Genomic DNA, 122,708 nt, shown 5'->3' on the forward strand with positions numbered 1-122,708 from the left:
CATCGTGATATCGTGATATCGCATCGTGGTATCGTGATATCGCAATATCGCTTCCCATTAAATCAGCCACCATACTTGTGCAAAAGGTCAACTGTGTGTTTGTATGGAGATTCAATTTTGTCCTTGTGTCTAAGGTAAAAATTGTCCTTTAACCAGGCAGTGGCTCGTATGATAACAATGAACTTTTGTTGCATGCGTCTTGTGGGAAGATTTTACCATATAAAGATATTTTTGGATCGTGAAAACCATCTAGGAATGGTTCTAAAACATAACATTTTGTGCGAAGAATAGGAATACGTATTCACATGAAACCTTATCGCTACTTTGACAATACTCGGTTGATGACTTTTAACATTGTAAACCAGAGTGCGCTTCAGGTCCTTGGCTGAATAGCATTAATTATATAAATAAACTAACATTCCAAAGGCAATATTTATACTTCTTTACCCACCCAAACACCATTGTCTCCTGTATAAAAATACTTTACGCATATTGGGATTATAACGACTTGACCAAATAAACACCAACATGGTTTCCATTCCGCACTAGACATATAACTAATAAGTTTGTTTGTGTTGCCATTCCAGCGGTATAATGTATCTATTCAGTGCTCGCTCATTGATCGGCCTTTCGGTCGGACTTAAAAATATCTTCTTTACAAACGTAAATAATGTCTTTCTCAGTCGTGTCAGGTTTTGGGCGTGTCCGTAAAAGATATGAAAGCCATGGTTTTAACTAACATTGTTCAATATATTGCGTCGTTACTTACACTTTAAAGTCAACCTAAATGTTTTTAGTTTAATAGAGTTGATATATGTAACGATGATAACATTTTTCGGTCGTTATATATTTTAAATACGCGTGTATATTTCAGGAATGCAATAACCATATAGAGTGTCATTGTGACTAAAAAAGTATTATGTACATAGATTTAATTTGATGTAATATGTTGACTACTAGATATGTAATAACTTTTTTTCAGGTAAAAATGTGCCTAATATTTTATGAAGTGACATTATATTTGTAGGGCATTTGGTGTTTCTTATTTGTAAAACATCAACACACGAATGTTAATCATTTCTCAATGTCTGTGAATATGGACCGATATTGAAATAAAACTGCTGTTTTTAAAGAGATAAAAACAATCCAACTAAAACACGCTATTAAAACGGGATCACTTCGTTAAACCTCTTGTCGAAGTACGTTCGTGTGTATCAGAAATAATTGTTTTGTTATTTCAAAACACATAACGCGACCTTGATGATCTTACCAGATTGAATATTTTATATGTTAGTTACAGAGACTGTAGTTACATATGCTTATTCCAAAATAATTATGCATAAACAACATGTTTATACATTTGATCTAACCAATTATAACTAATTTTACCCAACTAACCCTTTGTAACCAAGTCAGATTGTGTACTGAAATACCTAACATTTAGAAGCGATGAAATCTATTGTGTATTAACATTTAAATGTCAATAACACCAGCATTGTTTTCTATCAGAAATCAGTGCCTCGTTTGTTGGGTGATTAAAAAGTTCTATCACAGGCTTTGTTACAGAAAGGAGACACAAGTATGAAGCCAACTCGATCGTTTGTGTTGACGATATCAATTGCAACACAAAACAAATCCTTCATTTAAAACAGAGTTATGATAATTTGAACGTGCCGATATACTACCCTTCAATGTTTGTTTCTATACACTGAACCAAATTAACGGCGGCGTTATGTGTATTACACAATGCATACAGATAGACATCATATTATTCTCTTTTACAGAATATACTCACATTAGAAAATTATATTTAATCATAAGCTGCATAAAAATGCTGCCAATCAGTTCAATTACTAGACTAGATATCCATATAATGTTTTTATTGATATCGTCGATGTTGCTGTCATAGATGGATGAGGTGAGGGTGGGGATGGGTGATTCTGTATTTTTCTTTGATACCTAAACCACGGTAAACATCAGACAATATGCCTAAACCACGGTATACATCAGGCAGTGTACACAGTTAGAATCTTCTTTCGCTTCTATATACTTTGATGTATACCCCACTATATAGGGGAGGTAACTTGGACATCCTCCCCTGAGTACATGTACAGATTATCAGTGTCCCAGGAGAGACAGGAGTTATGCTACGGTATATCAAAGACACAACTCTGTTATGATATATATACTGATCGGGGCCAGATTTCTAGAAGATAGCATTACAGCTGTTTTTGGGAGTGGTGTGCAGCAATGACAGTATCTGGTGTAAACCTGAAAGTATATACCCTGTTTGTCAGCGTAATCCTACTTACCGCTCTTATGTATGGACGCTACCACCCGTAGCGGAGATCAAGTGATACCCCACCACACTTTCTTGACTAATTAGGGTTCTCCAGTGTATACCCAACCCCTAACCATAGAAAATACATTCTAAGTCTACGTTCATGTTCAATGACCGTGAGTGGTGTTATTGAGACTTCTCATGTAGGCGGTCATGTCCAACTCGTTATGTCAGGAGTTAATAGTTCATAGAAACCGCAATACTCGTGCTTGATATATCGGTGAGAAAATGGGGATGGGATTGGCGTCGGAGGGGGAGTGGGGGGAGGAGAAGGGGGTAGAACATGGTATATACTAATGATTGTAGACACTACATTTTCTGCTCCAAAATTGATAGATCGGGGCATATTTTTTGTGTTGTCCGTTTGTTTGTCTGTTGTTAACTTCAACCTTGCCCATAACTATTGCATCTTAATAAGTATGGCTTTCATATTTGGCACGTGTGTTCCTGGTATAATATGACAGATCAGTTTATTTCAATGATGTCCTAATCATGTGTAAAATATATTTTGTAATGTATGATGAAAATCCATGGTTGTCAAATAAATTTTAAGGGCATCGGTTAACAACATATTATTGGCGTGCTTTATTGAACTACCACCTATATCTACTGTATCTTGTTCTGAATTTGTATTGATTGGCGCTAACACTTTTGTACAATAGTTTGATTGGCGCTAACACTTTTGTACAATAGTTTGATTGTACAATAGTTTGATTGGCGCTAACACTTTTGTACAATAGTTTGATTGGCGCTAACACTTTTGTACAATAGTTTGATTGGCGCTAACACTTTTATACAATAGTTTGATTGGCGCTAACACTTTTATACAATAGTTTGATTGGCGCTAACACTTTTGTACAATAGTTTGATTGGCGCTAACACTTTTGTACAATAGTTTGATTGGCGCTAACACTTTTATACAATAGTTTGATTGGCGCTAACACTTTTGTACAATAGTTTGATTGGCGCTAACACTTTTATACAATAGTTTGATTGGCGCTAACACTTTTGTACAATAGTTTGATTGGCGCTAACACTTTTATACAATAGTTTGATTGGCGCTAACACTTTTGTACAATAGTTTGATTGGCGCTAACACTTTTATACAATAGTTTGATTGGCGCTAACACTTTTGTACAATAGTTTGATTGGCGCTAACACTTTTATACAATAGTTTGATTGGCGCTAACACTTTTGTACAATAGTTTGATTGGCGCTAACACTTTTGTACAATAGTTTGATTGGCTGTACACATGTGTTAAGACTGGACGCAATATCTTTCAGTAAATTACTTTTGGGAACATTTGGGTACATTTTGAAAACTGGCGTATTTTCTGTTTCACTCCATACTCGCTACTATGAATGGCACGAATATGATAGACATCTAAATTATTTACTGCATGATTACCCCCTCCCCCATAAAGTCATCCTCTCACAGCAAAATGTATATATTCATATCTAGTTTAGCACAAAGAAATATGAGACAACATAGTGCCCTACATATGGATGATCATAAAGATCATGGGGTAGTCTTTATTGCAATGTGAATAAAAAAAATCTGGTCATTGTAACCCAATGCCCACAAGCGGCCACTGACCTTTTGATGGCCATTTTCATGCCCGGTTAAAGATCTACATTTTCATCTTAAAAACAGGTGAGAACGTTGAACCTAAAACGCAATATGATATTTTCGCCGAGTTTTACAATTAAAAGCTACCTGGCAGTATTGAAAAGACATCGATATACACCTTTCATTTACGGCGTTAAACAGCTTCGTGTCCATGTCTGGTAAGACTGGTTGGTGTGTAAGACGTATCTATGTAATAGAAGAACCTGATAGGGTGTTTCCACTGCAGTGGTCGCTGTACAAATTATATATTTCTATAACACATGTGTTTAAAATATGATCTTTGCTTGGAATGTTTCCCACGGTGATAGGCAAAAGGGACATGTCCTGTTACTAGGGCGATGTTTCTATTGTTCTGTTAGAAACCTGCTATAGGGCTACTGACAAAATTTCTCCAATAAGGTCAGCAACGATTTGTAATTCGTGATATATATGATTCGTTATATCCATAATTCGTAATATCTATGATTCGTTATATTCATAATTCGTGATATCTATGATTAACTATATTCATAATTCGTGATATCTATGATTCGTTATATTCATAATTCGTGATATCTATGATTAACTATATTCATAATTCGTGATATCTATGATTCGTTATATTCATAATTCGTGATATCTATGATTAACTATATTCATAATTCGTGATATCTATGATTAACTATATTCATAATTCGTGATATCTATGATTCGTTATATTCATAATTCGTGATATCTATGATTCGTTATATTCATAATTCGTGATATCTATGATTCGTTATATTCATAATTCGTGATATCTATGATTCGTTATATTCATAATTCGTGATATCTATGATTCGTTATATTCATAATTCGTGATATCTATGATTCGTTATATTCATAGTTCTTAATATCTATTTAATGATATTCATATTTCGTAATACATGCGATTCGTCATATTTATAATTTGCGATATATATGAGTCGTGATATCAAAGATTCACGATATCCATGAGTCGTGATATCAAAGATTCATGGTATCGGTGATAAATGTTATAGTTGATATCCCGTTATCCTCCTGTGTTTTATATAGACGATTCCTTATACCTTGAGTACCCTTCGGTCTCGAACAGTGTAACTAGTTTTATCCAGATGTCGGTATAATTTATTACGTACACATTGGGAATATATCTGTTTAAACATTGTAATCACTATTCCAATGTCTGCAACACTGGAAACTAGGAAGTATTTTTTTTAGTTACCAGTCAGATCTACGTCATAGGAAATCGATACCAAGGCAAACACTGTCTTGACAGCTACAACAATAAATGAATACTTTCCCTTGAAGCAGGAAAGATACTGAGATTTGTTATCAGCGGATATATTGAGTCAAACATTGCTTTGTGTTTATAATCATGAATTGTACACCTATATGATGTGAGAATGAATAGATAAATAAATAGCTAAAAGATAAATGAATAGATAGATAAATAAATAGCTAAATGATAAATGAATAGATAGATAAATAAATAGCTAAATGACAAAAGAATAACTAGATAAATAAATAGCTAAATGATAAATGAATAGATAGATAAATAAATAGCTAAATGATAAATGAATAGATAGATAAATAAACAGTTAAATGATAAATTAATGGATAGATAAATAAATAGCTGAATGATAAATGAATAGATAGATAAATAAATAGCTAAATGATAAATGAATAGATAGATAAATAAATAGCTAAATGATAAAAGAATAACTAGATCAATAAATAGCTAAATGATAATGAATAGATAGATAAATAAATAGCTAAATGATAAATGAATAGATAGATAAATAAATAGCTAAATGATAAATGAATAGATAGATAAATAAATAGCTAAATGATAAATTAATGGATAGATAAATAAATAGCTAAATGATAAATTAATGGATAGATAAATAAATAGCTAAATGATAAATGAATAGATAGATAAATAAATGGCTAAATGATAAATGAATAGATAGATAAATAAATAGCTAAATGATAAATTAATGGATAGATAAATAAATAGCTGAATGATAAATGTATAGATAGATAAATAAATAATAAAATGATAAATTAATGGATAGATAAATAAATAGCTAAATGATAAATGAATAGATAGATAAATAAATGGCTAAATGATAATGAATAGCAGATAAATAAATAGCTAAATTATAAATGAATAGATAGATAAATAAATAGCTAAATGATAAATGAATAGATAGATAAATAGATAGCTAAATGATCAATGTATAGATAGATAAATAAATAACAAAATGATAAATTAATGGATAGATAAATAAATAGCTAAATGATAAATGAATAGATAGATAAATAAATGGCTAAATGATAATGAATAGTAGATAAATAAATAGCTAAATGATAAATGAATAGATAGATAAATAAATAGCTAAATGATAATGAATAGCAGATAAATAAATAGCTAAATGAGAAATGAATAGATAGATAAATAAATAGCTAAATGATAAATGAATAGATAGATAAATAAATAGCTAAATGATAATGAATAGCAGATAAATAAATAGCTAAATGAGAAATGAATAGATAGATAAATAAATAGCTAAATGATAAATGAATAGATAGATAAATAAATAGCTAAATGATAATGAATAGCAGATAAATAAATAGCTAAATGAGAAATGAATAGATAGATAAATAAATAGCTAAATGATAAAAGAATAGATAGATAAATAAATAATAAAATGTCTTGGAAAACAATCATGACAGAAAAACTAAAATAGCCATTGCTAAAATGTAAAAACACAAACTTAGATAAACTGTGGAAGGGTTCTGTACATTTATATTTGAAGGGACACAGTTTTCGATTTAGAATCATGCCATCTGGTAAGGTCTTCTTGAGTAAACGGTCCATGATATTTTAAAATAATCTTTACTTTTCTGTATTTTATTGGGGTAATACGTATTTACCTGCATATGCTTTTCTGATTTTTCTTGTCATGTACACCAGAAACAAAGGTGTTAAATGATTTTAAACAATTTGGACATACATCGTTGCTAATTTTAAACACCAGTTACATTCATTTTGTTTTTGATTCTGTTTCTGAAAGTTCGCCAACATTTTCATTATTCCATAATTGAACACTAGATTTAATTGAAATTGGACATAATTGATGAGTTAGTCCTCTTTTTGTTTATATGTGTTGCTTGCTAATACAATAAACATGGATGAATATGTAATAGCAACTAGCACACTAGTACGGTGAATTGTTATTCCTTGCAGACGTGCATTTATTAATAACGCCTCATTCTTTATTTATTTTTATAATGTAATGCTCGATACACCAATATTTAAAAGTTTCAATGAATTAACAGCAACAATAAGAAATATGATAGCATTAAAGTGTTTTTATAAAGATTAATCAAAGACAAACTTTCAAGAACAAAAATCTCCTTTAGATGTTGCTAAATATTGGTTGATATTGTGATGATCTGCAGTTGAATCAATTAGTGTATCTATATTAAGAGTACCTTTAAAATTATACTTATTTATAGATGTTATGATTAATGATGATGTTAACATTGTTAAAAATATTCTGTAGTTATTTTAAGTTATAGTAAATTACATCATGTTAAAAGAAATGGACCGTTTTGATAATATTCTTTTTTTCTCAATTATTAGGGTCTGCGCCATGGCGGTGGGCTACCCGGTTCTGGCACAGTTTCTTCTTTTACTAATGGTCACAGTAAATTTCACAACAACTGATGCTTCAAGCACGGCCACGGATGCTTCTACCACAACTACTGACGCTTCGAATGCAACCACATATGTTTCAACCTCAACCACAGACTCTTCGACCATAACCACAGATTCTTCAACCACGACTACAGACGCGTCAACAACAACCACAGACGCGTCAGCAACAACTACAGATGTTTCAACCACAACAACAAATGCGTTAAGCACAACAACTGATACTTCAACCACGACCACGGACGCTTCTACCACAACTACACACGCGTCAACTACAACCACAGACTCTTCGACCATAACCACAGATGCTTCATCAACAACAACCGAAACTTCAACTACAACCACAGGTGCTTCAACAACGACCACAGACGCGTCAACTACAACCACAGATGCTTCAACCACGACCACAGACCCATCAGCAACAACCACAGATGCTTCAACAACAACAGACCCATCAACAACAACCACAGATGCGTCAACTACAACCACAGATGCTTCAACCACAACCATAGACCCGTCAACAACAACCACAGAGCCGTCATCTACAACCACAGACGCTTCAACCACGACCACAGACGCTTCAACAACAACCACAGACCAATCAACAACAACCACAGATGCTTCAACAACAACCACATACCCATCAACAACAACCACAGACGCGTCAACTACAACCACAGATGCTTCAACCACAACCACAGATGCTTCAACCACAACCATAGACCCGTCAACAACAACCACAGAGCCGTCATCTACAACCACAGAAGCTTCAACCACGACCACAGACGCTTCAACAACAACCACAGACCCATCAACTACAACCACAGATGCTTCAACCACAACCACAGACGCTTCAACCACGACCACAGAAGCTTCAACAACAACCACAGACCAATCAACAACAACCACAGATGCTTCAACAACAACCACAGACGCTTCAACCACGACCACAGAAGCTTCAACAACAACCACATACCCATCAACAACAACCACAGACGCGTCAACTACAACCACAGATGTTTCAACCACAACCACAGATGCTTCAACCACAACCATAGACCCGTCAACAACAACCACAGAGCCGTCATCTACAACCACAGACGCTTCAACCACGACCACAGACGCTTCAACAACAACCACAGACCCATCAACAACAACCACAGATACTTCAACAACAACCACAGACGCTTCAACCACGACCACAGACGCTTCAACAACAACCACAGACCCATCAACTACAACCACAGAGCCGTCATCTACAACCACAGACGCTTCAACCACGACCACAGACGCTTCAACAACAACCACAGACCCATCAACAACAACCACAGATACTTCAACAACAACCACAGACGCTTCAACCACGACCACAGACGCTTCAACAACAACCACAGACCCATCAACTACAACCACAGATGCTTCAACCACAACCACAGACGCTTCAACCACGACCATAGACCCGTCAACAACAACCACAGAGCCGTCATCTACAACCACAGACGCTTCAACCACGACCACAGACGCTTCAACAACAACCACAGACCCGTCAACTACAACCACAGATGCTTCAACCACAACCATAGACGCTTCAACCACGACCACAGACGCTTCAACAACAACCACAGACCCATCAACTACAACCACAGATGCTTCAACAACAACCACAGACGCTTCAACCACGACCACCGACGCTTCAACAACAACCACAGACACGTCAACTACGACCACAGAGTCATCAACCTCGACCACAGAGCCATCAACCACTACTACAGAAGCGTCAACTACAACCACAGACGCTTCAACCACGACCACAGAGTCATCAACAACAACCACAGACGCGTCAACTACGACCACAGAGTCATCAACCACGACCACAGAGCCATCAACAACAACCACAGACGCTTCAACAACAACCACAGATGCTTCAACTACAACAACAGATGCTTCAACCACGACCATAGACGCGTCAACTACAACCACAGATGCTTCAACCACAACTACAGAAGCGTCAACCACTACCACAGAGCCTTCAACCACGACCACCGACGTTTCAACAACAACCACAGAGCCGTCAACAACAACCACAGACGCTTCAACCACTACTACAGAAGCATCAACAACAACCACAGACACGTCAACTACGACCACAGAGTCATCAACCACTACCACAGAGCCTTCAACCACTACTACAGAAGCGTCAACAACTACCACAGAGCCTTCAACCACTACCACAGAGTCATCAACAACAACCACAGACGCGTCAACTACGACCACAGAGTCATCAACCACGACCACAGAGCCATCAACAACAACCACAGGCGCTTCAACAACAACCACAGATGCTTCAACTACAACAACAGATGCTTCAACCACGACCATAGACGCGTCAACTACAACCACAGATGCTTCAACCACAACTACAGAAGCGTCAACCACTACCACAGAGCCTTCAACCACGACCACCGACGTTTCAACAACAACCACAGAGCCGTCAACAACAACCACAGACGCTTCAACCACTACTACAGAAGCATCAACAACAACCACAGACGCGTCAACTACGACCACAGAATCATCAACAACAACCACAGAGCCGTCAACAACAACCACAGACGCTTCAACCACTACTACAGAAGCATCAACAACAACCACAGACGCGTCAACTACGACCACAGAATCATCAACAACAACCACAGAGCCGTCAACAACAACCACAGACGCTTCAACCACTACCACAGAGTCATCAACAACAACCACAGACGCGTCAACTACGACCACAGAATCATCAACCACGACCACAGAGCCATCAACAACAACCACAGACGCTTCAACAACAACCACAGATGCTTCAACTACAACAACAGATGCTTCAACCACGACCGTAGACACGTCAACTACAACCACAGATGCTTCAACCACAACTACAGAAGCGTCAACCACTACCACAGAGCCTTCAACCACGACCACCGACGTTTCAACAACAACCACAGAGCCATCAACAACAACCACAGAGCCTTCAACCACTACCACAGAGCTTTCAACCACTACCACAGAAGCGTCAACCACTACTACAGAGTCTTCAACCACTACCACAGAGCCTTCAACCACTACCACAGAGCCTTCAACCACTACTACAGAGCCTTCAACCACTACCACAGCAGCGTCAACCACTACCACAGAGCCTTCAACCACTACTACAGAGCCTTCAACCACTACCACAGCAGCGTCAACCACTACCACGGAGCCTTCAACCACTACCACAGAAGCGTCAACCACTACCACAGAAGCGTCAACCACTAATACAGAGCCTTCAACCACTACCACGGAGCCTTCAACCACTACCACAGAAGCGTCAACCACTACCACAGAGCCTTCAACCACTACCACAGAGCCTTCAACCACTACCACAGCAGCGTCAACCACTACCACAGAGCCTTCAACCACTACTACAGAAGCGTCAACAACTACCACAGGGCCTTCAACCACTACCACAGATGCTTCAACTACAACCACAGATGCTTCAACGACAACTACAGAAGCGTCAACTACTACCACAGAGCCTTCAACTACTACCACAGAGCCTTCAACCACTACCACAGAGCCTTCAACCACTACTACAGAAGCGTCAACAACTACCACGGAGCCTTCAACCACTACCACAGATGCTTCATCTACAACCACAGACGCTTCAACCACGACCATAGCGTCATCAACAACAACCACAGAGCCTCCAACTACTACCACAGAGCCTTCAACCACTACTACAGAAGCGTCAACTACTACCACAGAGCCTTCAACCACTACTACAGAGCCTTCAACCACTATCACAGCGCCTTCAACCACTACTATAGCGCCTTCAACCACTACCACAGAGCCTTCAACCACTACTACAGAGCCTTCAACCACTACTACAGAAGCATCAACCACTACCACAGAGCCTTCAACCACTACCACAGAGCCTCCAACTACTACCACAGAGCCTTCAACCACTACTACAGAAGCGTCAACCACTACCACGGAGCCTTCAACCACTACAACAGAGTCTTCAACCACTACTACAGAGCCTTCAACCACTACCACAGAGCCTTCAACCACTACTACAGAGTCTTCAACCACTACCACAGAGCCTTCAACCACTACTACAGAGTCTTCAACCACTACTACAGAGCCTCCAACTACTACCACAGAGCCTCCAACTACTACCACAGAGCCTTCAACCACTACTACAGAAGCGTCAACCACTACCACAGAGCCTTCAACCACTACTACAGAGTCTTCAACCACTACCACAGAGCCTTCAACCACTACCACAGAGCCTTCAACCACTACCACAGAGCCTTCAACCACTACACCAGAGCCTTCAACCACTACCACAGAGCCTTCAACCACTACCACAGAGCCTTCAACCACTACCACAGAACCTTTAACCACTACCACAGAGCCTTCAACCACTACTACAGAGCCTTCAACCACTACTACAGAAGCGTCAACCACTACAACAGAGTCTTCAACCACTACTACAGAGCCTTCAACCACTACTACAGAGCCTTCAACCACTACTACAGAGTCTTCAACCACTACCACAGAGCCTTCAACCACTACTACAGAGCCTTCAACCACTACTATAGCGCCTTCAACCACTACCACAGAGCCTTCAACCACTACTACAGAAGCGTCAACCACTACCACAGAGCCTTCAACCACTACTACAGAGTCTTCAACCACTACTACAGAAGCGTCAACCACTACCACAGCGCCTTCAACCACTACTACAGAGCCTTCAAGCACTACCACAGAGCCTTCAACCACTACTACAGAGCCTTCAACCACTACCACAGCGCCTTCAACCACTACCACGGAATCTACTACAACCAATTCTGAAGCAGGTAGCGCTTTAAAGCAATTTTCGATAGATGTCTTATTTAACTTATATTTCTAGAATCAATTAATGCGATTTTTAATTAAACGAGGTAACTTTCAAAAACAATATAGTGAAACCAGTTTGGCATGTTTGATTCATTTATTCTCAACTTGCAAAGAAAACAGACATTCTAATTCAGAATCTATAGATAGAATGAGTGTAAATAAATCGTTTTACTTGCATACCATTGACAAATAAATGGGATAAAGACTCAAGGCTTTATCGACAGTTCCCACAAAATGAGAACCAAGGTGGTGAGAGGGAAGCCATTACATTAAATCTCACTGATAACACGTATATTAACTTGCATTGACAACACTCACACTAACAGAACATCACATAGACAACCAAAGAAACATAGTTTCGCCTCTTAAAAGGTAAATATATTTTTCTTTATCTAATGGCCTGATTCGTTTCTTGTTTCATATTTTAATCTATATCAGATACAAGCATTGCCTTTTATTTTCTATTCACTCATTCCTTTGGTGTCATGTTACAGACTTTCACGTAACTTACCTGTGACAGTATCATTTTGGTTATTGCTTTGTCTCCAGATGCTATCATGTAAAAACCTGTGAAATTTGGTTATATATTTTAGAGCATAAAAGTAATAAGAAAAGAAATAATGAACATAAAGTTACACAATATCTACTTTTTTATTGTTTTTTTTTTTTTATTTTGAACATTCAGCAACCACAACGACTGGGGCAACCAGTACAACTGTAACCACCACCACGACAGAAGCAGGTAAGGAATGGGATAGTATACGTTTTCCAAGTAGGATATTGATATGAATTATTTTGATTTACGATTAGACATTTCCCCGAAATATGACAAAGTGAATATTTTATGATACTATGAGATACATTTTGTACACCTGATTGTAAACATAAAATAATGCATAATGAATATATATATATATATATATATAAATGAAATGTATTTCTTCCATGCGTAATTAGAGACAATTAGTTATACATTCAGCTTTAGTATTGTTTTCCAAAATCTAAAAAAAAAAATCGGAAAATGGAATTTTTGATTAGATTTTAAGCCTTTCATCATCGACTGCTATTTCAGATACAACAACAACGACAGTACCTTCAACGACAACATCAGAAGGGACCACTACCACCACTGAAACAGGTAATGCTCTGAACAATTCAATACTGCTTACGAATTAATGCAAAATGTATAAGCACAAAAGTTACGTACAATTTAGTTAGTGTTTTTATACATGAATCTACAAATCCAAAACTACGGCAATCTATCGATATGAATCAAACAGTAATGATTTAATAAAATTATTTGTGAACAAAGTAGATAATTTTAAATACAAAAACTGTAAACTTTTGATAGACATTACATGGAACCATGTAGTAAACATTTACACATTTCACTATACATGTATACATGGTCTCAAATGAGTTTCCAGGTCATACTCCGCGTTAGAAGTTTTTTTATTTTTGTGAATCATGGAAAGCAAAGATTAACACTTTGAGATGAGTTTCACAAGCTTTCGCTTTTTATCTATGATTTTTAAATCTTTATCTCGTTGTATCTAATTTTTCACTGTCTTTGATGACCGCTAATAGACATGTAAGCAAAATGAAAGTCCTGCGAATATAACCAACTACACAGTTTACTCCCTAATTACATTTGTATATCGAACATCGTGCATACGATAGGCACCATATTCCATATATCGTACTATACTCGTTAGAAACACCTTTAACCAGTTCAGCAAAAATATTGACCCATAAAAATTATAGTTTTTGAGAAGCATATTTAAGTTATGGTACTTCATACATAATATGTGTTTGTAATCTATTTGTTGTGAGGTACCACAACATGGCCTTTTGTGGGAACCTAGAATGCAAACATAGGACTCGGTTTGTAGGTATCTATGTATGTGTGTTTGATATATACATAATTTACTATCTGAGTATCTCTTTAACTGTGCACTCATCGGTCTTGAAATATAGATTTGTAAATAATATTAATCAGGTAGAAGTAATGTCGATGAAAGGCGAAGCCGGGGTAATTATTTTTCTACCGGGTACGTAAATAAAACACTATATGGACCGATATTGAAGTCATTACCTTCATATTACAGATGTTTCTATACAAAATTGCTACAAAAAAACCTTATAACAGGAACATACCTCAAATTAAAAATAAAATATTCACATGTCTCAAATCCCGAGTTCCATTCAGAAACATATGGAGTCCATATATTTGGCCGTTCAAAATTACATTAGACTCCGTATCTGATATATTATCTTGCACGTGACTATCTGATCCAATCAGATCAAGAGGAAAATTTGACGTGTTTGTAATTCTCAGTAATTTCATTTCCGCTTTTCCACGAATTGATATATTTGTTTGGGGTTAACCTGTTCAATCATGATGACGTCCTGAAAACCACAAATACCATTTAATAGGACTTCAAAACGGTTTTATTAAAAATGATTGAATTGTAGTTTGATATATCTATAGTTAGAGTTTTGTCTCCCCTGGTCAAATTTGATTCCATAACATATCGATAAAACAGAAAGTTACAGAGCCACAGACGGCAATGTTTTCGTAAAAAAATAATGTTTCGTCTTCACTGTTTTTGAATGAACGTATCTTTGTTATTTACATCATTAACAACTACCATTATAGCCACTACATCAACTGTTGAGACAACCACAACTAATGAAGCCACTACATCAACTGCTGAACCAACCACTACTACTGTAGCCACTACAACAACTGCTGAACCAACAACAACTACAGTACCCACTACAACAACTGCTGAACCAACCACTACTACTGAAGCCACTACAACAACTGCTGAACCAACCACAACTACTGAAGCCACTACATCAACTGCTGAACCAACCACTACTACTGTACCCACTACAACAACTGCTGAACCAACCACTACTACTGAAGCCACTACAACAACTGCTGAACCAACCACTACTACTGAAGCCACTACATCAACTGCTGAACCAACCACTACTACTGTAGCCACTACAACAACTGCTGAACCAACAACTACTTTCGAAGCGACATCTACAACAGTACCGACAACAACAACAACTGAATCAGGTAATGGACGTTTTTCAGCTAGGAACATAACACCTCCATATTATTCGGCTGTTCATTATGCATAGATTGAGACACTATGTCTTATCATGCAGACATCCATAGTTAGTAATTTGTGTCCCCTGATTATATCTGATTACACAAAATATCGGTAATTCAGATATATTACAAAGACAGACCCGTTCACGTGACGATTAATTATTTTTTGATAGTTTTTCTTGATATGTATGTTTGTTATTTACATCATCAACAACTTTCGCTTTAGCCACTACAACAACTACAGAAGCCACTACAACAACTGCTGAACCAACCACAACTACTGTAGCCACTACAACAACTGCTGAACCAACCACTACTACTGTACCCACTACAACAACTGCTGAACCAACCACTACTACTGTACCCACTACAACAACTGCTGAACCAACCACTACTACTGTACCCACTACAACAACTGCTGAACCAACCACTACTACTGTACCCACTACAACAACTGCTGAACCAACCACAACTACTGTAGCCACTACAACAACTGCTGAACCAACCACTACTACTGTACCCACTACAACAACTGCTGAACCAACAACAACTACTGTAGCCACTACAACAACTGCTGATCCAACAACAACTACTGAAGCCACTACAACAACTGCTGCTGTAGCCACTACAACAACTGCTGAACCAACCACTACTACTGTAGCCACTACAACAACTGCTGAACCAACCACTACTACTGTACCCACTACAACAACTGCTGAACCAACCACTACTACTGTACCCACTACAACAACTGCTGAACCAACAACAACTACTGTAGCCACTACAACAACTGCTGAACCAACCACTACTACTGTAGCCACTACAACAACTGCTGAACCAACCACTACTACTGTACCCACTACAACAACTGCTGAACCAACCACTACTATTGTACCCACTACAACAACTGCTGATCCAACAACAACTACTGTAGTCACTACAACAACTGCTGAACCAACAACTACTTCCGAAGCGACATCTACAACAGTACTGACAACAACAACAACTGAATCAGGTAATAGACTTTTTCAGCTAGGAACATAAGACCTCCATATTATTCGGCTGTTCATTATGCATAGATTGAGACACTATGTCTTATCAAGCAGGCATCCATAGTTAGTGCTTTGTCTCCCCTGAATATATCTGATTACACAAAATATCGGTAATTCAGATATATTACAAAGACAGACCCTTTCACGTGACGATTAATTATTTTTTATTAGTTTTGCTTGATATGTATGTTTATTATTTACAATATCAATAACATTCGCATTAGCCACTACAACAACTACAGAAGCCACTACAACAACTGCTGAAACAACAACAACTACTGAAGCCACTACAACAACTGCTGATCCAACAACTACTGTAGCCACTACAACAACTACAGTTCCAACAACAACTACAGAAGCCACTACAACAACTGCTGAACCAACCACAACTACTGTAGCCACTACAACAACTGCTGAACCTACCACTACTACTGTACCCACTACAACAACTGCTGAACCAACAACTACTTCAGAAGCGACATCTACAACAGTACCGACAACAACAACAACTGAATCAGGTAATAGATTTTTTCAACTAGGAACATCAGACCTCCATATTATTCGGCTGTTCATTAGGCATAGATTGAGACACTATGTCTTATCAAGCAGACATCCATAGTTGGTGCTTTGTCTCCCCTGAATATATCTGATTAAACGAAATATCGGTAATTCAGATATATTACAAAGACAGACCCGTTCACATGACGGTTAATTATTTTTTGATAGTTTTGCTTGATATGTATGTTTGTTATTTACATCATCAACAACTTTCGCTTTAGCCACTACAACAACTACAGAAGCCACTACAACAACTGCTGAACCAACCACAACTACTGTAGCCACTACAACAACTGCTGAACCAACCACTACTACTGTACCCACTACAACAACTGCTGAACCAACCACTACTACTGTACCCACTACAACAACTGCTGAACCAACCACTACTACTGTACCCACTACAACAACTGCTGAACCAACCACAACTACAGTACCCACTACAACAACTGCTGAACCAACCACTACTACTGTACCCACTACAACAACTGCTGAACCAACCACTACTACTGTACCCACTACAACAACTGCTGAACTAACCACTACTACTGTACCCACTACAACAACTGCTGAACCAACCACTACTACTGTACCGACTACAACAACTGCTGAAACAACCACAACTACTGTAGTCACTACAACAACTGCTGAACCAACCACTACTACTGTAGCCACTACAACAACTGCTGAACCAACCACAACTACTGTAGCCACTACAACAACTGCTGAACCAACCACAACTACTGTACCCACTACAACAACTGCTGAACCAACAACAACTACAGAAGCCACTACAACAACTGCTGAACCAACCACAACTACTGTAGCCACTACAACAACTGCTGAACCAACAACTACTACTGTACCCACTACAACAACTGCTGAATCAACCATTACTACTGTACCCACTACAACAACTGCTGAATCAACCACTACTACTGTACCCACTACAACAACTGCTGAACCAACCATTACTACTGTAGTCACTACAACAACTGCTGAACCAACCACTACTACTGTACCCACTACAACAACTACTGAACTAACAACAACTACTGTAGCCACTACAACAACTGCTGAACCAACCACTACTACTGTAGCCACCTCAACAACTGCTGAACCAACCACTACTACTGTACCCACTACAACAACTGCTGAACCAACCACTACTACTGTACCCACTACAACAACTGCTGAACCAACCACTGCTACTGTACCCACTACAACAACTGCTGAACCAACCACAACTACTGTAGCCACTACAACAACTGCTGAACCAACAACTACTGTAGCAACTACAACAACTACAGTTCCAACAACAACTACAGAAGCCACTACAACAACTGCTGAACCAACCACAACTACTGTAGCCACTACAACAACTGCTGAACCAACCACTACTACTGTACCCACTACAACAACTGCTGAACCAACCACTACTTCAGAAGCGACATCTACAACAGTACCGACAACAACAACTGAATCAGGTAATAGACTTTTTTCAGCTAGGAACATAAGACCTCCATATTATTCGGCTGTTCATTAGGCATAGATTGAGACACTATGTCTTATCAAGCAGGCATCCATAGTCAGTGCTTTGTCTCCCCTGAATATATCTGATTACACAAAATATCGGTAATTCAGATATATTACAAAGAGAGACCCGTTCACGTGACGATTAATTATTTTTTGATAGTTTTGCTTGATATGTATGTTTGTTATTTACATCATCAACAACTTTCGCTTTAGCCACTACAACAACTACAGAAGCCACTACAACAACTGCTCAACCAACCACAACTACTGTAGCCACTACAACAACTGCTGAACCAACAACTACTACTGTACCCACTACAACAACTGCTGAAACAACCACAACTACTGTAGCCACTACAACAACTGCTGACCCAACCACTACTACTGTACCCACTACAACAACTGCTGAACCAACCACTACTACTGTACCGACTACAACAACTCCTGAAACAACCACAACTACTGTAGACACTACAACAACTGCTGAACCAATCACTACTACTGTAGCCACTACAACAACTGCTGAACCAACCACTACTACTGTACCCACTACAACAACTGCTGATCCAACAACTACTGTAGCAACTACAACTACAGTTCCAACAACAACTACAGAAGCCACTACAACAACTGCTGAACCAACCACAACTACTGTAGCCACTACAACAACTGCTGAACCAACCACTACTACTGTACCCACTACAACAACTGCTGAACCAACCACTACTTCAGAAGCGACATCTACAACAGTACCGACAACAACAACAACTGAATCAGGTAATAGACTTTTTTCAGCTAGGAACATAAGACCTCCATATTATTCGGCTGTTCATTAGGCATAGATTGAGACACTATGTCTTATCAAGCAGGCATCCATAGTCAGTGCTTTGTCTCCCCTGAATATATCTGATTACACAAAATATCGGTAATTCAGATATATTACAAAGAAAGACCCGTTCACGTGACGATTAGTTATTTTTTGATAGTTTTGCTTGATATGTATGTTTGTTATTTACATCATCAACAACTTTCGCTTTAGCCACTACAACAACTACAGAAGCCACTACAACAACTGCTGAACCAACCACAACTACTGTAGCCACTACAACAACTGCTGAACCAACAACAACTACTGTACCCACTACAACAACTGCTGAAACAACCACAACTACAACAACTGCTGAACCAACCACAACTACTGTACCCACTACAACAACTGCTGAACCAACCACAACTACTGTACCCACTACAACAACTGCTGAACCAACAACAACTACTGTAGCCACTACAACAACTGCTGAACCAACCACTACTACTGTACCGACTACAACAACTGCTGAACCAACCACAACTACTGTAGCCACTACAACAACTGCTGAACCAACCACTACTACTGTAGCCACTACAACAACTGCTGGACCAACTACAACTACTGTACCCACTACAACAACTGCTGAACCAACCACTACTAATGTACCCACTACAACAACTGCTGAACCAACCACTACTACTGTACCCACTACAACAACTGCTGAACCAACCATCACTACTGTACCAACTACAACAACTGCTGAACCAACCACAACTACTGTAGCCACTACAACAACTGCTGAACCAACCACTACTACTTTAGCCACTACAACAACTGCTGGACCAACTACAACTACTGTACCCACTACAACAACTGCTGAACCAACCACTACTAATGTACCCACTACAACAACTGCTGAACCAACCACTACTACTGTACCCACTACAACAACTGCTGAACCAACCACTACTACTGTACCAACTACAACAACTGCTGAACCAACCACAACTACTGTAGCCCCTACAACAACTACAGTTCAAATTACAACTACAAAAGCCACTACAACAACTGCCGAACCAAACACAAGTACTGTACCCACTACAACAACTGCTGAACCAACCACAACTACTGTAGCCACTACAACAACTGCTGAACCAACCACTACTACTGTACCCACTACAACAAATGCTGAACCAACCACTACTACTGTACCCACTACAACAACTGCTGAACCAACCACTACTACTGTACCCACTACAACAACTACTGAACCAACCACAACTACTGTACCCACTACAACAACTGCTGAACCAACAACAACTACTGTACCCACTACAACAACTGTTGAACCAACCACCAGTACTGTACCCACTACAACAACTGCTGAACCAACCGCTACTACTGTACCCACTACAACAACTGCTGAACCAACCACTACTACTGTACCTACTACAACAACTGCTGAACCAACCACTACTACTGTACACACTAAAACAACTACAGAACCAACAACAACTACTGTAGCCACTACAACAACTGCTGATCCAACAACTACTGTAGCCACAACAACAACTACAGTTCCAACAACAAGTACAGAAGCCACTACAACAACTGCTGAATCAACCACAACTACTGTAGCCACTACAACAACTGCTGAACCAACCACTACTGCTGTACCCACTACAACAACTGCTGATCCAACAACTACTGTAGCCACAACAACTACAGTTCCAACAACAAGTACAGAAGCCACTACAACAACTGCTGAATCAACCACAACTACTGTAGCCACTACAACAACTGCTGAACCAACCACTACTGCTGTACCCACTACAACAACTGCTAAGCCAACAACTACTTCAGAAGCGACATCTACAACAGTACTGACAACAACAACAACTGAATCAGGTAATACATTTTTTTTCAGCTAGGAACATCAGACCTCCATATTATTCGGCTGTTCATTAGGCATAGATTGAGAAACTATGTCTTATCATGCAGACATCCATAGTTAGTGCTTTGTCTCCCCTGAATATATCTGATTACACAAAATATCGGTAATTCAGATATATTACAAAGACAGACCCGTTCACGTGACGAGTAATTATTTTTTGATGGTTTTGCTTGATATGTATGTATGTTATTTACATCATCAACAACTTTCGCTTTAGCCACTACAACAACTACAGAAGCAACTACAACAACTGCTCAACCAACCACAACTACTGTACCCACTACAACAACTGCTGAACCAACCATTACTACTGTACCCACTACAACAACTGCTGAACCAACCACTACTACTGTAGCCACTACAACAACTGCTGAACCAACCACTACTATTGTACCCACTACAACAACTGCTGAACCAACCACAACTACTGTACCCACTACAACAACTGCTGAACCAACCACTACTACGGTACCCACTACAACAACTGCTGAACCAACCACTACTACTGTATCCACTACAACAACTGCTGAACCAACAACAACTACTGTAGCCACTACAACAACTACAGAACCAACAACAACTTCGGTAGCCACTACAACAACTGCAGAACCAACAACTACTTCCGAAGCGACATCTACAACAGTAGCGACAACAACAACAACTGAACCAGGTAATTGACTTTTTCAGCTAGGAACATAAGACCTCCATATTATTCGGCTGGTCATTAGGCATAGATTGAGACACTATGTCTTATCATGCAGACATCCATAGTTAGTGCTTTGTCTCCCCTGAATATATCTGATTACACAAAATGTCGGTAATTCAGATATATTACAAAGACAGACCCGTTCACGTGACGATTAATTATTTTTGATAGCTTTTCTTGATATGTATGTTTGTTATTTACATCATCAACAACTACAGTACCAACCACAACTACAGAAGCCACTACAACAACTGCTGAACCCACCACAACTACTGAAGCCACTACAACAACTACAGAACCAACCACAACTACTGAAGCCACTACAACAACAAAAGAACCAATGGCAACTACGGTAGCCACTACAACAACTGCTGATCCAACCACAACTACTGAAGCCACTACATCAACTGCAGAACCAACAACTACTACTGAAGCCACTACAACAACTGCTGATCCAACAACAACTACTTTAGCCACTACAACAACTCCTGAACCAACAACAACGACTGTAGCAACTACAACAATTGTAGAACCAACAACAACTACTGAAGCCATTACAACATCTGATGAACCAACCACAACTACTGAAGCCACTACAACAGCTGCTGATCCAACAACAACTACTGAAGCCACTACAACAACTGCCGATCCAACAACAACTACTGTAGCCACTCCAACAATTATAGTTCCAACAACAACTACAGAAGCCACTACAACAACTGCTGAACCAACCACAACTACTGTAGCCAATACAACAACTACAGAACCAAAAACAACTACGGTAGCCACTACAACAACTGCTCAACCAACCACAAATACTGTAGCCACTACAACAACTGCTGAACCAACAACTACTTCAGAAGCGACATCTACAACAGTACCGACAACAACAATAACTAAATCAGGTTATAGACTTTTTTCAGCTAGGAACATCAGACCTCCATATTATTCGGCTGTTCATTAGGCGTAGATTGAGACACTATGTCTTATCAAGCAGACATCCATAGTTGGTGCTTTGTCTCCCCTGAATATATCTGATTAAACGAAATATCGGTAATTCAGATATATTACAAAGACAGACCCGTACACGTGACGATTAATTATTTTTTGATAGTTTTGCTTGATATGTATGTTTGTTATTTACATCATCAACAACTTTCGCTTTAGCCACTACAACAACTACAGAAGCCACTACAACAACTGCTGAACCAACAACAACTACTGAAGCCACTACATCAACTGCTGATCCAACAACAACTACTGTACCCACTACAACTACTACAGTTCCAACAACAACTACAGAAGCCACTACAACAACTGCTGAACCAACCACAACTACTGTAGCCACTACAACAACTGCTGAACCAACCACTACTACTGTACCCACTACAACAACTGCTGAACCAACAACTACTTCAGAAGCGACATCTACAACATTACCGACAACAACAACAACTGAATCAGGTAATAGACTTTTTTCAGCTAGGAACATAAGACCTCCATCTTATTCCGCTATTCATTAGGCATAGATTGAGACACTATGTCTTATCAAGCAGATATCCAGAGTTAGTGCTTTGTCTCCCCTGATTATATCTGATTACACAAAATATCGGTAATTCAGATATATTACAAAGACAGACCCGTTCACTTGACGATTAATTACTTTTTGATAGTTTTGCTTGATATGTATGTTTGTTATTTACATCATCCACAACTTTCGCTCTAGCCACTACAACAACTACAGAATCAACAACAACTACAGAAGCCACTACAACAACTTCTGAAGCAACCACAACTACTGAAGCCACTACATCAACTGCCGAACCAACAACTACTACTGAAACCACTACAACAACTGCTGATCCAACAACAACTACTGTAGCCACTACAACAACTGCTGAACCAACAACAACTACTGTAGCAACAACAACAACTGCAGAGCCAACAACAACTACGGTTGCCACTACAACAACTACAGAAACAGGAACAACTACTGAAGCCACTACAACAACTACAGAACCAACAACAACTACGGTAGCCACTACAACAACTGCTCAACCAACCACAACTACTGAAGCCACTACAACAACTACAGAACCAACAACAACAACGGTAGCCACTACAACAACTGCTGAACCAACCACAACTACTGTAGCCACTACAACAACTGCTGAACGAACAACTACTTCAGAAGCGACATTTACAACAGTAGCGACAACAACAACAACTGAATCAGGTAATAGACTTTTTCAGCTAGGAACATAAGACCTCCATTTTGATTCGGCTGTTCAGTAGGCATAGATTGAGACAATATGTCTTATCAGGCAGACATCCATAGTTAGTGCTTTGTCTCCCCTGATTATATCTGATTACACAAAATATCGGTAATTCAGATATATTACAAAGGCAGACCCGTTCACGTGACGATTAATTATTTTTTGATAGTTTTCCTTGATATGTATGTTTGTTATTTACATCATCAACAACTTTCGCTATAGCCACTACAACAACTACAGAAGCAACTACAACAACAGCTGAACCAACCACAACTACTGTACCCACTACAACAACTGCTGAACCAACCACTACTACAGAAGCCACTACAACAACTGCTGAACCAACCACTACTACTGAAGCCACTACAACAACTGCTGAACCAACAACAACTACTCTAGCCACTACAACTACTGCTGAACCAACAACTACTACAGTAGTGACAACAACTACAACTGAATCAGGTAATAGACATATTTTTTTCAACTATGAACATAAGAAGTCGGTATCATTCGGCTGTTCGAAATGCATAGATTTAGATTAAGATTTTTTACAAAGGCAGACCCGTTCACGTAGCGATTATTTATTTTTTCATAATTTTCCTTTCTTTTTATGTTTGTTATTTACATCATTAACAACTTTCACTTTAGGCACTACATCAACTGTAGACCCAACAACTACTGTAGCAACTACAACAACTGTTGATCCAACAACTACTACTGAAGCTAATACAACAATTGCTGAACAAACAACAACTACTGTAGTCACTACAACAACTGCTGAACCAACAACAACTACTGTAGCCACTACAACAACTGCTGAACCAACAACTACTACAGTAGTGACAATAACAACAACTGAATCAGGTAATAGACATATTTTTCAGCTATGAATATAAGAAGTCGATATTATTCGGCTGTTCGAAATGCATAGATTTAGATTAAGATTTTTTACAAAGGCAGACCCGTTCACGTAGCGATTATTTATTTTTTATAATTTTCCTTTCTATGTATGTTTGTTATTTACATCATTAACAACTTTCGCTTTAGGCACTACATCAACTGTAGACCCAACAACAACTACTGTAGCAACTACAACAACTGTTGATCCAACAACTACTACTGAAGCTAATACAACAATTGCTGAACAAACAACAACTACTGTAGTCACTACAACAACTGCTGAACCAACAACAACTACTGTAGCCACTACAACAACTGCAGAACCAACAACAACTACTGTAGCCACTACAACAACTGCTGAACCAACAACTACTACAGTAGTGACAACAACAACAACTGAATCAGGTAATAGACATATTTTTCAGCTATGAACATAAGAAGTCGATATCATTCGGCTGTTCGAAAGGCATAGATTTAGATTAAGATTTTTTACAAAGGCAGACCCGTTCACGTAGCGATTATTTATTTTTTATAATTTTCCTTTCTATGTATGTTTGTTATTTACATCATTAACAACTTTCGCTTTAGGCACTACATCAACTGTAGACCCAACAACAACTACTGTAGCAACTACAACAACTGTTGATCCAACAACTACTACTGAAGCTAATACAACAATTGCTGAACAAACAACAACTACTGTAGTCACTACAACAGCTGCCGAACCAACAACAACTACTGAAGCCCCTACAACAACTGCTGACCAACCAACAACTACTGAACCCTCTACAACAACTGCTGATCCAACAACTACTACTGAGGCCACTACAACAACTGCTGAACAAATAACAACTACTGAACCATCTACAACAACTGCTGACCCAACAACTACTACTGAGGCCACTACAACAACTGCTGAACAAACAACAACTACTGAACCATCTACAACAACTGCTGACCCAACAACTACTACTGAGGCCACTACAACAACTGCTGAACAAACAACAACTACTGAACCATCTACAACAACTGCTGACCCAACAACTACTACTGAGGCCACTACAACAACTGCTGAACAAACAACAACTACTGAACCATCTACAACAACTGCTGATCCAACAACTACTACTGAGGCCACTTCAACAACTGCTGAACCAATCACAACTACCGTACTCACAACAACAACTGCTGAACCAACCACCATAACAGTAGCAACTACAACAACTGCAGAACCAACAACAACTACTGTAGCCACTACATCAACTGCCGAACCGACCATAACAACCGTATTAACAACATCAACTGCTCAAACAACAACCACACCCCAAGCGACAACTACTACAGTAGCTACAACAACAACTAAACCAGGTAAGACATTTTTGGAGCTAGGAACATAAGGAGTCCATATTATTCGGCTGATCGTCATGCATAGATTTAAACTTCATGTCTCAGTTTAGTTCAGTAATTAGTGCTTTATCTCCCCTTATTATATCTGACTACACAAAATATCGGTATTCACATATGTTACGAAAACAGATCAACCTACATGGTGGTCAATTATTTGTTTATTCTTTGTATTTATACAATGTTTTGTTATTTTTGTTGTTTCTGAACCAACAACTACTGCAGTCGCTACATCAACGACTGAACCAACAACAACTAGTTTAGTCACTACCTAAACTGTTGAACCAACTACAAATTCTGTAGCCTCTACATAAGTGCTGAACAAAATACAGCTAATGTAGGCACAACAACTGCTGGCCCAATATCCACTACTGAAGCGACAACTACTTCAGAACCACAGACTACGTCTATTAAAACAACTTCTGTAGGAACTGCAACTGTTGAACTAACTACAAATACTGTAGTAATTACAACATCAGTTGAACCAACTACAACACCTGAACAAGCCACAATTACTGAAACAGTAACAACTATAGAGTCCATAGCAACAATTACTGCAGGTATTATTATGCAGCACCAACAATAACTAATGAATCAGTCACAGCACCAACAATAACTTATTAATCAGTCACAGCCACAGCACCAACAGTAACTTATGAATCAGTCACAGCCACAGCACCAACAATAACACAAAAACAGCACCAACAATAACTAATGAATCAGTCACAGCCACAGCACCAACAATAACTAATGAATCAGTCACAGCGACAGCACCAACAATAACTTATGAATCAGTCACAGCCACAGCACCAACAATAACTAATGAATCAGTCACAGCGACAGCACCAACAATAACTTATGAATCAGTCACAGCCACAGCACCAACAATAACACAGCCACAGCACCAATAGTAACTTATGAATCAGTCATAGCCACAGCACCAACAATAACACAAACACAGCACCAACAATAACTTATGAATCAGTCACAGCCACAGCACCAACAATAACTTATGAATCAGTCACAGCCACAGCACCAACAATAACTTATGAATCAGTCACAGCCACAGCACCAACAATAACTTATGAATCAGTCACAGCCACAGCACCAACAATAACTTATGAATCAGTCACAGCCACAGCACCAACAATAACTAATGAATACGCCACAGACACTGCACCAACAATAACTAATGAATCAGTCACAGCCACAGCACCAACAATAACTAATGAATCAGTCACAGCAACAGCACCAACAGTAACTAATGGATACGCCACAGACACTGCACCAACAGTAACTAATGAATACGCCACAGACACTGCACCAACAATAACTAATGAATCAGTAACAGCCACAGCACCAACAATAGCTACTGAATCAGTCACAGCCACAGCACCAACAATAACTACAGAACAATTACAACTACAGCACATGCCCAAACTAAAATAAAGCAGAACAGACTACAATTAACCGAACCTACTATTGAAAGCCTCAGTGTCAACCACATGAACAGAACACTAAACACTCCAACAACCAACACTACAATGTATCGTGAAATATCACTGAATCAATAACAATTCAGGACTCTTCTGTACATAAGCCTCTTACCTTGATCTTTACCTGCAACGAAACCAACGGAGACAGCTCTCCAGCAAGTTGTATTATAAGCTTTTGAATTCCCTATTTTTATTTATTTTCTATTTACGGTAAGAAATAAGTCAATAAATAATTGCATGTCGCAGTTAATTAATATTCCATGGATTGTTCCCGATATCATGATTTTCATTCGAGATGTCGGCTACAAGCAAACAAAATCATAACACGGGGTTTTAAGATTTGAACGCTGATGGAGATTACGGTCGTAATTATAATTTCGATGTTTTGGATTTTTTCAATCTGCGATATGGAGTTGAACGTGTTTAATGCTCGTTAGCTTTGTTGTTGTATACATTCCCATTTGGAAACGTGACATTACTAGATACTAGATTTACATAGCAAATGTCGCCAATAAAGAAAAAGAAACTTAATCATCAGGAACACCTGGTCTTATTCTCCTCGTACTTTAAAATGAGTCACCATCTAAATGTTTCCTTTGTCCATTGTTTGCTCTAGTTTCTAGAAAACAAAAACTGTGTTGACATGTCGGTGTTTTCTTTCGGATACATCCCAGACAGAAAGTGGAAAGGATTTCAAACAAACGTTATTTAAACGCAACTACCTCATATTAGTTCATGTTTCTTTCTGGGTTTTTTTTTCAGCGAACATTCGTGTTTGCTATCTGGTTTGATTTCGGTGTGTATTTTTTTTTTTTTTAAGACATTTTTTAGCCGTAGGGCTTTCACAGCGCCCTGCTTATCGATTTTCGATAGATTTAACATAAACACAACAAAACTCCACTTCTCGCTTATTTCCATATATAAACAAGTATAACCAAATCGATTTTCCATTAAAGAATTAATTAATTAGAGAGTTACTGCTTTATATATAAAGATTCACATATATTTCAAATGTTTTCAGACAGTCAGAAAGTGCCAGAGGAACATCTTTTGACTAATGAAAACATTTTTTAAAAATATTACATATTGTTAGCATTCAATCACTGTACAAATAATTCCAGATTAAGAGGAAGCGTCTAAGATCCTTTTGCCACAAGTCTGATCGCGATATCAAAGTTTTCGCACAATAATTATGTTTTTTTTTACTAATGAACACAGATTACTCATCAACAACAAATATTCTATCTGACACAAACCATTGGAATCCTTCAATTAATTAATCTAGTGAAGTTATGAAATAGTACCACTCTCATCAAACACATTGAAAAATATCTTAACGTCGTTTCTTTTTAAGGTACTACCACCACGAGTGTGTCATTGCCCCTTAAAGTAAATTTTATTTATAGAAACATCCACTATCGCAGATACCACGACTACCGCACCTACTACAACTGATTTTTCTACAACAGCCGTAGCTACAACAACCTCAGATGTTACTAAAACTGCTGAAGCTACTACAACCTCTAATGTTACTACAACTGACGCAGCTACTACAACTTCAGATGTTACTACAACTGCCGCAGCTACTACAACTTCAGATGTTACTACATCGGCCGCAGCTATTACTACATCAGATGTTACTACAACTGCGGCGACTACTACAACCTCAGATGTTACTACAACTGATGCAGCTACTACAACTTCAGATGTTACTACAGCTGACGCAGCTACTACAGCTTCAGATGTGACTACAACTGACACAGCTACTACAACATCAGATGTTACTACAACTACAGCAGCTACTACATCTGATTTTACTACAACTGCCGCAGCTACTACAACCTCTAATGTTACTACAACTGACGCAGCTACTACAACTTCAGATATTACTAGAACTCCCGCAGTTACTACAACCTCAGATGTGACTACAACTGACACAGCTACTACAACATCAGATGTTACTACAACTACAGCAGCTACTACATCTGATTTTACTACAACTGCCGCAGCTACTTCAACCTCTAATGTTACTACAACTGCCGCAGCTACTTCAACCTCAGATGTTACTACAACTGACGCAGCTACTACAACATCTGGTATAACCACAACAGACATTGTTAGCATAACCTCTACCTTAACGTCTACAACTATAGCAAATCGTAAGTTACGGGTTTACAGTCATGTAAATGTTTGACATTTGTGATATCGTTGGTGATATCAAGTCATGATCAATCTTCACTTCATAAGTTCAGTTTCAGGTTGATAGGTAATTGTAAGTAGATGCTAATCTGCAGTAGAACATATCACTTCTGAAACAACGTCTACATATATTTTGAGCATGCTTAATGTCCCATTTAGATGTAGGTCCATATTTTGTTCCCTTTAAGTATGGTCATGTTTTGATAATCATATCCTTTTCTAATGAGATGTTGCTTTTCCTTTTCAGTGATCGTATTATGTAGTGACTGTGTTAGTCCACTGTAGCTTAAAACAATATATATATATGATATTGTGCTCTCAAATATGATGAATCATATACATGATGTATGATTGATATCAAGTCTACATTATTCATATAGGTAGCATATGATTCTCTAACATATTTGAAAGGACGTGTTACCTTTGTTCGTAATCTGAACATTTTATCGCCATTCCTGTGATAATTTCTGTACAATTACCTGAAGATACCTTGAAGGTAGGATTTTATTGACCCTTAAAGTAAATTTTATTTATAGAAACATCCACTATCGCAGATACCACGACTACCGCACCTACTACAACTGATTTTTCTACAACAGCCGAAGCTACAACAACCTCAGATGTTACTACAACTGCTGAAGCTACTACAACCTCTAATGTTACTACAACTGCCGCAGCTACTACAACTTCAGATGTTACTACAACTGACGCAGCTACTACAACCTCAGATGTTACTACAACTGCTGCAGTTACTACAACCTCAGATGTTACTACAACTGCCGCAGCTACTACAACATCAGATGTTACTACAACTGCTGCAGTTACTACAACCTCAGATGTTACTACAACTGCCGCAGCTACTACAACATCAGATGTTACTACAACTGCTGCAGTTACTACAACCTCAGATGTTACTACAACTGCCGCAGCTACTACAACATCAGATGTTACTACATCGGCCGCAGCTACTACAACTTCAGATGTTACTACAACTGACGCAGCTACTACAACCTCAGATGTTACTACAACTGCTGCAGTTACTACAACCTCAGATGTTACTACAACTGCCGCGGCTACTACAACATCAGATGTTACTACATCGGCCGCACCTACTACAACCTCAAACGTGACTACAACTGACACAGCTACTACAACATCAGATGTTACTACAACTACAGCAGCTACTACATCTGATTTTACTACAACTGCCGCAGCTACTACAACCCCAAATGTTACTACAACTGACGCAGCTACTACAACATCAGATGTCACTACAACTGACGCAGCTACTACAACCTCAGATGTTACTACAACTGCTGCAGTTACTACAACCTCAGATGTTACTACAACTGCCGCGGCTACTACAACATCAGATGTTACTACATCGGCCGCACCTACTACAACCTCAAACGTGACTACAACTGACACAGCTACTACAACATCAGATGTTACTACAACTACAGCAGCTACTACATCTGATTTTACTACAACTGCCGCAGCTACTACAACCCCAAATGTTACTACAACTGACGCAGCTACTACAACATCAGATGTCACTACAACTGACGCAGCTACTACAACATCAGATGTCACTACATCGGCCGCACCTACTACAACCTCAAATGTGACTACAACTGACGCAGCTACTACAACATCAGATGTTACTACAACTACAGCAACTACTACATCTGATTTTACTACAACTGCCGCAGCTACTACAACCTCTAATGTTACTACAACTGACGCAGCTACTACAACATTAGATGTCACTACAACTGACGCAGCTACTACAACATCAGATGTCACTACAACTGACGCAGCTACTACAACATCTGGTATAACCACAACAGACATTGTTAGCACAACCTCTACCTTAACGTCTACAACTATAGCAGATCGTAAGTTACGGGTTTACAGTCATGAAAATGTTTGGCATTTGTGATATCGTTGGTGATATCCAGTCATGATCAATCTTCACTTAATAAGTTCAGTTTCAGGTTGATAGGTAATTGTAAGTAGATGCTAATCTGCAGTAGAACATATCACTTCTGAAACAACGTCTATATATATTTTGAGCATGCTTAATGTCCCATTTAGATGTAGGTCTATATTTTGTTCCCTTTAAGTATGGTCATGTTTTGATAATCATATCCTTTTCTAATGAGATGTTGCTTTTCCTTTTCAGTGATCGTATTATGTAGTGACTGTGTTAGTCTACTGTAGCTTAAAACAATATATATATAATATTGTGCTCTCAAATATGATGCATCATATACATGATGTATGATTGATATCAAGTCTGCATTATTCATATAGGTACAATATGATTCTCTAACATATTTGAAAGGACGTGTTACCTTTGTTCGTAATCTGAACATTTTATCGCCGTTCCTGTGATAATTTCTGTACAATTACCTGAAGATACCTTGAAGGTAGGATTTTATTTACTCTTAAAGTAAATTTTATTTATAGAAACATCCACTATCGCAGATACCACGACTACCGCACCTACTACAACTGATTTTTCTACAACAGCCGAAGCTACAACAACCTCAGATGTTACTACAACTGCTGAAGCTACTACAACCTCTAATGTTACTACAACTGACGCAGTTACTACAACCTCAGATGTTACTACAACTGCCGCAGCTACTACAACATCAGATGTTACTACATCGGCCGCAGCTACTACAACCTCAAATGTGACTACAACTGACTCAGCTACTACAACATCAGATGTTACTACAACTACAGCAGCTACTACATCTGATTTTACTACAACTGCCGCAGCTACTACAACCTCAAATGTTACTACAACTGACGCAGCTACTACAACATCAGATGTCACTACAACTGACGCAGCTACTACAACATCAGATGTCACTACAACTGACGCAGCTACTACAACATCTGATATAACCACAACAGACATTGTTAGCACAACCTCTACCTTAACGTCTACAACTATAGCAAATCGTAAGTTACGGGTTTACAGTCATGTAAATGTTTGGCATTTGTGATATCGTTGGTGATATCCAGTCATGATCAATCTTCACTTCATAAGTTCAGTTTCAGGTTGATAGGTAATTGTAAGTAGATGCTAATCTGCAGTAGAACATATCACTTCTGAAACAACGTCTACATATATTTTGAGCATGCTTAATGTCCCATTTAGATGTAGGTCTATATTTTGTTCCCTTTAAGTATGGTCATGTTTTGATAATCATATCCTTTTCTAATGAGATGTTGCTTTTCCTTTTCAGTGATCGTATTATGTAGTGACTGTGTTAGTCCACTGTAGCTTAAAACAATATATATATAATATTGTGCTCTCAAATATGATGCATCATATACATGATGTATGATTGATATCAAGTCTACATTATTCATATAGGTACAATATGATTCTCTAACATATTTGAAACGACGTGTTACCTTTGTTCGTAATCTGAACATTTTATCGCCATTCCTGTGATAATTTCTGTACAATTACCTGAAGATACCTTGAAGGTAGGATTTTATTTACCCTTAAAGTAAATTTTATTTATAGAAACATCCACTATCGCAGATACCACGACTACCGCACCTACTACAACTGATTTTTCTACAACAGCCGAAGCTACAACAACCTCAGATGTTACTACACCTGCTGAAGCTACTACAACCTCTAATGTTACCACAACTGACGCAGTTACTACAACCTCAGATGTCACTACAACTGACGCAGCTACTACAACATCAGATGTCACTACATCGGCCGCAGCTACTACAACCTCAAATGTGACTACAACTGACGCAGCTACTACAACATCAGATGTTACTACAACTACAGCAGCTACTACATCTGATTTTACTACAACTACCGCAGCTACTACAACCTCAAATGTTACTACAACTGACGCAGCTACTACAACATCAGATGTCACTACAACTGACGCAGCTACTACAACATCAGATGTCACTACATCGGCCGCAGCTACTACAACCTCAAATGTGACTACAACTGACGCAGCTACTACAACATCAGATGTTACTACAACTACAGCAGCTACTACATCTGATTTTACTACAACTGCCGCAGCTACTACAACATCAAATGTCACTACAACTGACGCAGCTACTACAACATCAGATGTTACTACAACTGACGCAGCTACTACAACATCAGATGTCACTACAACTGACGCAGCTACTACAACATCTGATATAACCACAACAGACATTGTTAGCACAACCTCTACCTTAACGTCTACAACTATAGCAAATCGTAAGTTACGGGTTTACAGTCATGTAAATGTTTGGCATTTGTGATATCGTTGGTGATATCCAGTCATGATCAATCTTCACTTCATAAGTTCAGTTTCAGGTTGATAGGTAATTGTAAGTAGATGCTAATCTGCAGTAGAACATATCACTTCTGAAACAACGTCTACATATATTTTGAGCATGCTTAATGTCCCATTTAGATGTAGGTCTATATTTTGTTCCCTTTAAGTATGGTCATGTTTTGATAATCATATCCTTTTCTAATGAGATGTTGCTTTTCCTTTTCAGTGATCGTATTATGTAGTGACTGTGTTAGTCCACTGTAGCTTAAAACAATATATATATAATATTGTGCTCTCAAATATGATGCATCATATACATGATGTATGATTGATATCAAGTCTACATTATTCATATAGGTACAATATGATTCTCTAACATATTTGAAACGACGTGTTACCTTTGTTCGTAATCTGAACATTTTATCGCCATTCCTGTGATAATTTCTGTACAATTACCTGAAGATACCTTGAAGGTAGGATTTTATTTACCCTTAAAGTAAATTTTATTTATAGAAACATCCACTATCGCAGATACCACGACTACCGCACCTACTACAACTGATTTTTCTACAACAGCCGAAGCTACAACAACCTCAGATGTTACTACAACTGCTGAAGCTACTACAACCTCTAATGTTACCACAACTGACGCAGTTACTACAACCTCAGATGTCACTACAACTGACGCAGCTACTACAACATCAGATGTCACTACATCGGCCGCAGCTACTACAACCTCAAATGTGACTACAACTGACGCAGCTACTACAACATCAGATGTTACTACAACTACAGCAGCTACTACATCTGATTTTACTACAACTACCGCAGCTACTACAACCTCAAATGTTACTACAACTGACGCAGCTACTACAACATCAGATGTCACTACAACTGACGCAGCTACTACAACATCAGATGTCACTACATCGGCCGCAGCTACTACAACCTCAAATGTGACTACAACTGACGCAGCTACTACAACATCAGATGTTACTACAACTACAGCAGCTACTACATCTGATTTTACTACAACTGCCGCAGCTACTACAACATCAAATGTCACTACAACTGACGCAGCTACTACAACATCAGATGTTACTACAACTGACGCAGCTACTACAACATCTGGTATAACCACAACAGACATTGTTAGCACAACCTCTACCTTAACGTCTACAACTATAGCAAATCGTAAGTTACGGGTTTACAGTCATGTAAATGTTTGGCATTTGTGATATCGTTGGTGATATCCAGTCATGATCAATCTTCACTTCATAAGTTCAGTTTCAGGTTGATAGGTAATTGTAAGTAGATGCTAATCTGCAGTAGAACATATCACTTCTGAAACAACGTCTACATATATTTTGAGCATGCTTAATGTCCCATTTAGATGTAGGTCTATATTTTGTTCCCTTTAAGTATGGTCATGTTTTGATAATCATATCCTTTTCTAATGAGATGTTGCTTTTCCTTTTCAGTGATCGTATTATGTAGTGACTGTGTTAGTCTACTGTAGCTTAAAACAATATATATATAATATTGTGCTCTCAAATATGATGCATCATATACATGATGTATGTTTGATATCAAGTCTGCATTATTCATATAGGTAGCATATGATTCTCTAACATATTTGAAACGACTTGTTAACTTTGTTCGTAATCTGAACATTTTATCGCCATTCCTGTGATAATTTCTGTACAATTACCTGAAGATACCTTGAAGGTAGGATTTTATTTACCCTTAAAGTAAATTTTATTTATAGAAACATCCACTATCGCAGATACCACGACTACCGCACCTACTACAACTGATTTTTCTACAACAGCCGAAGCTACAACAACCTCAGATGTTACTACAACTGCTGAAGCTACTACAACCTCTAATGTTACTACAACTGACGCAGTTACTACAACCTCAGATGTTACTACAACTGCTGCAGTTACTACAACCTCAGATGTTACTACAACTGACGCAGCTACTACAACATCAGATGTTACTACAACTGCTGCAGTTACTACAATATCAGATGTTACTACAACTACAGCAGCTACTACATCTGATTTTACTACAACTGCCGCAGCTACTACAACCTCAAATGTTACTACAACTGACGCAGCTACTACAACATCAGATGTCACTACAACTGACGCAGCTACTACAACATCAGATGTCACTACAACTGACGCAGCTACTACAACATCTGGTATAACCACAACAGACATTGTTAGCACAACCTCTACCTTAACGTCTACAACTATAGCAGATCGTAAGTTACGGGTTTACAGTCATGTAAATGTTTGGCATTTGTGATATTGTTGGTGATATCAAGTCATGATCAATCTTCACTTAATAAGTTCAGTTTCAGGTTGATAGGTAATTGTAAGTAGATGCTAATCTGCAGTAGAACATATCACTTCTGAAACAACGTCTACATATATTTTGAGCATGCTTAATGTCCCATTTAGATGTAGGTCTATATTTTGTTCCCTTTAAGTATGGTCATGTTTTGATAATCATATCCTTTTCTAATGAGATGTTGCTTTTCCTTTTCAGTGATCGTATTATGTAGTGACTGTGTTAGTCCACTGTAGCTTAAAACAATATATATATAATATTGTGCTCTCAAATATGATGCATCATATACATGATGTATGATTGATATCAAGTCTACATTATTCATATAGGTACAATATGATTCACTAACATATTTGAAACAACTGATTTTACTACAACAGCCGCAGCTACAACAACATCAGATGTTACTACAAATGTCACAGGTACAACAACATCAGATGTTACTACAAATGTCACAGGTACAACAAATTTTAATGTTACTACAAATGTCACAAGTACAGGAACTCTAATGTTACTACAGATGTTACAAGTACTGCAACCGCTGAGGTTATTACAGCTGCCTCTGATGTAAAGTAACCATGATTCCTATTGCAACAACCACTTGTAAGCTATGCAATTTTAAAGTGAAATATGCATATTGGTAGGAATAAATGTTATAACTTTACAAGGACAAAATGAAAACCAGCCTCAGGTGATGTGTGTAATACGTATCTGTTATCAAGCTGGTCAACAAATCGACTTCATTTCTGCTGGAATTGTGATAAAATTCAAACAAAAATCATCAATAACATTTAATAATATTTTTTCATGAATTTAGGTTTAAGGTCCGAAGACCAAGGTCATGACATCCTTACTTATTCACATTTGAGGTTTTATCAAACTATGTACATCGGGTACTACAAGTGCATTGATTTTATTTCTAAAAAAAATATCAAACTATTATGCAAGGACGTGTACACTCCTGTTTCGGGGTTGTAAAGTGTACTTCACCGTTACTTGTTACCAAAAGTCACCCAACCATATGGATACATAAACCTAGATATTTCAGTTATTATTTTCATCAAACTAGGCACATGCATGATGAAAAACCCCGCCATGATTGTGTTTTTAGTATTCTTTGGTTAGGGTCAAATAATATCACTATACGCAAAAGAGCAGGAATATTAATGCTTCAAATAATTTGACAGTTACCATATAAATAATAGCATTCCCTTATCCAGTTATATTTGGTTATTACCTTAGCAAACATGTAATCATTTCCATATTAATTTTCTATCGTTTTAGAAACAACCACTGTGGCTGCTAACACGACAACTTCTGCAGATACAACAACCACCGATTCGACAACTGTTACCACAGGTGTGACAACTTCTGCAGATACAACAACCACAGGTGCGACAACTGTTATCACAGGTGTGACAACTTCTGCAGATACAACAACCACCGATTCGACAACTGTTACCACAGGTGTGACAACTTCTGCAGATACAACAACCACAGGTGCGACAACTGTTACCACAGGTGTGACAACTTCTGCAGATACAACAACCACAGGTGCGACAACTGTTACAGGTAACTTATCACCGCATCTTAAATGTTAACAACTATGACAAGACGTTTGTACTTACCACAACTCTTTCAGCATAATCTAGTATTGTATTACGATGATGGTACAATAATATTTATTATTACATGGAAACGTTGCAAAATATTTCAATTTTATGTTAAGAAGTTGTGTTGTTTATGTAATTACTGATTAGATATTTGTGTATGTTTTTATGTAATGCGATTTGACAATCAGTAGTATTTCTTGCGCCCGTATGGTCACACGCTGACGAATAACTTGAAATACGATCTATCGGAAATTAATTCTGTTCTAAGGAATCCTAAAATGAATTCGGCATGCTATGTGTGTATCTTGTAGTAACAGTTACATCTGTGGTATAAATTATATCTTATAGATACCACAACTTCTGCTCCGACTACAACTCCCGTGGGCACTACAACAGTTGTATCTACTACAGCCATATTGAACGGTAAGGAATATTCACTGTCACATTCTGTACAAGGATAGTCTTTAACTTGTTCAATGCGATACACAAAATACATATTTTACCATAGACATGGCATAAAAGATTTTCCAGATAACTATCTTAATTATTTAACTCAATTAATATCAAGATGAACACACAAGATAAAACCAATGACAAAGTGTGTGCTCACACCAAATGTTACAGCTAAAATAAGTTCGAATTTAGACAGAAACGTATTAAGATGAAGGCATGCGGATACACACGGATAACTAATTGCAATGATCATACGTATATGCACTGCAAATTTTTTTTTTTTAATCATAAAAAGTCAACTTTATTCTTTGCTTATTCGTCATTATATATAAAGGTTGTATTCACAGTGTTATACGAAATATATCTAAATAACTTCAAACAACGCTTCAAATTAAGAATTTGCGCCTTCATCTCATAGATAATATATATAGACAATTTATTAAGTATCATTAATATTCAGCGATGAAAGCGTTAGTGCTTATATTTTAATACCTGTTAATATTTTTCATTTTTTCAAATATTTATAATATTCATATGATTTGAAATGTTTAATGTTGAGTCAAAATCATCTTGCTTGATGTTTTAGCAACAACCGTGACTTCAACTACCACAACGATGCCGACTACAACAACAACGGCGCCGACTACAACTACAACGACGCCGACTACAACAACAACGGCGCCGACTACAACAACAACGGCGCCGACTACAACAACAACGGCGCCGACTACAACTACAACGACGCCGACTACAACTACAACGGCGCCGACTACAACAACAACGACGCCGACTACAACAACAACGACGCCGACTACAACAACAACGACGCCGACTACAACTACAACGACTCCGACTACAACTACAACGACGCCGACTACAACAACAACGACGCCGACTACAACTACAACGACTCCGACTACAACTACAACGACGCCGACTACCACAACAACGACGCCGACTACAACAACTACGCAGCCTCTTAGCCCTCAATTAGGTGAGACATTCAGTAGCAATATATTTATTAATCGCTCATCGATATATTCTACTTGTTTCTATATGAAGGAGAAACATTATGTAGGTACTTGTGTGCAAACTGTAAATGTCAATCAAAAAACTTTTTGCATTAGAACGGAGAGACCAAACGAAGAATTGGAAAACTTTTTTTGTCAAATTAATTAGAAAGACAGATATATCTGATAAATGTTCATCTTCGTCCCAACTTGGATATGATAATTACATCGCATGTCAATTTCAAGGAAGTGACATACTTGTCTTCTTTTTCAGACCTGATCAGTTCGACTTCTGCCCTCTCTATCCAATCGACTGGAAATTCTGGACCAATATTTTCACAATTTTCCATGCCTGTTACGAATGGTATGAGCTACAACATGATGTATGTAAGTAAAAATAATTAAAAGTTTTAAAGAAAGAACATACTAATCGATGAAATTAGTATAACTTAGTTCAGTGTCAAAAACACATGTACTCTGCCTATTTTGAGATACTCAGCTACTCATCAACACGTTTTACAGCCATTTTTAGTACTATTAGTCAGGGTAACAATCTTATTCGGATACGTTTTACTATAATTCTTTTAGTACTATCATACTGTTCTTCTTAGTATGATCAATCGGGGGAACACTCTCATTGGAACACGTTCACTGTTCTTCTTAGTATGATCAATCGGGGGAACACTCTGATTGGAACACGTTCACTGTTCTTCTAGTATTACCATTCAGGGGAACAATTTTGAATGCTACTTCCAGAGAAACATTTCTTTCAAAACTAACTTAAATTTGTATACTGTTTTATCTTATTGAAAGCTGAGAGCTTTCTGTTCGAAGAATGAATACGATACAAATAAGCAGTTGTGAACTATACTTGAACATATTGCGCAAAAAGTAAGGCAGTCGACAAGTAAATGATATACTTCAGCTCACAGAAAGGATGAAATTTCTGCTTGACATTATCTCCATCGAGTAACGTCCTACTGTAACAAAACACATATCTCACGCACCTAATTGTAAAACAGCATCTACGTTGTAACATTTCACTTCTCCTTCACACCTCATTGTTACACAACTTTTTTCAAAGCAAACTATGACATTACACCCCCACCAACACACACCAGAAGCATAGTACTATACCCTACACATTCATTAACACAATATCTATCTACCACACCTAACTTTAACACCCTACAATAACACAACACCTATCATTGACGCTCAGCTGTAACACAAAGCCTCGACCACATCCTACAATAACACAACACCTATCATTGACGCCCAGCTGTAACACACAGCCTCCCCCACACCCTTAAATAACCCAACACCTATCATTGACGCCCAGCTGTAACACAAAGCCCACCTCCCCACACCCTACAATAACACAACACCTATCATTGACGCCCAGCTGTAACACAAAGCCTCCCCCTACACCCTACAATAACACAACACCAATCATTGACGCCCAGCTGTAACACAAAGCCCACCTCCCCACACCCTACACTAACACAACACCTATCATTGACTCCCAGCTGTAACACAAAGCCTCCCCCTACACCCTACAATAACACAACACCAATCATTGACGCCCAGCTGTAACACAAAGCCTCCCCCTACACCCTACAATAACACAACACCTATCATTGACGCCCAGCTGTAACCATCTAGCACACTCCACTGTAAATCAATACATATCTCCGATACTCTTGTGTAACACAACACCTATCTCCCATCCTTTACTTTTAAAACAATCATCTGCTACCATCAGCTGTTTTAACGCATATCTCGACATATATTTTATTACTTTATTTCATTGTGAATGTCTGATCTATTCATTTTAATCATTTTACGTTAATTTTATTTTCAGGTTAACAAGAACGGATTCATATCATTAGGTCAAAGGATGTCTGTTTATGGTCAAGCTTTATCGGACATTCTTAGTTTCTCTTCTGGTTATAATGTGGTGTGTGGTCTCGGACTTGAATTTAATTACCGGAATGTATTTTATCAAGTATTTGATATTACGGAAGATGCTTTTACCGGGTCTGGATCTGTGCTCAATAATTTGAAGCTCACAATGGACGAGATTAGTCTCGAAGCAAAACTGTCGAGATTTACTCCTTATTGGGCTTTGGTCGCTACGTATCTAAACGCAACACTCGAAAACGGCGATGCCACGCAGGTAAACCATTTGCCATGGTAACACAAATTCTTACCACGGTTATTGTTTTCTTTGTAGATGACGTCGTATAAAATCTTAGATTCATATTTTTACTGCAGTTTTATTTTAGTGTTTTTTTGCATTGGACATATTCCACTAACGTGTTATTAATTGCAGTTACTGTATATTGTTTTCTATGGCAGATACTGAGGTTGTGCCACTTCACCATCGCGCTAACCTGTTTGGATGTGCTAAAATATAAACGTCCAGTGTACATCATATACCATATTGATAATTCTGAGTATTTTCGCCTGTCACAGTTTAAATTATGTAGTTACATGTTTTCTCTTACCTCCCCATTGCTATTGATTGAAAATATTCTAGTCCAGATATTGGAGAACTGTCGCATACTTAATTAAATATCAACAGTATCAGAAACTCAAAAAAAACAAAAACATTGCCGTTGAGTATGAAATCATTTGTTTACCTGAAACACTTCCGGTACTGTTTTATCTACTCACTACTCACAAGCTGTTAATTAACGGTTTCGCCTTACTTAAGACTTGATAGACAGAATAAATACAGCTAATTCCTTGATTTTTTTTATTTCTAATGGGTCAATTTTTATGCCCATCATTTACAGATTGATAATTCATAATAAAAGCAGTGTATCGCCGTTATTCATCACTATAGTATTCAATTTCGATATATCCACATGTTCTCTTAAGAATGGCTTGGATCCATTAGGAATTGTGATGATAGGTGAGACTTAAAAGTTCAAACCATCACCACTGGTATGTTCAAAAATAGCAAAACATTATTGTTGAAATGCTAATGCTGATCAAGTGTTTCTAAAACGCCGGCCCTTCAGTTATAGACCCTAACTATTGCTGTTTTTCTGGTAAATAACTGTTGCTTAGATTGACATAAACACAGTCTACAACAAAAAAGGGTTATTTGATCATACATCACTCTATTAGCATTTGCATTTGGCTTGTAAAGTTTTTACTAAGATATTTCTAGCAATTGCATAACGAATAACTTATTTACCAGACGGCTGAGGGGTAAACTGTAGATGTATTCAAACAGATTCGAAACTTCCAACTTCAAAAAATCAACGAAATAAAGTGAAAGTAAAGGGTTTCTGCATTTTAGTCATCATACATCTGATCCTTCAAGTTATCTGATGAGTTGAGAACTTGTGAGATGTTGTTAATGTATTACAATGCCTAGCTACAAGACAACAAATTGTTTAACATCAGAAAGAGAAAGTTTTAGACGTAATTTATTAAAATAAATCGATCTTTTCATCAAATCATTGTGAATATTTTTTATTCAGACGGCCACATTTCAAATAACACTTATGACCGACGGTCATACTTCATATAGCATGGTGAATTACAATAACATTGCTATTACGCCGGGGATAGAGACAGACAATGCTGCAGTTGGAGTAAAGATCGGCAGTATGCGCAACCAACTATTTTCGTCTAACACACCACAGGCTTTAGAACTGCATTTGGTTCGAAACGGAGATTCAGGTAACTATATGCAATTCAGTATCGCCAGATTAATGTGTCATACTACTTTGAATAATGCAATTAACCATCGTTTATTTTCAAATATAAACAGGTTATTTATACTTAATACTTAAGTGTTCCCAATCAACATATTGTATAAATGAATATTAGTTAAACATGTTCTGCTGAAAAACCAAAATGCTGTATTAGCAGACGATTGATACCTAATCAAATAGGGAATGGATGGGGATATTGATTTGAGTTCCGTCCGTGTGTCCGTGCGTCTGAGGGATTTCCGGGCAATAAATGCAAAACCGTTCAATTTTAACTTCACAAAACTTTCTGTGTATATTAGGTTAGTGTCTAAATTGTGCCTTATTGGCGACATTTCATTTTTATATATTTTCTGTTACCATGGAAACATAGACAAAATAGTGTGTATTTTCCTTTCCAGGCTACAACTTCAAAACTGTTCCACTCAACTCGACAAAACTTTCTGAATTTATTAGGATAGTACCCAGGTTGTGACTTCTGCTATTGACGAAATTTCATTATTTTCTATATTTTTCTGTTACCAAGGAAACATTCTCAAAAACACACAAAAGATGTGTTAACTTTCCTTTCCGGGATACAACTTCGAAATCATTTCACTCATATCAACCAAACATTATGCATAAATTATGTTAGTGCCCTAGTCGTGCCTAGTAATTGACGAAATTGGAGAGAGTTACCTGCCTTAGTACAACCTTTCTAAGTTCCATAGTATAGTTTAACTTCGTTCTTAACCATATGGATTTGGTTTTAAATTTGGAATTAGATAAACAGGAAATCAAACGTGTTTTTTTTTTTTTTTTTTTTTGGACTATGTTTTGCACTACAGAATAAAATTTTACCAATTCATAGGTCGACGATTCGGGTTCCAATCTGGATAACAGCTTCAGCAAGCTAACTCTCCAATGCGGATAACATATACAGTGTGTTGGCTTTTGTTAGGCTCTTTTTAACCGCCTTAAATTTCCGCACATGATATCATAAAAATCGCTGTAACAATAAGCTGCCATTATATTGTTTATGTACGTTGATGTATATCGTTCTTTTCTACATGTTTTGCTATATGTATCATTCTTGTAAGCACTTTCCTTTTAAGTAAAATAACTATACATTTCACATGTTTCAGCATATCGTGGAATATACGCCAACAGAATCAGTGATAGTGCACTTGTCTCCCCTATTTCTTATACAACAATTTGCGTAAGCTGGGTTTCAAGGCAACCAAGGAGGTCTCTAAACGTCTTTGATAAGTTTTTTGTGTGTCCTTGCAATGAACGGGCAGCTTGGGTTTTTTTTACTCGAATATCACCCAGACTTACCAGTGGGCGAAGGTGTTACGCGGCGAGATCTACAGCTTCACCCTGGGATGCAGTGGTAAGTTTTCTGTTTTGTTTTATCATATCTAACTACTGCTTACATGTTTTGTAGTCAAGCGCTGGGAATATCATGTGATTTATAAAAAGGTAAATGACCATTATTTGATATATTTAACATCATTTCTTTGCCTAGAATAAGACAAAGAAATGCATGTTTTATTAACGTATTAGTATTTGTACAAGACATGGAATTTCTTCAAATACATCCTCGATTCTGCAAAATGGAAGTGCAATATAAGTGCAATATCTATTTATAATTGTCTGGGCAATAACGTTTGATATGTTAAAGAAACAGAGCTACATCACGGTTTTACTTACACTTTCACCTAGGTCAAATATGAAATAATTTTGTATTATTTTGTACTATTTTTATACTATTTTGTATTATTATTACTATTACATATAAATATTTGTTTCCATTAACATTTTGTACTGGTACCTTAAAGAAAAACAAATATTTGCATGACAAGATAAACAGGCCAAAGATGGTTGTCAAAGTTACTATTTTATTTGTTCAAACATTATGAATGATTCGTCAGCAGCTAAAGCCATGACTTAAAATCAATTTCAAGACAAAAAAGCACATAAGTAAAAAAATTCATACTGATGGAATTAAAGTGAATTTGTCTTGGATACTATTGTCTATCAAGGCTGCTGTTTTGTATCTGGAATCATGCAATGCATAGCAGTGAATTAATTTTATTACGCAAGTAATTTTTGATACTTGTAAATATGACATAACAAGCATGAATACTCACAACGAAATGAAAGGAAAAGCTACCTTCAGGTTTATGTATATCTTTTTATTATGGTAATGAATACATTCTTGACCATTAAAGACATACACTACTGCTCACTTCAAACAGCAAATTCTAAATTATTGCATTTGTTTTGAAATTATGAAAATTAAGATCTCTTCAGAAATCTAAAGGTTTCGTTTATTTATCTTTGTGTATTTATCTATTATTAAAGTGAATTTATCATTCTTGTTACAGGAATGTTGCTACCAGAACGGATTTATACTCTCCGGGTATAGGGCAGGAATCCTAATACCATATTACTTTACCTGGATGAGGAACCTTCAACTCATATTTTCACATATCTACAGGGATATTTGTTGTTTATTCTCTAATATGTGCAACTATTACAGCACGGTACGACCCAGTCCTGTTTGGTGCAATCCAACAATTATTATATTACGAGGTAAGTTACCAGTTTGTTTGTCTGTAAACCAGAAAAAAACTTAACAGGCACTGTAATTCCTAGCGACCATCCATTCTCTGAAATATTGTGTGAATACATTCATTAATCAGCGACTGAATTAAAGAAATCAAATTTTCAAAATATATTTACTCTTTGCCCTTGCATAAAATGAGATAAATATCGTGCAATATTTACCAGCAATGTATCATACCAACAAAACCACACGACAGACTCGACATAGTTACAAAAACATATCATACAAACCATAGCACCAGAAAACATGAAACAAAGTTAAGACATGCGATATTAATGTAATTAAACTAACGCACGCTAAATATAATTTAATCCCCAGTAAAACAAAAACAATGAACAAATGCATTTCATACAAACTAAATCGCATTATATACATATACAAATCAAACACACGAAATACATATACAGACTAAACACACGAAATACATATACAAACTAAACACACGAATTACATATACAAACTAAACACACGAAATACATATACAAACTAAACACACGAAATACATATACAAACTAAACACACGAAATACATATACAAACTAAACACACGAAATACATATACAAACTAAACACACGAATTACATATACAAATCAAACACACGAAATACATATACAAACTAAACACACGAATTACATATACAAATCAAACACACAAAATACATATACAAACTAAACACACGAATTACATATACAAACTAAAACACACAAAATACATATACAGACTAAACACAAGAAATTACATATACAAACTAAAACACACGAAATACATATATAAACTAAACACACGAATTACATATACAAACTAAACACACGAATTACATATACAAATCAAACACACAAAATACATATACAAACTAAACACACGAATTACATATACAAACTAAAACACACGAAATACATATACAAACTAAACACAAGAAATTACATATACAAACTAAACACACGAAATACATATATAAACTAAACACACGAAATACATATACAAACTAAACACACGAATTACATATACAAATCAAACACACAAAATACATATACAAACTAAACACACGAATTACATAGTCAAACTAAACACACGAATTACATATACAACCTAAAACACACAAAATACATATACAGACTAAACACAAGAAATTACATATACAAACTAAACACACGAAATACATATACAAACTAAAACACACGAAATACATATATAAACTAAACACACGAATTACATATACAAACTAAACACACGAAATACATATACAAACTAAACACACGAATTACATATACAAACTAAACACACGAATTACATATACAAATCAAACACACGAAATACATATACAAATCAAACACACGAAATACATATACAAATCAAACACACGAAATACATATACAAACTAAACACACGAAATACATATACAAACTAAAACACACAAAATACATATACAAACTAAAACACACGAATTACATATACAAACTAAACACACGAAATACATATACAGACTATCACACGAATTACATTTACAAAGTAAAACACACAACACGCAAAATATATATCATACCAAGCGATACATACGAATTACAGCATAAAGCATGCTTACCAAAATATACGAGTCAGATATATTTCATATGCAAAACATACTTATCACACAAACCATATTGAACAAATGTCGTCAACACCAAAACGGATGAAATATATATATATATCTTAACAGCAGAAATATATATTTAATGTTTGTTTGCCATTTTTTGATGTGACATTAATCAATTTAAAATGTTGATTGATTTTTTCATAGAAATATGACAGATACAACTTTTTATATAAAACTATTGACTTGTCTTTTTTTCCGGTTTTAATACTTTGGAACTTTTGTGTTCAATATAGCCAGTTTGATTGGTGATCCTCACATCAAGACGATTGATGGAAAAGATTATACATTCAATGGATACGGTGAATACTTAATGCTGCGCGTCGACAACAACAATCAAACAATGTTAAAGTCGTTTGAGCTTCAAGCTCGAACAGGCCTTGCATTAGATAAAAATAATGACACAATCAATGCCACTATCTTTACTGCGTTTGTCGCCAAGGACCATACAGACGCTAAAGTGCAAGTGGAACTCGATGTTGACAGTACAAATTCAAGTAAGTCATTTTTTTTCCTTTTACTTTTTTTCTCTCTCTTTTGAAGAGATTTCAATGAACAAGACCATTTTATAAAAAAATATCCAAAATGCTAGGCACACAGTTGAACCGATTGCCTTTAAGTAGTGTGATTTGTTTCCTGATACATTGAATTTATTACCGCAGTTATTATTCACACCCTTAAACCTTAAAAATGTATAATTTAACATTTTATTTTGTTTTTATTTGCTTGAATCGGAGAAAAACTACATCAGATTTTGTATATTGTACTAAAACAGTGGTTTTTGTAAATACATGTATGTATGTAAGTTACACTATGTAAATGTATAATAGCCATATAACCGTGATCGATGTTTGGAATTAACAACTCAAGAAAATATTACATTGACCTTCGACCACTATGTCCATGGTCAATATGTAAAGAATAGTTTAATTCGCATATTGTCTAAAGCCAAAGGAATCATATTGTATGTCGTGGTTCACTGTATACTTTACAGCCACCATGCAATAAGATGTGTTTGAGGATACAGTTATAAGAAAAACACTGTGGAATTGTTTCATTCTATTCTAGTAAACCTATCTGCAATTACCACATAATTACTGCGTAACCAGACATCATTCCTTTCAGTGCTGTGGCTTATATCATGAATAACGAATGTACTCTCAACAATGTGGACTTGTTAGTAAACACCTATCAGACCCAGGTGAACCCATGTTTTAAAACAAACAATCGTGTATTGCTGACTATAGAACAGGGTTATTGATGATAAGTTGACTACGGTCTCCCCACAACTAACTAGCATAACTCAGTGCGCACAACGTTTGTCCTCTAACAATGTAGTAGTCACTAGCTGTATGACAATTGTAATGAAATTGCCTATGTATGTTAGACACAATTACTATTCAATAAACATCTAGCAGCCAATCCATACCGAAAAAGGTTTATACAATTATTCATAATATACTTGTACATATCATGTATCGTTTGAAAACATTGCTGAATTTGCACCTTATATCATGATTTTTTCCCATAACTACAGGACTGCTTATTTACAAGAATGGCATGGAACTAACAGAATTGTTTGAAGCAAATCCGGAGTATGACTCTTCTGAGACTGATCCAAACTGCACTTTGGTCCTTACCCGAGAAAATAATACAGTTCATATTTCAACATCTACTAGTAAGTAGTTGTGTAAACAGTTCATAGAAACCCGATAATTTAATGAGAGCAAAAATGTCACTTTTTGTGGAACCGGTTTGAATATTATATTCGCTGATATCGTTAGAGGATTTTTATATACATACAAGGTAAGTCGTATTTACTAAATTCTATAGTTATATAAAACACGATTGAACTATTTCTTCCTTGCATATAGGCGTCTAACAAATATATACACTATAAATATTGATATCTAGGAGTGGAGAAAAAGTATGCACTATACCTGTTGATATCATTGTCTTTTCGTCAATAGCACACATGTAGAATGCAAGGTATAATTTAGTTAAAATCCGCACCATATTTTAACACTATCGAATTCTACGCTTTATGAGATTTCGGTAGCTATCGATCATGTTAAATGGTCGACGGTTGTACTTGACGACATATGATATGACGCCCTGGAGTACAAGGTTTGAATGAGCCCTTCACGTATTTAGTTCATGTGTTTGTTATCAGTAAGAAAAACTAGTATTATATCAATTGTTTGCAGGACTGCAGATTTCAAAGACCTTCTGTCTTCTTGTTTCAGAGCTATTTACTCCAAGTTCCTAATTCCAACATATATCATTCTTACAACAACTGTAAATACATGCCTGACAATAGCTATGATCGGGAAAGACGATAAATTGTTTGAAATTAATTGTTTTGATGCTTTTTTACAGACATCCGTGTATCAATCACTCCAAGCTTAGGACTTTTGACAGTAGGATTTGACATGCCTAAAGATTTCGAGAACAAGGGTGCGGTTGGTCTTTTAGGAAATTTCAACAATGATCCCAATGACGACTTTGTACTACCGAATGGCACCAGCCTTGATCCCTCTAGAAATTACACCGAAAAGGAAATCTTCTATGAGTTCGGACAGAAATGTAAGCATAATTTCCACTAGATTGGTGGACGACGCTATGTTTTTCATTAGAAAATGTAAACAGACTATAACCGTAGGTTTGGTCCTTTTACTGCTACTCAAATGTTCCACTATGAATTGCTATATTGTTGTTATGTTGAGACGTTAATTGCTTTACATATTTATCGTGTTTCTTTCTTAATGTATGAATTATTTTAAACGTCTATACTTGTGTATCCGTTTGTTATTTAAGCTGCTGCTTCCGTCGACCAAATATGTGCTCTTTCTTAGGTTCTAGAAGTCGTAGACGAACCGAATCATAATTTGGATTTAAATCATTGCTATGCCTTTTGTAGCTCGGAGGTGTATTACAATGAAATAGTTAACCGCTTGTTATTCTAACACTATAAGCTTGATAATGTCTTTGGATATAGGTGATATAAATTTTAAATAATAATAAATTTTGCAAATATTGAAGTAAGATGAAAAGTAGCGAAGCTGGATAATTATTAGACGTTAGGATTAGATGATACTAAACAAATCAGAAACGCTACAAATAAAAATAAATCGGATTCTCTAGAAGACAAAAAACTTGTGATATTTATTTAAATAGCATTACACACACACACACACTCTCTCTCTCTCTCTCTCTCTCTCTCTCTCTCTCTCTCTCTCTCTCTCTCTCTCTCTCTCTCTCTCTCTCTCTCTCTCTCTCACACACACATGATGATATTTTCTTTTTTTTTCAGGGCGCCTCAATGGTTCAGAATCGCTTTTCACATATGCACCAGGGGAATCACCAAACACCTATTATTTTCCCGATTTCGTTCCCATCTTCGTTGACAGCTACAATGCTTCAGTTCTTGAAAATGCCAAAGCTGAATGCGGTGGGGAAAATGCTGCAAAATCATGTATATTTGATTTCCTAAGTACGGGAAATAAGGAGTTGGCTCAACAAACCGCAGCGGATGATTTGCAATCTAATATAGACAGATCGCAATTAGGTATTTACAATTTGCAAATTTGATTTTCTTACACGCTTCCAGTCGATCTCAAAACTAAACACAATTTGGTAAATCAGATAGAGACGTACATGTTTCTGAGAGGGATTATATTTTTCATCGAAATAAGTATATGGGTTTTATCAATCCCGTTTTACTTCTAAATGCGTGGCCAAATTCGCATACACTTTCTCAGATGTTACATGTTTTTGCAAAGACATAATTTCAACATTATTTGTCAAAACGCTCAGGTTGACCTTCATTGTTTATCCAACATTTGTGAATAAATATATAGTAAGTACTATTTTACATTATACACGAAAAACCATACAGGACAAATACTATGACAGTTTGTAATAATTATAAGTTCATCAACTAAGTCATGGGTTATTCTGTCTGACGTTTGTGTCTTTATTGCTCCATAGTCCCTGTTATTAATATATGAATATGTTAATTTCGTCATTTCTTTTTCGTTTAGATGCTTTTCTGTGAAATGTTAATACATTATTTCATCAGAACATTTTCAGTTTTTGCATGCATTATAAATTGATCACCTTTTGTTCCTATGTTCTTGTAATTGTCACAGTGTCTTGATTATGTATTGCTTTTTTCTCTCGTTACCGCCGTTACTAATTTCGCACTATTCTCATTGTGCTTTGAACCTTATTGCTATATTCTTGATATTGCTATTGTAATTTTGACTTTTGTTGCTTTTTTTTCGGAAAGCCTCATCGTGTGAGACTCGTGTGGCTGTGTTTTAATCATTTTCATTGTTTTTTTAATATTATTTTGCTGCTATGTTCTCAGTCATTGTGCTTTTGACTCGTCTACCAATGTTCCAACCAACTTTCTATCGTTGTGCTAACTTTTTTATGTTGTTGTCATCGTGTTTTGACAGGAGTTGCTTTCTTGCCTGCTGTTATGTTTTGTTTTGTTTTTTTTTTTTTTTTTTTTGTTACTTTTTGCCTTCTGTTTTCCCATTTCATTTTGCTTAGGGCTTTTATTTTTTTCTGTCAGGACTGCCTTCTTGTTTTACGTTTTAGTTTTTTTTCCATCGAATGCATCGAGCTGATTTTTGGAGGGATACTGAAAACATAAAATGAAAAACGATTTTTTATCAAGGCCCGATGACCGTGAAGAACCATAGGTATCTTCTTTATTGCCTTGCTGCAATGTATTGCAGTATTTCAGAATTTTTTCTATGTGTTTCTTACTCGTGTTTCGGCGTGTTATCGCTGTTTTATATGCGTATTTTCTCGCCGGCTGGCTTTTCGTTTTTAACTCGTGTTGTTATTTAACTCACGTTTGCTATATAATGCTATGTTCGAGCTTGCTGACATTGTTTTTTTGGCTTGTATTTGTTTCTGCTTTCTGGTGTCATGCTTTTGAACTTGTGTTGTTTCATTTCACCTTCTGTCAGTTTTATCTACCTTTGTTGCTATGCTATAGCATATTTTACCAAGTCTGCAGCATGCTGTTTCGTTGTTGTATTTTGCATCGTCATATCATTTATTGCGATTGTTTGTAAATGTATTTCACATACTGTTTGCGTATGTATTGAAATAAATATATTATAAATCATCTAAGAGCTAAACGTTTAATCTGGCTGAAGCATACTGTGTTCGATGTATGTAATGTAATAGGTTTTAATTGTCGTGAAACTACTTCCACAGTCTCCAGCTTCATCGCATGCAAACTTCCAATGACGAACTTAGCGGCACTTTTATTTTAGCATTTTCCACGCAGAAATAATTATAGAAAAAAACACATAAGTGAATATCCCCATTCTTCAATACAAATTTATAATAATAAACAAACATTAATTTTAACTATTTCATATAAAAGTGTTTCGTTGTCCTTCTAGGATTCTTCACTGATGCTAAGGGCTTAACATTGTATTATGCTAAAACATTATTGTAATAATAACAGCTTCTGTTTGCTGCCTATATATAGTACAATAATTAGTGTTGATACAAATATTAATCACGACACAAATTTGCCAAACAATGATCGCGCCAAAGAAGGCGTTTACAGTGTTCAGAAAGTTACTGTTTTCCTTCGTAACACACTGAAAAATGTTTTGCAGAAAATAGTCCCCCAAGCTTGACCGGAAACGAAAGCTTTACTTTCACCGTTGGCAAAACTGATTCACTCACCTTCACTGCCAACGACACAGGACCAGTCAATATATCCGCTGCGCAATTTCCAGCTTCTGGATTTTCTTCGAACGTTTCCGGGAACTCGTTGACATTGACTTGGACCCCAGAGGACTCATCTGTTCAGAATATACGGTATTGCCATAAAATATGTGTCGCTTACATTAGCAAAGTAATAAGCATTAACGTTATTTCTGGCATAGAAAAGATATGGATATAAACGCATACCCGGTAATGCAGTACATGTAATTAATGTTTTTTATCCAGCTAACATGCCTCGTTTACAGTTTCAATATTTTATCCTCTTGGATTAGGATTACCCTCAAAATTCAGGTTTTTTTTTAAAAAATGATTGGAATATATAAAAGGGACTACATGTGGTTATGTAGATATCCAACAATCCAAACCATAGTGTTGCAATATGTTCCTTAGTTTGGTCTATTTTTAGTATATTTACTTCACAAATGATTTTGTTTCATAACTTCCTTTGCCGTTCAATATTTCTTTTATTTTCCCCAATCAACTACGTGAAATTTTTATTCATGAGACTGAGTAAATAGACTGTTTTTTTATTCTTCAGCTATGATGCACTAAATTGAAATGAAATTGTTTTGACAGAGTAACCGCAGTGGACGAACTGAACTCTGACGCACCACCGATTGACCTCAACATCAGGCTATGCACTCTATGTTCAGATCATGGGACATGTGGAGACAATGTTCGACCAGTCGCTCAGAATGCTGAAGTTGGAAATTTTAATCTTTTGGAATGCATTTGCAACACCGGATGGTCAGGTAAGGGCCAACGGAATTTTTTTTTATCACGAGGATTTTGTCGGCTTGCCACTGCACTTTAGATATAAAATACTATAGGTTTACTGCAAAGTAGGCAAACACATTCCTTAAAAAGAAATTAGATATATGACGGCAGTCGAGATCTGAAACGAAGTCACTGAAAGTTTCTGTTTGACATTGATTTTTCACCAATACTTTCTTTACGGTGGTAGTTTTCACTGACATATCACTTAACTTGGCTTATAAGTAGTCGAAACACTGAAGGTCGTGTATGTATAAATATATTTCTGTAACACATGGTGACGGTGCATTTTCCATGGTTTTGTACGTCAAGCTTATGTTTGTTATATTTTACTTTTGTTTATTCTAGCAAAGCAATTCGATATGTTGATCTGTTTGAGCTAAATGAAATAAGTTTTACCGTTGTGGTTTTTCTATGTTGGTTGTTAAAGGAAATCTATATTCATTTAACTTGATTCTAATTATTTCTGACTGATTACGATCACCGTGTGTGTGTAAACCTTTTTTTCATATATACATTAGGTGATGATTGTGAAATAGACACTAACTCTTGCCTTGAATCACCATGCGCTGTGGGCCAGAACTGTACCGATCTCACCCCAGCACAGGAAGTGGCTCTCAACAGGAGCTACAACTGTACAGAGTGCCCTCAAGGGTACCAGGAGAACAATTCTCGATGTAGAGGTCGGTATAAATTATTCAATATGCAAAGTTCCTGAATATATGTAATTGTGTATGTAATGTAATGTGATGTAATGTAAAAAATGTAATGTAAAAAAAAAAATGTAAATAGTTGTTCACTTGCTTACAAAGACTAAACTTACGCCATTGTCATTACTCAGTCAGATGGATTTTGTATCATTTTCAATATATATGTATCATATATAACTACAGTATCGGGGATCCTTCGGCACCTACTCCCTCCAATTGCTAACGATATCTGAATATTAAATTGCCTAGATAAAAGTACCATTCTGTCATGATTTTCACGACAGCTAAATTAATTCAAAATTAGAACTAAGTTAACTATGTCTCCGTACATATATCTTAGATGTCAAGAATCAGGATTTTAGTTAGTTGTATATCTTGGTATAGGGACCAACGTTAAAGGTAACATGGCCAAATATGTTCGATTCCGAAACATAATCATAACATTTTGTTTGTACAACAGTACAAAACATGAAATATCTTGACTGGTGTCTCATGTGAAAATGACAAACGTTAATGTTATCTTATTTATATTTGGACAAGTTACATGTTTGATACAGTAGCTTGCGGTCATCGAAGGCTATAAATTGTGTGGAAATTATATACCTTATTATTTGAACTACAGGGTATGTTAACCAATACTTTTCGTGTAACGGCATTGTGCATATATCCTTGCCGCTTTAAAGACAGGTTTTGTAAATGGATCAGTCAGTATCGTTTGTTAATAATATTTGTTTATAGAAAAGTCTGAAGCTACAACTTTATTTTACCCAATTGGAATTCACGCTAATTTGTTTATCTGAGTAATCCGTTTAAATGTTGGTATCTTATTCCACAATGTTTTTGTTATCTTAGCATTTGACAACTAAGATCCTATCTAGCGATCATTTGTTTCAGCAAAGCCAGCGTTAACCATAACATTTGTTAATTGAATACGCGTAACAGGAAGATTATAGGTGCTCATTTTATTCAGTTCAGTGGAATAAAAGGAAATTTATTGTTTCTTTGAGAGTATCCTAAGTTGATGCCAGAGACATTTCTTTGTATTCTGAGACATCAGATTTTGGCAAAGCTCAAAGAATCTTTAGGATACTTATGCAGTAGTTGTGAAAAGGTTTCGCATTCTGCATGTGTATACTTCAAAAGGGCAGCTGTCTTAACTCCTTACTGGTAAAAATGTCATTCAAAAAAAGGAAATGAATCATCTCTTTCTTGGAATAAGTAGTAATTATGCTGCAAGCAAAATTTGTTCTAGGTCAAATAGGTCCTTATTGTTATTTTATATTTTATTTCAAGATATTGATGAATGCGCGATGGATGCAGCTAATAATTGCAATCAGAATTGTACAAATACACTTGGGAGCTACAGCTGTTTCTGTAGAGACGGTTTCCGACTTGAGGACTCGACCACATGTATAGGTAGGTCAAATAGATAATATTAGTTTGATAACATTTCACAGGACTTCATTGAAGTTTGATTTTTGAATGAAACAACGAAATGGAGATCGTATGGTAATAAACGTATTCTATAAGCCTAACGTACAATTATGAAAGACTAAATGTATCTCACTTTTTCCTTCACGCAGACATCGATGAGTGTTTGGAGGAATCGGATGGGTGCCAACAAACCTGTGATAACAAAGATGGCGGGTTTGTCTGCGGCTGTGTACCTGGCTATGAGCTTGCATCTGACGGGAAAACCTGTACTCAAGGTATAATTGTATCATAGTTTAATTCAGTTTACCATGAGGATATATTTTGTTGTTTTAATACCTGTTTGAAGTTAGATCAGTCAGTGAATGAATTATTTGCAAAGTATATCAGATAAATGTGCTATATAATCCGACGACTTTTAGTTTTGATGTTTTAAGATAGTTTAAAAGATTCCTTGTTTATAAATAACCGAATTCCTAACTTATATGGAAGGTACGAAATCACTTGTGTCTTATTAGCAGTAGATTGTACCTATGGAGTCACAAACTCTTTAATGAAATATAATGTTAACTATTATATTTAATCATAATATATTTGATCTTTGACAAGTATTCTTTGAAAATTTCTCTTAACGTTAAAAAATAAGTATCAACATCAACTTAATTTCATTGATATAACTTGAAATGAATATACAATGGCAACAAAACCAAAATGCTTCGTTCGATTGAAAAAAAGCTTTCAACAAGATATATACAGACATCAGCTACATATGCTTGTTCGTCTGTAAGGAATTTGTTTTCCAACCACGCTTGTTATATTATTTTACAGAAATATCAATCATTTCATAATTTTGATACCTAGCTCTAAAATAGTATATAAAAGATAAGAAAACCAATGTAAATATCTCCTTATAAACCGTCTCTATATAACTTATTATTCTTTTCATTTCAGTATATAACTTATGTCAGCTTGCTAATAAGAATTGTTCTTACGCGTGCTCCAACAGTTCGGGGGCGGGGACTGTTGAATGTATATGTGAAGGTGGATATGAACTTGATACGGACCAAGTATCTTGTAAAGGTAAGATTGTCTAACCAATTTATGTATTTGGCTCTGCTGTATCTAACTCTGTCATATCAAAATGTGGGATTCTCTTGTGTGTTTGGTACAGGCTTAAATAATATTTGATAATAACATTTCGTCATGTTTTATCTTCTGAACTGAAACAAAACTCTGCGATTTGTTTATTATCCATTGCTGTCAAAACATTCAACGAAAAAGCAAGAATGAAACCATTTGGAGGACAATGATATCTGAATATTTTATTTGTAGACATTGATGAATGCGCAGGAAATATCTGTAACCAAAATTGTTCCAATACCAATGGCAGCTATGAGTGTTTATGCTTTGATGGTTTCAAACTATCCACCGACAAAGTCAGCTGTAACCGTAAGTGGTTTAGTTTCCGTATAACGTTAGAACATAGATGATTTTTATGTATGATTCATGTGCATATGAACAACATTTATACACTCTTTACACTGAATCATATGATCTCCGGATATTGTTATGAAGAGGAGCGGTAATGTTGATGAAATATTTTGAAATTTATTCAAACTGTCCACCGTAGAGTCCGGCTTGATGTACTGCACACAAGACATATTGAAATATAAAGTATATACATTGTGCTTAATATTGAACGTGGCAAAACTATTTTTTAACTGTTGTACACCACGTAAAGACAAATTTGCGAAGCGTGAAAAGCATTACCTAACGTGGAAACCCTGTTTCCATATAAAAAAAGAATAAAGAAAAAATAGCCGATAGTGTAAAAAACTGTATCCCGTACTACATCATTAATATTGCTGTCATAACATGACAGTGTTTTATATCTGTGAAATGCCTAGTCGATCCCACGACAGCATAGTGGATTATTTGTGTGTTATGTACGTTTGGTATGTCTCTTATTTCCAGCTTGTCCTTCGCTTACCTGGGGTCCCGGATGTAGTAACCAATGCAATTGTGACAATGATGGTGCTGTCGGTTGTAATCCAACTTTAGGCTGTGAATGTCTAAATGGATATGAGGGTGAAACGTGCGCTTCAGATGTCAACGAGTGTGTGGTAACTCCAGACATTTGTGGATCTGGGAAATTGTGTAGGAACATCAGAGGTTCCTATGAGTGTTACTGCCGGGATGGCTTCCAGCTTGTTAACAATACCTGTGTCGGTATGTACTCTAATTCCTAGTAAGACTTTTCACATGTTTTAGATTTTAATGGTTTTAACAAAAATCAGTTTTGGGCAAAGCTGTAATTTCTTCATTCAATTCATATGTGTTGGTTCGCCATCATAACGACGTGATTTGTGATTATATATTGTGTCTTTTCGTCTTTCCTAGATATCAAGGAATGTGATTCAGAGCAGCTGAATAATTGTTCCAGTACGACGTCAACATGTTTGGAGGGCGATGGTGGTTTTACATGTAATTGTAAACCAGGATACCAACAGGAAACGCCCTACACCTGCATTGGTAACTTCATAAACACTTAAAATCGGATAACATAGAAATAGAAATGAAGATGTACATGAACTTTCAGATCATCAAGTTTTATTTCTTTTTCTTTGGTTACATATTTTATAAAGACACCAGAGTATACATTTTCAACAATAGTGAGAATGTCAATACAGTTTCTTGTTAAACATGCAAAACTTCGCTCTTGCTCCTGTTTGAATTACGGAAAGCACACGTATTGAAAGACATATCCGTTACCAATGTCGTTATGCAGTAACAAGTTGCAGGAAAAACATCATAAAGTTATAAATTGGCATCCAAGACTGGTATCGTTGAATCCCGGCTATCAATTCTCCAGTTTTCTTTTTGTTTACTGATAAACTTTTTTTCTGAATAGTTTTGTTCTCTATATTGCTGTTAACTTGAGTTGTTCTTTTCTCTTTGAAATTGTCACCTATATTGTTTTTCGTCGCTTTTTTCCTGCGTTGTTTATAATCGTGGTTAACCATTCCCCCATGTATTATTTTTATCGCTATTCAAAACTATCTCCAGCAATATTTCCATTTATTGTTAAACATTATACTATTTATTTTCATCAATGTTAAACTCTCTCCTGTACATTTTTTAAGCTTCTCGAAAATTTAGAGGAGCATAGAAAATTTTCGGGAGAACATAAAGTCTTCTCTGTATCCGTCCGTCTTTCCATCCGACCTTTCGTGTCCGCTGCATAACTTTACCCACAGTAAAGCAAGGATCATGAAATTTGGTGTATACATTGGTCACAATAAGTCGATGTGTCGTGTACCGAATTCATGGCCCTTACGTTATTTCCCTTTGTTAAAATTATGTGTCTAGTGCATAACTTTGCTTGCATTGAAGTTAGGATTATGAAACTTTATGTATATATTGACTATACGAAGACAATGTGCAGTGTATCAATGTTAGGGCCTGCAACAGAGTTATTGCCCTTAGTTTAGATTTTGTGTCGGGGAACTACTCAGTGTGCATTTAAATAAACAATGATATCGAAATGTAACATATACATCACTTATACTAAAAACAAGGGGAAGTGAAGAAATGTGAAGACCCATGACCCTTAGCTAGAGTTATTGCATTTCTTTAATTTATGTGTCAGGATCATAGCTTTGCATGCATGAAAAACTTGATAATAAAACTTGGTGTACACATTTGTCATATTACGCAAATGTACAGTATACCGAATTCAGAGCCTGCAAACCCTTAATTACAAATACTTTTTCTACTTTTTTAAATTTCGTACCCAATTTAATGGTTTTCGGGAAGCATTCAACTGTTTCACTGATTCTCTTGTTTTTTTTCCTCTATAGTTCCCGTTTCTTAGTTGAACTCTCTCCTTTATAGTTATCAACACTATTTAATTTTTTTGTTTGATATTAGGTTTATCACTGTAAAGATTTATCGTGTTTTAATGGTTTTTTTTAGATATTCATTGTTACATATTCTACAGATTTGTTCTTTTATCACTGTTAAACTGTATTTCATATAGTTTTATTTTCATTATTATCTTTTTTAAATTTATCACTGCCGGTAAACTTTCTCGTGAATAGTTTTATTTTCATTGTTAAACTATCTTCTGTATAATTGTTGTCACTATTAAACTTTTTTTCCTGTGTAATTATTATCGCTCTTAAAATTTCACTTGTTTGGTCACTTCTGTTCAATGTGCTTTTATATAGATTTATATAACTGTTCAGCGTTCTCCTGTATTGTTTTATCACTGTTTAATGGTCTCCTTCAGTTTATATCGTTGTAAGACTTTCCACTTTATTGTTCTAATTGCTGTTTCACACACTGTTGTTTCAGATATTGACGAGTGTGCAGTTAATAGCGACACCTGCTCCCAAAACTGTAAAAATCAGGAAGGCAGTTACTATTGCCAGTGTTTTGAAGGCTTTACGTTACAAGATGACCGACGCACATGCGTAAAAGGTAAAAAACATATCTTGCATTTTAATTTATATTTAACATTTTATTGCTTTTGATATAACAGAAATTAATCTTATTGCCATCGTCTATATCTATATCACCTTACCGAATGCTATCAAAAAGGCAGGCATATGTGGTAAGATTTAAAACTTCATTTTCGAGTAGGAAATATTATTGAGAAGATTTTTATTACAGGAGTATTACTTGTTGAGTTCTGATGTTTAAACTGTACTGATATCAAGCCGTTCGTGTGCCGAGGATGTAGGCACAAATAACAGTACATGTGACGTGCGAGCGTGTTCCAGAAATTACATAATTGTATGCTTTAATGCATACGAAATTAATTGATTTTCAGACACCGATATTTAGCCATTTGGATGCAATCTCTTTTCAAGCTAGACTTTGTTAATTGATTATCACGGCACCCGTTAGTTAAAATATGGGATTTCATCGGACAAGTCGATATTATAGAACCTTCATTGATGTGCGATTCACATGTTAACTACAGTTTGAAAATGATTAAGCATAGAACAGTATAATCGTTTAATATATTCTTTCTTATTGTTTCCTGTAGTAAGAGACCCATGTATATCCATCGCCACTGCCAATTGTTCTTATGGCTGTCTCGTGGTAAATGAACAAGCTGTGTGTTATTGTGACAGTGGAAGTGAACTGGCTGCGGATTTGAAAACGTGTAACGGTGAGGACAACCTATAACATACAATTCTTTGTCTTGTCTGTTTTCTATGATGTCTTCCCATAGACTGTTGTACTGTTTCTTTTTCTTCATTTGCTGTCTTCGTCCTTGTATTCTCCTTTTTTCGTTCCCTATATATATACTCAACAAAAAAAGAAAGGTTAACACGTTTCCTTGGCGAATACCTGTAAATGAGTGAAAACAAAATTACTTTAGTGCAATATTAGAAAATGGTAATGTTTACATTACAAAATCCAAGGAGGTTACCAAAATAATTCAAGCATGAAAGTCTGTATAAGCGAAAGAGCTGCACGAGGTTTTCTGCGACTAACTTTTATCTTCGCTTGAATTTCATAAACACTCAAACTGACAACTGTTCCTGAGATCCTTAGGACTTAGAAATCACAGAATCTTTCTATCTATCAACTTTATCATTATGCCACGGCTGTCACAAGTACAGAGAGAAAGGGCTGTGGGCATGATCCAGGCTGGGGAGTCTCGCCGTCGAGTTGCACGGCATTTCAGTTGCAGTGTTAAGACAATTTGGCAGTTGGTAAGTCGTTTAAACCAAACTTGGTCAACATCCGATCGTCCCCGATGCGGCCGACCCTGTAAAACGACCGCCAGGGATAACCGTCGTATACGATTGATACACTTGCGCAATAGATTCGTAACCGCAGTAGAGACTGCAAGGACATTGTTTGGGCGTCGTGTGTCTCCCCAAACAGTCCGCAACAGGTTGAGGGCCTACGAGTTGAAAGCGTGGCGTCCCTACACTGGACCCAATTTGTTGCGACGTCACCGTAATAATCGGCGTAACTGGACCCGTGTTCACCGTCGTTGGGCCTTACGACAATGGAGCAATGTTCTGTTTTCAGATGAGTCTAGGTTTTGTCTGCAACACTGTGATGGACGGAAGGCGCAGAGTGTCGAGGCGACGAGGGGAACGTTTTGCGAACTGTTGCGTCGCAGAACGAGACCGCTTTGGCGGCGGAAGTGTAATGATTTGAGGTGGTATTTGTGGGGGACTCGTACCAGGCTTGTTGTGTTAAATGGCAATTTAACCGGCATTCGATATCGGGACGAAATTTTAAGATCAGTGGTTCTGCCATTCTTAAGAAGCCATGACGTTGGCGCCATTTTTCAACAGGATAACGCACCAGCGCATACCAGTCGCGTCAGCAGAACTTTCTTGCTGCAGAATAACGTACAGGTGTTAGATTGGCCAACTAAATCACCTGATTTGTCACCGATTGAGCATGTCTGAGACGCGTGAGAGAACGTCAAAATCAGCCGTCAAACCGCCCAAGCCTTGATCGCTGAATGGAACAGCATCTCTCCTCGAATTATCCGCCGGTTTACGAGTTCCATGCGACGACACTGCAATGCTGTTTACTTCGCAAACGGTGGGCATACCCGTTACTAATGGTGTTACCTTTGCAATTGACCCCAACGTCCTTTACAGTCGAATAAAATCAACTGAACGTATAGTTTTATAATGAACCATGACTGCAGTTTTATCAGAATTGATCAATTACATTATTCGTACATGATTGGTAAGGATTTATGAAGGGGTTAATTTATTAAACACAGAATAAAGTAGTGTTACCTTTCTTTTTTTGTTTAATATATATTTTGAAACTTACATGTAGAATACAATTGTATGACACCAATTGCCATTTAACTGATAAATTTAGTCCAATCGTTTCTTTTCCAAGCTGGTATTGCTGAAAGAGAAGAGTCGCAATTCCATTTTTTAATGTTTAGGCGTTAATTGGCAATGTCAAACGATTTAGTTCGAAAGTGGCATTTAATTTTAGACTTACCTGTGTTCTTGCGCTAAACTATACCTATCTGCCGACTTTCAGGTATTCTAGATGTCATCTCACTAATAAATTAATTATCTGCTTCATGTTTACAAATCTTATCTTGCAGACATCAACGAGTGTGACAATGCCACGTTAAATCAATGTTCTGATCCGAGCTCTTGTCAAAACACTGCTCCAGGCTATACATGTTCCTGTCAAGATGGTTTTAAGCTGTCAAACGATCTACGAACATGCCAAGGTAACTTGTGATAAAATATGCATTTTGTACAAGCAGTATAGGGTATCGCTGAATCTGCTGTTTTATATTTAGAGAAAGGGGATGTTCTTTTTTACCTTTGTAGCAACCGGAGTCACTTGAAGTAGATGCACATTATGGAGGTAACAGTACACTAAAAAAGCAAAAGCTGGAGAGTTGGAGAGATAGACTGAAAAGTCGAGAAAACTACAAGTCCTAAATAATTTGGCAGACCTTTTGACTTTCTATGATGTCACTTAAACGATAGCAGACCGAATGACATATTCTATCGGCTGCTTCATAGTTGCCTATTTGAACTATAAGAACCCTTTGTGATAAAGAAAACAGCGGACACAAATGTATGTATATGTTGAAGTGTCTTTATTGTGAAATAATTCTTTTAAAAAAGAGGATGAAAAAAATATTCCGAAAGGAACTTCAACTCTAAATGAATATACATGTATACAATTTTGATATATGAACATACAACAACAAATAACGATAATTCTATCAAAATACATTACTCTTTACAAATGAATGGTTCATAAAGTCAATATTTAATTCGTTCAAATATCACACAGTAGAAATCTTGAGTTTTCTTGATATTCAACTTATGACAGAAATTTCAGAGTCGACACTCATAGGATATTTTTGTTTTACATGTAGTCATTAGTGACCCATACTTATATAAATTCTCATTATATTAGTTTCAAACTGTACGTTTTTAAGAAAATTCTCAAAGGCTTAATACTTATGTAAATTTATTATTTTCTCTGCAAGCTGTTCTAACACGATGAATGACTGAGTTGTAATATAAGTGACTGTATGGGTCTCTTGTCTGAAATTCAAAACTGTTCTAAAACAGTACCCTAGTAATATTACTTTTTTCGGAATAAGAAACAAAAGTCTGTTTTCTGAAGTTAATCTTCGAAAACTATATTCTACATTTAAGATTGTAAATAATAGTATATCATCAAATTATATAACATTTTCGTCATTTAACAAATAGACAAATCTAATAAATCTAATACGTTATTTTTCATTCGGCTGCTTTCAGCATGCGACGAATTTCATTGGGGACCTGGTTGTATCAATGACTGTAACTGTGGCCTTGGGGTGGATACATGTTCCAGCAAGAGTGGATGCGTGTGTAAAACAGGATGGGTCGGTGATACATGTGAAGGCGATATCAATGAATGCGATACAGGAACACCATGCAGTGGTGCAAATGAAGAATGCGTCAACTCACCGGGTTCATATCGCTGTCAGTGCAAGAGTGGCTTCACCAACAGTTCGGGATCTTGTGAAGGTAACAGATTATGATTAATTCAAACTTCAGTAAGATTTTATTGAACATGTTAAGTTCTGTTTGTCTTCCATCAAATAGCGCTTTAAAAAGCCTTAAATATCAAAGACTTTATTATGAGTTTTAAAAATATGGAACTTGTATTTTCTGAGATATTATTAAATACTAACACTGCACTGGACATCTATCTTTGGGAGATTTTATTTTAGTTATACCTAATATGACGGGACTACTTCCTATTAGTTAAACATAATGAGATATTGTTCTCTTCAGATATCAATGAATGCATAGCAGGGACTGCTGGTTGTTCCCAATTATGTAACAATACTGTCGGAAGCTACGTATGCAGTTGTGGCAATGGCTTCTCCCTCCAAAATGACGGTAAAGGATGCGAAGGTATGATGCATTTCTTTTTTATGATTGCCAACACTCGCATAAGGATCACATATTATCAAGATTTCAATTTTAAAAATCGTTTTTTTTATTCTCATGGATATTTATAAAGCATGAAATTAGAATGACTGATATTGAAAAACAGTTATCTCTCAAAATCGTCTAAACTAGAAAAAAAGACCACAGAAAAAAAACCTCACAGCGAAAGAAGAATATGACCGCGTGTTCCACAAATTTAATCGTCTTTTGCTTCAGTATATTTGTTTTTAAATGATACATGTGTTAAAATCTCAAAAGTATTTCTTTTCAACAAAAAGGTATAGGTCGAGTTTGGTCTCAACGGTACTTATAATCGAATATATTTGTTTAAGTGAGATACAACTGAGAAACAGTATTTTGTTTAAGGATCTTCCCTCGGGGAAATGAGCTGATGTAGTGTGGTCAAGGGCACTACATTACTTAAAAGAACAAGTACACTCTTTATATAGTAAAATCAATCGAAAAATTCTGTTTATGCTAAGAATAAAAATCAAATAAGACAGTCAAATACAAATATCATATTCTGATAGTTGAATGCCTGACAGTGCCACATACTATTTGCGGAAGATTATGCTGGTGTTTCTATGGGCTTTGTGATTTACACAAGAGGGAATCAGTTGACAAATAAAATAAAATATGTTTAGGAGAATACAGACGTTCAAACAAATGTATAATTCAAGTTCCATGTCACGAACTAATGAACTTGATTATCCATTCCCAATCTTAAATATCTTTTTACCTTTTCTTGGTTTTCTTTTTTAAAATGTCACCATAATATCATATGTTTGCCATCGTATTTTCGTGTCGGTATAATCTTGCTATCTTAATATCATGAAAAGGCTTGTTCTCTTTGTAGACATCGATGAATGCACCACCGGAAAGTCACAATGTGGCCAGAAATGTCTTAATAACATAGGAAGCTACAGATGTTCTTGTACACCTGGCTACATCCTCGACCCTGAGTTTAGAAAACTCTGCACTCGTAAGTTGTCAAAGAGTTAGCATAATGTTGTCCATTGATAGAAAAATGATAGATACCTCTTAAACATATTGTAAAATTAATACACATGCAGAAAGTGTGTTTGAATATTTCACAGAATTTTTTTCTGGTGTAAGCAATATAACACACAAAAACTTCACACAAATGCAATCTGGTTGGGAATGTGTAATATTAATTAAGCAAATACGTGTACTTACCAACCAAAAGAAAATGTTCCATAACATGGGTACTCTGCCGAATAGTTGCACAGGCCAAATGTACCCATATGCTTTATGATCTCTCAAACAAATGAAATTTGGGACATTTATAGAATAATGGAGCTAGCGCTTCTCTTCATCTATATATTAACATTTCTTTCGTTTTCCTCAGCTCCTATCTTAATTCCCAAATTGAACCCCTTGTAATTACTGACAAGTGCTAGAAGGACAAAATAGCTCTATGATACAGTTTGGGTCTACTGTATCTAAATCTAAAAATGTATTGAAAGAGTATGCTAACTTATTATTGTTATTTTGTACAATGTTTTCTATGTGAAACCTGCTGTAGCGTGTGTCATGGTAGAGACAAAATTGATTATGGCATAAAACATGAAACGAATTTGTTACTACAGCAAGAGAAAACTGTACCGCCAATGCGACGTGTACTCAGATCTGTGCCGTGGTCAACGGAACAGACGTCTGCTCATGTGAAAATGGCTACGAACTTAAAGACAACTTCAACTGCACTAGTAAGTCTTGCTTTGTTTACTTTTATTTACTTCTGGTTATTTAACGAAAATTCCTTTTATAATTATATATGCATATGTTACGATGCAAGCTGACTTTCACTTATCATAGTGTGTGGTTTTGGAATTTTACGTAATGAAATGAATTTCTATGAGATATTAAATTGTGAATCTTTGGCATTACATAATGTCTTTGATAAAAAACGTTTGGTTTATTTTTTGAATGCATTAAAAGAAAGATAATTGGAAACACACGGATGTTTATAAATCGAAATTGCTTTACCAACCTCTGAAATTAGTAGAACTTAAGTATGTCTGTCATTTACCCTGGACGATTAAATTGATAATCTAAAATTTACTGGACATGTACATAAAAGGAAGTCAACTAAATTGTTTTCGTTTTATTTAGTCTTTACTTCTACTCATAAAAACGTGCATACCTAGGTAAATTTGAAAACTATAAATCGATAATCTCTTTTCAGATATCGATGAATGCAGTGTTTCAAAACCTTGCCAGCAAAACTGTAATGACACGACCCCTGGTTACACCTGTTCATGTAACGATGGATACAAACTGGACGTTGACGAAGTATCCTGCACTGGTAAATTTAATTATTGCAACAATTCCTCAAGTAAACAAAACGGAAGATAACATTCGTTTAGAATATCTCAGTCAGGGTTGTTCCAATCATGAACCCATATGGTGTCTCTCCGGGTATTATGTGGTGTTGACATACCTCTTTTAATACCAATACAATCTAGAAAACTTCGGTATAATTTTTTGTCTTCGTTGTGAAATTCATTGTGATACAAACAGATATATTTAATTAAAGCATCGTTCCCAACTCCTTTGGGAAGGTTTACTTATATCGGAGTTTTACGCATATTGTTTTCAACACAATTTTAACAATGCAGCCGTTAATGTTTTATGTGTATGTTTTGATTGAAATTGAATATTCATCTTTTTTTATTTCTATTATTGTTATTGATAGTGACATACTCTGTTACCATCGACGTCCGGTTGACATAATTGTTTTTTCGTAAATTTCTCTCACATAACGTTGATTTTTTTCATACCTTGACATTACACTTAGGATATGAAAAAAATGGTAAAACAGAGCAATGACAACTTTAAACAGTTTCTGAAACTTCTTGTTTATAACCCTATTAATTACTTACATTTGTAAGTATAATTTGTTTAGAAGGCACAGTTAGACATTTACTTTTAATCACCATTACTTTTCTTTAGAATGTACCGAAGGAACATATGGAAAAGAATGTGCAACTCGGTGCTCATGTATTACTACTAATGACAACACAAACAGTTGTAACAAGGTCAATGGTACATGTACGTGCAACAGTGGCTGGAAAGGATCCAACTGTGAAACAAACATCAACGAATGTGACAACCCATCAATTTGCCCTGCTTTCTCGGATTGTCAAGACACAAATGGAAGCTATATATGTAACTGCCATCCTGGCTACGTGTTGGACGCATCAGGCACTTGTGTTGGTATGTGATTAAGGAAATAATAAATATTGTAGCACAATCGTTTTTCATAATGTTCAAAATCATGTTTATTACACAAAAATATCACAAGTGCGCAAATATACTAGCGGAAAAAGAAACTGCATGTGTAAAATGTTCATGTATATTCTTAATTAAAGCTTGAAACTTTACACAAGTAAGTTGTGTATGCCTTCTCGTCATTTAGACTTGTCAGTGTACGTTCTTTTTCGGCCAGCACTCAATTGCAAACACGTTTGTAGCCTAAACCTATTTAAAAACATAGTGTAAATTAACAAAGCCAGCGTAAGGATGGAAAAGTCTTTGAAACGTTATACCAGGTTGAAGAAATGAAAGAGATGCATTGGGAGAGTGAGTCCCTCTACGTCTATGACGACTATACCACCTGTTCTCCAACAATATGATCGTGTAGCACATTTAGCCTGGTGTAGACAACACATATATTTCACGCAGCAGGACTGGGCACGTGGTCTTCTCATGGATGAATCCAGGTTTCCTCTCGGCAGCAGCGACGGTCGTTCTATAGTGTAGCATCGAGTTGGTGAACGTTTCCATGACAGTTATGTGATTCAACTCGGTGGAGGGAATGTCATGGTGGGGGTCTCATTCCGTGGCAAAACAGGTGTTGCGGTTTTGGACGGCACACCTACAGGCATAAGATACCGTGACGAAATCATCAGGCCTCACGTCCTTCCATTTGTGCAGCAATATGACGTCATGGTACAACAGGATAGTGCTCGTCCGCACGTCGCGCGGGCCGCCACTGTCTTCTATGACAGTTTTATAGAACACGTGTAGGATGAGATACAGCGTCGCTTACGCCGCCTCCAAAATCAGCCGTTGACGCTACCTGTTGGTGTCTTATATACCTCCTTACTTTTAGCGTAGTACACCCATGCACAGTTTCTTTCATCCGCTAGTGTATATCCACTGGCTCACATTTAAAAATGCCATTTAGATACCAATCAACATTTATCTAAACGTTTCTGCTACTAATAGCTATTGTTATAATCGAGCAAATTTAATATTTAACTCTACAGTTTAATATCGCATTCACTTTTTTACATGCTAGAACTTTAATTTACGAAGAAGAAAAATATACGTTACATCTGACGAATATAATTACTGTAAAACACATAAAATCAAATCTCTGTAATGTTTTATATGTAAATTTAGATATACAATTGGTTTCCTTCCAGTTTGTGACAAGCGGTCATTTGGAATACAATGCCAAAGTCCATGTACCTGTGTGTTTGACAATACCATATCCTGTAACCACACCAATGGTAATTGTACTTGTTCTCCTGGCTGGAGAGGTGACAACTGTGATCTTGACATCAACGAATGTAACGTAGACCCTAATGTATGTGGTGCAAATGCAAACTGCACAGATACACCTGGGTCATACTCGTGTACATGTAACAACGGTTATGCTAAGGATGAGAGCGGCATATGTCAGAGTAAGTGATACAATATCAAAACTTTTTGTTCTTCGTGGACATTTAAATAGAAATGATGTTGATCAATTAATTAATTTGTCTCGGTTTTCCTTCAGAGTATATGAAATGTCGTTTTTGGCGGAACAATAAAAAGAAGATATAACAAGCATTCAAAATTGTATTGAAACGTGCTATCAGAATGCGTATCGTTTACTAAACCTGTCATGCGTAATCAAAATTATAATTCGAAATCAAAACAGCTTATATGTTCATGAAAATAAAATTTTATTTAAAAATATAGAAAAATTATGGATTATTGTTATCAATACTTAAATGATACGTTTCAATGCTTTACCAGAGGATGAAGGTTATAATCTTAAACCACTTTCTAATTTTTCAAATTTTTCAGACATAGACGAATGTACCAGAGGTGACGATAACTGTATAGCAGAAGCAGACTGTATCGACACTCCCGGAAGTTTCAATTGTACATGTAAAATAGGTTACTCTGGAGATGGGTCAGTTTGCAACGGTAAGACTCTTCAGTATAAAGAACCATGGCAATATATGTAATTTAGTAAAAGACCAAAATAAAACTGAATCGCACATTTGATGGGTTGCATTGTTCCAACATCAACAATTTGACGCTGATAATAACTTAAGTTAATGAATTTCATTCATGTTAATGCAGCTTGCACTGGATTTACGTATGGCACCCAGTGTGGAAGCCCGTGTGGCTGTAACCAAACAAACTCGCTGAACTGTAACACACGAACTGGAACATGTAACTGCAAAACTGGATGGACAGGAGACAGCTGCACAGTTGACATTAATGAGTGTAATAGTACAGTAACCCCTGCTAACTGTGCTGCGGAAGCTGACTGCCAGAACATTGACGGATCTTTCACTTGTGAATGTAGAGTTGGCTACAGTGGCGATGGGATAACATGCACAGGTAAGGCATTTGGATGGTCTTGTTATTCATCAAAGAACTATTGATGGTATCTGCCATGATAGTTAAGAGAACTACTGTATTGTAAACGATATTTGGTTGATACACAAGTTTCCAAATCAGGACAATTTAACGTTTTCCTGCACTTTAAGATATAAAAAAACTTGCATAAAATGTAGAATTAGTATATTATTATCTATTTTGGTCGAGGAAATTTGAATGGTTCTGAAGCAAACTACGTTCAGAATCATCTGTAATTATCTGGAATGGGAATATACGTACATCGCTGATTTGTTTGAAAAGAAACGCAAAACACCGGTCTGCTGTTCAAACGCGAACGGCCAGTTAAGATATATTTTAATTAACAACGAAATATCACATTTCCTGCTGACGGTACATCCAGAATCGCGACCGAACTAGAATGTGATGGTACTGAAGTTGGTATATTTTCTTTGGTGTTGCCAGCAGATTGAGATATCTATCTACATTGCAGCAATATAGTATACCTCTGAAAATCGACCTGTGAGGAAAACAAAGCGCAACGGGCAACCATATCTTTACATTAGTATCATTTGGTTTCATAATACTCGTTACCGAATCATCCTTCAGACTTTCAGACAAGCTACCTTAACAATTACTATATTTAAGCTTAGCATTTGTTGGTTCTTACGGCAACGTCAAGCTAGATAGAATAACATATGAAGGGTTCACATGACGTTGACGGCACTATTTAGAGCTATGAAAGTATGGGAGTATGGAAGAAACTATATATGAAGAATGTGGCAAACATACCTTCTGTTTTGAAATCAAGACGTATTTCAGACGTAACATTTCAATTCGGTTTGTTATCCGAGTTTGTTTCCCTTAATCATTTACTGTTGTTTTGGAAGCTGTAATCTCACATCCTTATCATCACTGTTACAACAGGAAACACTGAAATGCACATAAGGGTTAAATACTTTTAACTTTTAAATACTGTTTAAATACGTCAGTTTACATGTATATGTAAGTTTGGTACGTTGGTTGTATCATAATTAATGTCAATTTTAACTGAAGATAAATTATATCGTGGATATATGAGTTCGTGAAAAGATCACGAAAATTGATATTTTTTGGACTACATGTAGCTTCAGAGGAAAGCAATTCGTCTGATTTATTCTTCATTAGCATAAGGCTACTGGGGATAACTTATTCCAGTGCATTAGAAAATACTGACGAGATCATTACGAAATATAGGGAAATACACTACCGAATGATACAAAACAATATGATATACTAACCATTGTAACTCAACAGCTTATAACAATGATACATATCTTTTGTGGTTACAAAGACCTGTAGTTAACTGTTATTTATAGTTTCCTATCATCTTTTCGGTGTGCTTGCTTACTATCTTTTTGCAACGCTCTTGTTTCTGCTTCGTAAATACATTAATTCATTGTTCGCATGTTTTCTTACTTGCCTTTTTAGATTGTATAATTAGATGCTCACATTTTCTCTGTATAGCATGTCCTGCTTTCCTATACGGCACAAATTGTTCATCTGATTGTGCATGTGACCAGACCAACACAGCCTCTTGTGATCCTGTGACGGGTACATGCACGTGTAACGCTGGATGGACCGGCGCCTCATGTTCCTCTGATATAAATGAGTGTACAAGTAATTCAGTACAACACAATTGTTCGTCAGTTACATCGACTTGTAAAAATACTGACGGGGGTTTTGTCTGTATCTGTAACGATGGTCACTATACTACTGACGGATATGAGTGTCAAGGTAAAACGTGTTTAATTTCTCCTGTCATTTTTATCGAGTTGCAGATAAACTTTTTACCCATCAAATTATGTTATTCTATTGGTTTCATTTCATACCTTCTTCGTTATGAATTTGTGGTCTCCCCCATAACCTTTAATTACAAGACCATATTTCCTCCGTAAAATATTGAAACCACGAACTACAGAGACGACTTCATAGATTGCTCTTTGCAAAGAGGATCTTAATTTGTCGGAAAGTTACTGCGCGATCTGTACAAGTCAGGTCTTTCCTAAGATAGAGATAAAGCGTCTTTACTCACAGAAATCAAACGGTATCGATTTGCTATGATGATAAATGAAATATCGTTCTTTTGTACTTGTCCTTCAAGTCGACCATCAAAAATTTCAGTTCATGGGATCCCGGAGATGTTTAACGAGTCACTCAGTCATTGCACATTTGGACTTCTAGAAAAAAATTATCTTAAATATTTTCTCCTTAATTTATCTTTTCTACATTGCAGTATATCACTTAACTGTATATGTCCACTTATTTTTTAGATAATTTTTTTACTTCTTAAAACTAACAACATATTGGAGTTTTTTTTATCTAATTTTGCTCTGTTTTTGCAAAATATGCAACAATGCCTTGTTAAGTTGTTTGCTTGCTTTTCATTCAAATTAGTATTCTTTTTACTGTTCTTGCTTTATGTTTATGATAAGCAGCTTGATTTTACTATATATAGCATGTCCTGCTTTCCAATACGGCACGAACTGTTCATCTGATTGTGCATGTGACCAGACCAACACAGCCTCTTGTGATCCTGTGACGGGTACATGCACGTGTAACCCTGGATGGACCGGCGCCACATGCTCCTCTGATATAAATGAGTGTACAAGTAATTCAGTACAACACAATTGTTCGTCAGTTACATCGACCTGTCAAAATACTGACGGGGGTTTTGTCTGTATCTGTAACGATGGTCACTATACTACTGACGGATATGAGTGTCAAGGTAGATATGTGTGATTTGTCCTTACTGTTTCAGATTGTTTGTTTCTTGAACATAAAAATATTATACCCTTTCGAATTCCCTTATTTAATCCTAGTGTCGATTCATAGCATGATTTCATCTGCTGAGATTTTCGTGGCCATCACGCAAGGTTAACGATTAAAGGTCACATTTAGCCAGTTAAAAATCTTCGATGAAGATGATCTTATTTGAATTGGCCATTAGGGATCAACTGTCAAACGTGCCAATTTTCAAAACAAAAAGACAAGGGCGTTGTGGACTAAATCTATGCGAGTCCCCTGTTTTTTTATCGTTTTTATGTAGAGATACAGAGAAGCAGTTCATTATAGAAAACAAACAAGGATTGTTAGGCTGATAAAAAGATATCGTTCCTTCGCACGTCGTCTAGAAATCGGCCCTCAAACTTAACAGGTAGTCACTTATCTATTTAATTATCTAGGATAATTGCACTAGGAAAATTGTTATTAATACAATTTTGTTGAATGTTTTACACCGAGTATGTCAAAATATTAACTTATACTTGAAGGGTATCTTCTCTTGTCTTATGCAAACAACATAGTTTCACGTATCAGTTTGCTTGATAATGAAGCCGAATCCTGTTGCTTTATTTTATTCCTGTTTTGCTTCTTTAAAAATGTACTCAAGTTCTAGTAATTACTAACTACGCATTTGTAGTATGCTTGCCTTTTAGATCGCTTTCTTGCTTACATACTTGCATTCAAATAAGTATGTTTTTATTCTTGCTGCTTTTGCAATGTATAGTAAGCGATTAATGTTTTCTCTGTATAGCATGTCCTGCTTTCCAATACGGCACGAACTGTTCATCCTATTGTACATGTGACCAGACCAACACAGCCTCTTGTGATCCTGTGACGGGTACATGTACATGTAACGCTGGATGGACCGGCGCCACATGCTCCTCTGATATAAATGAGTGTACAAGTAATTCAGTACAACACAATTGTTCGTCAGTTACATCGACCTGTCAAAATACTGACGGGGGTTTTGTCTGTATCTGTAACGATGGTCACTATACCACTGATGGATATATATGCCAAGGTAAATCATATGACTTATCCTATACTTTTTGTACTTTTGGTCAGATAAATTTCAGTCTGAATGTAACCAAATTATTTCTTTATTATTGAAATTCTGAATTCCGCTTTTTAATACTAGGGTCGTTACTCCCCTTATCTCAATGAAGCATATCATCACATTGAAGGAAATAAATAATTGTCATTATATAGGTATTGTCAGCTACAGATTGATCATGTCATTAGACTCCGTTGAATAGATGTTCAGTAATCAATTTGAGCCTCCGTCATTGTTCGCGTAGTTCGTATTTTACACACGTTTGGTGTACCAATTTATTACACGAGTCATTCAACAGATTTAATTTGTATTTATACTTTACACAACTACGGCATAATCTACATCTATTGTTATAGTTGGGTAGGTGATTATCAGTCAAGTGTAAAAAGTTATGGTCACACTTGGTCATTCGATAAACAAAATGTCTTTTTGTGCAAAATTCCTCATGAACACAGATCGATTCTTATTTGCTTTTCATGGAACTACGTTACCCTATGATATCGGGGTATATTTAGTCGTCAACAACCAAAGCCTACACTTGACTATTTTCGAATAAAAACGATTAGGGCGTTGTGGAACAAATTGATGTTAGTCACCATTAACTTATTTTATTTCTTTCAGAGATAATAATGTGTTGTGTAGATTAGTTTTTATTAATTTATTTTTCTTTCATTGTAGTACTTTGTATATCAATAAACCTCATGCTTACTCACACTTTAGATTAAATATTGGAGTATATGTTTCTCTCTTTTTGTACTGCATAAACACGCTCAAGCTCATTAATTTTCAGTTTGCTTGTTTGATATAATGCAAAAATAAACTAGCTTGCTTTAATTACTTCCTTGCTTTACTGTGTACTTAATTTAACATTAGTATGCTGTTGTTACTAGCTTGCTAGACTGTATTCAGAGCATGACTTTTTCTCTGTATAGCATGTCCTGCTTTCCAATACGGCACGAACTGTTCATCCAATTGTGAATGTGATCAGACTAACACAGCCACCTGTGATCCTGTGACGGGTACATGCACATGTAACCCTGGATGGACCGGCGCCACATGCTCCTCTGATATAAATGAGTGTACAAGTAATTCAGTACAACACAATTGTTCGTCAGTTACATCAACCTGTCAAAATACTGACGGGGGTTTTGTCTGTGTCTGTAGGGAAGGCTTCTTTGCCACTGACAGATATGTTTGTCAAGGTAATCACATAATATCACCCTTGTGTCTCTTTCAATGCACTAATACATTCATTCAAAATATCTTTTTGAACTTTGAGATGATATGAATCAGTGTTACCTTTATGATAGTTTCTCCCTTACTGATAATAGATTTCAGTGTCTTTCTATACTATTCAAATGACCGTCTATGTCATTCAGTGATTTGATAGAATAATATTTCAGCATTTATGGGTTCAATTATATACCACACCCTTAAGAAATAAAATGCACCTTTTAATCAGTCACAAATGCAATACAAATAAATTTAAGTCCAGTGTTCGGTGTGTGAAGACACATGTTTGGATAAGGTATGTGTTATATAATTTTGAATACAGATTTGGATAAGGTGTGTGATATATAATCATGAAGACACAGGTTTAGATAAGGTGTGTGGTATATACCTGTGAAGACACAGGTTTAGATAAGGTGTGTGGTATATAACTGTAAAGACACAGGTTAAGATAAGGTGTGTGATATATAATCATGAAGACACAGGTTTAGATAAGTTGTGTGATATATAACCGTGACGACGCAACCGAGCATATAACTGAATCTGGGAAATTGTCTAAAATTCAAGTAAATTATTTCTAGCTTGTTTTTTAAAGTGGTTAAACTGTTGATATCCTTAAACTTATGAGGTAAAATAGTCTAATCTTTGATACTGGATGTAAGAAAGTGGTACTAGTAAAACACGTTATAATGTTTTTTGGCACTAAAAGGTTGTTATCACAGGTATATCTTTTCTATGTGACTACTTCTTACTAAAGATACACGGCTGAATAAGTAGTCAAGGACTTCTTCATGAAAACATTTAAAATCATAAATAGCCTTCTAAATTTAAAATATTTATCGGTTAACATTCCATCGTAATATTTCAAACATGTCTTAGGAAGGCATATGAAATGCTACATTAGGTATTATTCTACACAGTACTACAATAAATAAAGTATGGGAACATACAAGCCTTCCAAAATCTTAATAGTCCTTCCACGCAACAGGCCTAATCTTTGTCATATTTTGCCCAAAATAGATGAAATATGATCTGGTCATATCAAAGAATTATCAATAGCAACACAAAATAATTTATTCCTTACAATCTTTTTCAGAGATTCACTAAACAAGATAATATCTAAAGTTAAACAGTTTTTACCTTGTTTCTGTTTCGAAACTATACACTTTTTCTTTCTTTTTTCATTTACAATCACCTTATTTTCAACACATGCATGAACATTGTTTAAATAAGTTTGTATTTTGCATCTGATATTACTTACTGATTTGCAAGTAGCAAATAAAGTAGAGTTGTCTATATATATCTATATCAGCCTTCACATTTAATGACAGAACGTTTATGAAAGCTAAAAAACATCATAGGACCTAATAAAGATCCTTGCGGGTCACCATGAGAAACTTTACATGTATTTGACATGTGACCAGCCATGGAAACTAAATAGGTCCTATTGTCAAAATAAAACTGGAACAATAAGGAATTCTTGTGAATTTTGTAAGGAGGGTTTCTCAAGGAAAAAAAAGAGCATGTTTCTCTAAAAATTTGGAGAGGATAGGTAAGACCGATATTGGTCTATGATTTTCAATATCAGACTATTTTCATTTTCATGAAGATGGTAATTTGTGTCGCTTTTTGTTGTGTATGGAATTTACCTGTCTGTAAACTAACATTCATTATGTAGGTAAGAGATAGTGCTATTTCAGTGAGAGCAATTTTCAACAGTTTAGTACTAATAAGACTGATCCGAACTTGCGTATCCTCAGCGTTACTGGGATGCATATTGTGATATTTGACATTGTTGTCTTAGATAGGTTAAAACACTGATGATTTTATAGCTGTCTAAAGTACAGGGGAAAACAAATAGGGTAATATTCTTTTTAGAAAAATTATTTTTCAACATTAGAAAATATCATTTCTTTCCTGAACTATTTAAAACAATAATGCCTTTGAGGAGACTTCAGATTATATTTTTGAAATATTTACATTTTCTATTTACAGAATGTCCTGCATTCGAATATGGCACGAACTGTTCTTCGGCCTGTACGTGCGTTACTGCGAATACTGAGAGCTGTGACAGAGTCACCGGTACTTGTGCATGTAAAACCGGATGGAATGATACAAATTGCGATAACAATATAAATGAGTGTCTAGATCTCTCGCTCAACAACTGTACCTCATTGCAGAGGTGTGTCGACACCAACGGTTCATTTGAATGCCTATGCTTACACGGAACATTGAGCTCAGGAACATGTCTGGGTATGTATCAGCAATGTCCAGTATTTCATATGTGTATGTATCAGCAATGTCCAGTATTTCATATGTGTATGTATCAGCAATGTTCAGTATTTCATATGTGTATGTATCAGCAATGTCCAGTATTTCATATGTGTATGTATCAGCAATGTCCAGTATTTCATACATGCCAAAATCTAAGAAAACTTTTTCTAAAATGTTTGGTATTACGTACAGAGGAAACGTTGTCAAATTGATGGTTGATTTGTTTTCGTTAATACACAATTCTCTAATTATTTGTGTATTAAGTTTAAGGAAACATCTCTCTCTTAATGGAGCTGATTTATTTGAATGTGCAGTATGAATATGCGTATATGTTACATGTATATTGTCTAGGTATGTGCCAAGGTTATTGTTATAATAGTATTATAAGCACTGAGCGAGTTCGTATTTCTTTTCAAAAACATGTTTGGTAATACCATTACAAGATAACTGGAGTATCATATGTATTACTTTAAAGGGATTAAATGGTTAGATTTGGTCATTTTTCTCGTACGTTTGATTTCGAGCAAGTATTGTAATACTTACAATTGAATTCTTCACAAAACTTTAACACTCTCTGAGAGAAATTGATATCAGCATCAAACAAACGGTAGTCGGCACTCGCTGTTTTGATCATCACATTACCTTTCGGAGCCTCGTTTCAAACCGCCGTTTTGATATGATTTCTTACCATGTATATTGATGTTATTAACCAAAACTTAGTCTGTCAGTCATGTTTCAATTCTTACTTTGTAAAATGACCTATTGTTTCACTCTATACGCGTGATAGAGCGAAATAGATTAATTTGAATAAATATGATTCTAAACTCGCATGCCCATTCTTTACATTCTCCGAATGATAGTGATGTGAATTATTGCTAGGTCGCTCCCATTTCGCAAACTTTTAAAATATCGTAATTAACAAAGGTACATAATTTTTAACAGATATTCAAATGTTATAATGGTTTCTATCAGTTGTGAAATTCATATCTAACCATTTAGTCACTTTAATACCATATTAAAATCTGGCATAAGTTTTAAACATGTATGTTCCATTTCATACCGGTACCAATAATCAAATTCGTAGACGTCAAGTTAGATAATAATTTAAAGTAAAGAATATACTTATGAACTGCAGAGTAATGTTCAATAAAGTGTGTTAATGCCTGATAACCAGTTATCTATACAGTTACACTACGTACAGTTTATTAATAGATGTCATTTGATTTTCAGAACCAACAACAACATTAGCTCCAAGTAAGTATAAAGCACTGTCAATGTCTATATTCATAAGTCTGGTATGCGTTTAATGTACGCGAAAGTTAATTCGATGTCATTTAATGAAATCAGGTCGGTTGTTAAAAAGCTTCAATGCTGGATAGTTGAACACATGTACAGCGAAGGATAATAATGGATGTCACTTACTGAAAATGTTAATGATATATCAAATATTAACCATATACTTGAGAATGATGTATCCATGTCTTATTTTCAAAATAAAAACGCAGAGAAAGAATACTACCTAGCTCTGAAAAAGAAAACTACATTGCTATGGAAAAGAATATTACATAGCACTAAAAATGATACAGTATAGCTCTGGAAAGAATACTTCATAGCTCTTAAAAGAAGATTACATAGTTGTGAAAAAAAATATCACATAGTTCTGATAAAGAATCCAACGTACTCTAAATTACAAATATTTGAATCATTATATTCCAGGTTCTACACAATTCCTGATCTACTTAGTATTTACTCTGGAAGTGAACATATCCAGCGACGTGGACTTAACAAATCCAGGAGATCAGGGCTATATCAATTTTGTCAGCAATGTTACAGTTGCTGTAAGTTGTTTTATAGCAATAGGACATCTAGTTATTTTCATCTGTAGACTGTAAAAATAACATGCTTTTATAACCTAATATGACAAGTAAAAATTTACTTTAATAATTATATGTTACAATGGGCATATGAGTATATATGGCACCTAGTAATTAAGCTTTATAAATATTTGTGACAACTAGAATGTGTAAGTGATTAACATCTGTAGAAACATAACGAATGCTGCAAGTAATTAACCCCTGTAGAAACATGACGAATGCTGTAAGTAATCAACATCAGTAGAAACATGACGAATGCTGTAAGTAATCAACATCAGTAGAAACATGACGAATGCTGTAAGTAATCAACATCAGTAGAAACATGACGAATGCTGTAAGTAATCAACATCAGTAGAAACATGACGAATGCTGTAAGTAATCAACATCAGTAGAAACATGACGAATGCTGTAAGTAATCAACATCAGTAGAAACATGACGAATGCTGTAAGTAATCAACATCAGTAGAAACATGACGAATGCTGTAAGTAATCAACATCAGTAGAAACATGACGAATGCTGTAAGTAATCAACATCAGTAAAAACATGACGAATGCTGTAAGTAGTCAACATCAGTAAAAACATGACGAATGCTGTAAGTAGTCAACATCAGTAAAAACATGACGAATGCTGTAAGTAATCAACATCAGTAGAAACATGACGAATGCTGTAAGTAATCAACATCAGTAGAAACATGACGAATGCTGTAATTAGCCTCTAATGCATTGACCGGCTGCCTCCAGATGTTTGATTCAGTTTATAACACAAAATAATGCTAATTTTTCTTATGCGCTACTTTCAGTGTATGACAACATAATATCTTTATTTTTAGTTGCAAGACTTATATGGAAACCTAACGGGATTCATTGCAGTCGTAGTTACGTCAGTTGCGTAAGTAGAACCTTAAAACAAACTTTTAGAGAGGGTGAGTGAGAGTCAGATTGCACATCTACTTGGTATTGTAATGCATATGAGATAAAAATCACATATTCAAATATATTAATCGGTCGACGTTTATTTGGAATTCATAGCTTCTGATTAATATACTTTTTTTCCCGTTGTTTTCATGATTAAATATTTAAGGGTACATGTGTTTTCCTTTCAGACGCGGCAGTGCGGTCGTGGGACATACGGTAGCTACCGATAACAGTGGCGCGGCAAGAGCAGCTGTGGCAAATACAGCAGCAAACGTTGCCAATGGCAACACTAATGTCAATTTGTTTGGACAGCCAGTCCCTGCCAACCGGGTCACCATAGCACCAGGGGGAGGCACACGTAAGTCACTAAGTTATGTAGATGTTTTCATACCAAACTAATGAGCAAAGTATTAGCCCATGTGTGACTGTTATATGTTATCATAAATCAAGTCAACCGTACGACTCTTATCCTTACAATAACATGCAAGTTGTGTTTACACCTGTAAAACTTACATATTAATGATGGTTACTATTAGTTAAAGTGTCTGGGTTTTTTTCGAATTGCTTAAACAAGTAGTTATATACGTAATTAAGGACAGTACTTAAAAGTATACAGAATCTATAACCTGATGAAATTAGGAATACTTAGAAATGTTGATACCATCTCTACGGGAGCAAATTGAGAAATTGTGATTGGTTGTCTTATATTCAATAGTCAACCAACCAAAATGTCTCACGGCTTCAGAGATCATACAAAATATATCGTTATATCATTCACAACGACTTATTTCTTATCTACTATGTCTTCTCACTTTACAGCGACAGTTTTAGGTCCGAATACAGATAGGTGTGCAATCGTAAGGAATATCGGCAATTGTCCAGAGCAATCATATCAGTGTATCCTAATAGATGGAAATGCCCAATGTGTGTAAGTAGATGAAGTGCTTTTAATGTCATTTTACTTTATATGTGCGCCATTTATATAGAATTTAATTTCCAAAAATAAATGCCAAATTCATTGTTGAATGGTATTAAATTTCTGAGTGTACATTTAACACGTGACTGCATGAATGTTTACCTCGCATGATCAGCAAAGCAGATTTCATTGTAATATCTCCTTCCTTATTTATGGCGACAAAGTACGTCAGCATAAACAAAAGAACCCTGACATACCAAAAAAAGTCATATGTCAAATTTAAATCTGACGAAAAGGACTAGCACAGAGAAAACGGGAAACTGTGTAACCAACACTTCCCTTATTGTATACATTTTTCTCATTTGAGAACGGGGCATTTCTTACTTGGGTTGACCAAGGTTTACATGGCGAGTGTCATCGATGAGGCAGAAGAAGCTTACTCTTCCAGAACACCTTGTCTTGTTTTCTTTGTACTTTTTCATAGACCTGCCATGTAAATCTAGATCAAGCCAAGTCATTTCACGTTCATAAATATTTCGGGTTTATAACAGTAAAAGCATATGACATACTAACCGCCTATGGAAAAATATGTTAGAATCAACGCCAATAAGATCGTACTAGTAAGCATAAGATGTCGTCGTCGTGTTCAGCAGATCTCGGCTACAGAGTCTGTCTTGCAAGTTAATCGACCAGTTCTTGACATCTGAAATTCGAATATTCTTTTATTCTAATGATTTTATCCAATTTTTATTTTAACTTTTCTTGACTTAAAAATAGTTTTAATGCTTAATTCTGAGGTCTACCGTTATTCTCATAACCACCATAACTAGCGAATGAAGTTGATAGTATTAAGAACAGTATTACGAGATATACTAATACCAATCTAGATTAGAATATTGAGGTACATACCGTATAAACCTGGATACTTTGAACACATACCTGAGAATACATTGTATATACGGGTTTTGTTAACGTAATGTTTTCAATTTGAAATAAATGACGTTATTACATTTTGTTTTTGTTTTGTTTTTTTGCAGGCCAACAGATAATACAGGTAAGCATTTATTCACTAACACAATTTGACGTTTTCAACAGAGACGTCATTTTCCGCATAACCTGTGCGATAGTATAACTCTTTGCTAAAACCTACATTTTCTTGCTAGCATTGGATTTTCATAAAATCGTTGAATAACAATTTCGCAGAAGGTTCATTGTTAAAAAATTCCTTTCATTATGTTGGTCACAATGTTGGCGTGGGTCGGTATCTGTAAATCCAAGGTAATATAATGTAAATAAATTAAGAAACAGGTTTGATTTCTGACTTTATGACGTCACGACCAACGATCTGAAGTTTCAACATATGGGAATTATATCTTACATTTACCACACGCCCCATGTAGAATATAAGATTAGGCTCCATAAAGCCATGGTCATGATAAAATTAAAAAACCAAACCCGATATCCACATGTCATAGTACCTCCTGAAAAGTCGGTTATGGTGGGAGAGGGTTTAATGAGTAGAACAGCCATTGATGACAGCAAATGAAAAAAAAAATCGCGCTTGTAAAAAGTTCCCTTTTCAAGTATGATGGTTTCATCAAAAACAGAAACGTTATTATTATCCTATTTGATCTGATTAAAAATTAAAATTTTGAGTCTTATTTGATAAATCAAAAAAAAAAACAAACAAAATGTTATTATATATCCATGTGTTTGACAGAAGAAGTTCCAGTAACATTTTCATAGGCAAGTTCAAAGGTCAAGTGTTTCTATGCTAGTATGGTAACCATTTTAATCTGGTAATGTTGTACAGTAATAAAACTTTGCGAGTGTAAATATGTTTTATGGGCGAAATAGATTAATTATATCATCTTTTTACCTTATTTGAAAGTATCATAACGTCAGTGTCGTTTATTCATAAAAAAAAAAATGGGATATGTTAATTTTTTTTTTTATCTGTAACCCACACCTTCCTACTGAGAATGATATATTACTGTTGCACTTTTTTACAGGAGGCTTCAATTTGATTGTGGGTCTTGGTGTTGGAATACCGCTGTGTTTCCTTGCTATTGTGGTGATTGTGATCATGTGTATCTACTGTAGGAGGCAAAAGGAGAAACAAGAGCTTGAACTTGACAGGTATGATCAATAAAATTTGTAGGAATATTCAGAAATTGTATTCTGCAGTTAATTAGTTTATTATCATGTTAAATTGTGTATTTATTGACCAAACAAATCTTACCCACAAGTCAATGTTACTTTATTACTTTTTAACTTTAAAATTCTACAACAGAACACGAGAAGAAGCAGGTTTTATGGGAAGTGGCGTGATTCCTAAGTTCGGAAGCTGGGGCCGTCCAGCCTATTACTCACCAGCGGGATGGGGCGACGGAGAATCTGTGGAATCATCGGACACCGATGATAGCAGAAGGAGACGTCGACGTGGTGAACAGTTCGATACAAATGGCAAAGACTATTACAGTAAGTCCCTAGTGTATCACAATATTTTCTCAATCACAATATTTTCTCAATAAGACGCAGAAGAATATAACATTTAGCTCATTTATATTAACTAGTACATGCATTAACAGTTCAATGTACAATCTGTACATTATATAACTAGCAAAATCTATGTTAAACTACCGAAGAAATCTGTCCTAAACTATACCTCACATACTCGGATTTTATCATTTCATACTGAGTTAACCAGCATTGATAGCTATTTTGTTTTGCCTTGAAACCATCCAAATTGATATCATTTAATTACATTTGTATGTTTATTTCAGTGTACGATAATGGCGCTATGTCAAACTTCTCGTGGGATTTCATGTACAATTACGTCGACCCTAAAGAACAGGTAAAGAAAAGTCGCATAACAAAATGTCAGTGTCATGGAATTATCAATGATGTAATACATCGTCTGTGTCATTAGACATGTGAGCCTTGTCCCCTCATAGATTGTCTGTGTCATCAGACATGTGAGCCTTGTCCCCTCATAGATTGTCTGTGTCATCAGACATGTGAGCCTTGTCCCCTCATAGATTGTCTGTGTCATCAGACATGTGAGCCTTGACCCCCCTATAGATTGTCTGTGTCATCAGACATGTGAGCCTTGACCCCTCTATAGATTGTCTGTGTCATCAGACATGTGAGCCTTGTCCCCTCATAGATTGTTTGTGTCATCAGACATGTGAATCTGGTCCCCTATATATATTGTCTGTGTCATCAGACATATGAGCCTTGTCTCCTCTATAGATTGTCTGTGTCATTAGACATATGAGCCTTGTCCCCTCTATAGATTGTCTGTGCCATCAGACGTGTGAGCCTTGTCCCCTCTATAGATCGTCTGTGTCATCAGACATGTGAGCCTTGTCCCCTATATATATCGTCTGTGTCATCAGACATTTGAGTCTTGTCCCCTCTATAGATTGTCTGTCCCATCAAACGTTTAAGACTTGTCCCCTCTGTAGATTGTCTGTGTTATCAGACATGTGAGCTTTATTATCTCTATAGATTGTCTGTGTTATCAGACATGTGAGCCTTGTCCCCTCTATAGATCGTCTGTGTCATCAGACATGTGAGCCTTGTCCCCTCTATAGATTGTCTGTGCCATCAGACGTGTGAGCCTTGTCCCCTCTATAGATTGTCTGTGCCATCAGACATGCGAGCCTTGTCTCCTCTATAGATTGTCTGTGTCTTCAGACATGTGAGCCTTGTCCCCTCTGTAGATTGTCTGTGTCGTCAGACATGTGAGTCTTGTCCCCTCATAGATTGTCTGTGTCGTCAGACATGTGAGTCTTGTCCCCGCTATAGATTGTCTGTGCCATCAGACGTGTGAGCCTTGTCCACTCTATAGATTGTCTGTGCCATCAGACGTTTGAGTCTTGTTCCCGCTATAGATTGTCTGTGCCATCAGACATGTGAGCCTTGTCCCCTCTGTAGATTGCCTGTGTCATCAGACATATGAGCCTTGTCCCCTCTATAGATTGTCTGTGCCATCAGACGTGTGAGCCTTGTCCCCTCTGTAGATTGTCTGTGTCATCAGACGTGTGAGCCTTGTCCCCTTTATAGATTGTCTGTGTCATCAGACATATGAGCCTTGTCCCCTCTGTAGATTGCCTGTGTCATCAGACATATGAGCCTTGTCCCCTCTATAGATTGTCTGTGTCATCAGACATGTGAGCCTTGTCTCCTCTATAGATTGTCTGTGTCATCAGACATGTGAGCCTTGTCCCCTCTGTACATTGTATGTGTCATCAGACATGTGAGCCTTGTCCCCTCTGTAGATCGTCTGTGTCATCAGACATGTGAGTCTGGTCCCCTCTATAGATTATCTGTGTCATCAGACATGTAAGCCTTGTCCCCTCTATAGATCGTTTTTGCCATCAGACATGTGAGCCTTGTCCCCTCTATAGATCGTTTTTGCCATCAGACATGTGAGCCTTGTCCCCTCTATAGATCGTCTTTGTCATCAGACATGTGAGCCTTGACCCCTCTAGAGATTGTCTGTGTCATCAGACGTTTGAATCTTGTCTCCTCTATAGATTGTCTGAACATCATACGTGTGAGCCTTGTCCCCTCTATAGATTGTCTGTGTCATCAGACATGTGAGCCTTGTCCCCTATATATATTGTCTGTGTCATCAGACATGTGAGCCTTGTCCCCTCTGTACATTGTCTGTGTCATCAAACGTGTGAGCCTTGACCCCTCTAGAGATTGTCTGTGTCATCAGACGTTTGAATCTTGTCTCCTCTATAGATTGTCTGAACATCATACGTGTGAGCCTTGTCCCCTCTATAGATTGTCTGTGTCATCAGACATGTGAGTCTGGTCCCCTATATATATTGTCTGTGTCATCAGACATATGAGCCTTGTCTCCTCTATAGATTGTCTGTGTCATCAGACATGTGAGCCTTGTCCCTTCTATAGATTGTCTGTGCCATCAGACGTGTGAGCCTTGTCCCCTCTATAGATCGTCTGTGTCATCAGACACGTGAGCCTTGTCCCCTATATATATCGTCTGTGTCATCAGACATTTGAGTCTTGTCCCCTCTATAGATTGTCTGTCCCATCAAACGTTTAAGACTTGTCCCCTCTGTAGATTGTCTGTGTCATCAGACATGTGAGCCTTGTTCCCCCTGTAGATTGCCTGTGTCATCAGACATGTGAGCTTTATTATCTCTATAGATTGTCTGTGTTATCAGACATGTGAGCCTTGTCTCCTCTATAGATTGTCTGTGCCATCAGACATGCGAGCCTTGTCTCCTCTATAGATTGTCTGTGTCTTCAGACATGCGAGCCTTGTCTCCTCTATAGATTGTCTGTGTCATCAGACATGTGAGCCTTGTCCCCTCTATAGATCGTCTGTGTCATCAGACATGTGAGCCTTGCCCCCTCTATAGATTGTCTGTGCCATCAGACGTGTGAGCCTTGTCCCCTCTATAGATTGTCTGTGCCATCAGACATGCGAGCCTTGTCTCCTCTATAGATTGTCTGTGTCTTCAGACATGTGAGCCTTGTCCCCTCTGTAGATTGTCTGTGTCGTCAGACATGTGAGCCTTGTCCCCTCATAGATTGCCTGTGTCGTCAGACATGTGAGTCTTGTCCCCTCTATAGATCGTTTTTGCCATCAGACATGTGAGCCTTGTCCCCTCTATAGATCGTCTTTGTCATCAGACATGTGAGCCTTGACCCCTCTAGAGATTGTCTGTGTCATCAGACGTTTGAATCTTGTCTCCTCTATAGATTGTCTGAACATCATACGTGTGAGCCTTGTCCCCTCTATAGATTGTCTGTGTCATCAGACATGTGAGCCTTGTCCCCTATATATATTGTCTGTGTCATCAGACATGTGAGCCTTGTCCCCTCTGTACATTGTCTGTGTCATCAGACGTGTGAGCCTTGTCCCCGCTATAGATTGTCCGTACTATCAGACGTGTGAGCCTTGTCTCCTCTATAGATTGTCTGTGCCATCATACGTGTGAGCCTTGTCCCCCCTATAGATTGCGTCATCAGCAATTCCATTATACCTATTTCAATGTCTTTCAATTTACTAAAAGCAGCATTCTCGTGTTTAATCCATCATATTGAAATATCTAACAATGTATACATCGGAGGATTTTACTTCAAGTTCTCATGATGTCGAGTCAGAATTTTTGTTGCAATAGATTAACTATATATGATATTAAACTGATAACTTTCCATTACAGTACAAGATCAAAAGGCCAACCACAACGCCAAGGGCTAATCCAGTCTTTGATGTAAGTGTTTGTTTTTTTGTTGTTTTTTTTTTTTTTTTTTACATCGGTGGGTATTATTATTATTATTCTGTGCTGTATGAATGTATTCATACTTAGGCAAAATTAGATAGAATCTACATAATATTTCAAAGTTATTCAGCATGGTTTTTCTACGTATGGTCAAACTATGAGCCATCACTCGAACACTGCTCTTACCGTATCACAGTGTCAGTAACATGCCATACACTATTTTATCAGAAGTACAGTCACGTATATAGTCAAAACGATATTTTAAAAGTTAATATTTATTGTTCCTTTATACAATTTTTTGTTCCTTTATACAATTTTTTGTACCTTTATACAATTTTATTGTACCTTTATACAATTTTATTGTACCTTTATACAATTTTATAGTTCCATGATACAATTTTTTGTTCCTTTATACAATTTTATTGTACCTTTATACAATTTTATTGTTCCATTATACAATTTTTTGTTCCTTTATACAATTTTTACTGTTTCTTTATACAATTTCATTGTTCCTTTATACAGTTATGGTGTACTTTTATACAATTACAGTGTACCTATATTCATTTTTATAAAATAGTGGCATTGATCTGAAATTTTGCAGCTATTAGATCGAAACTGAATCATTCGCTTCCTTTTTGCATCTTTTCATAGTTTTTGACTTATTTTTCAGAACAAATAATGGGAAGAAAAGAGACACCGACGACATCACTAATCCAACAGGTGGCGTAGAATATTGTTTACGGCAAAAAATCAAACTTCTACCCTTCCTCCGGATTATTTGATCAGTGAGACATCGAGACGTTTCTTTGTTGAACATGGAAGTAAAGAGGGAACACTCTGCAGTACATTACGTAGATAGTGCATATTATCTTAAATAGTGTTGTTTGTAATGCTGCACGGACTAATGGCTGTGTGATCATCAACCAATAAATTTTGGTTAAAACCATTACAAGTGTATAGAAAGATAACTCTTTAACGGTGAGAAATTTTCGGCGCTCAATTTTAATGTTCAATCAAAGGAACCTTTTTATATCATCATTTCAAATTAAAAATACAATTTATAAATGAGAAAGAAAAATCAATTCAATATGACCAAGGCATGATTTCCTCTATCGGTAAGTGCCAATATGAGTTGTGCAATAAGCTTAGTTTTAACAAATCATATCACAAATCAAATCATGAAAATTATAAATGATCAAAATCGCTAACATTAAAGGGTAGCACGTGATGATATCACTCTCTATATCACCGACAATCATCATTTTTTTTAAATGTAGAGACCGCTGTGCTTGGTCAGATATTTTTTTCTGTATCATTAGATGTTACAGATTAAAGAGTGCTTCCTGCCTGAATTTTTCGACACTTTGAGCTGGAAATCAAAACGTTAGCGTGAATATGGTCAAGCATTATTACTTATAAAAGTATATAACGCACTTAAATTAGATAATTATAAATCAGAGTTCACAGCGTTTCCTATTGGTTGTGCAAACTGCATAATATTTAGAGATGTTCTCGTTTTTTTTTTGTTTTTTTTTATCATTATTATTATTTTTTTTATATTTAAATGAGTGACTGAAAGATATTGTTGATTGAAATACAAATTGAAAGGTTTTAATTTGAATTATGAGTGTAGTTGAGTGTGGTGTATATAACTAATATACAAGTATATATCAAACGTTTATCTATTACAGTGGTTACCTTATATTGTGCTTATATATAATGTCATGATCATCTTATAAAATTGTTATGACCATAAATCTCATTTTACATCTCAAATATTTTTACTACGAGTTGTTCATCTCTCGGCTTTTTAATGTATCACTCATTCCGTGACTTCGTCGCACTATTGGACAATACCAGTTATGTTGAATGATGTGACTGTCTTTGTTTCTTGTTTTCGGTATTTAGAACAAAATCAAAGTAAAATGTGGAAATTTTTGGAAAATTCATTTTTTTTTTTTTTTATTATTTTTTGCTTCCTTGCCATTAAAGTTGTAATTCTCTAGTTCATATCTTTAATTCTTATGTACATTGGTGACGGAACTAATGGATTTATTTTTTAATATTTACAACTTGTTATTATAACTATTCCTCCGTTATTCGTGAAATTAGACATTTGTAGTTTTGTTATCAATTACTATGTAATGGGTTTCCCGTGGGTATACGGTCTTTACGGAATAGACTTTTGATAACAGATTAAACAATCAAAATACTTCTATAATATACATGTATATATATATACCCTCAGTGTATATACTTAAGATACACGAATGGTTTTGTCATTACTTCATTGTATAAAAATGTCTTCCCTTCTTCAGATAACACGGTCATGTAAGTCACACTGACGCGAGTTACTGAAGGTTGTTGTTACCATACATATTGGTTAAAAATGATGAATTGTGTACTCATTTTAATCAATCACTTATGATTGAAGAAATGAAAGTTCCTCAGAGAGGAATATCAAAATCTGACTGTAGTTAAGTTGTGTATTAACGACTACTCCGTGAACTATTTTCACTTGATCCTAAATGTACGTATCGCCTTGTAAGAAATCTGTCATTTGATTAAATGCTGGGTTCAAATAATATTATCTAATCGGTTTATATGTCGCAATATTGTATCAATTAATAGGAATGTGTTTGTGATATATTCAATATTCTGTGTTAACATGTATTATATCCTAGTTTCATATTTCAGCATTTGGCACTCTCGGAAATCTAGAAAATTATCCTAAACGTTGACTAAAGCAAATGTATTTTTCCATACACAAATAAATATACATATATATTGATTCAATGAAAATTTTGATACTCCGAAGAATTTCTTTTCAGAGGAACTATTTGAATTGTATTACTGTTTATATGATCTGATGAGATCAATTTCGACTTGTTTGTCAAAATGAGAGGAGTTGTTTCCCTTGAAAAGTAACAAATGTGCATTCTGGGGACTTTTTATACAAATATTCACGAAATATAGCAATTATTGACATTTGTTATGTTTGTACAGAGGTTTTAATGGTGTTATACAATGTTGACAGGTAAACAGAAAGTTTACCTAAAGGGTTTTTACATAATCAAAGTAGATCTATATATATATTTATCTATGTACATGTAAGATGTGTCCTGGACTCAGGTGAAATGTTCCGGTTAAATTCGTCTGATGTCATGGTGTGTCGTCTTCCGTTTTCTTACGTCCAGACTCTGTAACTACCATTCAAACGTCCGGTATGTGAAAACTCATCAGTGATATAATGAATTATGTAAGCGTTTAATTTGTTTAATGCCGAAATTCAATTTGCTGAATACATTGCGGGATGTACCATTTTTTGCTAGATCTCTCAAAACAGTTTACTTAATTACCCAGACTTAATATTTGTTAATTTTAGAAAACATTTTAACTGAACTGGTGAGCGAAATTGGTCTATTGGTTCTATCTTATTATTATCGACATACAAGGATTATATCATGTTATATGCAAAAAATAATAAATTGTTTATATTTCTAATATTGCTATTGCTTATCATTTTATCCTTAATCTAAGTTTTGCCATTAAAAAACAAAGAAATGTTTTCTTGATCAACAACAATATAACGATGTTTATATCTACACTCAACATAATCGGTCTGTACAGGATCTTTCCCAGAAAAAAATGTGAGCAGACTGGTGGGTAACAAACCAGAGACCTGTCTCGGCTGGCCTCAGACCCGATACATTCTGAAATCTATTCAAATAAAGAAAAAAGTCTATCATGCACAAATAAACTATAAACTTAAAACTGAACAAGCGGATTGAAATATTGAAGAAAGGACATTTTAAATAAAAATATAGACAATGTAACAGTTTCCACACTGTTTCTCTGATGTCCCTGACGACGATACTATCTTCCGGTCAATGCACCTTCGTGTTTTTGACCCTGTATTCCAAGACATAAGATATTCCTACAGAACTGACACCCTCGTTTCTCTGACCCAGCATTCCCAGACACGTGTATCCCTATGGAATGACACTTCCGTTTCCTTAACCCTTTTTTCGGGACATGTATATTTTTGAAGATTGACAACTTTGTGTTTTGACCCTGTAGTCTGGAACTTATACACGAATTCTCAAGGGATAAAGAAACGCAGGGTAAAATTTGAAGATGACTCCAGGCAAGACGTCGAGTATAATGTTAAATATTTTTAAGTAAGAATGAAGATTAATCCATACAGAACAAACTACAAAATCAACGATTTGTATCTGGTAAGTGAGTTTAGAGTTATTGAAGGGAATTGAATCAGAACTCTTTAATCTGAAATCGAAATGGACTAATTGTGGGAGCTGGCTAGTCAATTCCGGGTATGTTCTTCATTCGCTCTCTCCTCAGGCTTGATTTCCCAGGCATAGAGTTAATATGTGAGTTTATCTTCCGCATTGGGGAGTTGGCCCATTCTTCTAAGAGGTTGGGACAGAGTAACAGGAGGAGGATGGCGTTGTCGAACTTGTCAATCCAGTTGATCCCACAACTGCTCAATAAGGAATAGGTCGGGCAGTCAAGTGGGTAGATATTGTTGTAAGTGAGAAAGTCGTGAAAGATCCTCGCTACATAGGGCCGAGCATTATTCTGCTGGAATGGGAGGTTGTTTTGCTGCAATAACGGGACAACATGGGGTCGGAGGATCTCATATATTACCGACAGTTAATTTACCCGCTACCACAACAAGTGGGTGATTTAACTCCATGTGAGATTCCTTCCCACACCATTACCGATCCACCCCAAACCTATCCGTCTCTACTACGCAGCAGTCGGCAAAATGTTCTCTATGACGTCGGTATACACGACGTCGAACATCGGCTCGAAACAGGGTGAACCGGAACCCTTCAGTAAACAAGACCCGCCTCCACTGCCTCAATAGGAATACTCTGTGGGCATGTGCCTCTACCAAAGCCATACGACGCTGGCGACGAGCAGCGGTAACGGGCATACCTACAAACGGATGACGTGTCCGCAACTTCCCGCAATCGTTTCCTTACAGTTCTTGCATGGATAGGACGATTATAGGTACTTATGGTATGAAGGGCAGATTCAGTGGAGGCAAAATGCCGATCGCACAAATGCGCGAGATGAATAAACCCGTCCTGACGTTGCGACGTCATGCGCGGACGCCAAGACCTAGGTCTGTCAGCAACCCGCCCAGTTTCCCTTAGACGTCTACCAAGACGTTCTACAGTGCATATATGGACACCGAAATGTCTGGCAACTTGTATTTTCCTTTGACCTTGCAAACTCATCGCAATGACCCGATCCTTCTAAACTTCTGTCAGCCATGCCATTGTTTAATGCTATCAGAAATGATTCAAAATATCGGAAAATGATGTGTCTCAATGAAGACTATCAAGTGGTATGACGAGCAGTGTAACTCAGTGTCACAACACTGCTGTGCACGAGATTTTCCCTTTTCATGCTTTCCCGGAAAACATCGGCAAGCAATACAATAATGCCACATTAGATACAGGAACATGTGCACTGTAACATAGAGAGTTGCTTGACCGATTTTTATTGTTTTTGAACAACACGTTCGAAAGATATTCCAAATAGTATATATTGGTATATATTGACATCTCCGTTACCTTGACTCTATTTCCGTACATGTTTATAACTATAGATTGACAACTCGGTGTCTTTGACCTTGTATTACAGGACATGTATATTCCTATAGACTGCTACCTCCGTGTGTTTTACCCTGTATTACAGGACATGTATATTCCTATAGACTGCCACCTCCGTGTGTTTGACCCTGTATTACAGGACATGTATATTCCTATAGACTGCCACCTCCATGTGTTTGACCCTGTATTACAGGACATGTATATTCCTATAGACTGCCACCTCCATGTGTTTGACCCTGTATTACAGGACATGTATATTCCTATAGACTGCCACCTCCGTGTGTTTGACCCTGTATTACAGGACATGTATATTCCTATAGACTGCCACCTCCGTGTGTTTGACCCTGTATTACAGGACATGTATATTCCTATAGACTGCCATCTCCGTGTGTTTGACCCTGTATTACAGGACATGTATATTCCTATAGACTGCCACCTCCATGTGTTTGACCCTGTATTACAGGACATGTATATTCCTATAGACTGTCACCTCCATGTGTTTGACCCTGTATTACATGACATGTATATTCCTATAGACTGTCACCTCCATGTGTTTGACCCTGTATTACATGACATGTATATTCCTATAGACTGCCACCTCCGTGTCTTTAACCCTGTATTACAGGACATGTATATTCCTATAGACTGTCACCTCCATGTGTTTGACCCTGTATTACATGACATGTATATTCCTATAGACTGTCACCTCCATGTGTTTGACCCTGTATTACATGACATGTCTATTCCTATAGACTGCCACCTCCGTGTCTTTAACCCTGTATTACAGGACATGTATATTCCTATAGACTGTCACCTCCGTGTGTTTGACCCTGTATTACATGACATGTATATTCCTATAGACTGCTACCTCCGTGTGTTTGACCCTGTATTACATGACATGTCTATTCCTATAGACTGCCACCTCCGTGTCTTTGACCCTGTATTACATGACATGTATATTCCTATAGACTGTCACCTCCATGTGTTTGACCCTGTATTACATGACATGTATATTCCTATAGACTGTCACCTCCATGTGTTTGACCCTGTATTACAGGACATGTATATTCCTATAGACTGCTACCTCCGTGTGTTTGACCTCGTATTACTGGATATGTATTTTCCTGTAGATCGACATATCCGTGTCGTTGACTTTGTATTCGCGTACATATCTATTCATATATATTGACCTTTCCGATTCTTTGACCTTGTATACTCTACATGTATATTCCTCTAGATTGGCACCTCCGTGTCTTTCACCATGTATTTCCGTACATGTATATTCCATTATATTGACACCTCTCTGTCGTGACTCGCTGCGATGGCGTTACCTTCTCTGATGTTATTCGTTGTGCACTGTTTATGTTTCGGCAATGAAGTCTTAACCTTCAGGGCAACATTATTGAATGCTGAACTGCATTATTTGTATTCAGTTGTTTTCTCGTATTCTATCCCGTTTGATCCGCTGCGAAGTTGTCTCCCTTCTCTGCGTACTTGTGTGACCTCCGTTGGGTAAAGCATATTGTATTTAGCCTTCATCATTCAGCGTAAACCATTCAAACACGTTACAGAAAAAAGGACATATAGATAGTCAATGACCTTAAATGAAGACCTCCGGTATCCTTCACGGAGACCAAAATTGCAAACAGTATTGCGATCAGCAAAGTAACTCCTGAATAATACAAAATGGTTACAGATAGAACCCTCGGCCAAGAAAGAGGCGTGTCTTCAGTTATACCATCGATTCGTCACGTCAGATTATGCAAAATAGAGATCTACTAGATATCCTGACTAAAAAGAAACAGGAACGTACAAGGCGGTGACATTCTGATACATCTACCGAAGTCTTGCTACTGCTAAGAATAAAATCTTGCCAGTCATCACAGAAAAGCATAGTTGTAGACTCCTAACTACATAGTTTACATGGGAATTTACTTTGTATATTAACGTTTCCTCAACATGGATGTACTATCCAGCTAGTAAATACTTGGAAACTGTGATAGACACGTTTGGTTTCAACATGTAGAACAACTAACAAGATCAGAAAAAAAATCCGGCAATACTGGACCTTGCATTTTTATATGAACAAACATGATCGTCAACCTCAAGTAACACCATATGGCTATTTACATGTACATTTGTGGGAGTTACTTCCCTTTATATATAACTGCTAGATATGTCAATTTCTGATATCATTTTCAAAAACATACATGTTTCAGATAAAAAATGTATTTTAGGCCTACAAGTCATAATAACTTTGCAAGACCTAAATAAGGACATATTTTGTAGGAGACTTTAAGCATTTTATAATTCGTTAATGTAAAAAACATTAATTGTCTTAACCTTGCGTTCTGTGCATTGTAAATGTCAGCGGTCGCCACTCGGTTTTAACGAATATATGTACGCCATGCGCACGGACTTGTGCGCGACTAAATAGCTTATATGTACGTCACATGTCCTGTGTTTGTTACACTCTCACGTGTTGCTATGTAAATGTAGTGTTGCGTGTTAGGTAATTGTTGAAATGTTTTCTTAAATGGTCATGTCAAGTATTGTCGCATTTTCGATGTTGGCGATCAGTTGGGTTGTCTACATCTATTAGGAATGAGTTATTTGAAGCGCCCAAAAACCTATCGTTCGGGTACGTAGAACATAAACTTACAGTTAAAAGAAGCAATTGTAATATAGCTTCATTTTACTAAAAGTGTTGTTATATGAATGAATATTGTATACGTATTCATTGTTTTTCTTTGTTAGATAAGAGAAATGGCGAGAAAATGTTCATTTAAACAATATCCATCATATCGTATATTTATTGTAGCGGTGATGTATATATGTCATTTGCTGTATTAATTAGACGCTTCATAAAATTATAACACTCTCTGAAAGAAAATAATCCAGATTATCAGTTTCAAACTAACTCTAATCGACACTCGCTTTGATCGGAGATAGCCGAGTTCATCACGTGACCTTCCTGAGATTGGTTTTAACCCGCAGTTCGGATGATTTCTCACTAGGTATGATACTATAATTTGCCAAAACTTAATTTGCCAGTCATGTGGCAATTCTTACTTTGTAAAATGACCTCTTGTTTCACGCTATAAGCATGATAGCGCGAAATGAATGAATTTCAAGTAATCTTATTCTAAAATTGCAGGCGCACATGCTTCTGTTATCGTAATTGTTAACATAGATTTTTCAGCGCATTGGTTTTTTTTTTTTTTTTTTTTGTAAAGTGTACCAAGGAGAAGATTTCCAAAAAGTGAAAACACAGCGTCCCATTGAGTTCATCGTCGATAAATTAGGCCTGCTTTTTTATATTATAAAGTTATAAAGTAGTTTCTATACAGTCATGTATTGGCTACACTAAGCGTTGTTTCTGTCATATGATATCACACTTTACAAATTGGTGTCAATAACATTTCGTACTTTATTGATTTAGCATCAATTAATTATATAAAAGATACATTTTCCTTAAATTATCCTAGATGTCAGAGGTGCATGTGCTTATTTTTAACGGTCTGTTCAGATAAAACCAGATTCGTCCGCTTTTATTTAAAGGGACAATACCCAAACTGGGACATATTGATAAAAAAAATACTCGACAACATTTGATGTACTTTTTCTCTATCAAAAATAATCACGTACTAGTATCATTGTAAGTAACTTATCTGCTCGGATATCAATTTCATGTATTAACCTTTTTCACAATTTCTGAAATATGACAGAATTGGTTTGCCTAGAGGGACAATTTCCTATCCTTTTCATACATTTCGTATTTTCTTCCTCACCTTCTTTTTAAAGAGTCAAGTACGTGTATATAAAATTGCTTGTGGGTATATTTACGTCATGTCAAACAGCATGGGAACAGTATTCAGGTACGTCATTCAACCAGAGGACAATTACACTTCAATGTAGCTGGTGTTTCAGTGTATAAAACTAATGCGATGTATAATCACTATGACATTGTATTCACAAGGTAACGTAAGACATGTACAAAAATAGACATCAAACATGCATATCTAACAATCAATAACAAAACTCAGATCAAAGCGTTAAAAACGTCGAAATAAAATGTTCCATTCAAAATCGTCGCTTTGTCTGAGGCAAGTCCATGGACGTACAGTGTTGGTAAGGATGGTCATTTAATTAGTTCTTCTGTGTTCAAAACTTCTTCTTAGCTTTCCTAGGAGATTTTGCAGTTTTGAAGTTCTTTTCAGCAAACCCAGACGCAGATTTCACCAAGCAAAATATCGCGGCAGAAATTCTGAGAAGGCCGAAAAAGAAGAACCACCTTTGATGCTCTTTTGTGTCAGTCTTTACGTCTGTTTCGAAGACAGCTCTCTTGGAATGACTGTAAAGCCCGAAGAAAAGCATGTCCCCCGAGAATAAGATGATCACGACCATGGCCATATCCCATAACAATTGTATCGTCAATCTTTTGTATAACAATGGCAGCAATATCACAGCCCATATGAAGTAGATAGAATATGCAGTGAATGTATCCAGGAAGTTATAATCTACGTCATGGCTTTGAGTATAAAAAGGACTCACAAGAGCGATTGTAAAACCTGTGAATACGGCGAATCCCAATCTTTCAAAGGCAGGAGCTTTCAGTAATCCTTTCATAAAGTCCGATACCATTGTAAAAACCATGTTGTTGATATTTGATGCTTCAACTTTTTCATCCGTTTTGCGCAATTAACTATGACGTCATAAACTAACGACGTCATTGATTTCATTGCGCTTATCTATGTAACGTCTATTTGCGGATTTTTTCATAAACAAAGGTATAGGACGCAACCTGTTCATATATTTGTATATTATGTTTTTATATGTTAACTGCGATCATAAGATACATGGACGAGATATAACATTGTCAATCAAGTCAGGATGCACAAACCATTTTGTTCCATAGATACGTGTGATAAATATTCTCCAACTAACAGGACATGATGAAATATTATATTTGTTTTCCTTAATATATCTGTTAAAACGAGACGGCACTGTCCAGTAATAGAGCTACAAATTGAATCTTTACTTCAATGCGTGCTAAATAATGCATATGAAGTACATAGTAAGAATACATTTAATCTAATTCCATGAAAAATCTCAACGATTCAAATCAGTTATTGTTCTTAAAGAATCAAATCTGGATGCTACACACGAGGAGAGTCGCATCAATTCTGTGAACTATTGGAAGTACGCCTGATCGCCATGCTCTCGCCTGGTTAAGGTACAGCATAAGATTGTTTCCAGTTAATCTGTTTAAGTACGTCGTCTAGCGATTCACCTGAAGGGAAATGGGATTTATGAGGTTGTATGAACTCTAAATATAGTAAATATCCGGAAAACGACAGTTGGTGGTATTTAATAGGTCTAATTCGGACTATACGGATTTCGTGAATTAAGCTTAAAGCTGTCTCATTTAAAATACGTATAAAGTAGACAAGGTACCGCATGACTGATTACAGATGATCTGAAATAACGTGCTGTCTCGTCTTAAACGCTCTGTCGACACAGTTGTCACGTGACAGGACAAACTACAATGTATCTATACTCTAACGTGGTCGGGCGATGAAGTGGTAATGGTCCAGGGTTCGATTCGCCTATTGAGCATGAAAATGTATGAGGTCACGAGCCCGACCGCGTGGGTTTTCCTTGGTACTCCGGTACTCCTCGCGCTCTTCCATGGGGATAACAACATAATCGATATTCCATATTTCATGTAGTTTGTTTCGCAATAGCTGTAAAACCAACAAAGTTTTCAGCTGTTTATTACAACATGATACATGATGTACATTGCTAATAGAAAACTATACATGCATGTTTATACAAAAACATATTTGTCCGTCATGACTACAGGACGTTACATCATAAGCGAAATCCGAGAAAAAGTTATTCCGAGGCCGTCAACAGTATTATTAACTTGTACTTTTCCATTGGTTTCCATGTATATATATATATAAATATATTTGACTAGTTAAGTTTGAAATCAGGTTTTATTAATACGTTAAGAGTGTTTTGGTTGTTCACGTATGTGGAGGGTTCCTTTGGTTTTTGTAAGCTATTGTTTTGTCCCTCATCTGTAAATAATAAGTAGAATACAACATAGGCCGAAACAAAAATTAAATCATAAGAGATGCTGAAAAATATCATTAAAAGTCGCTAAATATCTATGATACCTACATCACTACATGTAATAGCGGAACTCAAAATCAATATCAAAGAACCAAAAATGAACATTATTATTACATAATATCTCATTACGCCAAAATATCAAAGTTCTTGCATGTTAAAACAGTAAAAATGGAGATTTCTTGACAGAATACAAATTATTTTACCAGAGCATCTAGTGCAGTACTGAACACCGTAATGCAAACAATTTATTGCTACAAAACGTGCTCCATCACACGGGGTCCACTGGCGTCTGATATGCGGCTGTAGACTAACGTTTGACACGGAAGGTGTACTGTATCGTGTACGACATGCATTTGTCTGTGACCAGGTCTACAGATGTAAGTATATCACACACTCAGGGTGCCATATCTTAAATTGAAATGAATGAAAGCTGTAAAATAGACAACACCGACTTTCCATTTCGTGTAAAAGTACACTTGTACAGAATTTGAGAATTCTTTCCCGAGTGATGAAAGCTGAAAGCATCACTATACATGGACATGTTTCCTTACGACAGACGGGACAGAAACAATTATGAGCTATTTCATTTTTTCCAGTAAAATATAGAGAAGTATCTCACTGAACAAAGCTTTATTTTTTTCTAGTGAAAACTAACACTTTTTTGTTATTTTTACCAGTAAAATATAACACTTTTGCAGACTTACGCCAATGAAAAGAGAGAACACAAATTATCTGATAAAATTGACAAATCATAAAGCCCGGAACAAAAACACACAAAACCAGACATCTAAAGGGATTATTAACTTGTAACACGACCTTCGATTCCATGGTAAACGTTCATATCCATGAAAGTCCGCAAACAATGCAGTACACATTACCTTATCAGAGATCAAATCCAATCCCCAACCGAACGTTTTAAATGGGAAACAAACACGTTAGGCATTTCAAGGGGTACACTATTCTGATACGAGGTTTGACTTTGTCGTCATTCAAAACATTTCTATAAATACAGTTCTATGGAAGCTCCATTGTTACAGTAAAATGTCTTTACAAACATATCCAGATCATTTACACATAAATGAATATTAAAAAACAAAGTTTTCAGTTTAAGTTGTAACAAAATTGATTTGTCATGATTAAAAATTCGAATCTTACAGCACATGTATTTGTAACTTAATGAGATCTGCATCCATCAACGCTTAACGAAAATGGCTCATGGATGTGTGAGAATTTACAAACCAGGCACAATATTTGCTTTGTCGTACTGTCGCATGACTCTTTGTGTTTCGGACTAAGTTGCGGCTTCAAGTTATAATTGTCCATAATGGCACCGCCTAGCGCTCGTTTGTGAAAGATACAAAAATTTTAGAGTGTGCCAGATAACTGATACTGATATTATCATATACAGTATTTTTGCGAAAAGGTTTCAGAGGTAAGTCGGAATATACAGAAAACATCATCACTTGTATGTCAGACCTTCATGTCTGTATCGATATACACCTTAATGGTAGTTGATGGTGTTGTAAGGAAAATATTCGTATGTTAACGTAATACAACAGCTTTATGGTAAGTCTGAAAACGTCTGTTGTCGTGAAATGTTTTGTTGCACCAAGTCACTCAGTCTGTTGTCCTATAGATACCTACCAACAATCACAATCAACAATGATTAGTTCATTTTTCTCTGTAATAGCGGATGTATACATTGGAATTTACTTGTATGTCTTCGTACAGCGTATTTAAGTGAGCAACATGTAAAATGTAAATGTAGGCAAAAGGAATGTCTATTGTTTTACAGAAAATTAACAACGACCAATACAAGGCCACAATAATCACGACAGAAAAAAATGCAGAAGAAAACTTGCCAAAACACTGTAGAGTAGAAACAAAGAACAGACTGACGCATGCAACTGAAGCTTATTACTGTCACAGAGCTATTGAAAAATCTATCGAAGAACATTCCGGAAAAAAGGGCTGTTTTAAGGAAATCCATATAACAAGGTCGTCGTGTGTTAGTTTCGTTATATGTATGTTGCAGATCCATAAATTTTTTTCTTGAATTACGAAATATTGCTACTACTCGTTATGAAACACCTATCTGCTAAGGAATCCAGGAACATATATGAGTTGTAAACATACATGTATAGGAATAATCTAAAGACCAGTCCCATAACCAGATGAATCCTCCATCCTCACACGTTTTGGCAGTTTCTTCGATCTCCAAAGCTGCGCTGGCTGAGTTAATCAAACCTGCCCAGCGCCTGGTCGGCTCTCACCGCTTCATGTTTCCACAGTTTTTCAGCTCATCCTGTTGCATCACTAAAGGCGACAGTGGTGCCTCCTTTTCACTTGTCACCTTGTGCCAAGCAACGTTTCTAGTGACCGCTTCAATTTTCTTCCTTTATATCCAACTAGAAACCACTTCTCCTACAAGCTCCTTCCAGTCTGCTCCTTTAAACGTCGCCAAAATGACTGGACAAGGACCCCCCAATAACCGGACATCCACAAGCAGACACCGGGTTCCCTATCCCTGCTGTTGGCATGTCGCTTTCATGCATTTGCCTCGTCCATCCTCTGGCACAGCTACTTAGCAGCGCTACCAGCACTACCTGCTAGGTGCTAGGGTATAAAGTCTGGGGAATCCATTCATCTGAATGGTTGCACGGCATGTACATGACGTCCTTCTCAAATTATCAAATATATGAAAATTACGAGACGTATTGAATTATGAAGTTGGTGCACCTCCCCATCTAGATTTTAATATTTTTTCGATCATATTTATTTTTTTCAGTTACTCATTTGCTTCAAAATTTAACCTAGTACGTGTTCTAAACCCTGATCTCTGCATGGCAAGCAGGGTTACTCACTCTGACCTATCCTAATACAGTGATGTATACTCCACAATAAATATAAAAAAAAAAAACAATGAGCATTAATTATATAAATAACTCGTCCATCTGGTCCTGACAACTAGTGTCACACGTGACTTCTACAATGTACTAACGACTTATTCAAGGAAACGTAATTAAGACCCTTTCTCAAATTATATTCATATGGTCACTAAATTAAATCCCAAATGTGTAGCTCAATATGTACTCTATTGTCACTGAGCGCTATTTTGAGTGTACATGTAAGTATCACATTACATTTCGTTAAATTGTATTTCTTAGATAATGAGTTCATCATACAATTAGTAATAACATATCCTGGAGGACCAGCGCTCTCGATGTCCAGAATAATCCCAGATTTACCATCTGTAGAATGCACTTGTGTTTCCTCGGGGGACGAGACTGCTTCGGTGGAAAACAGTTATAACGATCGTTTATTAAGCGGTTTTATCCCAATTCGATTACGAAATGACCGGATCAAATAATCAAAAAACTGATTTTCTCGGTCCGATTGAATAATCCTCTTGCTAGGATCGATATGGAAATCGATCATATCGCGTGTTCCCGTGTTATAACGGTTGAGGCCAGCCCATTCGTTTGATATCCATTCACAATAAGGCTTGGCTATTCTGGTGCACGCCCTTGGCAAACAGGCATCCGTACGTTGTACTACGGCACATCAAGTCGAGTATAAACGAGACCACGCGTCAGTGACGTATATGTACATGTAACTCTGGATTTTCTCACGTAAATTGCAGGATATGCATACATAAAATGTACCTTCGTTTACCAGCCCTTGGCGTATGGTCATTTATAGAACTTTTCAGTATTGTGACGTGCTTCCTTCAGTTCCAAACGAAGGTCCTGCCGAATGTTTCTTCATTACCCTGTCTGCTCATGGCAGTTTCGCGCCTTTCCTTTGTAATCCCACATACGATATCAGGGTAAGAAAATACAATTATTGTACACACGACTGGTATATGGATATCATCTTTCAAGTCAGAACACTTATCTATAACATGAAGATATTAAGAAACATATTCCAATACAGCAGAGCAAGAAAATATAGTTCTTGAACAAGTTATCACTACGTATCAAATAAGACATACTAAATGTACAGATAAAATCAGCTTGATTATATCATAAATTGTTTCCGAACATAAGAATAGAATATTATTACAGAACAGAATTCTACGGAACAGAATATCTACAGAACATAATATATCTACATCATAGAATATTACTACAGAACAGAATTCTACAAAATAGAATATCTCTACAAAACAGAATTTTACTACAGAACAGAATATGTACAAAATAGAATATCTCTACAGAATACAATATGTGCAGAATAAACTAACATCTTGCAATCAGAAAAAGTTAATTCCTTTTCTATACTTCCCTGTATATTGACAATCTAATTCTGATTAACACCGGATCACCTGGTCTCCGGTAAACCAATCAGCTCATTGTTAGCCGAAGGAACATTTAACTAACCGCTGTACGTTGTGGGGTTTCAACTTATTAGCGTAATATTGATTCTGACCGAGGTGTCTCATGTACAATGACCGTCCTCTTTTTCTCTATGTAAAAACTTATTGATAATAAGGGTCACTCTAAATCTGCTAATAATGGCGACCTTTTGGCTGTTTTTCATATCCGTCTCTGTTGAACTTTTGACATTTCTCAAGTACCACTACTCCCCAACGTTAATGAAAACAAGAGCAATTTTTAAGCATTCCCCAGTGTGTTCATCTACAGGATATACGTATATTCTATAACCGAAACATATATGAGAATATTTTGGCGAATATCTCAATTCAACATTCGTTTATGTCTATTTCAGTATTTTCAGGTCTTCATGTTGACATTCAATACTCGATGATGATTGCTGGTCATACAAAGTTTGATCCTAACTGGCATTTTGGTGTTTGGAAACTACGCTGGATATCCAGTAATTTTGAGGTGGTAGCCCAGACAGTTATAAATTCCTCACATAATGGACATAACATTATAACAAACCAGAAGTATTTAGAGACTAAATCAATATTTCAGACTTTAAAGAACAGCAATTTTTTGTTGACTTTACTAAGCCAGAACCAGTGTTTTGCAATGAACCGCAGGATTCTTCCACTGACTGTCAACATTTTGTAGAGAAAGGACTTCCTTCCCGCAATGAATGATGAACCAGAAGAAATGGATCCGTCTAGACAGTGGTATTAATATGAGAACATTAGGGAATTTTGTAATACAGAAAGCTGACAGAACAATGCATGTCCTAAACCTAATGAATCAAAATCAGACGTGAATATAGAAGAAAAGGAGTAAGTTACAAATATTCCATGCAAACGTTAAGGTTTGCTGTTAAGATTATGTGTGATCAAGCAGCATTTTGCGTCTAAAAGTTCGACTGTTTGACAACCAAAGAGAACTTTGATTTTTTGGAGTTGTCCATATTGTACTGACCACTCTAGAATTAATTTCGTCTGTGGTGGCAGTTGATTCCTGTATGTCAGATTATCAAAAATATGCCACAATAAATTACATTCACGGTACCATTATTTGTATAATAGTTTACATGATTGATTACCTCCCCTTGTTGCAAAGTACTGTTGTTTAAGCTCATCTTGAATAAACTGCCATCGAGATAAAAGTTACAAGATAATTGATATAGAACAATTTTTAAGTTCATAGTCCAGACACAACGTACATATATACGTATCTGATGTTTTGAAAGTGATCTCAATTGTTGATACTATTCATGGATTGTCTCCCTTTGATGCATGTTATATGGTAAATGTGTGCTGTTCTAGGGCTTTATAGTTGATATTTTTTATATATACTGTTTCTTGTTATTTCAGAAAGTGGTTTAACTTTAAGAGATTTAAATATGCTATACTTGAGTGGGGTGTTGAATACAGCTACCTGCCATGTCATGATTTGTTTTGGAATTATCTTTTTGTGGTAACTTCTAAATCAACAAAATGGTATATTAAGTGGATGTTCTCCGTGATGGTCATATACAGACCACTAATATTTTTGAATTACAAATTTCACAGGCTTTCAGAAAATGTACAAATCTCAAGTAACGATTTTCCTCGTCTGGCCCCATTTTCGCAGACACGGTCTCATTGTAAAGATGTCTTAGCAACAAAGTCTGATTGCACATTTTTCATGTGCATTAACATATCAACTGCTCAATGGCGAGGCTCCTGATTTTGCATATCCTGGCGGCGAACCACAATGTTGACGCAATGAATGCAAACAGAAGGTATTAGATTTGTTTCTTAATGGATTAACACCAAAGTGATAAAGTCGTAAAATTTGGCATAAAATCATTCCATCGGTAAACACGTAAAGAACGAGGAAACATTACAGGAGAACAGAAGAACACGAATGAAAGCAGAATAACGATCTGTTGAATTTGTCCAGAAGGAGTATTAAAGGCGTGAGGAAACAAATGCGGCAGTTTAAATATGTAATTGTTTGCATTCGCCTGTGTACTAGCTTCATGTCTCAGTCCTACACCATCGAGATCGATAGAAAAGCCAATGCCTTAAAAAGTGTGGTGTGGAGTTGAATGGGTTTCTGTATTTTCTCACAAAATAATAATGCTAAGTGCCTTTCTGTTGGTCTCCACCCTCTAATAAACTCCGTTACCGGTCCGTTACAAATGGCGGGGATTGACATATTCCAGTCGCTCTCTGTTAGTCCCGTAATTTTGACTGAGTGAAAAAAAACGATGCCAAACTTACAAGAACTGAAACTATAATCTCTTCCAGATTTGTCGTTCCTAACAGTCACAATACACTTCTATAAGCGGCTCATGGGCTATCAATAATTGACCTCGCGGTCAGGGTCAAAGTTTGACGTCATGCAAAACTATGACGGCATCCCTAACAAAGCCAACGAAGGACACAGCTGTTGACTGTTTTGTATGCCATCGATCAGCGAAAAAACATTTGGGATTTTTGAGAGGTTATATGCCAATGATATTTAGCCAAATTACCGCCGAATATCACTGAGGTTACAGTATATTGATATGTTTCTCAGGAACACGTCGGTAGATGAATACTGAAAGTAAAAAATGTAAACGTTGGTGACCGTTTACTCAAATTTGATCTTTCGTGATGTAATCCATGAGGTTTATAACCATATAAACTTATGTAGTCATTGTCCAGATGAACAGATACTTATTTTCAAATGATAATGCAAATGTTAAAACAATGAAATGAAAAATAAAAACTTCACATTTTCACGTTGACGGGGAAGTGACAAATTGAAATAGCCAAAATCAGGCACCATAGATTTCGGATTGAAAACACGTGGATAAAAGTGTAGGCTTACACAAGATGGTGATACTGATAACATGGGGTTAGGTTCTTGGATTTTTTAAAACTTCAGTGACATGAATTGCCAATCCGACCGAAGCCGGAAAAACGACAACGGTAACATCAGCAGCCTAGACTCTGCACTCGATGATATTTCTCTGAAGACTGGCGTCTGAATTATAAATTAATGACGTGCTTGCTCTGAAGAGATGTCATATTGACTATCGAACATTATTTGATATCGTTTTCACGTCATGGGAAAATCATCGACAAGAAACATTTTTGACAGGATGATGCTTTCGGGAATGTCGGTGTTTTGTCAGATTATGTGATTTCAAACTGATATTTTTCATTGGTGTCTTTTTTACGTGTAAACACATATACAGTAGACATGTACAGTAATGCTACAAAATGATGTAGGATTCTATTCGTGTATCTTTCCGCTCCGTACAAATGCACATGACCTACTTTCTTCATCGGGAAAAGAATTGATTGGAGTTACTTCACTGAGGTGGAGTGAAGTCAAAACGAAAAAGTATATGAACCTTGACGAGTGTTCATTCTTTCTGTTAGAGTTGTAGAAATCGCCAGATTATGTTATTTTTAATAATAAGTTTATTTTGACTTGAAGTATTACGAGCGCTTTATTGTTTTTAGCGACTGCAGCTCGAGTAGCTCCGCAGGGCGACTCGCGAAGCAGGCCAGAAAGATAGTACACGCGCGAAGACAACAAAATGGAAATGTCTTGAAGTTGTGACAAAGAAGTGGGATCCCAGTTATCATACGGCTTTGCACAAATGGCGGATATCAATATGGTCCCGCTCACCAAAAACGCTTCATCAGACAACAAGAGTCTGGCTGAGCGAGACTGTGCGATTGGTATCTTATTCGGCAAGCATACAGAAACTGCCCGAAATGATTAACTAGGAAAAAGAAAGCACAATGAACTAGTTAGGAACACAATTAATACAATATTATGGAAAGGAAGAGTGCCTAAAACATTAGTTTGAATTATTGTTATTGCCATCTATTTTGTCGCAATGAAATACATCAGTGAAACTACTAGTCTCTCTGAAATGTGACAGGATTTTGCTGAATTATGTACATGAAAGTGAGAATAATTAAGAAACAGAAATATTTTGGTACTGATTATGCTTTTGATATGCAATTAGTTGCGATATATGTAACCCATACGCATAACACATCTTGTCTTCTAACAAAAAATACTTTTGCTTTGAGCAGCAGCGATGTCATTCTCTCCCAGAGTGCGCGGCCTTACCCCATTATAAATGTTTTGTGGCTGTTAAGGAACGACAACTCTGGTAGAAATTTGGACGTAGCCAGACTAGATGTGATATTTCTGTAAATTCGTCTCCACTCTGCTCGGCACGTGATCCGTAGGCATACTCCCGGCACTTTTTTTATTCAGTATCGTTTCTCTTTAGTACGATTTCGTTACTCAGACAACAAAATTGAAACCTATTTTAGTCAATTAAACTGCTGAAATATAAGCTGCTTGTTCAATTTTTTTTCCTGAAATTTATGGTTCAGATAAAATAATTTCCTACTCATGTTTTATCATTATTATTAACAAGGCAAAGTGCTATTGGATTTACAGTTATGTTTAAACAGTACGATGTTATCGTCTTTTACATGATGTATCTATGATGTAATCAGTAAAAAGTTTGCCAGTAGCTATAAAAGATACGTATTATACATTTACTTTTTCATATTTAAGGTAAGGTAAATGGACCGTGTGATACAGTTGACTGAATCTAGAAAACAATAAAAAAAAAAAAATAGGAGTTGAAGTCAATCACTTTTTTCTTTCTTTTTTTTAAATCTTAACATTCAACATATGTCTTGTTACGGTTAAAAGTTTCAGACTCGACCGAATAAACCTGTGATTTATTAGCGTTGATAAATAACGATACATTTTATTGTGTTAGGAATAGCAATCACAGTATCGATAATCTGAACTTGAACTTCATGTGTTTACGGGGATGTTTCTGTAAATACTGTCTACACCTTCACTGGAGTAGTGTCAATAATGCTATATCCTATGTTCAACAAAATAGGAGATATTTTTACAAGTTAAATTTTATAACAATAACAAGAGATTCAATTTTACCTTGGCATGCACAGGCGCCTGATGGTACCAGCTGACATTGTCCTTTCGCATGTACAGGCGCCTGATTGTACCAGCTACCATTGACCTTTCGCATGTACAGGCGCCTGATGGTCCAGTTACCATTGGCCTTTCGCATGTACAGGCGCCTGATGGTCCAGCTACCATTGGCCTTTCGCATGTACAGGCGCCTGATGGTACCAGCTACCATTAACCTTTATGCCTATGTTCACATTCACATGAACGTGTTGCTACGTCATGAACCTAACTATCTGCATCCTTCTGTATCACCTCAATCTGTCCTCTTAACTTTGTCGGTGTTAATGCCAATGAGTCTCTTCATTTTGTTGGTATCTTGCTTAAACGACAACAGGTCTAGGTTTCCTTACACTTCGGTATTGGGTTCTTCTTTTTTCATAAGTGAATCTTTTTTTTTATTATTAAAAATAGACTAATTAACTTAAGGCGCTTGATGTCATAAGAAAGGATTGTGTTAGGGCCACACCGTTCAATGTATTCTGATTCATTTGCTGTTTAAAATCGAACTTGTAAATTCCTTCACTGCCTGGAGGAGAAAGAGAAAGTTGTCTGCATACAGATTTGTTGGGTTGTGTTGATAATCTTCAGCGCACAACTTCAAGGACAGAACTCTAGGATGGTAATACATTTAAGTATATCAGCTGTCGGTTTCGAGTATCTAGAAAACGTTCAGTGTTGTTCTTCAAATTCATTTATAGCCATTAACAGATCGAGTTGTGAAGTTTTCATGGCCTACGGTCATCCACGCAAGAGTACTTCAAACCTGGTGTATTTCCGAAGACTTTTCCAAATTAAATTTTTTGTGTTATTTTCTGTTAAGAAAATGTCTCTTGATTTTTTTAAAGCCTGGTCGTACTTGCGTTGTTGGATTATCAGACAGGTTTAGTGACGTAATTGATGTAACTTCAGGCGTCTGACGGCGTATGGTAAATATCGGTCGGAGTAGTGACAGCATGAAAATATATGGCACAAATATTACAAGGTGAATTATCTGTGCTGTGAGTTTGTAACATAATTCAGACAAATACCTGGGTTTTATCAGTGTAAAAGTACACGGTTATATTGACAAGAGAACTGTACATGTTTGTGTTGCCGCTGTGATCAGCATCTTTTAAGCTCCAAACAGCTACATTTATTACATATTCTACTGTAAATTTTAAGAATTTATGAATTTGAAGCTAGCTTATACCTTCACTACAACTGTTGACGACCTAACTTTTGTAGTTATTATCAATCAGGGCAATATTTACCAGTAACATGATTGAAATTTGCCACATTTTTAGTTCTGGTGCAAATGATGCGAAGGTAAAGTTTTTCATCAATTTTTTCCCATGTACATTGTGGGTTTGAGTCTGTAATATCGTATATAAAACAACTTTAGGCGAATCGTACCAGGCAACAGCATAACATGTTATAATTTCCTTTAAATCATCTTAAATCAACTACCTGTTTCCAACATCTAATGAAGTCTTCGCATTTCTTGAACGTTTTTGGACACCGGTTCATCCTGTGTTTGGATAAGTTTTTTGTCCTACTTGTTTTTACAATAAAATGAAATACAAAACCAATGATCAATTCTATCATATACGTCAAATAATTAGATACATGTATCTGATATTAATCACAGTTTCCGCAGTGAAAATAAAGTTTTACAGTAAATAACAACCTTTTCCCACATTTTCAATTTTAAAGTGAATTACAATTTCTCCCAGAGTGCATTGCAGGCTTGAGAACGATAACTCTATGCTATAAAATGACAGGAAATTTTGGCTTTATGTTAAAATTCTGTATTCATTGTAACTGTTTTGAAAATATAAAATAAATGAAAACATTCTACGAAAAAAAAAATGTATTTTTCAAATGAAAGAAACAAAACAAATATAAACTTTAATTAAAAACTGTTATCTATTGTTGAATACTTAAATTATATGAAATAAGTAATTGGAGGGGGCATTGAAATTACAATGACATTCATAAACTCTCCAAAAGAAACAAATTAATGTTACTGGTAAACAAAAAAAAGTTGTGTGTTATCTCTTAATTAGTCAGGAATGTGTTACCAGTAGAGCTGTCCTTTTCCATCTATAGGTTCTCTGTCAGTAGACGATGCGTCGTTCCCTTCGTGGTTTGTCGACAGTCCGGAAACAAACGTCGGTCCACGACCCGTTAATTAGAAAGCTTTGTACGAGACGGCTAACGTCTGATGCTACAAATCTCCAGGGAATTCATTTTGCGATTTCCTTTCTAACAGAGCTGGTGTCGATTCTAGGAGAAAACCGCTAGCCCGGATGATAAGTAATGAGAATTTTGCGAGTCACTCAGTCATCCAAGCGAATAAATGACCATTTGACCACGGCAACAAACATGTAAAATATTTCTGTTATTGCCAGGCAATGGTCAGCCTTGACCATATAATGCGTTTATCACGTCTTTCTTTTATTGCCATTAGAAAATTAATAAGAGGAATGGTCTATCTGACCATTCGCCGAAAGAGATTTTGCCGCGGACCATCCAATTATTCTCTTGTAATCTCTCAGCTCTGATAATAACTATTAAACACTATCGCATGCCAGATAAAATGAAAGATTTTTCTAAATGACCATAAAAGAATCCTGTTTTCTATCTAATGGATTCTCCATGCTGAATGAGCATTCGGAAACACCCTAGATTAAGCGGAAATTCGCAAAACGATTTTCTGATCGGACTTGCAACAAAGTGAATGATCGGATAAGTAATGTTATTGGCCAAACTGACATAAAAATTTCTGTCGCGTATGAAACCGTTTCGGAACAATGTCTCTAAAGACCACTGAAAACGTATTTTTCATTACGCCGATCTTACTGGGACGGATTTTTATATCTCTCTTATCTCAAATTCTGCCTGGTTTCAAAAACATTTAACTTTCTTCTCGGCATCTTTAAGTGATGAACTATTCCAAGACTTTGTGTATATATAGAATATATATTCATTTACGCTGCGGATTGCCGAGATAATCTACACCATCAAATGCATGCAATTTTTAGCATACATATACACGGAGTGATTTGGCTGGCGCAGTAATATACTGATTGCTATCACAAGAACAGGTACTTACTTGTTGTTGATTGTTGTACGTTTGGAAATTTATTGTATGACATATTGCCGTACACTAAACAAATAATTTCGTAATGAAACATAGCAATCAACGACTTATTTCAGTAGTAATTTATTTGTGACATCAGTCAGGCACTTAGGTCGAGAACTTCACGGATCTATCGGAAACAGCCGGGACATCATTAGCCTGATAACATGCTGATGTGAAGAGTATATAGCTATAGTCTATTTTTGTTAATTGTTTTATAAACCTTTCTAATTTCGTTCCATCATAAGGATATTATTTCAGCTTTATGTATATATCAGAGAGCTGTCTTCATACAGTGTTACATTGTTTAATTTCATGAATTTTGTGCATTGTTTTAATTATGTATGTACTGGATGTTTAATTGACAATTAGTCATGATTAAGCTATAATGTGATATATTGCGTAATTGATTTGATATAAATTACAACAACAACAAAAAAGATAAATAAACTTTACGATTGTGAGTGTCAACAGATATACAAACGACTCAGTAGATTAGGCTACAGTGATGATTTCATACAATGAATATTTATTACTGATAAAACTGGGCCACATATCATGAAATATTCCCAGCAGAGCGTAAACACCATTACAACACCAATAAATCACGTTTTCTAACCTCCAATATAGTTCTGAAATAAATGCTCATGTTTCATGAAAACCTTAAATTTATAGTTCCAATTTGGCGAGAGATATATTTCATACTCGATATCAAATTTAGTCTGCTTCTCATTTGATCTCAACCAAGATTTGTTTTTGTGATTTGATCTTGATAAATTACCCGGTCGATTCCACAAGGCAACACGCCGTGTAAAAGTTATTTAGACGAGTCATCAATGATGATACTTAACGTCCGATCGGCATAGTTCCCTCTATCTGTGGTCTGGAAACGAACGTTCCTCCAATGTAATAAAATGAAATCAACACTTCAAACTTTTGTTATTGTATTCTGTACATTAATTCAATATCACTTCTTAAACGTACATTGTACAAGTATCTACAAGCTTATCGTCTATTTCAATCTAAATGGAAAGAGAGGTGAGATCGATTTTATGGTTGGTAATAAATGTATATCCCAACAGCGTAAACGAAAACGTACTCGTACATTATTTAAAAAGGCTTATTGTAATATGATGTTTCAGTTTGTTATCAAATATGTGTAGTTTTCATCTCTGAATTGTAACATTTTTCTTTATCATATGCAAGAAACTAATCCATTATATTATTTTTGTTCCACAAAATTCAATTCTATCCTTGAGTGAATTATGCGAACGTCGCGTCAAGGAATCCCAATCGATAATTACCAGCGTATTACGACTATTAATCACCTCGAAAGTGACGGAATGCTGAAATCGACAGGGATCGACAAAATCCCTTACTAGAATCGGCTTACAACTGCAACCCCACCGGTCTCTTTTGTTCCGAGTCTGGATCCCCAGGGCCATGAACTCTGTAAGTCAGTACATCATCCAGACATGCGTGAATCTAGTAACCGATAAAACACCAGGTAAAATAGACTCAAACACAGCCCTCACCAGAGAAACACACGTGTTTCTAGTAGATAACACGTGACAACTTTAAGCGGGTACACACTTCCTCAAGTCTACACCAACATACCCGCTCCAGACATTGAACGGATGTACCTTAACCTACACAAACAAACACACACTCTGGACAGCTAACGGATATATCTTAACCAGTGTCACACACCACTTCATCCTTGTATAAAATCACAGGCACTGGACATTTAACTGAAACTAAAACCAGATGTATTGCTGTGTGGATGGCAGCAACCTTTTCTACGCTCCATGTAAAACAAAACATCTCACTTGCTGTACCATGTTCATACGTCCAAGTACTAATAAAAAAAAACATGCCGGAACATCTAGTCCGGAAAACAGTCCTAACTTAAACATACAACCAACAGCTTGATTATCCGAATCAGTTTGTTAGTAATACATAACACAAAAAACACACATTCAGTCTTCAATGTACACCAACAAACACTGGCAGATGTCATTTAAACGGTGTATCTTAACTTGGGACAAACAACAAGTTCACAGTGTACACCAACAAACACACACACTGAACATTTAACGGTTATACACCTCAACGTCATGTAGGTACACACAACACATTCACACTAACAAACACACGCACTGGACATTTAACGGGTATACCCCTCAACGTCATGTAGGTACACACAACACATTCACACTAACAAACACACACACTGAACATTTAACGGGTATACCCCTCAACGTCATGTAGGTACATACAACACATTCACACTAACAAACACACGCACTGGACATTAAACGGGTATACTTTAACCAGTGACTCACACCACGTGCTCAGTTTACCAATTAATCACGTGCCGAATATCTAAACCAGGGTCATATATCAGGTCGCAACTGGTTTTTACCGAAATAGTGACGGGACATTTTTATTTATGACGTATTTAGATGGTAGCTTATATCTGATATTTTTGTCTATTCAGGGTGACCTTTATGACATTTTGTCTTTTTGTGGTGATTCACATATATGACATTTTGTCGAAGGTGGCCTTAATCTAACATTTTGCGTTGATTTCCTTGGAGGGACGCCAGGCAAAAATGCAAAAGAACGAAAGTGCAATACCTACCAAAGATAAATGACGAAAAGGTAAAGACCCACCACTGTGAAGAGAAGTAGACTGTGATACTATGTTCACTTGGACTGTTCTCGGTACACCGTGGTACTATGTTCACTTAGATTGTTCTCAGTACATAGTGGTACTATGTTCACTTGGACTGTTCTCGGTACACTGTGGTACTATGTTCACTTGGACTGTTCTAGGTACACTGTTGCACTACGTTCACTTAGACTGTTCTCGGTACACTGTAGTACTATGTTCACTTAGACTGTTCTCTTTACACTTTAGTACTATGTTCACTTAGACTGTTCTCTTTACACTTTAGTACTATGTTCACTTAGACTGTTCTCGGTACACTTTAGTACTATGTTCACTTAGACTGTTCTCTTTACACTGTAGTACTTGTTCACTTAGACTGTTCTCGGTACACTTTAGTACTATGATCACTTAGATTGTTCTCGGTACACTTTGGTACTTTGTTCACTAAGACTGTTCTCGGTACACTGTAGTACTATGTTCACTAAGACTGTTCTAGGTACACTGTTGCACTATGTTCACTTAGACTGTTCTAGGTACACTGTAGTACTATGTTCACTTAGATTGTTCTTAGTACACTGTGGTACTATGTTCACTTAGACTGTCCTCGGTACACTGTGGTACTATGCTCACTAAGACTGTTCTCGGTACACTGTGGTACTACTCAGTACACCTAGACAAACAGAAGTTTTCTGGTCCCTGTGGTAAAACAGAATTTGTCGGGTCCATGTGATAAGTTGCCATCCGTAACAGAAGAAAAGTTTAATGCAGCAAATGAAATGTGATCATTTAACAAGCTTTTTGGAGATTTCTCCAGGATTATCAAAACTTTATGTGAATCTTTATTTACCCTGTATATTGATTTTCGGGTCTCCATTCTACGTAGTTTGTGTTTATCTATTAAATGATTATGGATGACATAGCCGATTAATCATAACGACATTTACCAGAACGGTGTCTATTTAATCAGGAAGGACGTCATGTATTCTAATAACTTTTCGCATCGTTTAAGAATTTCCACAAAACACCTGCGCGTGTATTAGCTACATCTACAATGGGTACGGAAACAACAGTTGCTGTTTGGAATATATTACAGAAATCAATATCAATTATCGTTCCTTTTTAAAGACAAACATAGAAATTCATAGAAAGATAGAAGTTACGCATATATCTTTAAGATTGTCTATTGTTATCATAGTACGTTCGTGGAGTCCCAAGAGAACCTGAACAATTCTTCCTCACAAAAACGTCAATGAGTTATTGTTTCCGAAGAGCGTACACACATTCAGTGGGGAGGTAAACAAGATGACATTGGTGTTTAAAAACTTGTTTTAAAACTCCAAACATAGATAATTCTTTCTTATACGACAATGTTGATCAATATGATTCATCGGACAGTTCATTTCTTGACTCCTAAATACACATTACAACATATACCCTTAAAGTCTAGTACATGTATGAAAGTACATGTAGGACACAAAAAACGAGTTGAAATTCAGGTCTTAACCATTCAATCGGCTACAATCAAGACACATCATAGATATATTGTAACAGGAAGGCTACGAGCCTTAACGGTCATCTGACAACACAAAGACCCCTAGATTAGATAACAGTAAACTAGTGTGGACATTTATTAGATTTAAACAATTTTGAATAATTCAGCATTAAAGTTAACACAACAACACATTATTATTCAGTTCAATTTCCCATAGATTTTCTCAATTTTGGTCAATGACACTAGTGGAATGAAGAAGTTTAAAAAGCGTTTTTTTCAAAATGGTGGCAAAGACGGCCACATTGAATTCGAACTGACCAGGAAAGTATTTGGCCAGCAGCATCTCAGGATCTTTTAGGCAAGTTTGAGCTTAACCCAACCGGATATAACATGACAAGTTTTAAAATGTGTTTTAAGATGCCAGATTTAGCGACCATAATGGATTTTAAAACCGATCAAAAACATAAAAATACTAGGCAAGGACCATCTCAGTGTCATTTCAAGCAAGCTGAATCCCACTTGGATTTTGAGAAGAAAATTAAACAGTTTTCGAATTGGCGGGCATGGCAACTACATTGATTTCGGTCGACCCGAAAAAATCACAAACCTCTTAGAACCAAATCAAGCAAGTTCGAACGGAATCCGATCGTAGGAAGTTGAAAAGACGTTTTAAATATGGAATGTTCACGCATGGCGGAAGACGACGTATGAAACAGGATGTCTATGAGTCATCTTGACCTAAAACTCGAAATCGACAGATATACGTGTATGATTTTACTCCCTTTAAATCTGGTTGACTGGTTAGTATTTTTTCCATTCAATGTAAAAAGAGATACAGGAAAAGAAAAATGTTGTTTATGAGATTGATGATGATTGACGTTCTAATCAAAGTATTGTTTGGCGTCAGACTACCGACAAGCATTCTAGGGGAGCGCAACAAAAGTATCACGCTCCGATTCATACGTGCAACAAAGAAATCTTATTTTTGCCAACGATTTATGTAATTTCTAACTGAAAATCAACCACGTGAGCGAAATTACATCATATTCCGGAAGTACATAAGAGTTCTTTTAGGTACGAGTTGTCACGACTTCCGACAAAGGACTCAATTATCGTTTAATGATTTATGGGAACTGTATTAGTTTTCTCTTTCGAAACTGATTACATCAGTACAGAGGACGGCGGTGGCTCGGGCGCCTTTCTATATAGGGTGTGTTTTATGTGGCCGATGGCGACCGCAGATCGCGTGTTAGGATTTACTTACATGTGCACACGAACGGAAACGCACAAACACTTCGGCCAGTCTGATGGGTCAAAGTTGCGTTTCTGACATGGCTTCAAAACACACTAAAGAAATAACGTTGATCACGTACGGTAGATAGACCAGGTATCACTTGTCAGGTGTATTCCGAGTGTCACCTGTCCGGTAAGTCCTAGTATCACCTGTCAGGTGTATTCCGAGTGTCACCTGTCCGGTAAGTACTAGTATCACCTGTCTGGTGTACTCCGAGTGTCACCTGTCCGGTAAGTCCTAGTATCACCTGTCAGGTGTACTCCGAGTGTCACCTGTCCGGTAAGTCCTAGTATCACCTGTCAGGTGTACTCCGAGTGTCACCTGTCCGGTAAGTCCTAGTATCACCTGTCAGGTGTATTCCGAGTGTCACCTGTCTGGTGTACTCCGAGTGTCACCTGTCCGGTAAGTCCTAGTATCACCTGTCAGGTGTATTCCGAGTGTCACCTGTCTGGTGTACTCCGAGTGTCACCTGTCCGGTAAGTACTAGTATCACCTGTCAGGTGTATTCCGAGTGTCACCTGTCCGGTAAGTACTAGTATCACCTGTCAGGTGTATTCCGAGTGTCACCTGTCTGGTGTACTCCGAGTGTCACCTGTCCGGTAAGTCCTAGTATCACCTGTCAGGTGTATTCCGAGTGTCACCTGTCTGGTGTATTCCGAGTGTCACCTGTCCGGCATTGTCCTAGTATCACCTGTCAGGTGTACTTCGAGTCTCACCTGTCCGGTATGTCCTAGTATCACCTGTCAGGTGTATTCCGAGTGTCACCTGTCCGGCATTGTCCTAGTATAACCTGCCTGGTGTATTCCGAGTGTCACTTGTCCGGCATTGTCCTAGTATCACCTGTCCAATGTACTCTGAGTGTCACCTGTCCGGCATTGTCCTAGTATCACATGTCTAATTTAGTCTGAGTGTCACCTGTTCGGCATTGTCGTAGTATCACCGGTCTGGTGTACTCCAAGTGTCACCTGTCCGCCATTGTCGTAGTATCACCGGTCTGGTGTATTCCGAGTGTCACCTGTCCAGCATTGTCCTAGTATCACCTGGCAGATGTACTCTGAATGTTACCTGTCTGGTGTACTCCGAGTGTCACCTGTCCGGCATTGTCCTAGTATCACATATCTAGTTAAGTCCGTGTGTCACCTATCCGGCATTGTCCTAGTATCACTTGTCAGGTGTACTCCGAGTGTCACCTGTTTGGTGTTCTCCGAGTGTCACCTGTTTGGTGTAATCCAAGTATCACCTGTTTGGTGTAATCACTTGGCTGGTGTACTCCGTGTATCACCTGTTTCGTGTAGTCCAAGTGGTCAGCATATCGCCTGTCTATTGATGTAGTGAGAATATCACCTGTCTGGTGATGTAGTCAGAATATCACCTGTCTGGTGATGTAGTCAGAATATCACCTGTCTGGTGATGTAGTCAGAATATCACCTGTCTATTTATATAGTCCGAATATCACTTGTCAGGTGATGTAGTCAGAATATCACCTGTCTGGTGATGTAGTCAGAATATCACCTGTCTATTGATATAGTCCGAATATCACTTGTCAGGTGATGTAGTCAGAATATCACCTGTCTGGTGATGTAGTCAGAATATCACCTGTCTGGTGAGGTTAAAGAATATCACCTGTCAGGTGATGTAGTCAGAATATCACCTGTCTGGTGTGGTTGTCAGAATATCACCTGTCTGGTGATGTAGTCAGAATATCACCTGTCTATTGATATAGTCCGAATGTCACCTGTCTGATGTGGTTGTCAGAATATCACCTGTCTGGTGATGTAGTCAGAATATCACCTTTCTGGTGATGTAGTCAAAATATCACCTGTCTGGTGAGGTTAAAGAATATCACCTGTCAGGTGATGTAGTCAGAATATCACCTGTCTGGTGTGGTTGTCATAATATCACCTGTCTGGTGATGTAGTCAGAATATCACCTGTCTATTGATATAGTCCGAATATCACCTGTCTGATGTGGTTGTCAGAATATCACCTGTCTGGTGTGGTTGTCAGAATATCACCTGTCTGGTGATGTAGTCAGAATATCACCTTTCTGGTGATGTAGTCAAAATATCACCTGTCTGGTGATGTGGTCAAAATATCACCTGCCTGGTGTGGTTGTCAGAATATCACCTTTCTGGTGATGTAGTCAAAATATCACCTGTCTGGTGATGTAGTCAAAATATCACCTGTCTGATGTGGTTGTCAGAATATCACCTGTCTGGTGTGGTTGTCAGAATATCACCTGTCTGGTGATGTAGTCAGAATATCACCTTTCTGGTGATGTAGTCAGAATATCACCTGTCTATTGATATAGTCCGAATATCACCTGTCTGATGTGGTTGTCAGAATATCACCTGTCTGGTGATGTAGTCAGAATATCACCTGTCTGGTGATGTAGTCAGAATATCACCTTTCTGGTGATGTAGTCAAAATATCACCTGTCTGGTGATGTGGTCAAAATATCACCTGTCTGGTGTGGTTGTCAGAATATCACCTGTCTGGTGATGTAGTCAAAATATCACCTGTCTGGTGATGTAGTCAAAATATCACCTGTCTGGTGTGGTTGTCAGAATATCACCTGTCTGGTGATGTAGTCAGAATATCACCTGTCTGGTGATGTAGTCAAAATATCACCTGTCTGGTGATGTAGTCAAAATATCACCTGTCTGGTGATGTAGTCAAAATATCACCTGTCTGGTGATGTAGTCAAAATATCACCTGTCTGGTGTGGTTGTCAGAATATCACCTGTCTGGTGATGTAGTCAGAATAACAGCTTTCTGATTTCATTAACAAAAAATTGTGGACATATCCAGAAGTTTGCATTATCAGTTCACGTTCTGTTGAGTTCAAATTCCATATCGTTTGACATAAAATCGATTTTTTTATCATCATTATGCAATTTCTCCAGGAAACACTAAATGAAAGTCGCAATTGTATCTGCTCGTTTATAAGAAATGTTGACATGCCATCATTATGTAAGTGATGGCCACTGATAACACACTAGCTAACCTAATTTATCTTCTCAGCCCGTTGGTCGGGTGGGCAACATGTTCCCCTATCTGTCAATGTGTCACTCTGATGGATTGGCTGCAACGGTTTTGTATTGTAAAATACGATTGGTCGAAAAAAGCCAGAAGTGTTTATCAGTCAAGATGTGACAGGCCTATTGATTGGCTGTTCAAGCTGATTAATTCTCTTGTGCTGTTATTTTTTCTGATTAATTTTAATTCGCCTTTTAGAAGTTAACATTTTTGTTGGTCAAAATATTTGTAGATGTAGCTTTCGATAAAAAGCGTGTGAAGTAAAGTGATCTAGTAAAGGTAAGGATGCTGACAGGAAACAGATCTGTTATATATACATACGGCGTATCTACCACTGTCTCTGGTCACGATTATTGATGTCTTTTGCTGTTATGTATGTTGGGTTATCTATGTAGGGTTGTTAATGTATGCAGGGTTGTCTATGTATGTAGGGTTGTTTAATGTATGTAGGGTTGTTAATGTATGTAGGGTTGTTAATGTTTAAAGGGTGTTAATGTTTGAAGGGTGTTTATGTCTTTAGGATGTTTATGTTTGTATGGGTGTTTATGTCTGTAGGGATGTTTATGTCTGTCGGGTGTTTATGTCTGTAGGGATGTTTATGTCTAAAGAGTATTTATGTCAGAAGGGTGTTAATGTCTGAAGGGTGTTTATGTCTGTCGGGTGTTTATGTATGTAGGGTGTTAATGTCTGTACGGATGTTTATGTCTGTAGGGTGTTTTTGTCTATAGGGATGTTTATGTCTGTAGGGATGTTTATGTCTGTCGGGTGTTTATGTCTGAAGGGTTCTTAATGTATGTAGAGTATTTATGTCTGAATGGTGTTTATGTCTGTAGGGTATTTATGTCTGTAGGATGTTTATGTCTGTAGGGTGTTTATGTCTGTAGGGTGTTTA

The 122,708-nt window shown here is 36.6% G+C and overlaps 1 protein-coding gene across 1 annotated transcript; it reads left to right on the forward strand.

Annotated features, from left to right (window-relative positions):
- Positions 1 to 7,162: 7,162 nt before the first annotated feature.
- Positions 7,163 to 89,834, forward strand: LOC132556765 (mucin-2-like). The gene is made up of 57 exons (XM_060221207.1): positions 7,163 to 7,200; positions 7,621 to 10,010; positions 10,074 to 12,468; positions 15,970 to 16,502; positions 17,757 to 18,842; positions 19,952 to 20,362; positions 21,149 to 21,572; positions 24,889 to 25,100; positions 31,243 to 32,472; positions 35,941 to 36,096; positions 39,979 to 40,386; positions 40,677 to 40,789; positions 42,267 to 42,581; positions 43,900 to 44,101; positions 45,258 to 45,331; positions 46,503 to 46,710; positions 48,611 to 48,871; positions 49,912 to 50,052; positions 50,754 to 50,960; positions 51,688 to 51,942; positions 54,026 to 54,230; positions 54,714 to 54,889; positions 55,433 to 55,594; positions 56,915 to 57,037; positions 57,205 to 57,330; positions 58,004 to 58,132; positions 58,385 to 58,501; positions 59,027 to 59,281; positions 59,453 to 59,584; positions 61,409 to 61,534; positions 62,106 to 62,231; positions 64,164 to 64,295; positions 65,350 to 65,601; positions 65,872 to 65,994; positions 66,887 to 67,012; positions 67,641 to 67,757; positions 68,237 to 68,356; positions 69,004 to 69,267; positions 70,482 to 70,742; positions 71,131 to 71,253; positions 71,413 to 71,676; positions 73,180 to 73,449; positions 74,171 to 74,440; positions 75,248 to 75,517; positions 76,483 to 76,752; positions 78,776 to 79,033; positions 80,285 to 80,308; positions 80,771 to 80,892; positions 81,759 to 81,817; positions 82,032 to 82,201; positions 82,663 to 82,771; positions 83,797 to 83,813; positions 84,772 to 84,898; positions 85,053 to 85,240; positions 85,546 to 85,616; positions 88,969 to 89,019; positions 89,699 to 89,834. The coding sequence occupies exons 1-57, from the start codon at positions 7,163 to 7,165 to the stop codon at positions 89,705 to 89,707; spliced, it is 16,803 nt and encodes a 5,600-aa protein (XP_060077190.1). The 3' UTR covers positions 89,708 to 89,834.
- Positions 89,835 to 122,708: the final 32,874 nt, after the last annotated feature.

Source organism: Ylistrum balloti, unplaced genomic scaffold (genome assembly GCF_031769215.1).
Source record: "Ylistrum balloti isolate Yb309-2 unplaced genomic scaffold, AGI_CSIRO_Ybal_v1 Utg370590, whole genome shotgun sequence".
Taxonomy (NCBI): Eukaryota; Metazoa; Mollusca; class Bivalvia; order Pectinida; family Pectinidae; genus Ylistrum; species Ylistrum balloti.

Excerpts from the sequence above, each read along its gene's own strand:
- LOC132556765 (XM_060221207.1), top strand. The coding sequence starts at position 7,163 with ATGGATGAATATGTAATAGCAACTAGCACACTAGTACG. Across the intron at positions 42,582-43,899 it reads AAAACGGCGATGCCACGCAG|ACGGCCACATTTCAAATAAC; the intron begins GTAAACCATTTG and ends TTTTTTATTCAG. Across the intron at positions 57,331-58,003 it reads CGGGAAAACCTGTACTCAAG|TATATAACTTATGTCAGCTT; the intron begins GTATAATTGTAT and ends TTTTCATTTCAG.